This window comes from Bos indicus, chromosome 3, assembly GCF_029378745.1.
Source record: "Bos indicus isolate NIAB-ARS_2022 breed Sahiwal x Tharparkar chromosome 3, NIAB-ARS_B.indTharparkar_mat_pri_1.0, whole genome shotgun sequence".
Lineage (NCBI taxonomy): Eukaryota > Metazoa > Chordata > Mammalia > Artiodactyla > Bovidae > Bos > Bos indicus.
The window spans coordinates 50732723-50876901 of NC_091762.1; the positions used below are offsets into that span (position 1 = coordinate 50732723).

Below are 144179 nucleotides of genomic sequence, written 5' to 3' on the forward strand. Positions count from 1 at the left end.
AAAATCCGTAACTGCAGAATATTGCAGATTCCTTATGAAGGGAATGAACTGCCTGCTGAATGTACTATTTAACTAGTTTCCAATTATTACTACTACTAGACTATATAGCAAATGCTTGTCATTTTTTAAACTTAAGTTTATATTTCTCAATACCAAAACACAAGTTCAATTCTTTAAAGAGGTCGCCTTCAGTAACTACCTGAAATATTTTAAGGCTGCTTTTCAGAGTTAGCCAACAAAACCATCTGACATTTTTATTCATCACTCTGAATAACTTATTAATAGTCAAGGTATTTTTGACAGTTTTCTTCCCTGAAGAGTCTTTACCTCATTCTTGTTAAAACTCAAACTATCAACATTTTCACATTACCGTCTGAGCCACCAGGGAAGCCCGTTTTTTAATAATTCTTTTTAAAAAATATTTTCAGGTTTGATTTTATTACCACCTGTTTTTTTGTGTAACACTATTTAAAAGCATGGACTTTTCAATCTCCAGTATAGATAGTATCCACCTGGAAAGCCCCAGAAAGTCTTCTCTTGAAAATACTTCCAAGCGCTTTTGCTTTAGAATAAGATTTTAAAGAAAACAACACAATGGTTTCCCACTATGTATTACTTGCTTTCTTTTGTTCAATACCTAAAATCTGCTCTAATTATTTTTATTCTGTGATAACATGTAAGACTTACATTTTTATTGAAAATTTTGTACATACCTGCCAACAGTACCACTATGAAGAAATCTGAATGTCCTATGAAGCAAATACATTAGGTCATTGCTCAAAGAATGAAGAGTAAATGCTTAACAATAAAGAGCAGAAGCTTCTAGTCAATGCCTGGTGCAAGCAGCAGCTATCAAAAACTAGCTTTGTTCCATAACCTCATCCTATCCCACTTCTCCTACTACTTCCAAGTAGCAACCTTTTCTTTAAATCAAGCCTGTCTTCCTTACTGCTCCACTGCTCCCCAAATACACCTGCTCCTATTTAATGACATCACTAGCCTCCCAGGTTCTCAAATCTTAAAGACCCAAGATCTGCTCAAGTCAAGTACTGTCAGCTAATCCAACTTCTCTAACAACCCCCACTGCTGCTCCTACCTCAGATTTACCTAGCCCTACCTGGCTTTGCACCTCTTATCAATTCCCTCTAATTCATCCTACATCCCAAATTAATTGTAAAATATACTTTAGAACCACACTCCCATCAGAATCCTGATAATTTCCAGCCTAAACTATGCCACACACTGACCAAACTCCACTATCCTCTTCTATGTACGTTTAAAGCTTTTGCTTATTCTGCCTGCACTGCAGAATGCCTTAGTGTGTTCTTCTCTACAGATCCCGATTATTCATGCTCCAGTTTAAATTTCCTTTACGAAGTCTTTCCTAATAATCTCTTTTCCCAAATGTACTCCTCAGCCAAGCCCCAGGCAAAAGTAATCACTTTTTTTTTTTTTTTTTTGGCGGCGCTGAGCGCAGCCCCGGGACGGGAATGGCGGCGGCGGGAGGGCCCCGGCCGCCTCCTCGCGCGAGGGTGCCGGGGGCGCGGGGAGGATGAGGCGAGCCAGGCGCCCCACGCCGCCGGAACAGTAATCACTCTTTCTCTCTCTCCTTAAATGCTCTTGCCATTCCTGACACTTGTGAACATACACATTCTAAGCTTCCCAGTAAGAGGAGGAGTTAACTGTACCTACTTCACATTTTTCTCCTGGTAGTGTCTTGGAACAAATTTCCTCTTCTTGGGCTCTAAAATCACTGAGGATGGTGACTGTAGCTATGAAACCAGAAGATGTTTTGCTTTTTGGCAGGAAAGCGATGACAAACCTAGACAGTGTGTTGAAAAGCAGAGACATTACTCTGCCAACAAGGTCTGTATAGTCAAGTCTATGGTCTTCACAATGGTCAAGAATGATTATGAGCCAGATCATAAAGTAGGCAGAGCATCGAAGAATTGATGCTTTCGAACTGTGGTGCTGCATAAGACTCCTGAGTCCTTTAAACAGCAAGGAGATCAAACCAGTCAATCTTAAGAGAAATCAACCCTGAATACTTGTTGGAAGGACTGATGCTGAAGCTGAAACTCCAGTATTTTGGCCATATGATGAGAACAGCTGATTCAGAAAAGTTCCTGATGCTGGGAAAGATTGAGGGCAGGAGAAGGGGGCGTCAGAGGATGAGATGGCTGGATAGCATCACCAATGCAATGGACATGAACTTGGGCAAACTTCAGAAGATGGTGAAGGACAGAGAGGCCTGGCATGCTGCAGTCCATGGGGCTGCAAAGAGGCAGACACGACTGGGCAACTCAACAACAATAAGTATCTTGGAAAATATTAGGCACTCAAATATTGATATGTTCATTCTCAACTCCAGGCCTATTCTGACCCTGCTCCCTCATTTTGAACTTAGCTTTTCTCTCCTGAAGCCTCTATTTAATTCATCCTTTAAAGTACAACCTAACAAATACTACATCCAAACTAACCTCATTTCTCCAGCCATATAGCACATATTCGGATACCTGTAGTCATATGTTGTTTCCGTATGTTGCTTAATTCTCACATTTTATACCCTGAACTCTCCAATACTGTGAAGTTGCTCAATTGTGTACAACTCTTTGCAATCTCATGGACTGTATCTTATCAGGCTCCTCCATCCATGGAATTTTCTAGGCAAGAGTACTGAGTGGCTTGCGATTTCTTTTGCCATGGGATCTTCCCAAGCCAGGGACTGAACCCAGGACTTCCACACTGCAGGCAGAGGCTTTACCCTCTAAGCCACCAGGGAAGCCCAAACAAAGCTGCGCCCAAACAGGGACATGAACCCTGGTCCAATACTGTACCATTCTCTAAAGTATGCCCACTGAACTCCCACACCCCCTACCAAAAATCTCCTTGAATTTATTTATGCTGTTTCTTATCCTACTATATTTTGGCCAATCAAAATCCTATCATCCATGGGATAGATTGGGAGTCTGGAATTAGCAGATACAAACTATCTTATTTATATAATGGATAAATAACATTCTACTATATACTATATTTTATATCCTGTAATGAACAATAATGGAGAAGAATATGAAAAAGAATATGTATAACTTAATCACTTTACAATACAGAAGAAATTAACACACTGTAAATATACTTAAACAAATTTTTAAAAAGTCCTATCATCCTTAAAGCCAAAATCAAATGGAAGTCCATTCAGTAAGTCCTTCCTAAATGCTTCTTTGATTTGTTCTAAGTTCTTACGAACTCTGTACCAATATTCCATATTACCTATCATATTTGAACTCAAGTTTAGTTTTATTTTTGTCTGTGCCCTCCATAATTTAAGAATTCAGAGCAGGACTCCTAATATTTCATTTTTCTCTTAAAAACCTAATTCCTGCATTTAAATAAACAATAATATACAATGGCTTGAAAAACCATTTTCAAGAACTGGGAGTACAAAACACATCCTGTAATAATACTATAAAAATCCTATAATAAACCTTTGAATTGAGTCCCGCCAGAAGACAGAAGTCCTAATTTCAAGTACCTGTGTGAAGTGAATGTGAACTTATTTGGAAACATGGCTTTGCAGATGTAATTAAGGATCTTGATATAAGTTTTGTTTCATGAAGTTATTTTCACTACAATATAAATCTTTATCTTCTGAATGGTGAAGGTGCAAATTTTCTATGTAACTTAATATTAGGAATAGGTCAATATTTTGTTTACTATTTAGAAAATTTAACCCAGCGGTACCCTTTAACCCTTGTATCATGCTTCAAGTTATCCAACTTTTGCTTTTCTCACTGTGCTTAAAGTAACACTAAAATAAGTTCAATGATCCTAAAACATCACCAAATTCCTCAAATTAAAAATATAAATAATTGCATAATCTGTTAATCTGTTTACCTACTGTTGTTGTTGTCAGTTGCTCAGTCGTGTCCAACTCTTTGCGACCCCATGGTCTGCAACATGTCAGGCTTTCCTGTCCTTCACTATCTCCTGGAGTTTGCTCAAACTCATGTCCATTGAGTCAGTGATACCATCCAACCATTTCATCTTCTGTCACCCACTTCTCCTCCTGCCCTCAATCCTTTCCAGCATCAGTGTCTTTTCCAGTGAGTAAGCTCTTTGAATCAGATGGCCAAAGTATTTTCAGCTTCAGCATCAGTCCTCCCAATGAAATTTCAGGGTTGACTTCCTTTATTATTGACTAATTTGCAACCTTTGCAGTCCAAAGGACTCTCAAGAGTCTTCTCCTACACCACAGTTCCAAAGCATCAATTCTTTGGCACTCAGCCTTCTTCATGGTCCTACTCGTACAAACATACATGACTCCTGGGAAAACCATGGCTTTGACTATACGGACTTTGTAGGCAAACTGAGTGTCTCTGCTTTTTAATATTCTATTTAGGTCTGTCATAGCTTTTCATCCCGGGAGCAAGGGTCTTAATTTCATCGCTGTCCACAGTGACTTTGGAGACCAAGAAAATACAGTCAGTCACTGTTTCCATTTTTCCTCTATCTGGCATGAAGTGATTGGACTGGATGCTATGACCTTAGTTTTTGGAATGTTGGGTTTTAAGCCAGCTTTTCCACTCTCCTCTTTCACTTTCATCAAGAGGCTCTTTAGTTCCTTTTCTTTCGGCCGTAAGGGTGGTGTGATCTGCATATCTGAGCTTATTGGTATTTCTCCTGGCAATCTTGATTCCAGCTTGTACTTCATCCAATCTGGCATTCTGCATTATAAGTTAAATAAGCAGGGTGACAACATACAGCCTTGACATACTCCTTTCCCAATTGTGAACCAGTCTGTTGTTCCATGTCCTGTTCTAACTGTTGCTTATTAGACATGCATACAGGTTTCTCAGGAGACAGGTAAGGTAGTCTGGTACTCCCATCTCTTTAAGAATTTTCCACAGTTTGTTATGATTCACACAAAGGCTTTAGCGTAGTCAATGAAACAGAAGTAGATGTTTTTCAGGAATTCCCTTGCTTTTTCTATAATCCAACTGATGTTGGCAATTTTATCTCGGTTTCCTCTGCCTTTTCTAAATCCAGCTTGTACATCTGGCAAGTTCTCAGTTCATGTACTGTTGAAGCCTAGCTTGAAGGATTTCGAGCATTCCCTTGCTGGCATGTAAAAGTGCAATTGTGCAGTAGTCTGAACATTCTTTGGCATTCCCTTTCTTTGGGACTGGAATGAAAACTGACCTTTTCTAGTCCTGTGGCCACTGCTGAGTTTCAGAATTTGCTGGCATACTGAGTGCAGCACTTTCACAGCATCATCTTTTAGGATTTGAAATGGCTCAGGAGGAATTCCACCACATCCACTAGCTTTGTTCATAGTAATGCTTCCTAAAGCTCACTTGACTTCACACTCCAGGATATCTGGTTCTAGGTAAGTGATCACACCATTGTGGTTATCCAGGTCATTAAGACCTTTTTTGTACAGTTCTGGGTATTCTTGCCGCCTCTTAATATCTTCTGCTTCTGTTAGGTCGATACTGCTTCTGTCCTTCATTGCGCTCATCTTTCCATTAAATGTTCCCTTGGTGTCTCTAATTTTCTTAAAGAAATCTCTCTAGTCTTTCCCATTCTATTGTCTTCCTCTATTTCTTTGCAGTGTTCATTTAAGAAGGCTTTCTTAACTCTCCTTGCTATACTTTGGAACTCTGCATTCAGATGGGTTTATCTTTCCTTTTCTCCTTTGCATTTTGCTTCTCTTCTCTCAGCTATTTGTAGGGCTTCCTCCGACAACCATTTTGCCTTTTTGCATTTCTTCTTGGGCATGGTTTTGATCACTGCTTCCTATACAGTGTTACAAACCTCTGTTCCATAGTTCTTCACTCAATCAGATCTAATTTCCCCTGAATCTCTCTGTCACTTCCACTGTAAAATCATAAGCAATCTGATTTAGGTCATACCTGAATGGCCTAGTGGTTTTCCCTATGTTCTTCAATTTAAGTCTAAATTTTGCAATAAGGAGTTCATGTCCTGAGCCACAGTCAGCTCCCAGTCTTGTTTCTGCTGACTGTAGAGAGCTTCTCCATCTTTGGCTGCAAAGAAGATAATCAATCTGACTTTGGTACTGACCATCTGGTGATGTCAATGTGTAGAGTCACCTCTTGTGTTGTTGCAAGAGGATGTTTGCTATGACCAGCACATTCTCTTGGCAAAACTCTGTTAAGCCTCTGCCCTGATGCATTCTGTACTCTAAGGCCAAACCTGCCTGTTACTCCAGATATCTCCTGACTTCCCTATGGCAGTGGCATTTTCAATTAGATAAAATTTTATTATAGCAAAGCTTAACAACAGACACAGTCTCTCTAGAAAGGAGCCCCAAATAAATGCATATTACATTTTAATACATCAGTCTTTAAGTACTACTTTTTAAGTAAAAACCTATTTTTAAAATATTTTCAAGTTTTAAAAACTTATTTAAAAATTTTTCAAAAACTCAAGAGTTTAACCCTACTAAGACATATTAAATTATACCTTCCACATAAAGACAATAAAGAGCATAGGTAATTTATTTTACACATTTTCCTGACTTATTTAGCCAATATAATAAACCAAATTTAACTGATATACAATTACATGAATTTGGTAAAACTATTTCATTAGAAATTATGATCTTCTGAAGCTTGGCATTTTAAAGTTCAATTGCAATCACATAATTTTAGCACTTAAAGTACTAAAAAGTACTATTCAATTCTTATATTCATTTAATAACCTGTAAACTCAAGAGAATATGGAATTATTGCTCTGACTGAAATACTACCTCCTATCTATGCCTTTAGACTACTTTTATGATTATTGAATATATGCATGAACACCATGTCAATTTGCTATTCTCTAAAATAACTTTGTTATTATATGACAAGTGCAAACTGGACAAAACCTTACTTCTCTTTCCCATAATGCACTGGGCTTCCCTGGTGACTCATATGGTAAAGAATCTGCCTGCAATATGGGAGACCAGGGACTCAATCCCTGGGTCAGGAGGATCTCCTGGAAAAGGGAATGGCAACTCACTCCAGTATTCTTGCCTGGAGAATTCCAGGGACAGAGGAGGCTGGCAGGCTACATACAGTACATGGGGCAGAGTCATAGTCAGATATGACTGAGTAACTAACACTTTCACTTTTTCATAATGCACAGACAGCATTAGCCAACTCTTAACATCTTTTTGGAAAGGCAAAGTCTATTGACTTCATCTAGTTTTATGGAGGAAAAGTTTTGAATCCTGCCACCCTTTATCACCAAATCTCTTCCAGAATCCAAGACTATATCTCTAACAAGCCCACTGACTTTTTTTTTTTTTGCTATGCAGTTTTTACTATCTTAGGATTGATTAGAGAGCCACAGAAGAATCACCTATTTTGGCTTATATTATAGTCTTATCTCACTTATCCAGAAGTCAAGATTTCAAAAAATATCAACCACTCATGTATAAAATCAGAAGCATAAAAAATTAAAAAAACAAAACTTGTTTATTACTCAAGGATGCTGACTGAAAAAGAGTGCACAACCTAAAGGCTGAGAATTGTTTTATTCGACGGACTTACTGAGGACTTAAGAAAGAGATACAGCCTCTCAAATCAAGGGACTGCTGTGAAGTCAGATAACAAAAACAAGGAAATGGAATAGGACTAAGGTGACAGGGGAAGACTTCATGTCAAGAACAATGATACTTCCTTAATCTTAAACAGAAAAAGACATAATAAAATGTCTCTCTTCTCATCATAGATCAAAGTTATTTTCATCATTTCTTTGGCATTTCCTCTTTATTCTGAAACTGCTTTGCACCTTCAAGAGACACATGCAAAATGCAAGACTGTAATGTATAAGTAAGCAATTACATTTTTGCATCAGAGAAATGGATCCAATCTGTATAACCAATGTCTAAATTTCTTCCAAAAAACGCATTTTCTGCAGTGAAAAGCTAGAAAATAGTAGAGAATTTGAAATTCAGTCTTTATGGTAATTGCTGGCACTGCCTCAGCTACATAGGATTCTATGGCTTTTATTGTAAAACTATTTTGCCAACCAATTAGTTTTCTCAATCAAGGCTTTAAATTCCTAGATGAAGAGACAAAGCCTTCTATAATACAAGATGGAATATAGAATGTTGAAGAATTTTTCCAACTCTTAAGTACCTGCAAATGAAAGATATTTATTTTCTACATTCAATTATTCAATGACAGTTGAAAACCTATCTTATGTGTTTGATAACAGAAAATCTAATGTAATTTATGATCATAAACATTTAGATCAATAAAATGTCAAATAGGAAAAAACAGAACAAAAAAAGTCTTTTTTGAGTAATGAACAGTATAAAAAAGCATTTACTCTTTCTCAAAGGAAATCAGTCTTGATTCATTACTCAGGAATCTAGAGACTCCTGGGTGGTCCAGTGGTTAAGGCTTTGCCTTCCAATGCAGAGTGTGGATTCAATCCCTGGTTGGGGATCTAAGATCCCAGGCTGCCAAAAAACAAAACATAAAACAGAAGCAGTTGTAACAAATTGAATAGACATTTTAAAAAATGGTCTACATCAAAAAAAATCTCTAAAAACAAATCAGAACTGTGGGTAGAAAAAGGTTTAAATTTTTACTGAAGTGGTTATCTATTTGTTCCGGAAAACCTCACTAAAGTTCTTCCCAGTCTACTGTAAATTAGTAACGTTTAGAAGCTAGAGAGAACAAATAGGGAGAAAGCTGTTCAATACACTGTGAATAAATATGTATTATTAACTTGGGACTAACACAAAAGATATGTGAAAAGTAGACAAATGTAAGAGCATCACACAGCCTAAGTGATTAAGGACTAGAGTCCCCTACCCACATCCAGATCTCTGAAAGTATCACCATATTACAGCAACATAAAATAAATGAATGTTCACAATTTCTCAGTAATTAGGAAAAAGTTAGCATGCTAAGAATGGTGTTGTTAGAAACATGAAGCACTTAATAACTAGAAAAATCTTCAATGAAGTGGCATTTTTAAACATTTATGGTCTTTAATAGTAACTATGGTTTATAAAGAGGTATCAATTATGACATAATTCTTCATTGGATAACTTATATCTAGAGGTAAGAAAAACACAGAAAGTCTGTATGTGGTTACACAAAATTATAATACCAAAGGCAGGGGAAAAAAATATCAATGGAACTTACAGATATGCTTTTGGGTTCTAGAAGAGATTTGGCAATATAGGGAAACACAGCTAGAACCAAAAGTGTGCCTCAATCTTTCATGAATCAATAGCCGTTCCCTGTCAAAACTCTCTCTGAAAAGCTTCATCTGCTTAAACTTTCATTGGTCTCTTCAAGGAAGTTTAACTTCAGATATATCTAAGCAAGCTTCACATGTTTTCAAAGGGGGTCCAAATTCTCACAAAATCTTTTTTGTCTCAAATTCTGTACAGGAAAATTTTCCTTACATTCCAGTAGTCCTGTATAGAAAATTCTAATCCCCTCACCAAGTATGTACAATAATACTATTAATACTGGATGCTCCTATTATAGTTTCATTATGAGTAACTTTCAATGTTACTTACTTCTAAAAATTGATTCTAAATTTACATGTGCCATTTTTATAAACACATAACAATAGCAATATAGTTAAATATTTTAAAATTATTCAAAGGTGGTATTTCTCAGAAAAAGTAAAACATTAGAAAAACTTAATTTCTTAAAAAAACCTGTTTTTGGTGAGCTTATTTTGAATTTTTGCTTAATATGAACAAATTACTTTGAACTAGCTGCTAGATATTCCATTCATTCATTTGACATTCATTCAACATTCAATATTTTTTCTTTTCTGCACCTAACATAGTTAATGATGGGTTAAATAAACTTGAGCTTTGCTTTTATTTGGTTCTCCAAGCCCAAGTCACACACAAGTACTTAGGATCAAACATAAATAAAACTCACAAGGGAGTCAGTGGAAGCCAACAGGCATATGCAGACCCACCTCTCACTAAGTGAGTTCAAGACTAAACAAAGTTCTCTGGAATATAGCTATACATTTGCCAGCATTGACCTTAAAATTATCTTGTATATGTTCCATGACTTCGATGTCAGTGCTGCTCTTGTAATATTCAAGAAAACTCAACAAAAGTAAACAATAAGGAATAAAGATTTCTGTCAGATAGAGTTGAGTTCTGGAGGGCTAAAAATCATTAAGATTTTTTTGGCTCCTCCAACCCTACCCCTAAACCAAGTTGTGCCCATTTAGGGCACAAATATTCCCCCCTAACTGGGAAAGCAGGTCGTAAGGTAGAAGGGAAAAAAGGACTGAATACCTTTCATTAAATATAAGGAATAGAAATTAATGATTTTAAACAGGACATAGTTTTGCTTTATGCAATAAGTACATTTTATCATCTATGAAGGTTTTATTCATTTGTTGGCTTGCTTAAATCTAGTGGAAAATTTTCTTGAACGAGAAATCACATTCCCTGAAGATACTGCAAAAGTGAGGAGTTATTACTAAGCATCCAAGCATCACCTCCAACAAAGAGAAACTACATAGGTAAAAAGCAGAGTGGGACATTGCTTGTGGCCCAATGGTTAATACTCTGCTCTCCCAATGTAGGGGGTACCCATTTGATCACTAATCACGGAACTAAGATCCAACATGCCACAGGACAAAAGAAGGAAAAAAGGCAGAAAGAGATTTTATTGAGTAAAAGTGAGGCAAGGGGAGAAAAAAAGAATGAACTGCTTAATTTGCCACCTTCTTCTAACTTTAAATATAAATACAGTATTACATTTTGATCTATTTACTGCTCCAAGATATTTTGATATTATGACTTAAAAGTTACTTGCTCCCATCTATTTGTTATTTAGAGCGCCAATCAGTTTCTTTCACAGTTTCTTTCATCTCCAAATCTATATCAGACAGGTATCAAGTTTCTTAACTGCTACTAATTATAAACAAATTCCATGATAAAATTCTCACTTTACATTTAACTATCAAGTTTTTATTTCCCTGAGGAAAGAACATGACTAGTCAACTGCCAAAGAAGAAACTGAAAGAGACTTCTGGAAGTATATTCATAGAGGTAGTCCAACGTAACACAGACATCTTCCTTTGCCATTATATTCTCATTCAAACAACCCTAGAACCAGAGTACAAGTTTGCTATAACTATACAAATAAGATCAGGTTCCAACCAAAACTTAATAGTACCTAATAAAAACTTCCAATCAAATAGCCCAAAAATTATTTCTACCCTAACACTAACAGAAATCTTAATATATACACAATAGAAACTAAAAAAAACACAATAGCAAATAAAACAAGAAGAAATACCCTCAAACTCACATATCAGTGAACATTCACTTCTATTAAACATTCAGTAACAAAATAAATCCAACAAGATAAGATCTGACTTCATCACTCCTACATTAGAACTGACAGAATAACTCTGATAGCTTTTATTCTGTTTGATCACCTAAAGGCCTTAGAATCCATATTTATCCATGACTATTAGGGTATTTATAAAATATATTTGAGTAAAAATGAATAAGGTATACTATTTATACATCTTTTCTTTCTGTAGCCTGGGGCAAAGCTTTTCAGGAAAAAGAAAAAAAGAAATCCTTTTATGTAAACCCTAACACCTTCTATATAGGTAAGAAGAAAACAGCTGAAAGGCTGAATTTTTTTGAAGTTTGGGGACAGGGAGATAGATACCTTGTCTTTCAAGTATAAAGTGTACAAGCTGGCTAAACATAATTTATTTCTTCAGAGGATCATATGAGCATGTAATAATTATTAGTATTTATTGGGAGGACAAGAGGAAAATGAAAGTAAAGTTTTATAAAGATTAACTCAAGTGAACGTATTTACAACAGAACTAGAAACTCTTTAGCTCCCTGGCTAGATGAAAGCAGCCATCTACTGCACTAGTGTGTATTTTCAGCAAAATACAGAAGCAAAACTCATTAGCTCTTTAAAAAATACACACATTTAATGTTCGTCTGTTTTAATTCTAAGTAAAGCAATTCCAAAAATACAAACTGAACATCAGAGCCATGTGAACCACCATGATAAAATAAAACAGACATTCACAATAATTACGTCTAAAGACAGTTCAGCTTAATAAATCATCTTCCAAGTATGCTAAAGAAAGAATTACTAAAAATACTGCTGGTGTTCAGTTAGAATTAAAGGACTTTGGGGAAAATGAAATAATATGATACAGGTGGAGTGAATAAGGTTACACCGGATTTACATTTTCCATTACCCCTAGATATAAACAAACATTCAAAATCAACACAAACTCTTGTGTGTATTCAAAATATTGCAGCTGCAGGAAAGGCAACTTTAAATTAATAGCTAGGGGAAAATCAAGTTTTGGTGGAGGTAAACAGAAGTGACAGTTCTTAATTTGCACTTTTGTAAAGCTCATTTATACCTGGCCAACCAGGGAACCAAATGCAGGACTACGAAGTTCTCTGCTTCTTTTGGCTATAATGTGACAAGAAAAGGTCATCTTTTGAAGATGTTTAAAGAAATAAAGCAACTTTCTTATAAACAGTCAAATAATCAATCAATGGAATAAATAAGCACTAACCCACATTTTTAACCGCTCTGTAATCACTACACTTTACATATTTTTCATTTTGGTGGCAAACTCTCCAATTTTTAGGCTAAAATCCATCAATCACTTTTAAGAGTAAAATGAATAGCCACCAAAATAAGAATATTCTTCTGTTTACTCTTTGGCTAAAAAATAAAACAAATAAACAAAACAAAAAGAAACAGAAGACAACTCTAACACTGGTGATAAAAGAAACTGTTTTTGTTTTTTTTTTTTAAACACATGTAAAATAAAGTTATCAATTTAAATCTTGGTACATTTCATAAAAACAAGAGGTAATGTTGTAATAAAACAGCAGCTGCCTCGCAGGCAACACTGTTTGTTAACCCTGTGCAATAAAATACTTTGTTCATACTACACTTATTCAACATGACTAACAGTTACTACAGACATTTCAGGAATCTTCACGGGATTCCTACAGACTTACTGTTAAAACTGAGAGACATTTACAATCATAATGTGCCATGAAAATTTGAAAACGTTACTTCTAGTAGGAGATAATGTTCATACTATTTGAATTTGTTTTAGGTACTGAACAGCTGAGTTACAAGGACTGATAATGAAAAGCATTCGAAAAAGCCCATGAACACTGTTGTTCACACCCTTCTTCAGAACACACTAAACTTGTTTGACACATTTCTCTTCATACATAGCAAGCAACAGCACCCAATAAAAGCCTGAGAAGAAATGCTGCTGTGTAAATACTGCAACTATTCCTGAAAAAAGAATTATGGGATATATACTCCAAAGCTGCCCATTCCCATAATTTGTATTGCATAGGTCACATAATCAATCACACACATATATATACACATGTGTGTATATATATGCACATGCAAAGAATATATTAAGACGACAATGAAGTCTAGTCACAGAGCAATTTACAGGCTCAATATATTTTTTACACTTTGTTTGAAAGAAAATTTCAATATTTTACAGTCTTTTAGTAGGCATTATATACACTGCACTTCTAAAAGGTATTGAAATAAATTTTTTCCAACATTTTGGTAACAAAACAGACAATGTTTCTCCAAATACTTGTGCTATCTATCTACATGATCAGTTTGCTCTGAGAACCACTAACCACAAAAACTGACTCAATGGAATAATTAGAAAAATTATCTAACACCATGCATGGGTTTGAATCATTTTTAATATCCTATCCTAGAAACATTCTACAAATCTTAAGATTTAAAAAATTAAGTCTCTGATTTTTAAAAGATATCTTTTTATGACAATATCCATAACATTGACAAGTACATGTTAAGGCTAGTATCATCTTATGTGATTTTTTTAACCTTTTTTTTTAAAGATAGTAAAAGCCAGACTCCTTTAGGGTTTTGAATTGTACCTACAGAAAATGAGAGTGCAGTGAACATAATGTTCAGTCCTACAGTCAGGACGCAGTTGCTCCTTCCCATTCCACAAGATACTGCACCTTTCCATCAAGTGTCACCCGACGAGCCAATACTCGGTATTTTTCACCACATGCTATTCTACCTGCAGCACCAAAATAACTGGTAATGGAGTTTTTTAGATGATTGAGTTGTAACTCCTGATCTGCTAAGTTATTCAAAATCTCTGTGTTGAGTTCATCAAATTGGTAATCTTCTTTGCCTTCATCATCTTTTACAATTTCTGAGTTCTGAGTCTGGAGTGCTCTTCTTGGAAGACGACCCCTTCTCCTCCGTAAATGTGGTATTGCAGCAGGCCAAGATCTTCCTGTACGAGTTCTTTTTCTGGAGTCAGATAATCTACAGAACAAAAAAGGCCACAATTGTCTACCCTTGCTGACACAAAAATCAGCCAAATCAAAACAACAAATGCTATATGAAATGGATTATCACTCGCCTTCATTAAATTCAATCACCTTCTTGGGGCTGACATTTGAAGAGCTTTTCTTCCTTAACTATGTACTATTAAGCTTAAAAGAATCAGAGGAAATTTTGATTTATGAAGCCAACAAGGCAAATTCTTACTTACCAAGAGGATTTTTAAGTCAGATCTTGTCAACATTTTTATCATTAAAAAGAAGAAAGTTCATTCATTCATTCACTCAGTGCAAGAAATATTTAATAAGTACCTATTACATAAAAGACACCTTTACATATGCTTTAACTGATGGAAGAACCAGTATAAAGGTTCTCTTGGTTATCAATTGTAGGCCTATTGTTAAGTAATATAATAAATTGAAATAAGCCTAAACTATACCCTTGGTATAGCTCAAATGATATTGGTCAAATTTAAATCTCTTATCTTCTGTGTTCTCTTAAGAGATTAAGTGAAGGGACTAAACAAGACAAGCTTTGAGTTCAGAGATTCAAAGATTTTATGGTATTATAAAACAAGGTCAAAATATAACATAGCCAGAGAAGTCTAAATCATACTGCCCAAGTTAAAACCCCAGTTTTGTATATTTGCTAATAAACATGCCATCTTGGGCTTGTTACAAAAACCCTCTAAGTCTCAGTTTTCTTATCTATAAAATGGAAACAACTCAAAAGACTGTTTTAAAAACTAAATAAGACAATGTACAAAAAAAAGATAATGTGCATAAGCTTAACAGAATCCCTGGTTGTGAAAACAAAAATTAAACAAAGGGAAGAATAAAATCTGCAAGCTCATGGCCCTGGCCCCAAATAAACTAAATTTTTCTTACCTGATACATCAGACTTCAGGAAAAAGTTGCCTTTCTAAAGAGTTAGGTTAAAAAAAAATACTAGAGGGAAAGTCTGTTATTGATAAAAAAAAAAAATCCTGAATTTAAAATCCTTTTTCTAATAAAAAGGTTTGTGTGCTTGATTCTAACGTATTAAAAAAAAAATTCACACTTGTATATTAAAAGTATAAAAAGGTCTCACAGAAAAGAGCACATCTATAAACACCAGGATACCTCTTCTTTGTGTACATAGCAAAATTCCTGACAAATCTGAAAATTTTAACATCTGTGCTCTGAAAAGTAAAAATATTCAGATGAATATTAACAACCTAAGATATAGACTACATCTCAAAAGCTGCAAGACAAACTGGTATCACTTTCAATTTTTTAAAATGTATTTAATCATCATTTTACAAAGAAAAAAACTCTAGAGGAAAATTAGTTAAGAATAAGAACATAAAATATCTACCCATAATGCCTGGAAATACTAGACGAGGTAGTTTCTTTTGCACTGGAAGCACCCGTGAAATCCACATCTGAGGTATTGGATGAATGTGCAGTTCCCTCAGTTCTCCTGAGACAAAAGAATTTAAATGGTATAACAACTATATTACATAACAATAGAAATACTAACTCCCCCCCCCCAAGAAGAAAATTCCTAAGATAGGCAAAAGTAACTTTCTATTTACCCTATAGAACAAGGTAAATCCAAACTAGGATTCTCTGAAATTGACTCCTTATCCTGGAAAAGAAAAACAAAAATTTAAAGAATAGTTTCTACAAGTAATGAAAAGAAATTAGTTTCTCAGTAATTTCAAGCAGACTTCTTCTCTGAGAACATATACCAATATATCCTCTTACCAAAGGTGGCTCAGCAGTTTTCTGAATCATTTTTCTTGTATACGGGCCAGGTGGACGACCTACAGATTTTTTCTTTCCTTTTTTTTCTATGCCATTGCTTACTTCCCTGAAACATAAAACCATTATGTATTTAATCTCTGCAGAAAGAAAACAAAAAGACAATGGACAATATAAACTGTCATAACCTCTACTTATGTAGTAATTAGATTATAAAAACAAAGTTAAGCTGAATCTACAAGTTTAGTCAAGTTCAGAGATAATATATTCTAATTTGAATAAATATTTCTTAAACAGATATTTACATATGAAAGGTTTAAAGGAAAAATGTTCTCTAATAACAATTTTTAAAAATACATATCACCTAAAAATTTTTTACAAAACAAACAAAAAAAGTACTACTGTATTGGATGGAAGATTTCAAAACTCCTTTAAGTTCAATTATTTCATTTAGGTTGTTACTATGTAGGTACTTGGAGGATGTTCCAAGAATTTAGTACTAAATTCAGTAGTATGAATTCAGTAGTTAACCTCATGGAGTCAGGAAGTATTTATGTTAAAACTGTTCAGTCCCTATACAGTAGCTCTAGATAGAAATATCCTGTGGATTCCTGAATGATGCTAATCAGAAAGAGGTTGGAGAATGTAAAGAAGGAATCCTTCATATTATGTAGGGGAATCATTCAAAGGACAAAATTAGAAAGTTTTAGAAAACCATTTTGGAGACATAAAGGAAAAAATCAAGCATAAGGAGGGAAAAAAAGAAATAGGTCAAGAACATATCTAATTAACAGAAGGGAAGAATGACAAATACCAATACACAGAACATCTATTTCATTTAATCAATAAACATCTCCATATAAAGGGAATACTAACAATACAAATACAAAAATGTTCCCTGTACTAAGGAGTTTGAGATCTTCCCTGTTAGCTGGTAAAGACTCCACCTGCAATGCAGGAGACCCCTGTTCCTGGGTCAGAAAGATCCTGTGGAGAAGGGATAGGCTACCCACTCCAGTATCCTTGGGCTTCCTTGGTGGCTCAGATAGTAAAGAATGTGCCTGCAATGTGGGAGACCTGGGTTTGATCCCTAAGTTGGAAAGATCCCCTGCAGAAGGCAGCAGCTAACCACTCCAGTATTCTGGCCCGGAGAATTTGATGGACAGAGGAGCCTGACGGGGGCTACAGTCCACGGGGTCACAAAGAGTCAGACATGACTAAGTGACTTTCACACACACTAAGGGGTTCACAGTATAGACAGAAGACAATAAACATATATACAAGCAGAATAATAAAATGGATTAAGTGCTACAATAACATTATCCAGGAAAAACTGAATTAAAAAACAAGGTAAAGGAACAGATTTATATAATAAGCTAGAAAGAGGTGAATGGAGAAAACAAGAAATGGCTATTCCTCCACACCAAACTGGCTGGGGAAATAAAGGTGGAAGTACGAGGAAAGAGAAAGTAGAGAAGCAGAGGAAGAAAGTGTAACTAGAACTATAATCCAAAATCTTATCCAAGAATAAGATGGGGTGGGGTGTACATTTATTTTTTTGGCAGGATGATCAACATAACATTTACAAAGGACCCCTGGACTAAAGCAAGTACCCTTTAGTCCAATTCATACAAAGGGCCCAGAATGAACTGAGAATGCCTTTAGAGAAAGTTGGACCATTATCTGGTCACATCAAATGAGAATCTGATAACTACCACAGACAGAATGTCCTATTGAAATCAAAATAGGGACAAGAGAGATTGTGGAAATCTTTTTTCTAATTTATAATATAAGCAAAGCTAGAAAAAGATTAATAATAAAAATCTGAAAGTTATAGGAATAGTATTCTTTTCCTTCATTAAAAAAAAAAAGTACTATCTACTTTATTACACTGACAACTCTCTGTAATTATTTTTTCTTATTCTCCAACATGATTAACTTATACCTTATGTATTGGCTCCTTAAATTTCTCTCTCAGCTATCTTTGCCTCATCATTTCATTGAGAAAACAGAAGCTACTAGGCAGTAACTTCAGTCATCACAGAATTAGCATTTGTACTCATATTCTTTTTCTCTCCACTTCAACAGAAGGATGTTAAGTCCTGCTTTAGAAGGCCAATCCCACATTTAGATTCCCACATCCTGTCCCTTATGTCTCCTCAAAGACTTTATAATATCTTCAGTTACCTCTTTCTTCTGTACCATTCTCCTCCACTGACATACAGAAACAGGTTACAATTGTCTTACATCTATTTTTTAAAAACCATCACTTGATTCAGCTTCCATTCCATTTGTCTACTTCCCTCCCTTAACAATACACTGAAACTACTTCTGAGAGTTGACCACACATACCCTTCCCACTTTCTTCATTCTTTCAAAATTCTTAAAAAGTATTTCCTTTTTTTCCCTTTTCCTGTATTATTGTCATCATCATTATTTTGAATCTTCCCATGTCCCTAATTGTAGAAAAAGACCAGTTGTGACAGTAAGTTGAGCAGTGCGAGACTCGATCATACTGTCCCACTTCCACCTGACTTTTACCTTTAACACTTAAGAAAAATTGTTTTTGTCAAAATCACTAATAACAAAATGTTATCTAATCCAATAAACATTTTTCTCTCATCTTAACCTGCCTCTCAGCAACATTCAGTACTGTTTAATAGACCCATATCTTTCTCAAACACTCTCCTTCACTTGGTTTTCATGACATCAAACTTTCCTAGTTTCCTCCTATTTCAATGATTGTTTTCCAGTCATCTCCTTCATTTATTTCACTTCTTCCAAATCTCTAAATAATACCAGGACATTATTCTGGGCCACATTCTCTTCTTTTCTCTCTCTAGGTAATATCATCCATTCTCATGGTTTTATAAATCAACTTCAAAATTTATTACCATGGGTCCTGAGCTCCTGACTGAACACACCCAATTGCCTGTATCTAACATCATTACCACTTAGATATTCCTCATAAGAATCTTGAACTCAGTAAGTCTGAAACAGAAGAATGCTTTATTCACGTCATCAAAATCTATTCTTCCAGTTCTTGGTAACAGACACGACCAATCACTAGTTGCTCAAACCAGATATCTGGGCATTGTATAACTTTATCTCACCCTTCCTTTAAAAATTTAATTCATTAGCAAAGCCAACAAATTATTCCTCCAGTGGAGATCTTGAATCTATTTCCTCTCTACTTGACTGCTATCACCTACAACTGCACAAGCCACCATTATCTGTCACCTAGAAAACTCAAAGTCTTCATTTTTTCTTGTTTCTACTCTTCCTTCTATAGAATTTGTTTTCCAAACAGATCCAAAGAAGTATTTTAAAAGATAATTCAGTGTGCATACATCTTTATATAGCTTCCCATTATTCTGAGAAAACAACCGAAACTCTTTATGAGGTCTACAAAACACATGACCAAGCCCCACCCAACCTTTCCAGTACCCAATACTACTCTCTCCAGCCCTTGTTCACACCTCAGTAGCCTTCTGTAAGTTCCTAGAACATGCCTCATAGCTTCACACTTGTTATTTCTGCTACCTGAAGTATTCTTCCCTTTATTCTTCACATTGTTAGGTCATTCTCATTCTTTAAAGTTTCAGCTTCAATATTATTATAAACAGGCTTTCTTAAGTCGCCTTCTTAAAGAAGACCCCTATATCTCTACCCATCCCAGTACAGTCTAAATCTGTTTGCTATTTCCTAAACAGTATTAACATGATCTATAATTATTTTGTTTACCACCTTTCTTCCCCATTATAATGTAAACCCCACCAGGGCAGAAAGAAGGTCTTACTTATTATATCTCCAGCACTTAGTAAGGTGCTTGATAAATAGAATGAATGAACAAACGAATGAGAAATGAACAAACAAATAGATACTTATGCTGTTTGTGAACAAAATCAATAGGGCCTATTCCTGGAAAGCCTTAGATCTATAGTAAATAAATAAACATCTAGCATTAACTCTTTATACCTTGTTCAAGCAAGAAATTTTAAATAGGATAACAAATCAGGGTCACTGCCACTTGTACTTTCAAATATACTAATGAGGCTAAGTAACACAAAAAAAATTTTTTAGTTACAAATGAGCTAAAGAGAAAAACTAACCCACAGATCAACTTTTACCTTGATTCAGATATAGGTTTGGATGCCTTTCTGCCTTTAATTTTAAATTCATGAGAGGTTCCTTCAGGTTCTTTCTCTGCTTTGAAAGCCACATTTGGTGGCACAGGAGGAACACGAATTCGCAACCCAAACAAATGCTTCTTCTTCTTTATTTCTTTCCCAGACATAAACCTAAAGTTTAAAAAAAATTAACTAAAAATTTAAAACTGAACACATATACATGGAAGACCCTCAGTCGTAAAACACATGAAAGTATATCCAATACCACCCCTTGCTTTTGTTTTTTCCCTTTGCTTTCTTGGATTCTTATCTGCCCCAGAGCCAGTCCACAGTAGGATATGACAGGGGAGTAGGAGAGAGGAATAGTATTAGAAGGGAGAACACATGTCTGCTTTTCTTTTTAAAATGTAGCATCTAACTTTTTAAAGAAAGAAGAGTACAGAGTGGTGTCTTTTTTAGTCTCAATGTGCTTTTCCACATTTTTAGTCTTATCTGTTACAAACACCTCAAAAAAGGTTTAGGGAAAAAAGAATTCTATTTCAGAGTGAATCGGTGAGGAGAGAAACCCTGGCCAGAAATAGGTAAGAGCATTTGGAAAAAGTACATCAATCCTAGAGGCCCAGTAAATAAAAGGAGTGTCTAGCATGTCAGATCTGGAATTGGAAATAACCTGGAGCAGAGGTGACATTTCTTGTGGGCTTGGGTTTCTGAAATATATGTTCTCTAATCCTTTCCCAAAGTCCTTAGAGTCCTTACTCTAAAATACCCTCTTAGTTCTACTAGAGGATGCCTGGCCTAAGAACCACTACCAAGTGCTTGGATTGCCATTCAACTTTTATGTAAGTGTGAGAAACCAGAGCTCCCATTTCTACCATAGCAGGAACAAAGGTATTTCTAGCACACTAAATTGGGATTACAGAATTCATTGTCCTATAAAGTATTTTTACCAGCACAGTAACTGCTCAGGTAACTTTATGGCTTTTTTAAGTTGTCCTAAAGATCTAACCACTTATAACATTTTTTAATGAGGAAATGTTGCTAAGTTCAAAAAAAGCAACATGTTACAAACAATAATGTTATAATTCAATAGCTGGTTGAAACCAGCATATACATTTTATTTCTATTGCCTTTTTAAAATATTTTTAAGAGATGTAGAAATGCTCCTTTAAAAAAAAAAGGGAAAGATTTATATAAGAATATATCAATGTCACTTAATTATCAAAAACTTAGATCACTAATACTACTACTATTCCTAAAGACAGCACTAACTAAACTTAAAATCATAGAAGACCTCAATCATTTAAAAACCTATCTTCTCTTTAATATATCCCCCTATCTTCTGCATATTCCTACCAGCTAATATGATTCTCTTTTACTTTCAGCAGATTAAATTATAAGAACAAGTCATTACTGATTATGCTTTTTCAACTAAACTGACCAAATTCCCCTGAAATATTGATATGCCTTCCATCCACCATTTCCAGGGAACTGCTCCTCCCCTCTTCAACCTTTGAGAATCACTGGTTTACTCTGAGAGAGGACATTAAAATGGTATGTATTAACTCTACATCAATCCCACAATTCTTAATGCTATTATTCCTTATATTTACCAAATATCTCCCTCATAGGGATACATGAAATAACTTACATGGTCTTGTAATCATTTAATGCCTCCAGAACATGCTCATATCTTTCAGATTTTGGTGTGTCTGCCAGCTGTGAAGTATCAAAAAAACAATTTAGTGCACTGTAATTTCATTGATTAGTAATATACAGGTGAGAGAGGCAATGTGATACAAAAGAAAAGTTGACTGACTAGTTGTCAGAAGATCAAACTTCTTATTTCAGGTGCTCACTGACCAGCTTTGTGACTTAAGGCCATTTAGCCTCTCAAATCTTGTTTTCTCACATATAAAAAAGAGAGTATAAATCTTTTACTAGTTTCTTTACTACTATCAATACTTGTATAGATAAAATGGTATGCTTGAAAGAACCATAAACTGTAAAATACAATAAAAATGGGATTTTATTATTTATCATTGAATTTACTTTGATTCTATAACCTGGGAAAATAATAATACATTAGAATTACTTTAATATCAACTATAAAGCTTCTAATAGATATAAACAGGAAAGAATATAAAAAGTAATGATAAACATGTCATTTTATTTCCCAATACTTCTAACACAAACCAACAACCTCTATAACTTTGAAAAAATAACAAATTTGGGGATTTTATTTTCATACCAATTACAGACTTTGGTTAAGCCTAAAATCCAAAGTGACTCAGTACGTTTTTATCATCTTACACCATTTTAAAATATAAACATTCAATTCTGAAAAATATTCTATTTTCTTTCAAAAAAGTTTCTTTCAGAGTTATTTATGCCTTTTCTTCAAAGTTTAAAGACTAGGGCCCAACAGAAAAAAAATTAAATTATAAAAGACCATCTCCAATTAAAGCTATAAAAATTCAAACAAATGAACAACAAAAAATTTTCCAAAATATCACCATTGACTTTCAAAATGACTGCCAGTAATTTTATTTAGCAGCTGAAACTCCCAAAGTTCAGACCTTCAAGTAAAAAAAAATCTGTCAAATAGAACACAGTAGGTAGAAGAGACTTTCACAGTCATCTACTTTTATTTTAGCAATTAGTCAACAGCTATAAACCTAAATTGCCCAAATTCACACTGCTGGTTAGCTAGAGAGGTAGAATTTGAACCCAAGTGACAATTAAGTATATTCCTTCAACATTCACTGAGAGCCCATTGTGAGCCTATATTGGGTACTTTAAGAGGAAAAGCAAAGTTTGGTGCTCATTCTCCTTAACCATACCACATCTTCCTATTGTAATTTCTAAAGTGTCCAATGACAGAAATTTTCTATTAAAGGAGAAATAATGGACTCGGACTTTATAATCCAAAAGAGACCTGAGATATCCACCTAATTCAAGTTTTCATTAATACTGTAATCCCTTTAATAGTACTCAAAAGTAATGCAACCCTGGTTTAACTAGTACCACAAATGAAACCTAATGAAGGAGCCCATTCCATGGGTGAACAAAATATTCCTTCCTGGATTCTCTTTTATACAAGGCAGTTCTTCAAGTATTTGACAGGACTGGAAGAAGCACAAGCTGGAATCAAGACTGCCAGAAGAAATATCAATAACCTCAGATATGCAGATGACACCACCCTTAAGGCAGAAAGTGAAAAGGAACTCAAAAGCCTCTTGATGAAAGTAAAAGTGGAGAGTGAAAAAGCTGGCTTAAAGCTCAACATTCAGAAAACAAAGATCATGGCATCTGGTCCCATCACTTCATGGGAAACAGATGGGGAAACAGTGTCAGACTTTATTTTTTTGGGCTCCAAAATCACTGCAGATGGTGACTGCAGCCATGAAATTAAAAGACGCTTACTCCTTGGAAGGAAAGTTATGACCAACCTAGATAGCATATTCAAAAGCAGAGACATTACTTTGCCAACAAAGGTCCGTCTAGTCAAGGCTATGGTTTTTCCAGGGGTCACGTATGGATGTGAGAGTTGGACTTGTGAAGAAGGCTGAGCGAAGAAGAATTGATGCATTTGAACTGTGGTGTTGGAGAAGAGTCCTGAGAGTCCCTTGGACTGCAAGGAGATCCAACCAGTCCATTCTGAAGATCAGCCCTGGGATTTCTTTGGAAGGAATGATGCTAAAGCTGGAAGTCCAGTACTTTGGCCACTTCATGCGAAGAGTTAACTCATTGGAAAAGACTCTGATGCTGGGAGAGATTGGGGGCAGGAGGAGAAGGGGATGACAGAGGATGAGATGGCTGGATGGCATCACTGACTCGATGGACATAAGTCTGAATGAACTCCGGGAGGTGGTGATGGACAGGGAGGACTGGCGTGCTGCGATTCATGGGGTCGCAAAGAGTCGGACACGACTGAATGACTGAACTGAAGAGGGCTAAGTATTAAGATTATGTTAAGGTTTTTAGCAGCACCATCACTTGATTATTTCACATTCAGTTCAGTTCAGTTCATTTAAATTTAACATAAATTTAAATTTAATTTAAATTTACAGTTCAGTAAATTTAACATAATTTACTCTATTAAACTAGTGGTATTTTTTCTGATTGCTTTTTAATTCTTCACAAGAAAAATCTGCTCTACAATTTTGCTGACATTCAACAACAAAAGTTTAGAATTTCTCAAGTCTACTCCTTTTAACTTTTTGAAAATCACAACAAACTGTCTTTTTTTCTTTTGGTACCCGTTCTCTATGATTTCCTGGGCCTCCCTGGTGGGTCAGAATCTACCTGCAATGCAGGAGACACAGGTTCAATCCGTGGGTCAGGAAGATCCCCTGGAAAAGGGAATGGCTACCCACTCCAATATTCTTGCCTAGAGAATTCAAATTTTACCTGTAAGTTCTTTCAGTACTCCAGGATTATTTTGCATAGGACTGTTTATTTCAACTTGCATAATGCACTCAAAGGTTCCCTCACTGTATTTTGAAAACAGAGTGTGCAAATATTACACTGGTAATCAAATAATCTGTATTAGAAGAGCATCATATTCTGTTCTTCCATCTGACCATGAGGTTTATAATATAGATCTTCAATAGAAGAAACATTTTTGTTCCTCCCTGTACTGACACTAATCTCACACTGTGATTTCACTTTCAGGGTTATGTATTTCTGTACAGCAATACATGCTATTACGTATAGTTAAAACTCTTCCCTTCAATAAAACACGCCTCAGTGAATTCCACACCACCTAGGCTTCAGTATGCCAAACAGCTTAAGTAATTTGTTTACCAACATATACTCTGTACGCTAATATACAACTCAAGACCCCAAGTACTGCTTTTAACCAGACTTCTTATAATTTTCCCTTAAAAGTATTATACCACCTCTACTATATTTTTCTCTAGCCAAAACATTGTTTCTGCCATAGTATTTCATTTTATCTATGCTTTTCTCCCTCTATCAAGTAGCACTCAACCCACTGCTCTATCAACCTTTTAAGTATTTAAAACTTAAGACCACAGATAACAGAAAAGTGGGCTGTCCTTATGAAACTGAAATTTCAAATCATATTAGGAAGTAAAGACAAATGATAATAGGCAGATTTCAAAAAGTATTAATATCATTATAACTTCCAAAAGCAATCTGATATAACCTCATTCTAAACACTTCATTCTATGTAAAAATTTTAAGCAACTTTTATTTGGGGTGTCAAATTATACTAAATATTTTTACTATCTCAAAAAAAAAAAAATCAAAACACAGTAGTTTCGATCTCAAATACTAGATTTAGTCTATATGATAATTACGAAGGTACCAACTCTCAAAGATGTTTACCAAGATCACATAAGGAAATTATCACTGTATTCTAACATGTTCTAAAAGTTTCAGCTTCTCTTGACATAGCAATCCTGAAAATAATCAAGAAAAAAGAAAATATATAATATATGTTAAACCTTACCTTTCAGTATGAAAGGATATACAGTTGACCTCTGAACAACTGGGTTTGAACTGCATGGGTCAACTTATGTATGGATTTTTCCCCCAACTAAATACATACTACAATACTACACTGCAGACAGTTGAATCTACAGGTGCAGAACTGCAGACAGGGCAGGCCAACTCTAAGGTGTATGTGATTTTTGATGGCAGAGAGGGTCAGTACCCCAACTCCGTGTACTTCCACAATCAACTGTATTCTCTAAAATGGACTCTCTAAAATTCTAGCGTAAACATCTTTTCATATAGTCTACAGCATATATAATAAGAACTGATGTTCAAAATGACTTCAGTATTCTAAGGTACTTAAATAACCAATATAAGCATACCTCCTTTCATTGTATCTCACTTTACTATACATCACAGATCCTACGATTTTTACAAAATGAAGGTTTGTAGTAACACTGCCTCATGCAAGACTGTCAGCACCATCCTGCAACAGCATTACTTTTAAAAAATGTTTCTGATGTGGACATTTTTAAAGTCTTTATATCTTTACTGAATTTGTTACAATACTGCTCCTGCTTTATATTTTGGGTTTTTGGCCAGGAGGCATATGGGATCTCAGCTCCCCAGCCAGGGATCAAATCCACAACCCTGTATTAGAGGGTGAAGTCTTAACCACTGGACCACCAGGGAAGTCCCAGTTTTTAAATTAAGGTATGTACACTGCTTTTCTTAGACATAATGCTATTGCACACAAAGACTACAGTGTGATACAAGCATGACTTTTATATGCACTAGGAAACCAAAAATCTGTGATTTGCTTTATAGCGTATTGGTTTTGTTGCAGTGGCCTGAAATTGAAACCACAGTATCTCTGAGGTGTATCTGTAATATACTTAGATGCAGTAATTCACATGTTTTGAAAGTACAGTTTGCCCTCAGTATCCCTCGGTTCCAACCATGGAGAATCAACCAGATACGAAGGGCCAAGTCTATTACATCATTTCAGATAACTATAATTAATGTTACTTTATAAAAAGATTTTTAATACAAATATAAACAAAATTTTATTAATCTAATTTTTAGTAACAAAACTCAATTTGCAATTCAATTTCAGTTAGCCAAAGATTTACTACTTTAATAATTAGGAATAATACATTGTCTATATTATCTTTGCTTCTATTATCACAAACATTTAAAAGTAAACTAAATGAATATCAATGAACAAATACTACTTACAAATTTTATGGTCTCTTTATCATTAAAACTTCACTCTAAAAACTAATTACAATATTAAGATATAAAGTATTAATACAGAAAATTAAAAGCTGAACTTCCACCTATAAATAACTAGAGAATGGGATGACTAACCTATTAAATCTGAATGTTTTCTTTTTTTTTAATGTGGAAAAAGAGCAATGAGAAATGACTAGTCACTTCTTTAATAATAAATCTGATGGCTCCTCAAAATGGGAACACTCCTTAGAAAAGTAAAACATTTGTTATGAAGTTATATTTGATTGTAATCATGTTTTTCTTAATTTTTAAATAAAGATATATTTTCCCATTTGGGGCAAAGAATAAGAAATTGAAATTTCTTACATGTAAGACATTATCTCATAGGGTTCAGAAAATAAAACATGTACCTATTGCTGAAATAAATGTTTTCTGATATACAGCAGAAGTTCAGCTGAAACTGAGACAGCTAGAATTCATAAATTGAACTCATTTCTTTAAAAACAGCCTGTAGTTTTTATTATTTTCTATTTTCAGCTTCTTCAATAAATTTGTTATATTTTTATTATAATAAAAAATGACAGCATTTGAAATAAACAACTTGAGTTTTTATATGCATGCCCACTATCTACATGAAGTAAGCAATGCAGACTTTAATCACGTAAAACATAAGTGTATTAACAGAAATATAGATATATCTGCATATCAAGTGCTAAAAGAATCACTGCTAGGAAGAAAAGTATTTCAAATTAATGTATAAGGACATTAAATATTCAGATGACTATAAAGAACAATATACATAACAGTGCCTTATATTTTCTTCTCCCATTACTAATCAGTTTATTAAAATTTATCATATTTACAACTCACTCACTTTTTCTCCAGTCATCCAAAAGAAGCTTTTAACAGAAAACTTAATGAGAATATTATAATCTAATTTCTAACACTCAAAAATCTTTGCTCAATTGATTTTAGTATCATTGATTTTAAAATCTAAGTATTTCACAGGTGTTTATTTTATACAACTGACCTACTACTTTTAATTAATGTATACTGTGCACTCCCTGATGCCTCATAAAACCCCCAGAACAACAACAGAAACTTGATACTTTATTTGATGTGAACCTTATAAACTGCCTGTCTAAAAGCTACAGATGTAGAAATTCTTCCTAAATTTCATATCAGTTTAGTTTTTGCCTCAAAAAGTAACACATGACTAAAATTCACACATCTATTCCACATATTATAGAACAAAAAATTTAGTATCTGTATTTTAACATTTAATATCTATATTTTAATAATTCTAAATAAATCTTTAAAAAGGTAAATATTAAAGTTACTCTACTTTCTTCTTAATCTTCAATGAACATGCATTAACTTTTATATTGCTTTTTATAAAAAGAAACAAAACTCTTCACAAACAGCATGAGTGGTTACACTTTGCAAATGAAAAGAAAAATGAGATGTGAGAATGAGAGGGATAATCCTCAATTCAGGTAACTTCATTCTCTTATTTTTCTAACATTACTACCAGGTCCCACTATTTCTGAAAGTCAAAGATAAAAAAGGCAGTACCAAAAAGAGAGAAAAGAAGAATGTTGATTACCTCTCTAAGTTTATAGTAAACTTAGAAGAAAAGAAGGAGGAACCATAGGATACCCAGTAATAAGGATTTCTCCCTCCCTTCTATCTTCAGCTACAGCAATTCTCACTTCAGAAAACGGAAGAATTAAGTAATTTATTTCCTCCTATATTTTTTCTCATGTTAACAGGCAACAAACAGGAGAATGAGGGCTGATCCTGATAGCCTCACCAAAGTTATTTCTCCCTATCTAAAAATACAACGCTACTTTAGATGTATGGCTTGCACATGTGCCTTAGCTGCTTTCAACAAAAACAAAGTAAAAAAGACATTAAGTAGCTAATGATATTAGCTCTGAGACCACCTACCTCTCCAGGGTGCAATCTATCCCAGTTTTCATTAATGTATGTCATAAGCTCAAGTTCAGAATCAAAGTATTTCTTCTTGTGAATAACACTTAGGTTGTAAAGGCATAGGTGTGCTATATCTACCCTGGAATCCAAAAATAATCAAATAATATGAAAATAATGTTTTGGTTATTATTTTTAAATCACACATTATTATTATAAAACCAGCTATTAAAAAAATCCAAAGTTTTTAGATGAACAGATGGTTAATATCATGTCATATTCACAATAAATCATTATATGAAAATAAATGAAAAACATTAATTTATCCTGAGTAATAACTAAAATTTAAGATATTTGATTTCTTAAAAGAGAATCTGATGTTTAAAAGTAATTTATGATCTAAAATTTCATGTTTTCACTACTACATAAGCTATAAAATGGATCACACTTTAACAGATTTTATCTGATTCATTAATGAAATCCTATCTTTTCCTAAAATATGTAAAACATTTAACAAAAACATCTAAGTACTTACTATAAGCATTTTCAGTAAATCTCCAAAATTCATCATACTTCCCATGCCCAAGGATTACTTAACTGAAGCAGAAACTGGCATATTATAAGACCTTTCTCTCTTCTACCGTATTCTGAAGGCCCAAAAGAACTAGAAACATGAATAAGAATTTTGAAGATCTAAAAGATATTTCAAAGTTACTTTTTATGCCATTAGAAACTGAATGGCCTTATTATGTTAGCAATAAAACTAGATAACCTTTGGGAAAGATAACATCAGGCTTGAGGATAAATAAAGGAAAAGAAAGAAAACTAGGCATAAAGAACAAATTTTTCTTTAAGCTAAGTAAATGTATATAGAAAAGTTTCATCCTGTAGATTTAAAACACAATTCTTCTTTTGCTCCTTAATAGAAAGGTCCATACTTACCATTGTAATGGTAGACGTTTGAGGTATTCTGGTCCAGAACTGCAGACAGAGCAAATAAATGTATAAAATCTAAAGAAAAAGAAAGTTGTAACTGAGCAAGCAAGAGTACATACAAATTATTTACCAATTAAAATTAATATTCAGCAAGTACATATCCTACAATTGACATAAGGACTGATACACAAAGCAAAATATAATCTGAATCATGACACTGTAAAGAATTTCTTCTCTAGTAATGACAAGTAATGAAACAGTTTGTATATGGGGGGGGGGGGGGGGCAGGATCAGTTTTTTTTTAACCATTAGAGACCTTCAGAATTCACATACAGATTCATATAAGTATAGCTTACTAATGACTTGTTTGTACTGAGAATTGTGGTGGCTGCTCTCTTATGTTATAGTCACTGTTACTTTTACATGTCCAAAACAATCTGGTAAAATAAGCCCAGAAGACAAGCTGACTTTGCTAAGGTCAGAAAAACAATAAACTGCATAAACTAGGATTTAAACCTAGGGTTTTTGATATTACATATAACTTTTCTTCCTAGAGCCCTATTTCACATTCTCTTAATCAAAAAGGACATTTTTTGACATTCTTTAGATCTGACATTCTTTAGATCTAAGATATAAACTGTGCATCAAGGTTCTGTGGCCTTTTCCAATTGCTTGTCATGAGACCTATTTGATCTTCTTTTAAAAAGGTATCAATGAGAATAATACAGAGTATTGTGGGGCAATAGGTACCAATATAATCACTGGTCAAATACTTTAAAAGCTTTCTGTAATAATATCCAAAAGCACAAAAATTACATTTTTTAAAATTATGTATAATTTAAGTATATTAAACAATATGTTCCCTCTAAGCTGAACCTTTTCCAAATCAAACTTGAAAAAAAAAATAAAAAACCTTTAGAAATGTGAAAAGGCAAACAGACACACAACTTCTAAAAGCTAAAAAAAAAAACAAACAAACAAACAATAAATGAGTCAGTAATGCTCAAATGCCCTTCTCTCACCTGTCTCCAAATAGCATTGGCTTTTGAAGGCATTGCACACAAGCTTCATGAAACCACTGTTTACATTTGCAGCACTGTAGCATCTTTAAATACCAGCTATACAAAAAAATTTAAGATTAAAATTAAAATTACTACCTTTCATGAGGTAAAGGTTAAAAAAAAACCACGACAAAAGTGACGTGCAGAATATAGTTGTGATTATAGCATCATAGTTCTGATATTGTGTTAAATTTTTTCCTTCCCAAAAAGTTTATTAATATTGACTACATCATCCCTTCTCTTTTTATTCTTGAGAATTTATAAGCTTTTGAAAGCTATGTCTACTGTTTCTGGTTAACAAGAGTGTGTGTGTGCACACACACGCATGCACACAACTAGTTACTCAGTAGTGTCTGAATCTCTGCGACCCCATGAACTGTAGCCTGAGAGGTTCCTCTGTCCATGGAAATTTTCCAGGCAAGAATACTGGAGTGGGTTACTATTTCCTACTCCAGGTGATCTTCCCAATCCCAGGATGAAACCCATGTCTCTGCGTCTCCTGCATTCGCAGGTGGATTCTTTGCCACTGGACCAGTTGGGAAACATGGGTCCTAAATTAGTAAAGGATCTTTGACAAGTCTGTGATTTTTTTTTTTTCACATCAACAGTCTCAGAGGTCACCAATATGTAGAGCTATTTTGTCCTATATACCAAATGACCATAGGCAACTTTATTCCTCACTGTGTTTCCATTATTCTTGTTCATTATAACGCAAAGGAGTATAGCAATTTAATAAATTTGATTTACATAATTAACAAACCTAATCTAAGATTCCACCGGTATAAAGGCTCTGTGACAGATTTTGTCCTCTTTCAGATAGCTGAACATACTATAACTGAATCTTCAGCTGAAGGTAAGTCTCTTTTTAGTTAGTACATGGTTTTAATATATAAATATCCTTATTTGCCACCAAATTAATACCTTTTCTTCAAATTCTTTTGCTCACTAAGTGAGCCCCACCATTAATCTTAAGCCATTTACATGCAAAGGCAAGACAACTACTAGTAAGGCAAAAAACTAATGAATACTATTTTCCAAGTACTCTGTTAGGTGTTAAAGTGTTAGCAATATCAAACATAGTTCATGTAGTCAAGGGATTAAAGAACAATGAATAATCTGCTCCATAAAATAATGTCTATAAACTTCCCTGATGGCTCAGAGGGTAAAGCGTCTGCCTGAAATGTGGGAGATCTGGGTTTGATCCCTGGGTCGGGAAGATCCCCTGGAGAAGGAAATGGCAACCCACTCGGGTACTCTTGCCTGGAAAATCCCATGGATGGAGAAGCCTGGTAGGCTACAGTTCATGGGGTCGCAAAGAGTCAGACATGACTGAGAGGCTTCACTTTCACTTTCAAAACACTAGGTATAAATGATTAAAGGAAAAAGATCCATCTCTTTTCACTGTATCTCTTTTATAAATGATTTAAAGAAACCAGACATAATGTTTTTCAAATCTGCAAAAGACCAAAAACTGAAAAATATTATAAAAATGTTAAACCACAAATAAAAATTCCATAAGATCAGAGACAAGGTAGAATGAAGAAATAAAAATAATTTATATGTTCACTTATTCATGTTTTCAGCACTGAACAACTTATATGTCCCTGCATCCTCTAGAGAGCACCTCTGTCTTAAGAAACATGGAGTCCAATAAGATTTAAAAAACCAATAATTATAATTTAAATAGAGTTAAATGTAAAGTTATTCACTAACATTTTTTTATGTGTAGCACAAATACATGGTACACAATTTGGTTTAATATCAGTTTATATGAAAAAAAGAACTATAAGTTTTAGTCAACCACCAACAAACCCAGAATAAGCCAAAAGAATATGATGGGACATATTCAACCAAAGAGAGGTAACACAATCTTTCCTTGCAATAACAGAAGCATAATAATACTTAGAACTTTTAACAGCTTCATTATATTGTCAGACTATTCCTGGAAACACTGCATTGTGAAATCATGGCACCATATTTCAAGAGTAAACTTTCAAAAACTGAAGAGCAACAAAAACAGAGTTCATAAAGAATGTTTGATGTGAATGGAGATTTTAGCCTAGATGAGAGAACACCTGGTATGTCACTGAGAGAGTGGGAAATATGATTACTGGACTTAACTATTTTAAGAGCTACCTCTACAAAAAGTAAGAGGCATGGGTTTAGTTTCAAAGAGCAGAACTAGAACTAGTGATCAGAAATTAAAGGTAAATTTCTAAGCATTCTTAGAACTGTTTGCTGGCTCGCTTATTCAGCAAACATTTAATGGTAGATAAATAAAACTATGGTCTCTAATCCTCCCCAATTTTCTTTACTGATACTTTCATGCATTTACAATTCACTATCACTCCAATACCATAATCAGTAACAAAAATAAAGTAGACAATATAAGCAATTAAAAATTAAGGGCATTAAATATCTGTATTTACTTACTCTCCAGGGCCTCCACAATAGCAGTAACATTGCTGGACATTGGTTTTATGACCTGCATCCCATTCAAGGTCTGCCACACTATAGGGTAATGTCTGCTTCATGACTTGCAATGCTTTGGCATTTGGTCCTTTCTTAAGCGCACCACCCCTCTATATTAGAGGGAAAAAGTTATTTAAAAGAGTGAAGGATAAAATTTTAAATATAATTCTCTAATTTTAAAATGCTTCTGAAACTTCCAAAGAAATTTTCATTCTCAATTTCTTACCATATCACAAACTGTTTGACCAATAATAATCTTTATTTTATTGTCTTTTCTTTCAAATTATTGCCCCAATTCCAAGACCACTATCAGAATAAAGTGCAAGAATAGTTGCAAGTCACTTAAGCATCATTAGTCAAACAATAAGCAGTACCTCTTTCTACCCAGCACTGACTGCTCATTTCATTCAGATAAACTTTCAACGTACACAATCATTACGTTGATAGTGCCTTACAAATTTCCATTTAGGGCATTAGCCCAAAACACTTAAAAGATACCTTTGTTGTTGTTGCAAAAACACACTGTCGACAGAGCCATTTTTCATCTGAATCAATCACACTGGAATCAATATGAGGTGTGTGACACAACTGATGATACCCTTAATATCAAAAAAAGCATAAAGCAAATTCTATTTTATTAATAAATACTGCAACACAATTTAAAGAAGGCATTTTAGTATTCTCTTTCCTACATTAATATATTTATAACTGATGACTAAACTTATGGTAAGAGCTTCAAATTACCAATGTAAAGAATTTTTAATCATTAATCATCAACAGGGGCATTAAGTATATAACAAACATTTCCACAAGATTAAAACAAATCAATGCTTACCTTGGCCACACTTATCACATATAACCATTTCATTGGGAGCTTCTGAATACTCTTCTTGACATATTGTACAGACCATTTCCCCACTTCCAGTGGCTCCTGAAATATTTAAAATATACATAAAGAATTGTACCATACAACAAAACTACTTTTTTGACTGAGAGAGCAGCCCATGCTGGCAACATGTTTCCTAGATCATAATGGCATTTTCTCAAGGCAAAGTACTATACACAAAACACTCTCTCTCTGATCCCTACCTCTGTTCTCACCTTTAACTGAAGACACCTTACTGTCTGCCTTCACAATTTAATCTGCCTTTTGGCAAAGGGCATAATTTAAAATGCTTTCAGGCAGGATCCCTTACCATTCACTTCCAGTGTTTCCACCATCCTGGGAGGCGGGAAAAGCCAATGTTTTTGAACACTAGAACAACTCTCCAGAACACACACCTACCCATGTACATGTACTCACTCACCCTACACTGCCTAACATCATGAGACTAAAGAAAAGGGGCAAGGAAGATCCATCAATGACTCGTTACTCTCAAGTTTCAGAACATTTATTTTTATTCACTAATTTACAAAAAGGAAAGGCTGAACACTATCAGATCTACAGCTCTGAAATATGGAAACATGGTGTCAGTGTACCCTAAACAATACCACACTGCAACAAAAATGAGGGGTTCCACCATTAATTTTTAACCTGAATAAGTTATTTCTTCCTTAAACATTTATATTCTGAAAACAATTTTATTCCACAAAATTTAGAATTTCATCACTTTTAACACAATTATAATAATCTCAATTTAAATATACATAAAATACTAATACACATATACTTTATTCACATACCAGCAATAATAAAAATGTATAATTTTGTGCTATGAGCCAGCACTGTGTTAGGCTCTTGACAATATTATTTTATTTAATTCTACAATTTATTAGATAAATATCCTATTTATAGAGAAGAACTAAGACTCAGAAAGATAAAGGAACTATAGTTCAAGGACCCTTAATCACGTATCAAGGGTAGAATTTAACCCAGATACACCATATTTTCTCCATTGTGAGCTGTTTCTTTTCATTAATACTATATATAATGTTTCTTCCATCAAAAGAATTTTTCACACTGTAGGTTTCAAAGAGTGTAACTTTTTTGTTTTAATTTGGCTGCGGGATCTTAGTTGTGGGTTCTAGTGGATTGAACCCAGGATCCTTGTGTTGCAAGTATGGACTTTTAACCATTGGACCACCAGGGAAGACTCTCAAAAGTCTAACTTCTAATAGTTGTACGCTATTCTTTCCAGTAGAAATAACCAAATTTACTTTTTTATGACTATTCTTAGATATGCAGGTTACCAAATTTTTTGCTTGTTTTTTCCATTTTTCCATTTTTGTTTTGGCTCTTGTCCTCTCTCCTCTCCTCTCAGGCTCTGTTCACATAGCTGGATGTGGCTTCCCACAGTTTCTCAGTTTATAGCTCCAGTCAGGAGAGCAACCAGACTGCACCTAGAACCTCTCAGTCCAAATCTGCAACTTCCTGGAAAAGGAGCAATAGGCCCAGATTGCAGTAGGTGCCTGTTCTCTCATTATAACCATGTAGACTGGTGTGGGGGAAGGCAGTTCCTCAGAAAAGAGGGTGCTGATCCAAAAGACCTACGTGTTCACCTCAAGAAAACTATCTTGAGGAAGCAGAGAACTGCCTTTAGTTGTGATATCCAGTATGTCTCTTTTACCATCAGGTTTACAAAAACTTTCTGTATAGCTTATTAGCCTTCTTAGTCTCCCTTACTCTAAGCCCAAATGACTATAAAGCCATTTCATCTTAGATGTGCCCAATTTTTTGTTGTTGTTAAAGCTACAGGAAACATTTTTCATCTGGATTTTTTACTTCTGAATTATTTCTTTTGAGTAAACTGCTACAAATGAATCTATTGTATAGATGAAAGCATGGAAAACATTTTTATGCATTTAATGCATTTTTATGCATTTATTGCAAATATCCAAGAGAGAAATGTAATATTGCTACCAGCAGTGTACCATTCACAGAAACCATAACAGTTATTAAGATCAAAATCCTTTAAAAATTATTTAATGGTTTTAACATGGTATCTGTTGCAATGCACAATTCTTTGATTACTAATATGACCATACATTGCTTTTATTTATGTAAACTTTCTAAAAGAATCTTATTAGATGAGTTAAACTACTATAATTTATTAAGTCATTTTGATGTATAACTACTATATACAGGATTCTTACAGGAAGAAAACTATTAAAGCTACACTCCACACTGACATCTGCCATAATGCAATTTCCAGGTTCACTTACTCATTCTATAGCAATTCCAAGTTATATGTGTGCAACTTTCTAGGTGTCAGAAAGAATTAAATGGCCCAAGAGCTATCTAAGAATAGTAAAAGGAGCCAGCAAGGAAAAAACAATCACAGGCCACTGAACTGACATACTGAGTATGCCACATGCAGAACACAACCCCCTCACTTTCACGACATCTTTCTACCTCTATGTACAGCTGGTTTTCTTCTTCCTTTATGGAAGGAAGGATGAGAGAGAAGGAAAAAAGAGAAAGACCTTTATATTTAACTCACAAGAACGTCAAAAAGGTGGAAAAGTTGAAAGGGACACATACTAATAGAAGGGGAACAGAATCAGTATTACATGTTTCAGTTCCACCAGAAGGATCCATATTTACAAACTAAGAAAAGGGGGATAATTCTGTATGCAGGCTAATAAGAGGTATTCAGTATCACTACTATTGGAGACATTCTGTGCTCCTCCTATTCCTTTTCTCACTGACTCCTCAAGTTGAGATTCAAAACATCATTTAGTCCTTTAAATTGATCAGTCCTAAAACTGGAAAAAAATTTCTCTAGAAAAACATTTTACTAAAGTTAACAGCTATTGAACTCTCCATCTAATTCCTAAGTACCATGTATAAAAATGGCAACTAGAACATTCCAATTCCATTATCAAAACTTTTTATTCTCTAAAAAAAATTAAGAGTGAAATCAAGAATATGAACACAGCAGTAACCTACCATAAAGTCGCACCTCAGATTCAAATTAAAAACCCAGTTGATAAATACTTGAAAGAATTTGTCTCCTTTCTAATAAGGAGATATAAAAATATCTTAAGTGCAGACCCATTAACAAATTACAAGGATACCCAAACTGGGGCTTTAGTTTGCAAAGTACTTGCACTTTTAATATTCATAATTTTTCATAAATATAGCACTTTCATGAAACAGATACCTGGGAAAATGCCTTTATTGAACAGATTTAAAGGGCATACAACAATTATAGTTTGCAATAAAAAGCATTACAAGAAACATACTTATAACCAAACCAAAGCATACCTGTATTCATTTCTACTTGTATCCAAATATAACCTAGTTTTGTTATCTAAATATAAAAACTCATAGCTAAGCAGTAATTTTAAACTATTCTTAAGGATAAGTATTTCTAGTATTCTAAAGCTATTTAATATATCCTAATCCCCCAAAACATCTGGCAAATAGTATGCTCTCAATAAATACTACCTCTCTATATAACTTCTTACTAATACAGGCAAGTAACAGTTAAGGTGAAGCCCAAAGTATTACTCATATTAATGGCTAAAATTTTTCGTCAAAGTTCTTAGAAGGGCCCTACCAGTAATTTATACATGTGCATCCGTCCTCTAATCTACTCTTATCAACAGAGCAATTCTTGATCTTCTTATCATCTATAACACAGATAACTCCTTGAAGACTGAATACCGCCCTGATTTTTTTTTTTAAGTTATCTTAATACACTGTACTAAAGAGACTAACACTAGAAAATGACAAGCTGAAGAAAATAAAATTTTAGTGTAAATCATGTCCAGGGGAAATAGTAGCACCTGCCTGTTTGAATGTCCTTCCAGAGAACCCAGGATTTAGAACTGTCTTCAAATATGATGAAGCAGCTCTGTTTCAATATGTTTATCTGGAAAAGAGGAAAACTTACAGTGATTTCTTTTAAAATCAAAAACAATCTTAAATTTAAATCCAAGATTATTAAAAGTTTACTGCAAAAACAGCAAAAGATGTATTAAGGTAACTTGCCTTTTTGATAGTTCCAAGATAAAACAAGCCATCTGACCATCTAGCTAGGACATCCTGACCCTCTTCAAATTTACATGCTGGCTTTTTGACTTTATGTCCATCCTGTAAAGACAGCTTGGTCAAGGATGTTGGGGTCTTTTGGTTTCGACGTAAAGGAGACCGCTTGTGGACCAGTGAATTACCTGCCCCTGTAGAGTCTCTGTTTAGGAAATAAATAATCACATATAAGACTGATTTACTTATAAAGCTTATATTTTATACCAATCATGTATTTATCAAAATGTTTTATCCATTAAAAACCTTATAATTAGGGAAAATACTAACAAGTACCTCAAATCATAAAAACTCTCCAGAAACAAAGAAGCTTAAAACAAAATTATAGCAGTTGTCAATATTCATTCCGTGTCAACCCAAGGGAGGCCAGGATTCAGCAACCACTCCAAGGTAACACATTCAGGAAAGCTATAATCAAAATGACAGCTATAAGTTGAAGTGGGTAGGCCATGGTTATGAGCAAAGGATGCCCTGAATCTCTATTTAGGTTTAAGTACGTATGTATTTATTTATTTGGCTGCGCCAGGTCTTAGTTGCAGCACACAGGATCTGGGATCTGTAGTTGCAGAATGCAAACTCCTAGTTGAGGCATGTGATCTAGCTCCTTGAACAGGAAGGGAACCCAGTTCCCTGTATTGGGAGTGCAGAGTCTTAGCCACTGGACCACCAGGGAAGTCCCTCATCTCTCTTTAGATAAAATAAAAGAAGTTGCATGACATAATTTCATAAGCACTAAATAAAAGAATGATTATGTCCACTACTACATATATGATAAACAACAAGGACCCACTATGTAGCACAGGGAATGATATTTAATATCCTGAAAGAACCAATAATGGGCAACAATTTTTAAAAGAATACATATATAGGGATTGCCCTGGCTGTCCAGGGGTTAAGACTCAGCACTCCCAATTCAGGAGGCACAGGTTTGATCCCTAGTCAGGGAACTAAGATCCCACATGCCACCCAGCCAAAAGAAAGAAAAAAAAACACAGAATACATATATATACACACATGTCATATATATAACACATATGTATGTATAACTGATGGAGAAGGCAATGGCACCCCACTCCAGTACTCTTGCCTGGGAAATCCCATGGACGGAGGAGCCTGGTAGGCTACAGTCCATGGGGTCGCCAAGAGTCGGACACAACTGAGCGACTTCACTTTCACTTTTCACCTTCATGCACTGGAGAAGGAAGTGGCAACCTACTCCACTATTCTTGCCTGGAGAATCCCAGGGACAGAGAAATCTGGTGGGTTGCTGTCTATGGGGTTGCACAGAGTTGGACATGGCTGATGCAACTTAGTAGCAGCAGCATGTATAACTGAATCACGTTGCTGTACACCTGAAACACTGTAAATCAACTATACTTCAACTGAAAAAAAGATTATGCCGCATGTAGTTAAAATACACTAACCAGTGATTCTGGGTAGTTGGGTATATTTAACTCATTGGAAGGGTAGTCATGACCTCCCTACAGGGTATCACTACTGAATGAAGCCTTGTTCACTGATGGGAATGCATCACAGTCCCTCAAGTATACTGACTTCTAGAAGTTTAAAAAAATACTGAGAGCCACCAATTTTTACAAAATCATATTCAACTGAGAAGCCAATTGTAAGATCACTTACATTTTTTAAGCATAAGACCCCAAAATTATATACTCCAAAATTACATTGTGACATATATCAATTACTGCATAAACAGCACAGCACACCACCATCAGCCTTCATAAAGATAACCAAGCAATATTTGTTTGGTTTCATCCTCCCAATTTAGACTTTTAACTAATTAAATGTACAATAATATGTAAAACTAGGTAGGTGATCATTCTAAAGCAGTATAAAAGTTAGGTAAAAATGAAGTAAGTAGGGAAGAAAAAAAAGTTTCCAATTGGGAATACCTATTTTCAATACCTAAGGATACACAAATTCTGGAAAATTCTGTCACAAACCACAACATGAATAAACCCTGAAAACATTACGATGAAGTAAAATCAGGCAGATAAAAAAGACAAATAATGTATATTTACACTCACATGAGGTAATTAGAGGAGTCAAACTGATAGAAACAGAGACTAGAATGGTTAAGTTCCAGGGGTGTGGAGGAGGGAGGTGTGAGAAGTTAGTGTTTGTATACCAGTGGCTGATTCATGTTGATGTATGGCGGAAACCAACACAATATTGTAAAACAATTATCCTCCAATAAAAATTTTAAAAACTAAATAAAGGGCATAGAGTTTCAAAGATACACTACATTCTAAATATATCCAAAGGAATAGTGACTGATATTCCACATTTGCTAAAAAAACATTCATCTATATAACCAAGAAGCTAAACAAACTCCAAGCAATATAAATTCAAAGAGATCTACATCTAGACAAAACACAGTAAAAATGTTGAAACCCAAAGAAAATCTTGAAAGCAGGAAGAAAAATAATTCTTCACATACAAAGAAACCCCAGTAAAGCCAACTTCTCTTCAGAAACAATGAAGGCCAGAAGGCAGTGAAATAGCATATTCAAAGAACTGAAAGGGAGGGAAAAAACTGTCAATTAAGAATTTTATATACAGTAAAACTGTGCTTTCAAAAATGAAGGTGAAAAAGATACTTCTAGATAAACAAAAACTAAGAGAATTTGTTGCTAGCAGAGTTACAATAAAAAAAGTTCATAAGTAAACCAAGGTAGAAATTCAAACATGCACATATGTGTACACACACACAAAATAAAAAACAAAGAACACTAAGAAAGGTAATTAAGTAATCATAAAAGGCAGTGTAAATGCATATGAATTCTAAAGCAAACATATGGAACAATACGTACATAATTGTATTTTTAAGGCCATGACATACAAGAATGTAATATATTTGACAATAACTGCACAAAAGATGGTGGGAACAAAACTGTATTTAAGTAATGACACCATATAGTAGCTCCAATCCAAAAGGACAAAGCAAGAAAACAAAAAATGGTAAGTAAATATAAATGAAAAGAATGTCAAGAAAGTATCTACCATATAACCCAAGCAAGTCACTGTTTCAAGTAAAAACTGACGTTTCATGAAAAAGCTACTAGTTCAACCAGCAACTCAAACAATGGCATAAATATCTTACATGGATTTCCTATTCTGTCACGCATAATATTAAAAACCTAAACTCAAGATTAAGATTAAATGAAAATAATGTTTCATCAAGAATGTTCCCTGGTAGTACAGTGGTTAAGAATCGGCCCATCAAAGCAGGGGACAGAGGTTCGATCCCTGGTCCGGGAAGATTCCACGTGCCTTGGGGCAACTAATCCCATTTGCCACAACTACTGAACCCATAAGCCCTAGAGTACATGCTTCACAACAAGAGAAGCCACCACAATGAGAAGCTTGTACATGACAACCATAGTAGCCCCCACTCACAGCAACTCAAGAAAGCCCACACACAGCCACGAAGACCTAGCACACTCAAAAATAAGTAAAAAATTTAAAAAAGAATGTTCTTAAGTGCAGTAGGGTTTTCTGTGCGTGTGTAGTGTTTTTGTTTAACTGTAAGTGCTCAAAAGTAAGTAATACTAGCATACACTGGTGCCTTGTTTCATGCTAAGGCATACACTAGCCTGACCAAATACTAGTTTTACACTATCATACAAACGTCAATACAGTGGGAAAAGCAAGTAACATATTAGTATTATCACGAAAACAGTTAAGACTTTGCAGACCACCTGAAAAGACCCATGGATCACATTTTAAGAATCATGATCTAAAAATACATATCACCATATACTGTTGCCAGGTCAGCATAAGCTGAAGAAAAAGCTCTTCAATACTATAATTAGATGATTTACAAGACTTAAAAACCTGACAAGATGAGTGATACAAGTAAAAATGGAAAATGAGTCACTATAACAAATTTTATCAGCAGGAAAGCTCCATGTCAGGCTGAGCATTTTCTCTCTCCAGACAGTGAAACAAAATCTTCAAATCACAGTATGAAAATGACTCTATTAGCAAGCAACTTTCTAGAAAGCTATAAACTCAATGGTCACAGACAGACTTTGCTTCCCTTAAAGAAACTAGAGCCTGATCAACATAATTAATTATGTGTGAGAAATAACCTCATCAGAATACCAGAGTGACTACAAGGACCTAGAATTTTCCAACTCTAGAGTGGAATATGTACAAAATCGCAACTGCAAACATTCCCAGATAGTTTCATATCCTCTGCCACTGCTTCAACAAATTCTCTCCCTTTTTAACCTTTGATGGCAAGGTCTGTCCCCATCTTACTCTCCACTATATTACTCCTACTACAAAATAAGCCCTTAGATCATAAGAAATAAATCATTAAAATTTTTTTTCCACTCCTAGTGTTTCCACCTCAATTCTACTAATATTTCTAGCACATCGTATATTAACAATCCTTAATCCAGTAACAGTTGCCCTTGATTCCTTATGTCTCACTTCCACTATAACCTTTTTCCCTTCCATTCACAGCCAAACTCCTGGGGAAAAGTGACTTGAGTGACTACTGTGTGCTCAACCATACATCAACCTGCACATTTATTCAGAGATCACTCTTTAAGCCCATATCATGAGCCATTTACTGTGCCAGGGGAAGAGTGATAATACTCAGAACAATATTATGGAGACATTTTTACAGATAATGATTTTACAGATCCCTTTTTACCTATGAAAAATCTGTAACTCTAAGAAGACAGATTAAATAACTTGACCAAAGTTACAGAATTATAGACCAGAGTCAGCATTCAATCAATCTTTCTACTGGCACTTTCCCAGTAGCATTCAACTACTCTTAATAACTTGTAAGGATAGTGGTGGGAAAACAGAAAAACTAAAATTCCCTTGATTCCTTCCTTCCCCTCCCACCACTTTCTCTTATTTCTTTCCTCCCATTCACAGCCAAACTTTTGGGAGAAAGTTATACACATTTAACTGTCTCTGCTCTTACAGTCGTCTCCCCATTTAGTCTGAAATTAACTGCAACACACACCACCACTCTCCCACCCAAACATTCTACCAAAACCAGGGAATGTGTGTTACTCTTCTGACAGCTGTAGCCTCATTGCTCTATTATAGAGTATGGTACATAAAGCTCAGAAAGGTTATATGGACTTTATAAAGTTCAAATTCAATTAAAAAAAAAAAAAAGCTATATAAAGTAACATTTTTTTCTAAAAATATATCTATGCCAAAATAATCTCAGTTTTGCTCTAAGAATAAGAATAGACTCTAATTTACATTCTAAGGAAAATGCACATCAATATTTTATCAATACAAACACACAGAACATAAATCATGTATTATCTGAAACTACTTTAATAAAGATATTTTGTAAAAGTATTATCCTACCTTAAAATTCTTCTTCCCAAAGAACTTTTAGAGAAAACAAAGAAAGAAAGGGTAAATGACCCATAACACTGAACACAACTCAAACATAACTAGGATAAACAATGTACATCTTCCCTTTCCCCCTGTTACTGTCACTGATTACTTCCCTCCTGTCCAGAATGTATCCATTATTAGAAGTTAAACATTTTTCTAATTTTAGAATGTATTACTTCCTTTCTGATTACAAAGGTAAACACAGAGCTGATTAAGTAAATAATATAAAAATATACACTCAAAAATAAAATTCCCTTCACTGATCACCTGAAACTATTGCAACACTGCTAACTGGCTATACCCCAATACAAAATGCTTTTTGTATTAAAAAATAAATATAAAATCAAAAAAATAAAAATAAAAACTTCCCATCCTACTTCCTCCCACAAAAGAAAACTATTCATCTCATTTTTCTTATGTATACAATCTACATGTAGATATAATTTACATACATATAACAAAAATTAGAATACTACATACACTGCTCTATAATTTTTCTCACATAACAATGTATCTTAAATGAATGTAATGTCCATCTGTATAAATATAAAAGCATGTAAGATAATCTTTCCAACAGCTGCTAAGCTCCTTTCCAACTACCACACAACTGAGGAACACTGAGGATTTTCCAATGTTTTGTATTACTATTACAGGCAATAATACAAAGTTCATCCCTTTACACTTTAATTTTAAAGCATTCCAAATACTACATAGCATAAATTCAAAAAGAACTGCTGTATCAAAAATATGCATTTTCCCCCTTTTATTGTAGAACATTATAAATACATGCAAAAAGAAGAGATTAAGAAGTGGCAAGAATACACATATACACAATGGAGTATTACTCAGTATTACTCAGTATTACTCAGCCATAAAAAGAATTCATTTGAATCAGTTCTAATGAGGTGGATGAAACTGGAGCCTATTATACAGAGTGAAGTAAGCCAGAAGGAAAAACACCAATACAGTATACTATCGCATATATATGGAATTTAGAAAGATGATAACAATAACCCTGTGTACGAGACAGCAAAAGAGACACTGATGTATGGAACAGTCTTATGGACTCTGTGGGAGAGGGAGAGGGTGGGAAGATTTGGGAGAATGGCATTGAAACATGTAAAATATCATGTATGGAACGAGATGCCAGTCCAGGTTTGATACACGATACTGGATGCATGGGGCTAGTGCACTGGGACGACCCAGAGGGATGGTATGGGGAGGGAGGAGGGAGGAGGGTTCAGGATGGGGAGCACATGTATACCTGTGATGGATTCATTTTGATATTTGGCAAAACTAATACAATTATGTAAAGTTTAAAAATAAAATAAAATTTTAAAAAAAGGAAGAATAAACATGATTAAGATAAAAAAAAAATAAAAAAATAAAAAAAAAGAAGAACTATACAAAAAAAGTCTCAACGACCCAGATAACCATGATCTGTGTGTGTGATCACTCACATACAACCAGACATCCTGAAGTGTGAAGTCAAGTGGGCCTTAGGAAGCATCACTAGAACAAAGCTAGAGGAGGTGATAAAATTCCAGCTGAGCTATTTAAAATCCTAAAGACAATGCTGTTAAAGTGTTGTACTCACTATGTCAGCAAATATGCAAAATAGCAGTGGCCACAGGGCTGGAGAAGGTCAGTTTTCATTCCAATCCCAAAAAAGGGCAATGCCAAAGAGTTTTCAAACTACTATACAATTGTGCTCATATCACATTCTACAAAGTTAATGCTCGAAAATCCTTCAAGATAGGCTTCAGCAGTATGTGAAACTGAGAACTTCCAGATGTAAAAGCTGTGTTTCGAAGCTGCAGAGGAGCCAGAGATCAAATTGCCAACATCCGCTGGATCATGAAAAAGCAAGGGAGTTCCAGAAAAACATCTACTTCTGTTCCATTGACTATGCTAAAGCCTTTGACTATGTGGATCATAACTGTGGAAAATTCTTAAGAGACAGGAGTATCAGACCACCTTACCTGTCTCCTGAGAAACCTGTATGCAAGTCAAGAGGCAACAGTTAACAAATGGACATGGGGCAACAGGAACATATATATCAATAATTAGTTTAAATGTAAATGGATAAAATGCTCCAACCAAAAGATACAGATGGGCTGAATGGATACAAAAACAAGACCCATATATATACACTGTCTACAAGAAACCCACTTCAGACCTAAAGACACATATAGACTGAAAGTGAGAGGATGGAAAAATATATTCCATGCAAATGAGAAGCAAAAGAACGCTGGAGTAGCAATCCTCATATCAGCCAAAACAGACCTTAAAATAAAGAATATTACAAGAGATAAGAAAGGACACTACATAATGATCAAAGGATCAATCCAAGAGGAAGACAGAACAATTGTAAATATCTATGCACCCAACATAGGAGCACCTCAATACATAAGACAAACACTAACAGACATAAAAGGAGAAACTGACAGTAATACAATAATAGTAGGAGACTTTAACACCCCATTCACACCAATGGACAGATCATCAAAACAGAAAATTAGTAAGGAAACACAAGTCTTAAATGATACATTAGATGACATGGATCTCATTATCTTCAGGACATTCCATCCAAATGCAGAAGAATACACCTTCTTCTCAAGTGCACATGGAACATTCTCCAGGATACACTACATCTTGGGTCACAACTCAAATCTCAGTAAATTTAAGAAAACTGAAATCGCATGAAGCATCTTCTCTGACCACAAAGGTATGAGACTATATATCAATTACAAGAAGAAAACTAAGAAACACAAACTCATGGAGATTAAACAACATGTTTCTAAATAACCAACAGATTACTGAAGAAATAAAAAAATTTCTAGAAACAAATGACAATGAAAACAGGACAATTCAAAACCTATGGGATGCAGCAAAAGCAGTCCTAAGAGGGAAGTTTATAGCAATTCAATCCTACCTCGAGAAACAAGAAAAACATCGCAGAGACAATCGAATAACTTTACACCTAAAACTGGGAAAAGAAGAACAACAACAAAAAAACACCAAACCAAAATTAACAGAAGGAAAGAATCATAAAGATCCAAGCAGAAATAAATGAAAAAGAAATGAAAGAAACACTAGTAAAGATTAATAAAACTAAAAACTGGTACTTTGAAAAGATAAACAAAATTGACAAACCCTTAGCAAGACTCATCTAGGAAAAAAAAAGAGAAGAATCAAACCAACAAAACTAGAAATGAAAAAGGAGAGGTTACAACAGACAATGCAGAAATACAAAGGATTATAAGAGACTATTATGAACAACTATATGGCAATAAAATGGATAACCTGGAAGAAATGGACAGATTCTTAGAAAAGTTCAATCTTCCAAGACTGAACCAGGAAGAAACAGAAATTATGAACAACCCAATTACAAGCACTGATATTGAAGCTGTGATCAAAAATCTCCCCAAAAACAAAAGCCCAGGACCAGATGGCTTCACAGGAGAATTCTATCAGACGGTTAGAAAAGAGCTAATGCCTATCCTTCTAAAACTCTTTCAAAATATTGCAGAGGAAGAACACTTCCAAACTCATTCTACAAGGCCACCATCACCCTGATACCAAGACAATGCAAAAAAAAAGAAAATTACAGGCCAATATCACTGATGAACATAGATGCAAAAATCCTCAACAAAATTTTAGCAAACAGAATTCAGCAACACATCAGAAAGCTCATACACCATGACTGTTGAGTTTATTGTAGGAATGCAAGGATTCTTCAATACACACAAATCAATCAATGTGATAAACCATATTAACAAACTGAAAGATAAAAATGATCATCTCAACAGATGCAGAAAAAGCCTTTGACAAAATCCAGCACCCATTTATGATTAAAACTCTTCAAAAAAATGGGCACAGAAGTAACCAACCTCAACATAGTAAAGGCCGTATATGATGAGCCTACAGCAAACATTATTCTCAATGATGAAAAACTGAAAGCATTCCCCCTAAGATCAGGAAGACAAGGGTGTCCACTTTCACCAGTATTATTCAGCATAGTTCTGGAAAGTCCTAGCTACAGCAATCAGAGAGGAAAAAGAAATAAAAGGAATCCAGATCAGAAAAGAAGTAAAGCTCTCACTGTTTGCAGATGACATGATACTGTACATAGAAAACCCTAAACATAGTATCAGAAAATTACTAGGGCTAATCAGTGAATTTAGCAAAGTAGCCGGATACAAAATCAATACACAGAAATCATTTGCATTTCTATATACTACCAATGAAAAATCAGAAGAAGAAATTAAGGAATCAATCCCATTCACCATTGCAACAGAAAGAATAAAATATTTAGGAATAAACTTACCTAAGGAGACAAAAGAACTGTACATAGAAAATTATAAGACTGATGAAAGAAATCAAAGAATGACATGAACAGATGGACAGATATTCCATGTTCCTGGGTAGGAAGAATCGATATTATGAAAATGACTATACTACCAAATGCAATCTACAGATTCAATGTGATCCCTATCAAATTACCAATGGCATTTTTCACAGAACTAGAACAAAAAATTTCACAATTCATATGGAAACACAAAAGACCCCGAATAGCCAAAGCAGTCTTGAGAAAGAAGAATGGAACTGGAGGAATCAAGCTTCCTGACTTCAGGTTATATTACAAAGCTACAGTCATCAAGACAGTATGGTACTGACACAAAAACAGAAACATAGACCAATGAAACAAGATAGAAAGCCCAGAAATAAACCCATACACCTACAGGTGTCTTATTTTTGACAAAGGAGGTAAGAATATACAATGGGGCAAAGACAGCCTCTCAATGAATGGTGCTGGGAAAACTGGACAGCTACATGTAAAAGAATGAAATTAGAACACTTCTTAACACCATACACAAAGATAAACTCAAAATGGATTAAAGACCTACTAGGTAAGACCAGAAACTATAAAACTCTTAGAGGAAAACATAGGCAGAACACTGGGTGACATAAATCAAAGCAAGATCTCTATGACCTACATCCTAGAGTAATGGAAATAAAAACAAAAGTAAACAAGTGGGACCTGATTAAACTTAAAAAGCTTTTGCATAGCAAAGAAAACTATAAGCAAGCTGAAAAGACAACCTTCATAATGGGAGAAAATAATAGCAAATGAAACAACTTACAAAGGTTTAATTTCCAAAATATACAAGCAGCTCATACAACTCAATAACAGAAAAACAAATAACCCAATCAAAAAGTGGGAAAAAGACCTAAACAGACATTTCACCAAAGAAGAAATACAGATAGCTAACAAACACATGAAAGATGCTCAACATCACTCATTATTAGGGAAATGCAAATCAAAACCACAATGAGATATCACCTCACATAGGTCAGAATGGCCATCATCAAAAGTCTACAAACAATAAATGCTGGAGAGGGTGTGGAGAAAAGGGAACGCTCTTGCACGGCTGGGGGGAATACAAACTGATACAGCCATTATGGAAGATGGTATGGAGAGTCCTTAAAAAACTAGGAATAAAACTACCATATGACCCAGCAATCCCACTCCTAGGCATATACCCTGAGGAAACCAAAATTGAAAAAGACACATGTATCCCATTGTTCACTGCAGCACTATTTACAATAGCTAGAACATGGAAGCAACCTAGATGTCCATCGACAGATGAATGGAAGAAGTTGTGGTACATATACACAATGGAATATTACTCAGCCATAAAAAGGAACACTTTTGAGTCAGTTCTAATGAGGTGGATGAACCTACAATCTATTATACAGAGTGAAGTGAGTCAGAAAGAGAAAGATAAATATCATATTCTAACGCATGTATACAGAATCTAGAAAAATGGTACTGAGGAATTTATTTACAGGGCAGCAATGGAGAAACAGACATAGAGAACAGACTGATGGACACGTGGAGAGGGGACAAGAGGGTGAGATGTATGGAAAGAGTAACATGGAAACTTACATTACCATATGTAAAATAGATAGCCAATGGGAATTTGCTGTATGACTCAAGAAACTCAAACAGGTGCTCTGTATCAACCTAGAAGGATGGGATGGGGAGGGAGGTCCAAAAGAGTGGGGATATACGTATACCTATGGCTGTTTCATGTTGAGGTGTGACAGAAAACAACAAAATTCTATAAAGCAATAATCCTTCCATTAAAAATAAATAAATAAAAATAAAAAAAGCACATGGAACAATAGACTGGTTCAAAATTGGGGAAGGAGTACAACAAGGCTCTATTTTGTCACTCTGCTTATTTAGCTTATATGCAGTGTACCTCATACAAAATGCCAGGCTGGATGAATTACAAGCTGGAAAAAAGACTGCCAGGAGAAATAACAACCTCAGATATGCAGATGATACCACTCTAATGGCATAAAGTGAAGAGAGACTAAAGAACCTCTTGATGAGGGTGAAAGAGGAGACTGAAAAAGCTGGCTTGAAATACAACATTCTAAAAACTAAGATCATGGCATCCAGTCCCATCACTTCATGGCAAACAGAAACAGAAAAAGTGAAACAGTGGCAGATTCTATTATCTTGGGCTCCAAAATCATTGCGGACGATGACTGTAGCCATGAAATCAAATGACGCTTGCTCCTTGGAAGGAAAGCTATAACAAACCTAGAAAGCACATTAAAAAGCAGAGACATCATTTTGCTGACAAAGGTCCATCTAGTCAAAGCTAAGGCTTTTCCAGTAGTCATGTACGGATATAAGAGTTGGACCATAAAGAAGGCTGAGTGCCAAAGAATTGATGCTTTTGAACTGTGGTGCTGGAAAAGACTCCTGGAGAGTCCCTTGGACTGCAAGAAGAGCAAACCAGTCAATCCTAAAGAATATCAACCCTGAATATTCACTGGAAGGACTGATGCTGAAGCTCCAATACTTTGGCCCCTAAGCAAAGAGCCAACTCATTAGAAAAGAGAAGGGGGTAACAGATGTTGAGATGGTTAGATAATAATATTGGCTCAATGGACATGAATTTGAGCAAACTCCGGGAGATAATGGAGGAAAGGGGAGCCTGGCATGCTGCAGTCATGGAGTCACAAAGAGTTGGACATAACTCTTTGAACAACAATAAACAAAACAAGCACAATGAACCATCAGATATTCACCATCCAGTTTCAATTATCATCTTGTGATGGGTGTTTCATTTAAACACCCCATTTTGCCCAAAACCGCATTATGTATATATTTTAATGTAATACTTATTTTGTCAAATGAATCTCCAAAATGGTACCAATCAACACTCTGACCAGATCAGAGAAGTTACTTGATGGCCCACACCTTCTCCAAAAAGGAGTATCATCCTTTTGCTATTTGACAACACACACACACATACAAGCGTAAGTTTCTATTTACATTTCTACTACTGAGAAGCTTTTTCCCCCCCCATAAATTTGTTAACAATTTGTGTTTCTTGAAACTCCAGCTGATGTTCTCAGCCTGTTTTTAAAGCTGAAATGTTAATCCCTCCCATAATGATTTTCAAGAGCACCTTATACATTTCGAATACTTTGCTATTATACAGTTGGAAATATTTTCCCAAGTTCATATCATGTAAAAGTGCCTTGATAAATACTTTTTGATCAGGAAGTATTACTTCTGGATGCTCAGTTGACCCTGGTCAATAACTACAAAGCTGTATCGCTCATCTTGCATCAATGCTAGGCTGCCTCTCATATTTAAGTTAAATTTACACAGAAAACCAAAACAAATAGAAGAGGCTGGTCCATCTACCCTTTCTTTAAGCTCTGTAGTCCCTACCTTTGCTCCTGGGTAATGAATGCTCAACACTCATTAAACGTCCAGTCCATACCTTCCTTTTTACAGGATGTTAAAGGTGTAGAGAATACAGCTTCTCCCAAATGGAGTTGATGCAGGCTAAACTTCACAATATTAGGCAGCTGATCTTTAGCATATTAAGTTCAATGCAATTCCAGTTAAAATCCCAGCAGGATTTTTAAAGGTAAAATACTTCAGAAAATTAATGGAAAAACCAATAGAATTGCTAGATCAACCTTCAACAGGAAGAACAAAGAGGGGAAGACTTGTCCTACCAGACACTGTGACATATTCCAGAGAAAACTGTTCTGTACTGGTAAGAATCTATAACAGCAATGCAACAGAACAGGTATTTCCAAAACAGATCTATTTACAGGAAACTGTTAATGATAAAAATGATACTACAAATCCATACAGACAGGATATATTATTCATTAAACATGTGTTACAGAAACTGGCTCACTTAAAAGGAAAAAAAGTTGTATCCCTAGTTCACAATACACAAAAAGGTGAACTCCAGATGGAGCACAGACATAAAAGGTAAAATACAAAACATGAAATCTAATTAGAAAACGTAGAATACTGTTTTGATCTTGGAAGTGAAGCATAGATTCAAAAACATGGAAAGATTCTGCCAAAGCACAGATGAAAACAGAACAAAATTTATAGCACAATTATCATTTATACAAACTTAAAAATGCACATGTAACACCATACATAAGAACACATACATACATAAGAATATATTTAATAACATATTAATTATATTCAAGTGAGTATGTTAAGACAATTGGTAAATGAGAGCAGGGATTTGACTGAGGATTGGGGAAACTAGACATATACTGGCCATAGACTTGGGATGACATTGTATTCTGGTGACATACATTATAGGTAACTGAGTAGCAGGACTCAAATCATATCTCAAAAATATTCATTATGACTATCACTATTTCCTATTTGCTTTTGGCGCAGTGGTAAAGAATCCACCTGCCAAGGCAAGACATGCAAAAGACATGGGTTCAATCCCTGGGTCGGGAAGATCCCCTGGAGTAGGAAATGGCAATCTGCTCCAGTACTCTTGCATGGAAAATTCTATGGACAGAGGATCCCACTGGGCTCATTCCACAGTGTCAAAAAAGTCAGACATGACTGAGCACGAACACACATTTTACTATTTGACAATGCATACATAAAGACTGTATCTATATCTGTACCTGTAATGTTACTATTATTAGAGAAGCATTTCATCACTACTATTAATATCCATCTTGAAAGAAACTGCCTTGACAAAAAGTTTCTTCCTTGAAATCAAGCAGGAAAAAAAAGAAATCAAGTGGAGGCCAAGGATTCTACCCACTCCTTTGTTCTTGGTTTACTACTACTCATACAATAATAAGACCCTTGACTCAAGAACTTGAGAACTAGATGCATAATTCAAATAGTGTGTCTTCTCCGCCCCCCTCCAACCCATTTCCCAATTTATCCCCCCAGCTAACTAGGAAATTATCTGAATATTACTTGCGACATCGCAGACAGTGTATTTCACATCTGATATAATCTCTGAGGACTACTACAAGGCTAATATTAAAATACATGAGGGATTTCCCTGGGAGACCAGTGGTTAAGACACTCCTAGAGCAGAGGGCACAGTTCAAGCCCTTGTCAAGGAACTAGTATCCCACATGATGCACAGCGCTGTCCAAATAAAAAGAAAGAAAGAAAGAAAAATTATTGTATATATATAACTGAATCACTTTGCTGTACACATGAAATTAACACATTATTAACCAACCTAGGTCTCCCGCATTACAGGCAGATTCTTAACTGTCTGAGCCACTAGGGAAACCCTCAATCAACTATGCTCCATAACAAAATGAAGTTAAAAAAAAACAAAATACATGAGTTATGCACTTGACAGTATAATTTCTCAAAAATGGTAGAAGAAATATTAGAAACTCAATGTCTTTTCAGGTTAATTATTTTTCCTTCAATAAATATTGAATGAGTACCTATTCTAGGCCTGGTGAACAAGACAGTCAAGGTTCCTATCTTTGAAGCTCAAGATCTTGGTACGAAAGACTCAAAGAGACCTTCCTTCTTAATTCTTCAGTTCAGTTCAATCACTCAGTCATGTCTGACTCTGCAACCCCATGGACTGCAGCATGCCAGGCTTCCCTGTCCATCAGCAACTACCAGATCTTACTTAAACTCATGCCCATTCAGTCGGTGATGCCATTCAAGCATCTCATCCTCTGTGGTCTCCTTCTCCTCCTGCCTTCAATCTTTCCCAGCATTAAGGTTTTTCAAATGAGTCAGTTCTTCACATCAAGTAGCCAAAATTTTGGAGTTTCAGCTTCAGCATCAGTCCTTCCAATGAATATTCAGGACTGATTTCCTTTAGGATGGACTGGTTGGATCTCCTTGCAGTCCAAGGGACTCTCAAGAGTCTTCTCCAACACCACAGCTCAGAAGCATCAATTCTTCAGCACTCAGCTTTCTTTATAGTCCAACTCTCACATCCATACATGACTACTGGAAAAACCATAGCTTTGACTAAACAGACCTTTGCTGGCAAAGTAATGTCTCTGCTTTTTAATATGCTGTCTAGGTTGGTCATACCATTTCTTTCAAGGACCAAGCGTCTTTTAATTTCATGGCTACAGTCACCATCTGCAGTGATGTTCCAGCCCAAGAAAAGAAAGTCGGTCACTGTTTCCATTGTTTCCCCATCTATGTGCCATGAAGTGATGGGACCAGATGCCATGATCTTAGTTTTTTTCAATGTTGAGATTTAAGCCAGTTTTTTCACTCTTCTCTTTCATTTTCATCAAGAGGCTCATCAGTTCCTCTTCACTTTCTGCCATAAGGGTGGTCTCATCTGCCTATCTGAAGTTATTGATGTTTCTCCCAGCAATCCTGATTTCAGCTTGTGCTTCATCCAGCCAGGCATTTCACATGATGTACTCTGCATATAAGTTAAATAAGCAAGGTGACAGTACACAGCCTTGATGTACTCCTTTTGCAATTTGGAACCAGTCTGTTGTTCCATGTCCAGTTCTAACTGTTGCTTCCTGACCTGCATTCAGATTTCTCAGGAAGCAGGTCTGGTATTCCGATCTCTTGAAGAATTTTCCACAGTTTGTTGTGATCTACACAGTCAAAGGCTTTGACGTAATCAATAATAAAGCAGATGTTTTTCTGGAATTCTCCTTATTTTTCTATGATCAAACAGATGTCATCAACTTGATCTCTGGTTCCTCTGCCTTTTCTAAATCCAGCTTGACATCTGGAAGTTCACGGTTCATGGACTGTTGAAGACTGGCTTGAAGAATTTTCAGCACTACTTGGCTAGCATGTGAGATGAGTCCAATTGTGCAGCAGTCTGAACATTCTTTGGCATTGCCCTTCCTTGGGATTGGAATGAAAACTTAAGTTCTTAGTGCTGATTCAAGCCCAGCCACCAAGTTCAGGTTCAGTTCAGTTCAGTTCAGTCACTCAGTTGTGTCCGACTCTTTGCAACCCCATGAATCGCAGCACACCTGGCCTCCCTGTCCATCACCAACTCCCGGAGGTCACTCAAACTCACGTTCATCGAATCTGTGATGCCATCCAGCCATCTCATCCTGTCGTCCCCTCTTCCTCCTGCGCCCAATCCCTGCCAGCATCAGAGTCTTTTCCAATGAGTCAACTCTTCACATGAGGTGGCCAAAGTACTGGAGTTTCAGCTTTAGCATCATTCCTTCCAGAGAAATCCCAGGGCTGATCTCCTTTAGAATGGACTAGTTGGATCTCCTTGCAGTCCAAGGGACTCTCAAGAGTCTTCTCCAACACCACAGTTCAAAGGCATCAATTCTTCTGTGCTCAGCTTTCTTCACAGTCCAACTCTCACATCCATACATGACCACTGGAATAACCATAGCTTTGACTAGACAGACCTTTGTTGGCAAAGTAATGTCTCTGCTTTTGAATATGCTATCTAGGTTGGTCATAACTTTTCTTCCAAGGAGTAAGCGTCTTTTAATTTCATGTCTGCAATGACCATCTGCAGTGATTTTGGAGCCCCAAAAAATTAAAGTCTGGCACTGTTTCCACTGTTTCCCCATCTATTTCCCATGAAGGGATGGAACCAGATGCCATGATCTTCATTTTCTGAATGTTGGGCTTTAAGCCAACTTTTTCACTCTCCTCTTTCACTGTCATCAAGAGGCTTTTGAGTTCCTCTTCACTTTCTGCCATAAGGGTGGTGTCACCTGCATATCTGAGGTTATTGATATTTCTCCCGGCAATCTTGATTCCAGCTTGTGCTTCTTCCAGCCCAGCGTTTCTCATGATGTTCTCTGCATATAAGTTAAATAAGCAGGGTGACAATATACAGCCTTGACGTACTCCTTTTCCTATTTGGAACCAGTCTGTTGTTCCATGTCCAGTTCTAACTGTTGCTTCCTGACCTGCATACAGGTTTCTCAAGAGGCAGGTCAGGTGGTCTGGTATTCCCATCTCTTTCAGAATTTTCCAGTTTATTGAGATCCACATAGTCAAAGGCTTTGGCATAGTCAATAAAGCAGAAATAGATGTTTTTCTGGAACTCTCTTGCTTTTTCGATGATCCAGCGGATGTTGGCAATTTGATCTCTGGTGCCTCTGCCTTTTCTAAAACCAGCTTGAACATCTGGAAGTTCATGGTTCATGTATTGCTGAAGCCTGGATGCAGTAGTTTGAGCATTCTTTGGCACTGCCTTTCTTTGGGACTGGAACGAAAACTGACCTTTTCCAGTCCTGTGGCCACTGCTGAGTTTTCCAAATTTGCTGGCATATTGAGTGCAGCACTTTCACAGCATCATCTTTCAAGATGTGAAAGAGCTCAACTGGAATTCCATCACCTCCACCAGCTTTGTTCATAGTGACGCTTTCTAAAGCCCACTTGACTTCACATTCCAGGATGTCTGGCTCTAGGTGAGTGATCATAGCATCATGATTATCTTGGTCATGAAGATCTTTTTTGTACAGTTCTTCTGTGTATTCTTGCTACCTCTTCTTAATATCTTTTGCTTCTGTTAGGTCCATACCATTTCTGTCCTTTATCGAGCCCATCTTTGCAGGAAATGTTCCCTTGGTATCTCTAATTTTCTTGAAGAGATCTCTAGTCTTTCCCAGTCTGTTGTTTTCCTCTATTTCTTTGCACTGATCGCTGAGGAAGGCTTTTTTCCTCTCTCCTTGCTATTCTTTGGAACTCTGCATTCAGATGTTTATATCTTTCCTTTTCTCCTTTGCTTTTCGCTTCTCTTCTTTTCACAGCTATTTGTAAGGCCTCCCCAGACAGCCATTTTGCTTTTTCGCATTTCTTTTCCATGGGGATGGTCTTGATCCCTGTCTCCTGTACAATGTCATGAACCTCTGTCCGTAGTTCATCAGGCACTCTATCTATCAGATCTGGTCCCTTAAATCTATTTCTCACTTCCACTGTATAAGCATAAGGGATTTGATTTAGGTCATACTTCCACTGTATAAGCATAAGGGATTTGATTTAGGTCACACTTCCACTGTATAAGCATAAGGGATTTGATTTAGGTCATACCTGAATGGTCTAGTGGTTTTCCCTACTTTCTTCAATTTAAGTCTGAATTTGGCATAAGGAGCTCATGATCTGAGCCACAGTCAGCTCCCGGTCTTGTTTGTGCTGACTGTATAGAGATTCTCCATCTTTGGCTGCAAAGAATATAATCAATCTCATTTCAGTGTTGACCATCTGGTGATGTCCACATGTAGATTCTTCTCTTGTGTTGTTGGAAGAGGTTCAGGTTACATCCTTTCTTAGTATACTATATATAGCTCTCCAATCACTGTACTTTCCACACTGTGCTCCATTTGCACAGGAGAGCACTTAATTTGCCTTTACTTCTCAACCCTTCTCTGAGAGGGCAAAAGACTGTCCCAGTTTTGTTTACTATTACTTCCCAGGTACACAGCACAGTGCTCAGAATGCAGTAAAAACACAGTAATCAATTAATTATCAGCAGGAACTGTTAATTTAATTAAAAACAGTCTAAGAGCCAAACAAAAGACTCACCTCCCTAGTAGGAACTTCTGTCCCTCTACCGTGCTGCTTAAGGTTTCCCTACTCTTCTGTAATAAACCCAATAAGCCAAGACAAATTCATTACAACCATGTCTCAAGTACCCCTGCCACTAACCTTCAACCTGTGAAGTATCATTTGACAGCAAAGAAAGCAGGGAAGAAAAAATTTAAACCTGTGCTCTAATTGAGTGTGCGACCTCCCACTGGAGCACATACCACCTCTTACTACTAGAATTCTCCTCATTCCTGAACCAATCTGCATTAATAATCTTCTAGGCCCCATCATCTTTGAAGTTTCCCTTATCACTATTTTCTGGATCACATATTCTTTTGTTGAACCAGTGGCTTGCAATAAAAGGATGTGTGCATGTACATTTTCTGAATCTTTATATATCTAAAACTATTCAGTCCTAGATACAGAATTTTATGTTGAAAATAATTCTCTCAGAAGTCTGATAGAACTCCTAAACTACATTCAGCACTCAGCACTGACAATGAAAATCAGAGTGATGCCACTCTGGTTTTTCCTCCCTGGTAGGCTAGTGCTTTTTTCCCCTCAGGAAGTTTTTAGGATCTTCCTTTATCATTGATGTCTTCAAAATTCATAAGGATGTGTCTAGATGGAGGCTCTTCTTTTCATCATACTTGCTCACTTCTCAGTAAACCCTTTCTATTATCTACTTATTCAGGAGTCATTTCTTCTGTTTATCTTCGGCTCTCCTTTCATGCAACAGGCTTTCAGTGAACTTTTCCTTGTTCACTGATATTTAAGACTGAGGTTATAAGAATTTGCATGTGAATTTTTCCTTCTGATACAGAACTTAAAGAGTTATTAGCTGGGAAGGCAAAACTTAGGTTGAAAAGCCAAAGTATGAATGAAGGTCTTTCTTCAGAACCCCTCTCCACATTATTTACCTGAAGAGCCAGACAACTGGGTGTGGGTGGGGGGGGCAGTGTCCACCTGTTTAAGATACGAACCTCTTACTTCTAATAACTGTAGATGGTATCCTCTCAACCCTCCCTTTGCTGGGACACCTGGTCAGGGTTACTACTAGAGGCTCAGAATCAGCAGATACCTCAGTCCTACAGCTGGGTAATGCTGAGAAGAAACACACTCAATTAGAGCACAGGTTTAAATTTTGAAACCATTACAGTGGATAGTAAGTATTAGGAACACTGCAAATAAGTTAAATGACAAATTATAGACTAGGCAACTTGGAATCCTAATTCCCATTCACAGTGGATTATGTATAAAATAATACATATTTTACATATTAAATATGTATATGGCTTTCTTTAGTGGGGAGGAGGCACACTGCACGGCATATGAGATCTTAGTTCCCCGACCAAGGATCAAACCTGCACTTCCTACATTGGAAGCATAGAGTCTTAACCATTTGAATGCCAGTGTAGTCCCAAAATACACCTTTACTATAAACAACTAACTCATACACTTTTGTCTCTTAAGCTATTAATAGCTGAAAACTGGTATCTCAGAACAAATATACTTTTTAATTAACCAGACAATTTAAGCAACAAACCATTCCCCAAACCATTATGAAGAAGAGGCCAAATGGAAGTTAAGGCAAATATGATGATTCTACCTGTTAAATATCTGCTACATCCCAGGTACTATGCTAGGTGGTAAGAGAAACAAATATATAACATAATACCAAGGAACCACAGACTAAATGGGGAAACAAAAGGGCATGAAAAATCATTTCCTATAATGAACACACTCAAAAAGAATTTCTAATCTATCAAGGAGCAAGACAAGGTCAGTCAAGACTTCATCAACACTCAGCTAATTAACCTGAAACATGAGCAGTAGTTTCCCAGATGAACTTTAGAAAGGGCTTTGTAAGCCTAGAGAACATATGCAAAGGCATAAAGTTCCACAACAATACACACTTTTTTAGGTACAAAACTTCAGAGAAAAAGTCGCAAAAAATAACATTGGCCAAATGAAAAATACATATAAGCCATGTGTGTGTGCTCAGTCATGTTGGACTCTTTGCAACCCCATGGACAGTAACCTGCCAGGCTCCTCTGTCAATGGGATTTTTCAGGCAAGAATACTGGAATGGGTTGCCATTTCCTTCTCCAGGGAATCTTCCTGATGCAGGAATTGAACCTATATCTCCTGTATTGGTAGGTGATTCTTTACCACTGAGCCACTTGGGAAGCCTACATATACCCGGTATCTAGCACAAAATAGGTTCTCAATACTGGGTGAATGAATAAACATACAAATAAATATATGCTATCAAAGGAGAGAAAAGATGGGAACTGTAATAAATCCACAATAATCTATGAACAAGAAAATAACAACATGAATTAGAGTCATGTATAGCAGGGCTTTGAGTAACTTAGTTTATATACTTTAGGCTTTCCAAGGTTTTTATTTTAGTAATGATATTAAATAATTTTAAAAGTATACTGGACAGATATCAAGAATTAACTCCATGTGGTATTAAAAGCAAACAAGAAATTCAGAATAATTCCCAGGTTTTCAACTTGAGAGAATGGGAGGATAATACGAGGGAAGCAAGGGAAATTAGGAGGAAAACAGCAGCAATGTTAAACTATCTGTTTCATCAAAGAACAGCTGTCTATTAGACAAAATATTTATAAACACTGACCACATACTAAGACATAAAACAAGCCTCAACAAATGTCAAGCCATAAAAATCATATGGCTTATGTTCTCTGACTGCAATGGTATAAAACTAAAAGGCAGTAAGAATGTAAATTAAAATTTTAAAAACTTAGTCATATACTTCTAAAATAACCCACGGGCCAAAGAAGCAACCATAATGGAAATCATCAAGTATTTTGAGTTGAACAATTATAAAAATATCATATATTAAAACTTTTCAGATTTGGCTAATGCAGTACTTAGATAAGTCATTTTTTAAAATATCTATAATAGAAAAGAAAAACGTTAAGACTTATTTTGTAGCCTAACATATAATGTATCTTGGAGAATATTCCATGTACACATGAAACACATGATGGAACAGAAGAAAGTATAATTCTGTTCCTTTTGAATGGAATGTTCTGTATATATCTGTGAAAATCCACTTGGATCATTTAAGGTCAATGTTTCCTTTTTGAGGTTCTGTAGCATGATCTACCCACTGATAAAAAGGGAGTATTAAAGTCCCCTATTATTATTGTACTGCTGTGTATTTCTCCCTTTGGGTCTGTTAGTATTTTTTAAACATTTAAGTGATCCTATTTGGGTGCATAAGTATTTACAAATATTAAATCCTCTTGTTGTATTGACCCCTTTACCATTATGTAATGCCCTTTTGTGTCTTTTATTACAGTCTTTCCCCACTACAATGGTATGAAAATAGAAACAGATTCTAAGGAAAAAAACTGAAAAATTCACAAATACATAATTAAACAACATACTACTGAACAACCAACAATTCAAAGAAAAATCAAAAGAGATATTAAAAAATATCTTAAGACAAAGATGGAAAAAGAACATACCAAAACATACAGGATGGAGCAAAAGCAATTCTAAGAAGGAATTCCATAGTAATACAGCTCTATGTCAGGAAACAAGAAAAATCTATAGTAAACAACCTAACTTTACACCCCAAGGAACCAGAAAAAGAAGAACAAGGGCCAGAGTTAGCGGAAAGAAGGAAATAACAAACATCAGAGCAGAAATAAATAAAATAGAGACTAAAAGACAATAGATATGGTCTATGAAACCTAAGACATGGTTCTTTGAAAAGATAAACAAAATAGACAAATCTTTAGCTAGTTACCAAGAAAAAGAGAAATCAATAAGATCAGAAATGAAAGTGGAGATGTTAACAACTGATAAAACAGAAACACAAAGAATCATGAGACTACAATGAACAATTATACACCAACAAGGACAACACAGAAGAAAACAAATAAATTCCTAGAAACATACAACCTCCCAAGAATGAATGATGAAGAAAGAGAAAATCTGAACAGACTGAAGTAAGGAGATGGAACCATTAATTTTTAAACAAACTCCTAACAAACAAAAATCCAGAATCAAATGGCTTCATTGCTAAATTCTACAGAACATTCGATGAAGAATTAATACCAATCCATCTCCAACTCCTTCAAAAAAACAGAAGGCAAGAGAACAATTCCAAATTCATTTTATGAAACCAGCATTAGCCTGAGACCAAAACCAAAGATTCACAAGAAAAGAAAACCACAAATCAATATCCCTGATAAACACAGATGCAAAAAATACTCAACAAAATAGTAGCAAACTGAATTCAACAAAATATTAAAAAATCACACACCATAATCAAGTGGGATCATCCAGAGATGCAAGGATGGTGTAACATTCATAAGTCAGTCAATCTGATATACAACATTAACAAAATGAAGAATAAAAACCACATGATCACTTCAACAGATGCAGAAAAAGCATCTGACAAACGCTAACCTCTTTGACCCACTTCTCAGAGTAATGAAAATAAAACAAAAATAAACAAATAGGACCTAATTAAACTTAAAAGCTTTTACACAGCAAAGGAAATCATAAATAAGATGAAAAGACAACACTCAGAATGGGAGAATATACATGCAAATGAAGCAACTAATAAAGGGTCAATTTTCAAAATACACAAGCAGCTCAAGCAGGCTCAGTATCAAAAAACAAACAATACACGCAAAAAACAGGTGAAAGACCTAACGTTCTTCCAAAGATGACATACAGATTACCAACAAACATGTGAGAAGATACTCAACATCAATCATTATTACAGAAATGCAAATAAAAACTACAATGAGACATTACCTCACACTTGTCAGAATGGCCATCATCAAAAACTCTAAGAACAATAAATGCTGGAGAGGGTATGGAGAAAAGGGAACCCTCTTGCACTACTGGTGGGAATGTAAATTGATAACTACTACTATGGAAAACAGAATGTAGGTTTCTTAAAAAAAAAAACAAAAAATAAAACTATCACTGGCAGTTGGATTCTTAACCACTGAGCCACCTGGGTATCATTAGAGCAACATGAAACACTAAAAGACAGTGAAAGTACTCATTTAAAATTCTAAGTGAAAAATAAATAGGGTGAAAATCAACTTTATAACGAGCCAAATTATGGATCAAGAGTGAAGGTCAGACTTCCCTGGTGGTGTAGTGATTAGGACTCTGCCCTTCCACTGCAGGGCCTGTGGGCTGAATCCCTGGTTGCCTCTTGTCTTCAACCAAAAAAAGAATGAAGGTAGTGCAAGAGTATTTTCAGGCCTATGAAATCTGTAAAGACTTATCTCCAAACACACTTTCTCTGACCCTTACAGAAGATCCCAAAGAGTGGGAGTAAACCAAATAAAAGGCAGACCTAGGAGACAAGGGAGTCAACACAGCAGACAGGCAAAGGAATGATGGTGCAGGCAAGCCCCAAGACATCTTTTAGAGAGCTACGAGTACAGATTAGAGAAGAACTCCAGAAGAGCTCCAGAAGAGTATTTCAAGAAAAATAAACTGACTGATTAAGTTATAAAACAGATGTCAAAAAGTATACTCCAAGACCTTTTACAAACTGTGGAAAGATGAGTGAATATTTCAATGTTCAAAGAAAACTAAGCAAATTTTAATTTTTAGTGAGACAACTTTGAAATACAGTTGTATAAGAAAAGAATTCTAGAGATAAAAGCTAAAAATATCTAACAAATTTCTGACATTGTTCTAAGATCTATGCATGTATTAACTGACTGAAGCCTCATGATTACTTTCCAACATCATACTCTATGTGGGTCATATGTAAACTATTTTTATAAAATCCTACAAAGGAAAATGGAGTTTGAAATTTTTTGTATAACCATATTGAAAGAATGTTGGAAGAGACTAAATGAGGAAAATTTCTCATTTAACATCACAGGAAGAAAATACTTCAAACTGATGATATGTTTTCTTTAGCAATATAAAGAAGAAACAGGAGAGCTAACAAGCAGCATGCGGGCAGCAGAGGCGGGTCATGGGGCGAGAGGTATCCCAGCCACCACCGTTAGTATGGCCCAGAGCCGTAATGGAGGTGAGGCACAGACCCCACGGGCTTGGGGCCAAGGCCAGCAGAAGCCCTTCCAGGTGGGTTTCTACAACATCAGCGGACCCTAGGCAAGGGCAATTTCTTGGTGGTGAAGCTAGTTGGGCATCGAGTCACCAAAACACAGGTTGCAATAAAAATAATTGACAAAACATGATTAGATTCAAGCCATCTGGAGAAAATACATCGAGAGGTTCAGATAATGACGCTTCTGAACAATTCTCACATCAAAAAACTCTGTTTATCAGTTTTGAATGCATGGAGGTTGATTGTTAAATTTAGGATGAAAATTAAAAAACGTATCTCTTTACTGCAGATGTGTTTGTGCTCAGTCGCTCCTGGGGCAGCCTGCCATTTCCTATTCCAGGGGATCTTTGCTACCCAGGGATGAAACCATGTCTCCTGCACTGGCAGACAGGTTCTTTACTACCAGCATCACCTGGAAAGCCCACATTGCTGAAAAGTCTACTATATAGTGCGAAAAGAATTTGAGTTAAACTAGACACTTCCACCTTGGCAGATAATTATTAAACTTTAAAACTAGCTGCTCTTACTAGTTTTCCTAAACTTGTCTGTGCAAAGGCAGATGTGACCATTTGTCTATCCTGTTTCAAACCTTCCATCAAAAATGGAGACCTGTAACACCTGTGCCCTGATGAGAGCAAGGAACCTGCCATCTAATCCACATTAAAAACCTACCTCACCCTGTCTGTCCGGTTTGCTCTGTGACTTTATTTTTGTTCTCCTGTTGAAACTATACCTTTAGGGAAAAGAATAAAAAGAAGAAATAGCTAAAAGTTAAAAACAGTTGCCTCTAAGAAGGGTAGTGGGAACAGACAAACTGCGTATTTTCGTTAAAAATTTTTTAATTTTACAACTATTTGATGTTTTATACTCTCAGCAAGTAATATTTTATGAATATTAGAAAATTATTAAAGTTAAGAAATACTCTTGGTAACATCAACATCCACAGCAGTGTTTCCCAAAGGAAGTAACAGTTCTGGAATAACAGTTCTACAGAACATTAAGAGCCGCTATATGAAAAGTCATATGAAGTAAAAGTAGGGGGCTTTTTCATGAAGGTTTATTCTGAAGCCCTTCATATGTTAAGATACACTTCACAGTTTTTTCACAGAACTACCCACACTCCCTTCCCCTTGATTTCAGCTCAAAAATCTTACTGTTTTAAGTCAGCAGTTATCAAATGTAATTAAGTCCACAGACCAGGGTCAATCTATATATAACAAAGTAAGAAAAGCAAGGATATACTGAGCTTTAATCAAGTTAAAATTATACTGAGCTTTAAGTTAATCACCTTATAGACCATTCTGTATTTTGAGGGCATATCCTTTTCACGTTCTTGTAGCTGAAATATATCTTCTTTTACAAAATAATGGTGATAAGTGGCAGTTTTTTTAAACATTTTTACTTTCCAAAATAAAAAGCTGACAACCTTATGTCAGCACCTACCTCCAGCCTACTAAGAAAAGCGAAAAGTTTATGAAGTCAAATCTGGGAATCTCATGAAAACTCTTTTAAAAGATGATCAAAACAATCCTCTAAGGAAAAGAGTCACCACAGAAATGGAAAGATAACCCAGAGAGAGAAATAGCATTAAAAAAAAAAAGACAACTGAGAAAAAGGAGATAGTAACGTATCAGATGTACCTAATAAAGTAGGTTAGGGAAAATAAGCAATAAAAACTGTTTATTGAAGTTAACCATTCCAAAGTCACCTATGATCACTGGGCTTAATTAAATGCCAGACTGCTGCTACTGCTGCTAAGTCACTTTAGTCATGTCGGACTCTGTGTGACCCCATAGACGGCAGCCCACTAGGCTCCCCCATCCCTGGGATTCTCCAGGCAAGAACACTGGAGTGGGTTGCCATTTCCTTCTCCAATGCATGAAAGTGAAAAGTCAAAGTGAAGTCGCTCAGTCGTGCCCAACTCTTAGCAACCCCATGGACTGCAGCCTACCAGGCTCCTCCGTCCTTGGGATTTTCCAGGCAAGAGTATTGAGTGGGGTGCCAATGCCAGACTACATGGGGCTTAAAAGTAAAGACAAACAGGCTGAGTTTAGCTTACACTTTCTAAGCTCCTCAGAGATCAAAAGATGTTTTGGGATGGGCAAACCTAACCATTAATACAAGTTACTGGTTAAAGAATGAAGAGATTGTTGAAACTAGGTTATTTACTAACCATAAATATTAATAGTCTAACAAACCTACTCTTTCATAAACTGATGATTAAGTCTAAATCTTCTGTGTAAAACATATATTAAAAACATAATCAAAGAATTTTCTAGGAATGTATCACCTAACTTCTAACAAATGGAATTTGCATTTCAAATTACAAGTGAAAGGAAATATATTGTTCTCTAAAACTTCACATAGTGTCTGGCAGAAAACAACAGGTACTTAATAATAATCTCCTAAAAAATTAATCAAAGCTTATATTCACCAATACACATATATAAGTAAAAAAAAAAAATTCACCTATCAAGCAAATATCACTATCCTATGAATGCACATATTTTACTATAGAAAAAGCCAAAAACTTTTAAATTGCCTTAATTTCACCTCACTTGAAGACTGAAACCAAAAGCAGAAAGGCAATTCTCCACCCCAATCTCAGTTTCAGCCTATATCCTCTAGAATTAAAAATAGCTTAGCCACCTAACAGGTCAGGCAATGACAGAGGTGTTTACAATTCAGTTGAGTGTGGCTTTGGCTCTCTTCGTGAAATTATACTTTAAAACCTTCATATTTAGGAAAAAAATATCAGTTCTATAGAACACTTTCATATGTTCAGGCTTTTGCAACAAGTATAATATTTTGTGATCACAAAAAGATTTTTATAAACTATTAATAAAAGATCACTACCTTTTTAAAATTTGTAAATGACACTTAAATATAACATAAGTGTTTTTTGAATGGCAAAGAAATACCAAATTGGAGACAGTATAACATTTCAAGACTATATTGGATTTTTTAAAAGGATAGTTGGTGCCTTTTCATCATAATATCCAGTCATCTAAACTGTGCAAATAGAAAACAGAATGTCTCCACAGTGACATTTTATTATTTAGCTAGTAATATCAGTTTGCATATCCCTGATGATATATTAGTTATGAGATGAACAGTTATCTTACATGCAATAATTAGCTATACTGCATTCAGTAGATAGCAGGTAACCACAGATTTAAAACAACAAAACTGACAACGCTAATGTTGTTGTTTAACTGCTAAGGCGTGTCCAACTCTTTTGTGAAACCAAGGACTGAATAGCATGCCAGGTCCTCTGTCCATGGGATTTCCCAGGGAAGCATACTGGAGTGGGTTTCCATTTCCTTCTCTTGACCTGGGGATTGAACCCCGTTTCCCGCACTGACAGGCAGATTCTTTACCACTGAGCCACCTGAGGAGCCCAAAATGCAAAATAACTCAGCCATAAAAAAAGAAACAATGCCATCTGCAGCAATATGGATGGACCAAGAGATTATCCTGCTAAGTGAAGTAAGCCAGATAGAGAAAAACAAATATTAGATATCGCTTTACGTGTAATCTTGAAAAATAAAAATGAACAAGAAAACAAACTTGTGGGTTATCAAGGGGGAAAAGAGGGGAGAGGGAGAAATTAGAGGAGTTTGGAACTAACATAAACACACTATGTATAAAAACAGATAACCAGCAAGGACCTACTGTACAGCACAGAGAACTATACTCAATATTTTATAGTAACTACAAGGCAAAAGAATCTGCAAAAAAAATATGTAACAATCACTTTGCTGTACACTTGAAACAAATACAACACTGTAAATCAACTACACTTCAATAAAAGAAATTCACAAATTTAAAAAAACAGGGAAAAAAAAGGTAATGTCATTAGAACCCAAAACTACATGAGAATACTCTGAAATTCAGTATAAATACATTTTTAGTAATAGATAAGTACACTTAACCAGAGCTGCATAAACCATTCTTCTAATAGAATTCATGAACTGCTATAGAAAAGTCCTTAGACTGTCAGTAGAGAGGTTCAAGTATCCGTAAGGAAACCTTAAACTGTGAGAAGGAAATTATCATCTCTCTTGTTGAAAATTGGTTTATTTTGTTTCTATATGTTTAAAACATCTTACTAGTATAAAACTATAATTCTAAAAAAGAAAAAAAAAACCTCACCTAGCAATAGTAAAGTGGTATTTGTGCCAGACACTCCTCAAAAAGCTGAAAATTCTTTTTTTTGATGTCTATTAATAACTTCAAAGGCAAATTCCCTGGGGATTTTCAGTCCCTTTGCCAGATCCCCAGGTTGGGAAATCTGTTGTGGATCCTAGAACTTTCAGGTCATGGAGGGGAGTTCTGACAAAATGTGGTCCACTGGAGAAGAGAATAGCAAACCACTTCAGTATTCTTGCCTTGAGAACCCCATGAACAGTACGAAAAGGCAAAAAGATACGACACTGAAAGATGAACTCCCCAGGTCGGGAGGTGCCCAATATGCTACTGAAGAAGAGTGAAGAAATAACTCCAGAAAGAATGACGAGATGGAGCCAAAGCAAAAATAACACCCAGCTGTGGATGTGACCGGTGATGGAAGTAAAGTCCAAAGCTGTAAAGAACAATATTGTATAGGAACCTAGAATGTTAGGTCAAACGGGAATTGGGAGTGGTCAAACAGGAGATGGCAAAACTGAACATCAATGTTTTGGAATCAGTGAACTAAAATGGACTAGAATGGGCGAATTTAATTCCAATGACCATTATATCTACTACTGTCAGCAAGAATCCCTTAGAAGAAACAAAGTAGCCCTCACAGTCAACAGAAGAGTCCTAAATGCAGTACTTGGGTGCAAATTCAAAAATGACAGAATGATCTCTGTTTGTTTCCAAGGCAAACCAGTCAATATCACAGTAATCCAAGTCTATGCCCAACCACAAATGCCAAAGAAGCTGAAGTAGAATGGTTCTATTAAGACCTACAAGACCTTCTAGAACTAACACCAAAAACAGATGTCCTTTTCATCATAGGGGATTGGAATGCAAAAGGCAGAAGTCAAGAGATACCTAGAGTAACAGGCAAGCCTGGCTTTGGAGTACAAAATGAAGAAGGGCAAAGGCTAACAGAGTTTTGCCAAAAGAACGCACTGGTCATAACAAATACCTTCTTCCAAGAACACGTGCGATGACTCTACACACGGACATCACCAGATGGTCAATGCCAAAATCAGACTGATTATTTTCTTTGCAGCCAAAGATGGGAAAAGCTCTATACAGTCAGCAAAAACAAGACCGGGAGCTGACTGTGGCTCAGATCATGAACCACTTATTGCCAAATTCAGACTTAAACTGAAAAAAGTAGGGAAACCACTAGGCCATTCAGGGGGGTGTGTGTGTGTGTGTGTATAACCTTTATATAATTATTTTAATTATTTCATAGATTAGCTCTAAGAAATAATGTCATCAATATTCATGATGTCACCAAAACTGATTCTATGAGAGAAAAGTATGCTATAAAACTCAAGTAGTGATTCAGAATACACACACATATACACATACACAAACTACTAAAACTAATAAATCAGTTCAGCAAGGTTGCAGAATACAAGATTAACATACAAAAATCAACTGTTTCTATAAACTAGCAATGAACAATCAGAAAATGAAATTAAGAAAAAATTTAATTTGCAATAGCACCATAAAGGACAAAATATTTATGGAATAAATCTAACCAAAAAGTGGAAAGCTTGTACAATGGCAACTACACAACAACAGAGACAGGAATTAAATAAGACCTACATGAATGGAAAGTCAACTCATTTAAGTTCACAGATGTTAACACTGTTAAGATGGCAGTATTTCCCAAACTGATCTGAAGCAGTACCTAATGAATATCCCAGCTGCCTTTTTTTTTGCAGAAACTGACAGATCCTAAAATTCACATGAAGCGAGGAACAAAGAATACCCAAATAACCTTGAAAAAGAATGACAAAACTACCGTGAGTACTTCCCAATTTCAGAACTTAAAAACAATGGTAATGAAGACATTATGATACAGGCATAAGCACACAAAAGTAAATGAGTGGGATGAAATTAAGCATCCAGAAACAAACTATTACATTTATGATCAATTGATCTTTGAAAAGACTGCCAAAACAATTTCATGGAGAAAGAAGAATTTTTTTTAACAAACGGTTCTAGGGAATAGGTAAATGTAAAAAGAATAAAGCCGGGGCTTCCCTTGTGGCTCAGTGACAAAGAAACGTCTGCCAATGGGGGGAACAGGAGTTTGATCCCTGATTCAGGAAGATCCCATATGCCACGGAGCAACTAAGCCCGTGCACCACAACTATTGAGCTTGTGCACCATAACTACTGAAGCCCAAATCCCTAGAGCCTAAGCTCAGCAGCAAGAGAAGCCACTGCGATAAGAAGCCTGTGGATGGCAAGTAGATAGCCTCTGCTTCCCACAACTAAAGAAAAGCCCACACAGCTACAAAGACCCAGCAGAGCTGACAAATAATAAAATTAAAAAAAAAAAAAAAAAGAATAAAGCTGGATACTTACTTCACACGGTACACAAAAATTGACACAAAATGGATCACAGATCAAATATAAGACCTAAAACTATTCTTAGAAAAAAAGAATGTAAATCTTTTGTGACTCTGTGTTAGAAGTTTCTCAGATAACATCAAAAGCACAAGTGAAAAAGGAAAAAGGGATAAATTAAACTTCATCAAAAATCAAAAACTTTTGTGCTTCAAAGGACACCATCAAGTGAAAAGACAACCCACAGAAGAAAATAATTACCCATCATACATTTGATAGGGGACTTGTACCCCAAATGCACAAAGAATGTTTGCAACTCTCAGTGGAAAAAAAAAAAGAAAGAATCCAATTTTTCAAATAGGCAAAGGCCCTAAATAGACAGTTCTTCAAAGAAGGTATACAACAGGCCAATAACTATAAGGTTTAAAACATGCTCAACAACATCAACCATCAGGGTAATGCAAATCAAAACCACAAAGAGATACCACTGCACATCCACTAGCATGGTTTGGTTTTTTGTATTTTTTGGCTGTTCTGGGTCTGTTGCAGCACGCACACTTTCTCTAGCTGCTGAGCAAGGGCTCTAGAGCTCGCAGGCTCAGCAGCTGCAGCACTTGGGCTCTCTAGTCGTGGTGCTCAGGCTTCTCTTGTTGCAGTGCATGGGACTGGCCAGTTGCAGAGCACAGGCTCAGTATTTACAGCACATGGGGACTATAGTTGTGGTGTGCAGCTTTAGTTGCTCCACAGCATGTGGGATCTTAATTCCTAGACCAAGGATTGAACCCATGTCCCCTGCAATGGAGGGAGGATTCTTAACCACCGGACCAACAGGTAAGTTCCCCACAAGGATGGTTATAGTCAAGAAGACAGACAAGTACAAGCAAGGATGTGGAGAAACTGAACCCTCATTGTTGCTGCTGAGGCTATAAAGGTGCAGGGCCTTTGGAAAATGGTTTGGCAGTTCCTCAAAACTTTAAACAGAGGTATCATCTGACCCAATAATTCCACTCATAGCTACATACCTAAAAGAGAAATGGAAGCACGTGTCCATACAAACCCTGCATATGTATGTTTATAGTAGCATTATTCGTAATTGCCAAAAAGTGGGGTGGGGGGGGGGGGACAATGTCCAGGGACTTCCCTGGTGGTCCACTACCTAAGACTCTGCACTTCTGATGCAGGGGACCCCGGACTGATTCCTGGTCAGGAAACTAGCCACAACTAAGTGTTTGCATGCCACAACTAAAGATCCCACAAGCTGCAACAAAGATCAAAGATTCCATGTGTGGCAACTAAGACTCAGTGCAGCTAGCTAGCAAATAAATAGAGTCTAAAAATACACATAGAAAAAAATAAAAAATATGTTGCATCCAAAAACTGAAAACATGACGATGTAAAAAAGGAACAATCAGAATCCACAAACAAGCCCCTAGAAATTAAAAATAAGATTTAAGAAAAAGTTTAATTGAACAGGAAAAATAAGTCAATATCCCGGAATATTGGGGAGTGAGGGTGGGGAACAGAGTAAATCATCAAGAAAATGGACAATATAAAAGAAAAGAGGCCATCAACCAAGAGATAGCACAGGACAAAAAAAAAATTTTTTGACCCGTGTGGATATATATTATCATCTCTAAAAATATGTTCTACTTTCATGTCGATGTAGAGCAAAAACCATCACAATATTATAAAGTAATTATCCTCCAATTAAAGTCAATAAATTTTAAGAATTACATAGCCCTCCACCCCAAAAATCAGGTCTCCTCTATATACTGCTCTGTAATAAGCCTTTAAAAAAAGACATTTAACAGTAGTTTTAAACACCTTTTCCTATCTAGAAATACATTTCCACAGCACTTAATTTATTTTTGTTAGTTAACATTTCTTTCATTGAGATACAACTGACATATGCTATACTAGTTTCAGGTATACAATATGATTTGATATTTGTATATATTTTGAAATGACAATAAAAGTTTAGTTTAACATCAGTTAGCAATAATCTAGTTAACATCAGTCACAATCTTTTTTCTTGTATGAGAACTTTTAAGTTCTACTCTCTTAGCAACTTTCAAATATGCAATACAGCATATTAATTATAGGTCACTATGCTGTACATTGGAGAAGGCAATGGCACCCCACTCCAGTACTGTTGCCTGGAAAATCCCATGGACGGAGGAGCCTGGTAGGCTGAAGTCTATGGGGTCGCTAAGAGTCGGACACGACTGAGCGACTTCACTTTCACTTTTCACTTTCATGCACTGAAGAAGGCAATGGCAACCCGCTCCAGTGTTCTTGCCTGGAGAATCCCAGGCACGGGGGAGCCTGGTGGCTGCCATCTATGGGGGTTGCACAGAGTCAGACAAGACTGAAGCGACTTAGCAGCAGCAGCAGCATGCTGTACATTATATCCCCAAACCTTATTTTGGGGATATAATTTTGTTATTTTATTTACAAACTGGAAGTTTGTACCTTTTGACCTCCTTCACCCATTTTGTCCAACCCACACCCATAGCCCACAACTCTGGCAATCACCAATCTGTTCTCTGTATCTATGAGCTTAGGTTTTTTGATTGCTATTGTTGTTTTAGATCATACAATATCTTTCTCTGACTCATTTCACTAAGCATAATGCCCTCAAGATCCAAACATTATGTTGCCACAAATTGCAAGATCTCATTCTTTTTAATGGCTGAATATTTCATTATACACACACCTACAAAACCCTACCTCATTTTCTTTATCCATTCATCCATTGATAGGCACTCAGGTTGTTTCCAAGTCTTTGCTATTATAAACACAATGCTGCAATGAACATAGGAAGTATATACAGTTGACCCCTGAACAAGCTGGAGGTTAGAGCCACCAATCAACCCCCACACCAATGCACAGTCAAAAAGCTGAGTGCTCCTATTTCTGACTCAAAAACAAAGGAACTGATAACTCAAAGTCAATAAGCTGAAATAGTCTTGGATAGAATTATAATCAAATTCTAGTTCATTTGGTTCCACATTTTGTGATCTCTAATCAAACAAACTTTCCCCCAACGCTTAGTTAATTTAAAGATCTATGAAGTGAAAATACAGGTACTCTTATTTATTGAAAAAAATCCACATTAGGTGGAATCCACACACTTCAAACCTGTGTCCTTTTAGGTCAACTGTGTACCATTTCGAGTTCCTGCTCCCATTTTCTTGAAATAAATACCCAGAAATGGGATTGCTAGATCATATGGTAGTTCTGTTTTTAATTTTTTGAGGAACTTTCATACTGTTTTTCGTAGTGGCTTCACCAATTTACATTCCCACCAACAGTGCACAAGGATTCCCTTTCTCTACACCCTCACCAATACTTGTTATTCGACTTTTTGGTAACAGTCAATCTAACAGATGTGAGGGATTATTTTTTAAATAATAATAAAAGGAAATCTGAAAAGACCCTGATGCTGGGAAAGATTGAAGGCAGGAGAAGGGGATGACAGAGGATGGATCGCATCACCGACTCAATGGACACGAGTTTGGGTAAACTCCGGGAGTTGGTGAGGGACAGGAAGGCCTGGCACGCTGCAGTCCATGGGGTCGCAAAGAGTCGAACACGACTGAGACTGAATTGAACCAAAAGGAAATTTCCCAAGGTGGAAAGACGACAGAAATCTTCAAAATGATAAGACTTCAAGGTACTGATTTTCAAAAACCCTAAATTCACATGAAACTGCATAACAATGAAAACAGGAGACTCAATAAACTTCCGAAGAGAAAAATCAAGTTACTTACAAAAGAATGAGAATCAGAATTAGACTTAAGAGAAACACTAGATTCTCTAAGACAATGGATTGCCTCAAAATTGTGCAGAAAAATAATGTTCAAACTAGAATCCCAATCAACCAAACTAAATTTGAAAAACTGAAGGTATATAAAATAAATGTTAAGATCTTAAACCAAGATTTGAGGATTTGGCTCTAGTAAAGTGAGGAAATATCCTCCAAGAAAGAAAAATCATGGGATACAAGAAATACAACACCCAACCCAAGAGAGCAACATAGAGAATTCCCATAATGGCAGCCATGAAAAAAATCTAGAGAGCAACCAGTCTGGATTACAAAAAGGAAAAAAAAAATTAAGACTGAAAAGGAATGTAAAGATAAAAATTAAGCAGTGGAAGGAGGAAGAGAAATCAAAGCAAAGGAAGGGACTTTTTAACTTGCCTTACAGTAGAGGAATAAAGTCTAAAGCTGACAGAATATGAAAGAAGGTTTAAGTTTAAAGAACTAACCAACAGAAAACCCAAAACTGGAAAGGAGAAAAGAGATGTAGGGCCTAAGTGAACTGAATCTTTACCGCAACAGGAATGTCTTTATCCAGCAAAATGTCTAAAGTGAATAAATCAAATAGTATAAAAAGTATCATTTAGCATTATGGAAATAATGAGCAGAACAAAGAAATGTAACACTTAAAAAGAAAGCAATTCCCTCACAAAACAGGACTCAGAAGGCCTGAAGACTGTAGCTTTTGATTTTAAATCCTTCTGTTTCTGTACTCTGATACTTTTAGTCAACTACATGCATTACCCAACTAAAGGAAATTTTAAAGTGTTTAGCATAAATGAAAAATAAACTTAGAAATAAGGCAATGAGACTTAAAAAAGCATTTTTGGTAGCTGTCAGGGTGACAGATTAATTTTTAAAGTTTTTTCATATTTAAATTTTCTACAAGGATATATATATATATAAAATATCTAATAATAAAACTAAATGAGAGCTGAAGTTGAAACTATGTTTTCAAAGAGCTTGACTACATAGAAAAGAGAAGCCTACAAACATCTGCATGAGGATACAAGGTTAAGCTGAATGCCTTTTTCTGTATTTAAGTATGAAGAGTCTTGACCATTTTTCTAATATGAAAGGAAGATACTAGAAGATAACTGAAAACACAAGTCAGAGAAATTGAATCTTTAAGGGAAAGAATAGCCTTGAATCAAAAAAGATACATTTCTTCTGATGTGAGGGTGGGTACACCTACAGTTAAGCTGGTAGATATGAAAGGCAGAAGTTGAAGGAGGTCATGTTTGAGAGCCTCAAGTTTTTTCCAGGAATTGACAAAAATCTGCCTAAGGAGAGGTGGTTAGGAATGTTAATCACCATGCAATGCATAAAACCACCCTAACTCCCTAAAGAAACAGGAGACTGGAGCAGAAAGTCTCAAGGTATGGTCCCTAGGGATCTACAAGGTCTACAAAGTCATAGCTAGTTTCTAAATATTAAGACATATCTGCCTTTTTCATTCATTCTCTCACAACTGTAGGGTGGAATTTTCCAGAGGCCAAATGCTATGTGATGATTTCACTCTTAAGATTAATGGGGTATATACATAAGTATCCTCATTTTTTAATTTTCTTAGTTTTAATTTATAATCAGTAAATATTAAGAGATGACTCTTGAAAAATTTTTTGTGATTCTCAATAATTAAGAGTGTAAAACAGGGACATTTCCCTGGTGGTTCCGTGGTCAAGAATCCACCTTCCAATGCAGGAACTCGGGTTCCATCCCCGGTTGGGGAGCTAGGATTCCACATGACTGAGGGCAACTAAGCCCACGCACTGCAACTAGAGAGCCCCTGAGCCATGCCTCAACTTAGATCCCATGCTGCCAAAAACAAACAAATATTTTTTAAAGGGGGGGGTATTGTAAAGGGTTCCTGAGACCAAAAAATTTGAGAATCACTGCACCAGTGAATACTACAAGAATATTCTAAATTTTTAATCTTTGCAAATGACCACTTTTGTTTGTTCCTCTCTAAATGAATAGCAAAAACTCTTGAAATAAAAAAAAGGAAAAAGATTATATTCTGAAGCCTGTTTTTGAAAAAGAAAAATCTAAGAGACAGATTTAGACATGAAGTGGAAAATACTGTGAGACCTAGAAAAAACATAAAAGAGGACACTCAGGAAAAACTTGATTTGGGGAATAATTCAATTCCCCTTGACAATTCCCATCAACCTAAAGGAAAGCCAGTGCCCACTGTTTTCATTATAATCTAGAACCTTAATTAAGAACTTCCTAGCTAATGAAAGACAAAAAAAAAAAAAAACACTCCTTATAATATCCCTAAATAAGTCGATGATCTAGCCTCTGTTTAAATGTTTCCCTGAAAAGAGAATTCTCTAATTCATAGCTCCTAAATGCAATGGCAGCCCACTCCAGTACTCTTGCCTGGAAAATCCCATGGATGGAGGAACCTGGAAGGCTGCAGTCAGTGGGGTCGCTGAGGGTCGGACATGACTGAACGACTTCACTTTCACTTTTCACTTCCATGCATTGGAGAAGGAAATGGCAACCCGCTCCAGTGTTCTTGCCTGGAGAATCCCAGGGACGGGGGAGCCTGGTGGGCTGCCGTCTATGGGGTCACACAGAGTCGGACATGACTGAAGTGACTCAGCAGCAGCTCAGCAGCAGCAAATTCAATTTTACAAAACCTTTAACAGTTCGCAAAGTCCCCAGTCTACAAAGTTCCATTAACTACTTTATTAACCTCTTATTTAAAGTATTTTAAATGAGTATGATGGAAACAGTACTAAAATAATTTTCAAGTATGAAAAACATGTCTATTATTAGTCTTCCTTTTGTAAGCTCTTAGTAATGTTTTAGTAAGAACTGCTAAGTTCCTAAACTTGATCCCAGAACAAAATTCAGTACTTCTTAACCCTGGCTGCAAAACAAAATCAACTGGGAAGAATTTTTAAACACAAAAATATACAAAAGCTTGCACCAAATTTCTCAAATCAGAATCTCTAGGGTGTGAGTTCTAGGAAACTGGTCTTTGTTTTGGTTTGGTTTTTCAGTTCTATGGGTGCTTATCTAAGGTGAGTTAGCAGCACTGGTCAACCCAAAATACCAAGAGCTGGTATTTTTCAAATTTTAATATGGTTTTTAAAAATTCAACATGCAGTTCAGTAACACTTCTAAAAATAGTATACTCAACAGGATACACGGCAATTTAGCTAACATGTTTGAAGTCATACTTATGAATAGGGAAAAATAAATTATTCATTATTTGACATACTCGTCATCTGGAGAGGGAAGTTGCAGAGGGTGTTTTTAATGTATAGGTTTCATCATAGGTACTTCTCTTGTTCTATACAACTCTTCAGGAAAAAGATTTTGGAAAATAATACTAAACAATTACATTGGACCTAGAGTTTTTAAAGCGCTTTCTCCTTTATTTTCCTTCTTGACCCTCCCAGCAATCCTGTGAATAACATATGTGGGTAACATCCCTGTTTCATAAGTAAAGAAACTAAAACTGCTGCAGAGTTAGTAGATTAAACAAAAACCCAAATCTTCTGAGTGAACATTCAGTACTTTCCAGTAGATAACTGTGTCTTTCCACTTCAACCCCCCACTACAACCTAAAAAAATTGTGGGAGCTTTATCTGCAATATAAACTTCATTAGTAAGAGTAGAGAAAAACAAAAGTTGACTATTTTTAGAACCTGACCAACTGAAACCAAACCAAATTTGCCCTCGTCTTGCTATGCCTGCTTTGGTCCATTTTTGTCCCCCTAATTTTTATTTTTTAATCAAACATTTTAGTTTGAGATAATTGTATTTTATAAGCAGCTCTAAGAAATAATAGATTCTGTGTAACTCTTATCCAATGGTAGCATCTTTGAAAACTGCATAATAATATCACAAGCAAAAATATTAACATCAATACAGTCAAGATACTAATATTTCCATCATCACAAGAATCCCTCACATTACCTTGTTCCCCTAATTTTTGTATCCTCATCTTAGGGAACATTTGGAAGTAAACATGCTAGAGTTCACAGGGCCACAAAGACTGAGTGACTGAACAACAACTCATTAAGTCCCTACTCAGTTTTATCCATTCAAAGTAACAGAACTGACTTCACAAGCCATTAAAAAAACCTTTATGTTACACCCTTAAAGTGTTGGTTAGGACTGTCACCACATAATGTTAAGATTCTTAAGCCACTACTATAATATCCCTTGTAGAATAGAATTTTTCAAGCTAAGACTGCAGTTACAATTTTATGAAACAAAAATTTTAACAGATATGCATACTGCCAAGATTCCAGTATTTATATTAGGTGAATTATATAAATTAAAGTGAATTGTAATTAGGGAGACGGAGGAGCCTGAGAAAAGCTACATGTGAGCTTCCTAGGAAGAAAAAAATATTCTATGATACCATGATAGAATATATATAATTATATCCATTTGTCAAAACTGTACTGGAATTAGGGAATGGTTTCTTAGGTATGACATCAAACGCACAAGCAAGGGATTTCCCTGATAGCTCAGTGGTCAAGAATACAATGCAGGAGGCATGCGTTCGATCCCCCATCCCGGAAAATTCCACATGCTGCGGAGCAACTAAGCCCAAGCTCCACAGCTACTGAGCCAGCACTCCAGAGGCCAAGTACCTTACAAACCTAGCCCACATGCTGCAACTACTGAAGCCCAGGCACCCTAGAGCCTATGCTCCACAAGAGAGGCCACCGCAATGAGAAACTGATACACCTATCTAGAGAAAAGCCTCAGCAACAATGAAGACTCGGCACAGCTGAAAAATGATAGTAATAACAAAAAAAACCACAAGCAAAAAAGAAAAAGGGGATAAATCAAACATCTTCAAAATTGAAAACTTCTGTGTTTCAATGGACATCATTAAGTGAAAAGACAACCCACAGGTGATAACTGTACATCATACATTTGATAAGGGACTTGGATTCAAAATACACAAAAATGCTTACAACTCTCACTAAAAAGAGAATCCAATTTTTTTAAAGAGGCAAAGGACCTGAATAGGCAGTTATTCAAACAAGACATACCACAACCCAAATAACCACAGGGTTTAAAACATGTAACAGCATTAGCCATCAGGGTAATGCAAATAAAAACCACAATGAGATACCACTGCACATCCAGTAGGATGGTTATAATCAAAAAGACAAGTATAAGCAAGGATTTGGAGAAGGCAATGGCAACCCACTCCAGTACTCTTGCCTGGAAAATCCCGTGGACGCAGGAGCCTGGAAGGCTGCAGTCCATGGGGTCGCTAAGAGTCGGACACGACTGAGCGACTTCACTTTCACTTTTCACTTTCATGCACTGAAGAAGGCAATGGCAACCCGCTCCAGTGTTCTTGCCTGGAGAATCCCAGGCACGGGGGAGCCTGGTGGCTGCCATCTATGGGGGTCGCACAGAGTCAGACAAGACTGAAGCGACTTAGCAGCAGCATAAGCAAGAATATGGAGAAAATGGAACCCCTGTAGTTGCTGGTGAGGCTATAAAAGGGTCCAGGGCCTTTGGAAAATGGTTTGGCAGCTCCTCAAAACTTTAAATACAGAGGTATCATCTGACCCAGTAATTCCACTCATAGCTATGTAACTAAAAGAAATGGCAGTACATGTCCATACAAACCCTGCATATGTATGTGTACAGTAGCATTATTCATTAATAGCCAAAAAGTGGGGATAAAACGTCAATGAATTGATGAATGAATAAACAAACTGTAGTATGTCCATACAATGAAATATATTTTAACCATAAAAAGGAAGTACTTACTACAAGTGCTACAACATGGATGTACCTTGAAAACATTACAACAGGTTAAAGTAGCCAAACACAAAAGGCCTCAAAAATGTATGATTCCACTCGTATGAAATATTCAAGATAGGCAAAATACAAACATAGAAAGTAGATTAGTGGTTGTCCAGGGTAGGGGTAGGGAAGAATAAAGAGTGCAGCCATGAAATTAAAAGACGCTTACTCCTTGGAAGGAAAGTTATGACCAACCTAGATAGCATATTCAAAAGCAGAGACATTACTTTGCCAACAAAGGTTCGTCTAGTCAAGGCTATGGTTTTTCCTGTGGTCATGTATGGATGTGAGAGTTGGACTGTGAAGAAGGCTGAGCACCGAAGAATTGATGCTTTTGAACTGTGGTGTTAAGAGAAGACTCTTGAGAGTCCCTTGGACTGCAAGGAGATCCAACCAGTCCATTCTGAAGGAGATCAGCCCTGGGATTTCTTTGGAAGGAATGATGCTAAAGCTGAAACTCCAGTACTTTGGCCACCTCATGTGAAGAGTTGACTCACTGGAAAAGACTCTGATGCTGGGAGGGATTGGGGGCAGGAGGAGAAGGGGACGACAGAGGATGAGATGGCTGTATGACATTACTGACTCGATGGACGTGAGTCTGAGTGAACTCCGGGAGTTGGTGATGGACAGGGAGGCCTGGCGTGCTGTGATTCATGGGGTCGCAAAGAGTTGGACACGACTGAGCGACTGATCTGATCTGATCTGACTAATGAATACAGACTTTCGTTTTGGGGTAAAGAAAATGTTCTGAAATTAGATAATGATGATGGCTGCACAACTCTGAATATACTAAAAATCACTGAATTGTAAATTAAAAGGGTACATACATGTGAATTATGTATGTATGCATGCTAAGTCACTTCAGTCGTGTCCAACTCTTTGCAACCCCATGGACGTAGTCCCCCCCAAGCTCCTCTGTCCATGGGATTTCCCAGGCAAGAATACTGAAGTGGGTTGCCTTTTCTTCCTCCAGGGGATCTTTCCAACCCAAGTATCGAACCTGCATCTCCTGAGGTTCCTGCACTGCAGGTGGACTTTTTACCACCGAGCCACCAGAGAAGCCCAAAATGCTGCCTCTCCCTTATGACTGTGTGCCTGCCCGCTAAGACGCTTCAGTCATATCAGATTCTTTGCAACTCTATAGACTGTAGCCCGGCAGGTCTCTCTGTCCATGGGATTCTCCAGGCAGAATCCCATGGATTCTTGTTGCCGTGCCCTCCTCCAGGTAATCTTCCCAACCCAGGGATGAACCCATGTCTCTTATGTCTCCTACATGAGTAAGCGGGTTCTCTACCGCTACCCCACCGGGGAAGCTTCCAAGTATATGTATATATAAATATAAAACATGCATTATATCTCAAGCTATTAAAGTGTAGAGTTAATATCTGCATTTCAATATGTATAAATTTTCCATCAAAAAGCTCTTTATACTTCTTTCTGTTCATTTTGTATGTGTTGAAATTTTATGTGTAAAAATAACAAATTATTTTAAATAGCAAAGTAAACTAATTTTCTTAAAATCCATTTCTGTTGTTTTTGACGAAAGAAAAAGAATCTTGTATCTTAAAAAAAAACAAGAGACATTGCTACCTTCATTATTCTTTTGCAATGTTATGTGAAAACAGATACATGACAGAAGACATGGTGTGTGCAAAAATGAAGATTACTTCACCTTAAAAAGGTACAAAGAGAATGTGAATCCCTTCAGTTCAAAGATAGTTCCTTACCCTCGGGTTCGTGTGGTTTCCATGGTTAATGGGTTTGACAATTCCTAATAAATGGATGCAATACTGTGCTGTCCCATACAGCAGTCACATATGGCCATTTTAATTTTAGTTTAAATGAAGTATATTAAATTATAAATTCAATTATCAGCCTCACTAGTTACATTTCTAGTGTTTAACACCACATGGGCCTATGGCTACCATACTGGGTACAGCAGATATAGACAGCTGCCATCACTGCAGAAAGTTCCATCGGAGAACACTACTTGAACACATTAAAAAACATCCACAGAGAAACCATCATAGTCCAATTCAGGGTTGTTATACTGTATTTTGGGCTTCCCAGGTGGCACTAGTGGTAAAGAACCCGCCTGCCAATGCAGAAGATGTAAAACACGGGGGTTAGATCCCTGGGTCAGATTCCTGGGTCAGGAAGAACGTGGCAATTCACTCCAGTACTCTTGCCTGGAGAATCCCATGGACAGAGGAGCCTGGCAGGCTCCAGTCCATATGGTTGCAAAGATTAGGACAGGACTGAAACAACTTAACACACACACACATATACTGTATTTTGCTACAAGAAACAAATCTTGAAGAACAGGGAAAACAAAGCATAATATATCAACAAAGAAATATCATTCATGGAAGTTTAGACTGACTAAAGCTAGAGTTAAATTTTACTTTCAGAACGACTAAGCTACAGATGTTGGCCTTGGCAAATGCTCAGAGGCAAATTTCCCCATCTGTTAAACTAGATTTCACTATACTGCCAGTTTCCTAAAGTCAGATGTAAAGATTATGCTGAAATATAAAGCAAAGTATCCTTTCAGTCAAAGATGTAATGAAAAGGTCTATTTATAATCCATGACATCAAAGAGTTTATGACCCATAGCAAAATACACAGAATAAAATTAATTTCCTAATTGAGTTCTGAGGTAACAGGCATAATTAAAAGCATAATTAAATACATTGTTTTGCCTAGATATAATGTTTAGCCAGATGATTTCTATACTTCTACTTCTAAAACTGTGAGTGCGCTTCTTCCCGGTAGGTATAGATTTCGTTAATGCCCTCTGACATGAATGTGCAGTATCAGGAAACAGGTGCACTCTTAATTCAAATATTTTAAAATATTTTTAGCACTTAAAAAAAAATGGAGGTGAACAAATTTAAAATGTGAATTCAAATAGATTTTTATATTTGGAAACCTAAAAAAACAGAAACAAAAAGCTTCACCTCATATTCCCATCCCAAGTTATCACTTCAAACGTTTGCTTGGAGGGTGAACAACATTCCAAATATCAAGGGATCGAACCTGGGGCTCCCGCATTGCAGGCGGATTCTTTACCAGCTGAGCTCCCAGGGAAGCCCCAAGAATATAACAGAAATTTAAAATCAGCTCTTTCCTTGCTAAAACTACTGGGCACTTAAAGCTTAGTCAAATCAGTTCCATTTAAAGCATTTCAAACGTCCGAAAAGGTCACTCATTAATTGACGCACACTGTATTTTATCCACACTAAATACTTTTAAATGCACTGTCTTTGCAATCCACTGCCAAAGAAATTCTCGAGAATGAAAACATGAAACTGAAACCAACCTACAGCCAGGGTGTACAGAAGGGTCACCTGGAATCAATCCGAAGGAGAAAGTTACTACTACCGGAGCATCTGGAGTCAAATCAGCCCTATATACATACTTCTAGTTCTATACTGACCTCACATGGTGCTTTCCTACATTATACACAGGCCTACCTAGGTTTATATATTTGAATTAGTAAATGGACTCTATCTTCAACCAAAGTTAAATGTTTTAAAGAATAGAATAGCATTTCATACCCCTTTTCCCATTGTTCTCGAACCCTTACAGTTCGTCAAATCACCCCGATAAATCCATCTCATCTGTTCCCTCTAGTTGCTTCCCAAGAAAATTTCTAACAACCAAGGACGCCAGATTGTAAAACACACAGTTAAGAGTTCTGGCACTACTAAAACATGTTAAGAAATCTTGGCAAATTAGTTAAAATCTCTTAAGCCGTAATTACCTCAGTTGTAAAGTGAATACAATAATACAAATCTACATCCGAGCAGGCATTAACAGTTAGACTTAATTAAACAGAAGAATTGCCTCAGATTTTTGGTGGGCTCCGAATATAAGGTACCTCTCGCCCATCTCACACTTTTCCTTCCACTTCTTCCCTTTAAGTTTGCAGGGTTTGCTCTCAGGCTCTACTTAGTGTTCCCCTTGACCTCACACATCCTGCCCTTCTACCCTATCCCCATACTCCAATTCCATGCAATTTCACCACCCTCCCGTTTCAAGCGGCTACTTCCCTTTGCGCCCTCTAAGGTCCCAGACAACCCCTTCACTCAGGTCCCCACATCTCCCTCAGTCCCCATTTCCTAACGGCTCCTCCCCTCGGTTCCCCACCCCCTCATCACCAGGTTCATCCTGCCCCTCCAACCGTCTCCCGCCCCCAGGTTCCTTCCTGCCCCTCCAAACACAGTTTCCCCGTCTCAACGTTTCATCTTGTTCCTGCAACCGACATCCCCCAATGCCCTGCTCGCTCCTTTAGTCCCTATTTTCTGCAGTACCCAACTGACTACTCCTTTCCATCCATTCTTTTCAAGGCACCCCCATACACATACTGGAGCCCCCACCCCCACCTTGAGCCTCCATCTTTCCCTTTTGCTTCCTTTCTTCCTTCTCCCCACCCCCTCCACCTCCTCCGGAAGAGCCTGGTTCCCAGGCCAAGGTCTCTCACCTCATTCGGTCACTTCAGTGGTGCCAACCGCTTCATACAGGAAAAAACAACCAATCACGACCCCGTGGGCGCTTCCCTTGCGAGTCCGAGCACTTACTAGGCACCCGCCCCACCGGGCACCCCGCACAGACACACGCACAAACCGAGGTCGTGGGGACGAGGGTTGGGGAGGGGTAGAGTGAGCGTTCTTACACCGGCCTCAAACACAGCCCACTTCGCTACAACCCTTCGCCATTTTGGTTTCCCGCGGACTGCCGGTGCATTCTGGGAAAGCGGAGCGCCTCCGGTGCCGAATGGCAGCTCTCCAGAGCCGCGAGGGGGCGGGGACTGCGGAGCTAGCGCGGAAGAACACCGCGCTCTGCGTCCGCGGCTAGAGCTGAACAAAGAAGGACTCTTTGACTTTGTGGTGGACTAAGTCCTTCCGCCGCCGGCGCTAACACAATAGTGAATCGTGTTCTCTGGTCTATCCGCTGTCCTGCGGCTGTTTCTGTTACAGAGGAAGGCTTGTGTTTAACTTTCATGTTGCATGTTCTTTTCCTGACAAATGGGAAGGTAACCCTTACGTCTTGCCCTGCCAATTTTCTTTCTATGGAGAAAATCTCTTACCTTCATCCTGAGGCCTGTTCGAATTTCATTCAGCGGGGAAGAGGCCCGGGACGTCAGAATCACATTTTGTTCGGCGATTATTGTCCAGCTCCAAATTCCTTCCTATCAGGAGATTTTCTCACTTTTTTCCCTGACGATGAAAGATTTCTGTGCTTATCTGCTTTGCAGATCCTTACTAATTGTGATGAAATCTGAGAATAATTTCGTCCTAAGTGGTTTATTTTGGGAATATAAAACTTTTTTGTACTAGAGCAGACCCTTAGCCTACGAATATTCTGCTGCAGATGGCCTAAGTGACAGAGAGTGAATGCTTGTCTCTGTGACTTCTACTTAGATAAAACCCAACTCCTCTTAATAGCCACATATGGTACCTTTGTTTATACCTGTCAAAATACTCTAAAAATAATTTTTAATTTTTGTCTCATTACTTCACAGGTATAATTAGTACTATGTTTTCCCGTCTAAGAAGACAGCCTCAATCTGCTACCTTTCAAGTTTCACTTTTATAATAACCTATTTTCTCATAAATTTGTCTTCAATCCCCTTCACACTTTTGGTTGAATAGAGTTTAACTTATTTTTAAAAAGGTATACTTGCTGTGCAGCTAAACCTAATCACAGAACATCAGTTTTAGAGAACATTTGGTCTAAATTCCCCTCAACAATTCTCTCAAGTGGTCATCAAGCCTCAGCTTCAACATCTTTAGTGGTTCGGTACCTTGGAGGCAGTCTTGCCGATTTCACAAACGCTATTAATTAGAAAGTCCGACCTTTTATAAATGTACAATCTGCCTTCCTGTAATTTCCACTTACTGGTCTAACTTTTAGCTTCTTTAGCCACACAAAAGTGTTCTGATCTTTTATACATTAGAGAAGTCAATGATGCCTGTCTTTGGGGGAAAAAAAAGTTTACTTTTTCCCTATGTAAACATATGAGTACAGAAGTGCAATCATTTCATTTTAGGAAGCCAGGTGCTCAGGGAATCGAGGGCAGTGAGGGAGGCACAGTAAAATGCAAAGAATTTCTGTAACTGTGGTCTCAGAAATTACTGCTAAGTAAGCAATGTGCCATGGATTAGAACCTTAGTTCAGTCGCTCAGTCGCGTCCGACTCTTTGCTGCTGCTTAGTCGCTTCAATCGTGTCCGACTCTGTGCGACCCCATCGACGGCAGCCCACCAGGCTCCCCCGGTCCCTGAGATTCTCCAGGCAAGAACACTGGAGTGGGTTGCCATTTCCTTCTCCAGTGCATTAAAGTGAAAAGTGAAAGTGAACTTGCTCAGTCGTGTCTGACTCCTAGCAACCCCATGGACTGCAGCCTACCAGGCTCCTCCGTCCATGGATTTTCCAGGCAAGAGTACTGGAGTGGGGTGCCATTGCCTTCTCTGGTCCGACTCTTTGCGACCTCATGAATCGCACGCAGCACGCCAGGCCTCCCTGTCCATCACCGACTCCGGGAGTTCACCCAGACTCAAGTCCATCGAGTCAGTAATGCCATCCAGCCATCTCATCCTCTGTCGTCCCCTTCTCCTCCTGCCCCCAATCCCTCCCAGCATCAGAGTCTTTTCCAATGAGTCAACTCTTCGCATGAGGTGGCCAAACTACTGGAGTTTCAGCTTCAGCATCATTCCTTCCAAAGAAATCCCAGGGCTGATCTCCTTCAGAATGGACTGGTTGGATCTCCTTGCAGTCCAAGGGACTCTCAAGAGTCTTCTCTTAACACCACAGTTCAAAAGCATCAATTCTTCGGCGCTCAGCCTTCTTCACAGTCCAACTCTCACATCCATACATGACCACTGGAAAAACCATAGCCTTGATCAGATGGACCTTTGTTGGCAAAGTAATGTCTCTGCTTTTGAATATGCTATCTAGGTTGGTCATAACTTTCCTTCCAAGGAGTAAGCGTCTTTTAATTTCATGGCTGCAGTCACCATCTGCAGTGATTTTGAAGAAACAAATGTGGAACCTCTCAGATGTACAAAGCAAAACACAACTCCAATCCAAGTAAACTGTACTCTTTATTGTTATGTATTTCTCTGATGGTCATACGGGTTGCTCACAAAAATTCTGGTTCTCCTTTCTTCCACACACAGAGTAAAATTGCATTTTATTGCACCTAGAGTTAGGTATGGCTGTGTAACTCATTTTTGCCAATAAAATGGAAGAGAAAATCAATCAGTTTCTAGGAAAATCTTTAAGAGGCAATTGCACAGCCCCTCTTCTGCTTGCTGTGTTGATCCTGGAAGCATGTGTTATGATGGAATATCTTTCATTTTGGGTCCCTAAATGAAAACAGCAGAGACTAACATTGTGCAACCATCACCACAATCCAGTTTTAGAAGATTTTCACCACCTTAAAAAAAGTCATTATGCACATTTATAATCGATCCTTGTTCCAACTCCTGCTGCTACTGCTGCTGCTGCTAAGTCACTTGAGTCGTGTCCGACTCTGTGCAACCCCAGAGACGGCAGCCCACCAGGGTCTGCCACCCCTGGGATTCTCCAGGCAAGAACACTGGAGTGGGTTGGCATTTCCTTCTCCAATGCATAAAAGTGAAAAGTGAAAGTGAAGTCGCCCAGTCGTGTCCGACTCTTAGCGACCCCATGGACTGCAGCCCACCAGGCTCCTCCATCCATGGGATTTTCCAAGCAAGAGTACTGGAGTGGGGTGCCATTGCCTTCTCCGACTCCTAACCCCAGGCAATCTGTTATCTGTTGCTGTAGATTTGCCTTTTCTGGCCATTTCATATGAATGGACTCATACAATGTGTAGTCTTTTGGTCTGACCTCTTTCACTCAGCACAATGTTTTTGAGGTTCATTCACATTGTACCATGCGTCCCTAGTTCTTTCCTTTCTATTGTTGAATAGTACTCCACTGTATCAATGTATTCTATTTTGTTATCCATTCACCAGTTTGTGGCTACTATGAATAATCTGCTATGAATATTTGTGTACAACTCTTGTGTAGATACTTGTTTTTGTTTTTCTTTGATAGATTCCTACAAGTGGAATTGCTGCATTGTATAGTCAGTTTATATTAAACCTTTTAAGATGCTGCCAAACTGTTTTCCAAAATGTGAGCAGGAGAAGTATGTGGAAGGGTTCTGATTTCTTCACATCCTCACCAGTATTTGTTATTGTTTATCTTTTTTATTTTACTCTTCCAGTGGGAATGAAGTAGTTTCTCATGATTTCAATCTGATTTTCCCTAATGGCTAATGATGTTGAGCATCTTTTCATGTGCTTATTAGCCCTTCTTACATCTTTTTTGGTGAAGCATGTATTCAAATCCTTTACCCACTTTTTAACTGTATTGTTTGTCTTTTTTCAAGTTATAAAAAGTCTCTATGTATCCTGAATACAAATCCTTTATCAGATACATGATTAGCAAATTTTTTCCCAGTCTATGGTTTGTCTTTTCATTTTCTTAGTGGTATCTTTTGAAACACTAAAGTTTCTTAATTTTGATGAAGTCCAGTGTACCTTTTTTCGGTGCCATATGCTTTCTTTAAATTTTTTATTTATTTCTTTAGTTGAAGGATAATTGCTTTACAGAATTTTGTTGGTTTCTGCCAAACATCAACATTAAATCAGCCATAGGTATAAATATGCCCCCCCCATCTTGAACCTCCCTCCCATCTTCCTCTCCATCCCACCCATCTAGGTTGTTACAGAGCCTCTGTTTGAATTCTCTGAATCATACAGCAAATTCCCATTGGCTATCTGTTTTACATAGGGTAATATAAGTTTCCATGTTATTCTCTCCATACATCTCACCTCTACTTCTTCCTTCCCGCCTCCATGTCCATAAGTCTGTTTTATGTGTTTGTGTCTCTATTGTTGCCCTGAAGAAAATTTCATTAGTACCATCTTTCTGGATTCCATATATATGCATAGTATATGATATTTATCTTTCCCTTTCTGACTTACTTCACTCTGTATAATAGGCTCTGGATTCATTCACCTCATTAAAACTGACTCAAATGCATTCCTTTTTATGGATGAGTAATATTCCATGCCGTATGCTTTTGATGTTATTTATAAGAACTCTTTGCCTGACCCAAGATCACAAAGATCTTCTATTATGTTTTCTTCTGAAAATTGTATAGGTTTAGTTCTTATGTTTAAATCTGTGACCCATCTGAGTTAATTTTTGTGTACACTGTGAGATATAGGCCTGTATTCATCTTTTTGCACGTAGATATTTAGAGATATAAACTATTGTTATATTAAGCCACTGTAATTTGGAATTGTTTGCCACCCAGAATATTTTAGTTTACTCTGACTGAAACAGTCCAGATATCTTAATATGTAACACAACTCAATAATAGCATTTAGCTCTCTACTGTATTCAAAGCCAAAAATGAAAAATGCAAAAATTAAAATATGAGGTAATTCTCAAATTTTGTAAAAATTTATAATTGAAAAATCACAAGGAATGTATAAACTTAAGAGCTGTCAATTATTAGCTATTACTCTTTGTGGGGAAAAGCTAGAAGACCTTTTGCATTGTTCATTGTGCAGAGATAGAAATGCAAATAACCAGAGAAGACAAAGAAACGTACCTTTATAGAGTTTGCTTTCACTGATCTGAAAAGCAAAATGGATCTGAAACTGTACTATTAGTCTTCTTTTATTAAGTTATAAGAAGTCTTTATATATACTGAATACATAAAAAAAGAATGTTTTCATAATAATCATATAAAAAAAGATGTGTTAAAATTCCCTTCCTTCTTATCCAAAGCTTAAACATGGCAACTCACTCCAAGGAGGAGCCTGATGGGCTATAGTCCATGGGATCACAAAGAGTCAAACACGACTGAGCAACTAACACTTAAACGATGATGAATATAATATAAACATTACTTTTAAACTCATTTATCTGTTGTAACAGTATATATAGAAAATTTAGATCCTTCATATAATACATCTTAAAATATAGTGTGCCCCTTATCAGTTTATTGCCTACCATTTCAAAATTCACCCTTTATTACATGCTTTGTGAAAATGGGTGTGGATCCTTTAAATATTTTTCCCTCACCAGCAGCACATGCACCTTCCTCAAGCTTTTCAAATTACCTTTCCCCTACCCTTATAGCTCAATTGGTAAAGAATCCACCTGCAATACAGGAGACCCCGGTTCGATTCCTGGGTTAGGACGATCCACTGGAGAAGGGATAGGCTACCCACTCCAGTATTCTTGGGCTTTCTTTGTGGCTCAACTGGTAAAGAATCCACCTGCAATGCGGGAGACCTTGGTTCCATCCCTGGGTTGGGAAGATCCCCTGGAGAAGAGAAAGGCTACCCACTCCAGTATTCTGGCCTAGAGGATTCCATGTACTGTATAGTCCATAGGGTCACAAAGAGTCGAACACAACTGACCAACCTTCACTCACTCATTCCCCTACCCTAATCCCAGAAGAATTTATTGTGCTTCTTTAAAGTGATACTTGTGCTGTCCTGGCAATCAAAATTTAAGGTAAGTGAAAACTGTGTGTGCAGTCAAAACAAATCACTCAATTCAGAGTCATAAGGGAACCACAGATAGACCAGTGGTTCAGACTCCACACTTCTGTTGCTGCGGGCATGGACTGGATTCCTAGGGGAACTAAGGTCATATATGCTGCATGGTATAGCACCCTGCCCCGCCCCCCCAAAAAAGAGTCATAAGAACTAGGTTCCAACTCATGCTTGTGACACACCTTGGTTATGACACAAGCTTCTGAAAATGAAATCACTGAAAGCTAGGAGGAAGGGGATAAGAGAGAGAGAGAGAAAGAATTATCTGTCTTTATCTGCTTTGCTCTGCTACTTTTCCACTGAGTGTTAAAAAATGTGGACAAGGTAAGAGAGAAAGCATAATGTGAAAGGTGGAATAACAAAAGCAAGAACCCTGGAAGACAAAGGACCTCAGTCACTGGCTAGCTTCTCACTTTATTAGCTGAATGATCTTGGGCCAGGTTCCTAAATTCTCACAACCTGAGCTTCTTTGTCTGTTCAATGGGGAGGATAAGACTATCAACATTAAAGCTTTATCATTTGGATTAAATGAAAATATGTGTAAAAGTATTTATTTTTTTTCTCTTACAGCAATTATTACATGTCTGACTCCCCTGATTCAACTGCGAGCTTCTTGAGGGTAGGCAGGCATTACTATTCTTTATATTCCTATCCCTGGAAATACATCTGGACCATAGATCTATCTTTATATAAATAAAATTATAAATGGTTATTTATTTAACAATAAATAATAGAAAAACTATGCCATACAGTGTTCAGGACAGGGTACAAGCATTGATAATATATACCTACAAAGCTGGAGGGCTTAGAATCTGGAGGTAGTGCCATTAATAAGCAATTGAGATACAATACAAATGTACAAAAGTGTGAAAGGGTGTGATGTACGCTAGGAATGAGAACAAATTTAGTGAAACCAGAAGGCAATGGCACCCCACTCCAGTACTCTTGCCTGGAAAATCCCATGGATGGAGGAGCCTGGTGGGCTACAGTCCATGGGGTTGCTAGGAGTCAGACACGACTGAGCAACTTCACTTTCACTTTTCACTTTCAAGCATTGGAGAAGGAAATGGCAACCCACTCCAGTGTTCTTGCCTGGAGAATCCCAGGGATGGGGGAGCCTGTTGGGCTGCTGTCTATGGGGTCGCACAGAGTCGGACACGACTCAAGCAACTTAGCAGCAGCAGCAGCAGCAGTGTGAAAGATTGAAAGATGATTGGGTCTTATTGTGAGAGACCTCATATGACAAGTAATATCAGTCAAGACTTTTTTGATTGCAAGGGTCACAATTGTAACCAGGATAAGCCTTGGAAGGGTGGAAACCCTTGCCTTGGTATTGTCTGGAAACAGAAACTAAAAAGATAGAAGGAATCTCTACCTCTCTCTCAGTGTCTCTCTCAGACTATCTCTCTCAATCCCCCCACCCCACCCCACCCCTGCTATCTCTCTCTCTCCTTTCTTCTCCTCTCTAAATGATGTTTCATTTTCTTCTACAAATGGCCTTCACTGTTTAGTGGGAAAGAGGTCTTTTAGGAAGGTTACATTTTCTGTAGCAACCAGTTAAGAAAAGGGAATTTTCTCCTTCTGCCTCCTTTCCCCACTCCTACTCCCCACCTTTAGAGTTCCAGCCATAAAAATCCCAGGGAAGGATTCTGTTGGACTAGTCTTGGGTCACATGCCCAATCTCAACAGTGTGTCATAGGCAAGAAGATGAGATATTCAACATAAATTGGATCAGTGCCCATCCCTGTAGCCAAAAAAGTGGAGTCTTATTAGCTGCCATCACAAAAGGCAGATAATTGGCCTGGGAGATAAGATGTTTTCCCAAAGAGAAGTTGCTATTTTGAGCTATCAAAATATTTTGAATCTACTAACATGCAATGAAGTTTGAACTTCCATTATTATAATAATAGTAATAATAATAATTATTGAATGTTTACCCTCTGCTAAGACATGTGAAAAAGTACTTTACGTATGCTATTTTGTTTAATATTCTCAACAACCCTATGAAGCAGTTATTATCAATTCCTATTTTATAGATGAAGCAACTGAAGTACAGAGAAGATAAGCAAATTGTCCAGGGTTGTACAATAGTAAGTGAAGATTTGAATTCTTTTTTCTCTCTTTTTTTTTTTTTTTTGGCCACACCACACCATTTGCAGAATCTTAGTTCTCACACCAGCGATTGAACCAGGGCCACCACAATGAAACACCGGGGAAATCCCTGAATCCAGTTTTGTTTGACTCCAGAGACCACTCTTTACTTTTTTCTGTTTTTTTCAAACTTTAAAGTTTTTATTTTGTATTGGTGTATAGCCGATTAACAATGTTGTGGCAGTTTCAGGTAAACAGCGAAGGGACTCAGCCATATACATGCATACATCAATTCTCCCCCAGAAACCCCTCCCATCCAGGCTGGCACATAACATTGAGCAGAGTTCCATGTGCTATACTATAAGTCCTTGTTGGTTATCCATTTTAAATATAGCAGTGTGTACATGACCTTTCCAATATCTCCTAACTGTCCCTTTCCCCTGGCAGCCGTAAGTTAATTTTCTGTGAGTCTCTTTCTGTTTTGTAAGTAAGTTCGTATGTATCATTTCTTTTTAGATTCCACATATACGGGATGTCATACGATATTTTTCTTCTCTGTCTGACTTCACTCAGTATGACACTCTGTAGGTGGAGTGTATGTGTGTGTGTGTGTGTGTGTGTGTGTGTGTGTGTGTGCTCAGTTGTGTCCAACTCTTTACAACCCCAAGGACTGTAGCCCACCAGGCTCCTCTGTCCATGGAATTTTCCAGGCAAGAATGTTGGAATGGATTGCCATTTCCTACTTCAGGGGATCTTCCCCACCCAGGGATTGAACCCGAGTCTCTTGCATCTCTTTCATCACTCTCCTATACAAAAATAGGAGGATCATCAGAGGATATTAAATAAATAGATCCTTTAGAAATATCTCTCTGGTAGTAGTGTGGAAATTGGATTCAATGCAGGAAATACTCCAAATTAAGAGGCCACTGCAACTGTATAAGTGAGTGATGGCTGAAGATCTGAATAGAGAGGAAAGAAGAGATAGAAAAGACAGAAAGAGATACTAACAAAACTTGGCAGTCACTGGAAGAGATAGGTGAAAGAATGAATTGATTTCATGATAATCTTTGAGGTTTGTGGCTTGAGTGAGAGGAGAGAGGATGACTTTTTGTTTGTTTCTTCTTCCTTCTTCCCTTTCTTTTTCCCATCTTCATTTTTGCGAAGATTGGATAAGGTGGTTGATGTTAAAATTAACAAAGATAGATAATAAAAGATATGGAATAATTTGAGGGAAAAACTAATTAAGTTCTGAACAAGTTGAGTTTAAGGTGCCCAAGGGATATTAAAATGAGATGTCAAGTATGCAGCAGGAAGTGCATCTGGAGCTCAATAAAAGAGAAGGCTGATACCACCTGGAAAACTGCACACTTAATCAAGCCGTGGTACTCCAATCCAGTTTGCTCCCTAGCATTCTTCCCTGTCTCTTCTAATACAGGAAAAAGGGCTTGGCAAAAATAGTAACTGAATCAGAATATATTTAATTACATAATCTTAGGTATTCAAATTTAATTTCACAAAATGTACACATTAAACTGGAGTATTTGAAGAGTTGCTAACAAAAGAAAACAGGCATGAATATTAATAAATAGGGTCTATTTGTGGATCTTGCTTCACCATTATTATTAGTTAGTCATCATCTCTGTGATAAGATTGTTTCTCTTTATGTTCCTCTCTATTTCCTAATTTTTCCACTCTTGTAATATTTAAAAGTGTATTTAAAACACATACAATGCCGTGATATAAGTTTCAGGTCTTGTAACCCATGAGACTATGTAGATGCAGTCAGCTATGAGTATTTGAAACTCCCAGGCTCTCAAAACAGGAGCTCTTTGGGGAGCTCTCCAGGGTACTGGACTGCCTCCCTTGAAATTCTGATCAGTGAGCCAGACCTTTATGTCTCTTCTGACTTACTTGTCATTGCTCTACCCTGAATCCTACCCTCTGATCAACTGGCTGTCTCAACTATGTCTTAACTAGCAACTTAGTTCTCTGGATCAGTTTCCAACAGGTTTTAGCTGTTAATTTCTTGCTGATGCCTCCAGAATCTATAAAACCAGTAACTTTCTTCCCACACAAACTCATCTCTTCCATTTAGGTTGCCATTAACCTTCCTTAATTTGTCTAACAAATACTCTTGATTGTAAACAGAAATGTAAAGTGCAAAACTATAAAACTTCAGGAAGATAATATAGGAGCGAATCTATGTGGTTTGACACCAAAACCATAATCCATGAATTTAAAAACTGAGAAGTTTAACTTTACGAAAATTAATTTCACTCTGCAAAAGACACCCTTTAAAAGAATGAAAAGGAAATTAAGGATTGGGAGAATATATTTGCAAAACACATATCCAGTAAAAAACACATCCAAAAAATACAAAGAACCCAATTAAAAATGGGCAAAAAACCTAAACAGACAACTTACCAAAGAAAATATACAGATGACAAATAAAACATATGAAAAGATGCTCAGCATCATATGTCACTAGGGAATTGTGAATTAAAATAATGAGATACTACTATCAGAATAGTATTGGTAAAATAATTGATAGTATTGAATAGATTCAACACTGAGTGCTGATGAATATGTAGAGCAACAGGAACTCTTTTCATTGCTGGAGAATGAAATAGGCACTTCGGAAGACAGTTTGGAAGTTTCTTACAAAACTAGATATAGTCTTACCATATGATCTAGGAATCACAATCTTAGGTATTTACCCAAAGAAATATAAATATGTCCACACAAAAACTTGCACATGAATGTTTACAGATGTTTGTTGCAAAACTATAATTAACCAACATTCCTTCAACTGGTGAATGGACAAACTATGGCACATCTATACAGTGGAATATTATTCAGTGATAAAAAGAAATGAGCTAGGAAGCCAGATATGGAGGATAAATGCATATTGCTAAGTGAAAGAAGTCAGTCTGAAAATTATGAGTATGAGTTCAACACTATGATATTCCGGAAAAGGCAAAACTATAGAGATAGTAAAAAGATCAATAGTTGCCAGAGGTTAGGGAGGCAAGAGAGAGAGGAATGAATAGGAAGAGCACAGAGAATCTTTAGTGTCATGAAAGTATTATGTATTATACTATAATGGTGGATCATGACATTGTGTAGTTGTCAAAACTCATAGAATTATACAATACAAAGAATAAACCTTTATGTCACCTATGGAGTTCAGTCAATGGTTCAATATTGTTTCATTAATTATAACAAATGTACCACACTAAAGACATAATATAGGAAATTGGGATAAGGGAGTCTGTGTGTGTACACTCAGTTGCTCAGTCATATCCGACTCTTTGTGACCCCATGGATTGTAGCCGACCAGGCTCTTCTGTCCAGGGAATTTTCCAGACAAGAATGCTGGAACAGGTTGCCATCCCTCCTCCTTGGAATCTTCCTGACACAGGGATCGAACCCACACCTCTCACGTCTCCTGCACTGGCAGGCAGATTCTCTACCACTGTGACACCTGGGAGGCCCAGGGGAGAGGGTATTATATGCTAACTCTGTACTATCTGCTCATTTATTTTGTAAACCTAAAACTTCTAAAATTTGAAGTCCATTATTAAAAGTATTATCTAATGTCTACTATAAGTCAGCCATTGCACGCGAAACTGGGATTATTGACCTTCTTCGCATTTCAATGTGGCATGTTGGGTATAAGAAGACAGATACTATTGAAATATTGACACTAGTATGTACTTACACACTACTATGAATGAAAGTTTCATAGGACTATGAGAACTTTTTACCTAGTCTGGAGGTCTAGAGAAGTCTTCTCTAAGGAAGAGATGTTAGAACTGAGATCTCAAAGATGAATAAGAGGGACTTCCCTGATGGTGCAGTGGCTAAGATTCAGCACTCCAAAGGCAGGTCCTGGGTTTGATCCCTGGTCAGGGAACTAGATTCCACACATTGCAACTAAGAGTTTGCCTGCCACAACTAGAAAGATCTCCCGTGCCACAACAAAGATCAAAGATCCCATGTGCCACAGCTAAGACACAGCACACCCAAATAGGTAAATCAATAAAATTTTTAAAATGGATTAATAGGAGTTAATTAGATTTGTGATTTTGCTTGTTTTTGTTCACAGCACAGGGGTTTATCCCTTTTATTTATTTTCTTGGAAAAATTTTGGTCTAAGAGAAAATTAATATCCATAGTTATTTGGTCATTTTACATATGCACTTCTTAAGAAGAATTAAGCTTCATTTTCTGTTGAAGAGTTTGTTACCATGGAATCTGGCTTTTGAGTCATTCTATCCAGTTCTTCCTGAATATTTGTCAACACAGTCTTTTGTTCTGACTTCTTGGCTGTGCTCTGCACCCCACCAGCACCAAGGATATCCAGGAGAGCCTGCTTTTTTTTTTTTTTTTTTACTCAACAGACTACTGAAGAAACTGGCCAACACCCCTTTACTTGCTGCATTATTTTTGATGTTTGGGGTCTGACTTCTTTAGTGACATGTTTGGGGAGTCACTAGGCATGCTGGCTGGCCCTCCCCAGCCCTGTCATACCCCCAACTTTTCTTTTTAATGAAAATGTCTCCTAAAAAGGAGCCACAAAGCACAGCCACATGTGACAACACGGACCTCTCTCTTTGTTGCAGGCTGTTTTTGTTTGGCCACACTACACAACATGTGGGATCTTAGTTCCCTAAGCAGGAATTGAACCTGTGTCCTCTGCTGAGGAGGCACAGTCTTAACCACTGGACTTCTGGACAGGTCTCTGCTTGCAGGCTGTTTTGATGATCACATTAAAGATACCAGGACCCCATCACCAAACAGGACTCAGAACATGAACATGCCCACCAACTGCACCAAGCAGCAGGCGCCACCCAAGCTTACTACAGCCAGGAGGATTCAGACAGCCACCGCCTCTACTGGCCCATCTCTCACCACTTCTGAGGTAAAGTCCTCAACAACCCAGTTAAGGGTCATACTCTTCCTTTTTAGGCAGCCAGGCCTAGGGTTGGAAGGCCGGGTAATGTTAACAAAGATCCCAGGAATCTCCTTCTGACAAAATCACTATTTTCCCATGCAGGGAGCCCCAGAAGCCTGGGAGACACCAGGGCCTTCAGTGGTCAGTGCATCCCTCAGGGCAGCAAAGCCAGGCTCTGACCTCATTGCTACATTCAGCTGCACCCCTCCCTACTGGGTCCCATCATGCCTTTTTTTTTTTTAAAGATTCTGTATAATGAATGGACAGCAGACAGGTATATTTAGCGGCCTCATTCAGTACTCCAGAATCATCAATATGGGGCCTCTGTATCTCTCCCAGCTGCCAGCTCCCCCCAACACTTACACTTGTTCTTCTGTTAGAATTGGGGTCAGCGTGGGGGTTGTTAGGAAGGAGAGCATTCTGACAGAGGGAGGGTAAGGTCCCGTAGTGAGACACAGTATATACAGCACAGAAGGAAGGCCCATGTGGCTAGAGCACAGAAAGCAAAGAGGTAAGTGCACAAGCTGAAGACAGAGGTTGGTAGGGGCGACCCTACAGAGGACCCTATGGGCCAGAAAAAAGGATTTACATTCTTAACCTAAAATCAGTAGGAAGACCTTCAAAGATTTTCAGCTGAGTGTTGACAAGACTATAATTGAAAAAGGTCTCTGGCTATTTGGTGAAGAAAAGATAGCAGTGTTTCTCAACCTTGGAACTATTGATGTTTTGAGGTGGGTAATTCTTTGCTGTGGGGGCTGTACTGTGCATTATAGGAAGTTCAGCAGCATCCTTGGCATCTCCACACGAGGTATATCCACACATGGAGTTGAGACAACCAAAGTCTCCAGACTCAATTATACTGATATTTAGAAATATAAACTGAACTTGTAAATGCTGCTGCTATTGCTAAGTCACTTCAGTCGTGTCCGACTCTGTGCAACCCCATAAATGGCAGCCCACCAGGCTCCCCCATCCCCAGGATTCTGAAGGCAAGAACACTGGAGTGGGTTGCCATTTCCTTCTCCAATGCATGAAAGTGAAAAGTGAAAGTGAAGTCGCTCAGTTGTGTCAGACTCCCAGCGACCCCACGGACTGTAGCCCACCAGGCTCCTCCATCCATGGGATTCTCCAGGCAAGAGTACTGGAGTGGGGTGCCAGAACTTGTAAATAAACAACATCAATTATGTCGAAAAATAATCCTCTCGTATAATGCATGTGCTTTCCCTCACCCCTTTTTCCACTTTCATCATATTTTAATGAGTTTCATCATATAAAGACGTGGAGCTGCATATCCTAATGCACAATTGCTGGGAGGCAGGGGGGGAAGATAAAAAAGGGAAACCCTCAACATGAAAATCAGCCTCCTCCATGGGAAAATAAACCCTCCAGAGATAACAGAAGATGTATTCTATTAAGTCAAAATTCTTGATCCTCACCTTGACCAGAAAAGAAAGACTGAGAAAACCCCAAATATTCATCTCATTCTGGCACTGAACAACTATCAGCTCCCTGCATGTGCCTTTTGAGAACAAGCACTACAAGCAAACCCTAACCTGCTTTCTCTCCACTACTGGGCAAAAGTTTTTTTAATTAATTTTGTTTTTTAAATTTTTATTAGAATATAGTTGATTTACAGTGTTGTGTTAGTTTCAGGTGTATAACAAAGTGAATCAGTTATACATATACCTAGACATATATCTGGGGCTCCCCAGGTAACTCAGCAGTAAATAATCCACCTCACAAGCAGGAGATGCAGGCTTGATCTCTGAGTCGGAAAGATCCTCTGGAGTAGGAAATGGCAGCCCGCTCCAGTATTTTTGCCTGAGAAATCCTGCGGACAGAGGAGTCTGGCCGGCTACAGTCCATGGGGTCCCAAAAGAGTCAGAAATGATTTAGTGACTAAGCAACAACAATAAATACACATATCCACTCCTTTTAAGATTCTTTTCCCATTTAGAGCAATACAGAGTATCGAGTAGAGTTCCTTGTGCTATACAGTAGGTTCTTATTGGTTATCTATTTTATATATAGTAGTGTGTATATGTCAGTTTCAATCTCCCAATTTATCTCTCTTTTTCATTATCCCTTCCCTTATCCCTTGGTAGCCATAAATTTGTTTTCTACATCTGTGATTCTATTTCTGTTTTGTAAGTAGGTTCGTTTGTACTCTTTTTTTGGATGCAATATGTAAGAGATATCATATGATATTTGTCTTTCTGTGTCTGACTTGCTTCACTCAGTATGACGATCTCTAGGTCTATCCTTGTTGCTGCGAATGGCATTATTTTGCTTTCCTTTAAGGCTGAGTAATATTCTATTGTATATATGTACCACATAGGCTTTATCCATTCCTGCTTCCATGTCCTGGCTATTGTAAATAGTGTTGCAGTGAACACTGGGGTGCTTGTATCTTTTTGAATTATGGTTTTCTCCAGGTGTTTGTCCAGGAATGAGACTGCTGGGTCACATGGTTGTTCTATTTTTAATTTTTTAAGGAACTTCCATATGTACTCCATAGTAGCTATACAAACTTACACTCCAACCAAGTGTATGAAGGTTCCCTTTTCTCCACACCCTCTTCATCATCCGTCTATTGTTTGTAGACTTTTTTTTATTATGGCCCTTCTGACCGGTGTGAAGTGATACCTCATTGTAATTTTGATTTGCGTTTCTCTAATAATTAGTGATGTTGATCATTTTAATGTACTTTTTGGCCATCTGTGTATCTTCTTTGGAGAAATGTCTATTTATAGCTTGCTCCTATTTTTTATTGGGTTTTTTGTTTTTTGATATTGAGCTGCATGAGCTGTTTGTATATCCCTCTCTCCTTTTTTTAACTGGTGGAAAGTGTTAAGATTATGAGAAGCTGTTTATAAAACTTTTTTTTTTTTTTGGTGAATCAAAATCGATTTAATCCTTAAGAAATTTCATGGTGCGAATAAAAACAAACTTGATTTTTTTTCACACTTGCATTTTATTTTTTTTTTAATTTTATTTTATTTTTAAACTTTACATAATTGTATTAGTTTTGCCAAATATCAAAATGAATCCGCCACAGGTATACATGTGTTCCCCATCCTGAACCCTCCTCCCTCCTCCCTCCCCATACCATCCCTCTGGGTCGAACAGTCCTTTGCAGCTGGAATTTGATTATTTGGTACCTATTATGTCTTGATTGCTAGTAAAATGTCTAAAAAATTATAAAAAATTTCCCATATCTTATGCTTATATTTTTTAGATTGCATTTATAATCCCAAGAAGTTTTGCTTTTAATTTGAATCTTCAGTTCTTTTTTTTTTTCTTGAATCTTCAGTTCTTGAAAAAATTTTAAACAAGTTATACTGTACCATGATTGGAAGAAAAGAGTAGAATAGAAATGCAAAGGGAGGTCATAAATATGATCCAGCAACCATACTTGATGAATTTTGGGCATTCTAGGTCTATGTAGCTTTCTTAAACTCCAGAGTATCAATTGATTTTACTTAGGATTTCTGTCAAGTGAGTGATGATACTGTCTAAATAGATTTCATTCTTACTTTCCCAAGGTTTTACTTTGACTATGTAGCAAACTAAGTTGGGTGATGAATATACTAGATTTCACAATAATATGGAAATTATTGGGCTGAATTTTTTTTTGGTGCACCAACTGTTGTGGTATTTATTTCTGTTTAAGTCAATTATAGTGTACAATGTCAAAACAATACATTAAAACCAGTAATTCATAGGTAAAAATTATCCATATACAGATGGTGACACTTAAGCTCTAGATGTATAAATATCATAAGTACATATTCAGAGTTGTGAATGGAATTCCAACAGTATTAACCCACCTTCAACAAGTCATACAGTCTGTTTCCCTCATAAAAACAGTGAAACACAATCTGTTCTATACATTTTTCACAGCCTCAATTGCTGTAACATGAGAACTCTTTTCTTAAGGGTAGAAACTCTCAACTGCTCTTAGACCACGTAAGTCCATCAGTTTACAGTTGGAGTCTTCTACCCATTCAGAATATTTCATACTCTTATGGACAGAAGTCCCATTGTTTAAGTTAATAGATTTTGTATCTATAGAAGTTAAGTGCTCTTAAGTCATGATATGACTTTTGCTTTGGCCTTAATTTTCCTTTTATTTCTAAGGGCTTCCATAAAAAGATTCCTTTGTTAACATATAATGTATTTTCATTGTAATATAACGTTAGATTTTTCCTCCGTATTTTCACAAAAGCAAAAAATTTTTCGATCTGTGTCAGATATGTTTCTTATATCCTGCAAACCTATTGCCACAAACTTCTGTGGAACAAACTGCCTCATGTGCAACAACATGAATGAACCTTGAAAGCATTATGCTAAGTGAAATAAGTCAGTCACAGAAAGAAAAGTATTGCCATGAGTACACTTAATATGAAGTTTCTAAAATAGATTCATAGAATCAAAGAATGATCATAAATTTTCAAACAAAATGAATCAGTTCTACTGTACAACATTGTACCTGTAGTCAAGATAATATATTGTAAACAAAAATATCTTAGAGTGGGTTTCATGTTAAGTGTTCTTACCACAAAAAAATTTAAAAATAAAGCAAACAAAATGTTTGTACAAACCAATAATTATCTCTAACACATATTTTTCCAATTATAAAATGTTGATGTTATTTCTGGAAAAATACAGAAAAGTTTAAAGCATAAAATAAAAACTACTCATAATCTACATGGAAATTAACACTATTCACATTTGGTGTCTGTGTCCCATATAAAATACTTCTTTTCAAAGGAAGAAAAAAATGTGACACTCATAGTTTATTTAAATTGGAAGTAAAAAAAAATAAAAATAAATTGGAAGTAGAAAATACTAGAAGTGTGATTAGAAATATTTGTGAATATTCCCTTTTTTGATACCTACTGAGGACTAATGATGAATAGCTCCATGAAACCAGAAGTGAAGACAGAGGAGACAGATTTGTAATTCCCATTCTCAAGAAAAGATATATTAATTTCAAAATTTATTTTAAAATATGACATAGAATATCACCATAAGGAAGAGCAAGAGATGAATAAACTCATTATCAAGATATATGTCTAAAGTGAGAAAGAACATCAAGAATACAATAAAAAAGGAATACAGAGGACATCCCTGGTATGGTGGATAAGAATCTGCCTGTCAATGCAGGGGACACAGGTTTGACCCCTGGTCTGGGAAGATTCCATATGCCTTGAGCAACTAAAGTCCATGCGCGACAGCTACCGAAGCCCACACACTAGAGCCCACGCACTGCAGCTACTGAAACCGGAGCACCTGAAGCCTGTGTTCCACAATAGAAGCCACCACATTGAGAAAGCCGCCACATTTCTTTTACACCACAAGAAAGAGTAGCCCCTGTTAACTGCAACTAGAGGAAGCTGATCAAAGCAATGAAGACCCAGCACAAAAAGTAAATATGTAAATAAATAAATTAAAAAAAAAACCAGAGTAATACGCACAAAGACTGAACCTTATTATAAACTATGGACTTTAGTAAATACTAATGTATTGATACTGGTTCATCAATTTTAACTAACATACCCCACCAATGCAAGATTCTAATACATAAGAGGGGAAACTGAAGGATTAGGGAAGGGAGTATATGGGAACTTTGTATTGGCTTCTCAATTTTTCTGTAAGCCTAAAATTACTCAACAATGAAGTCCAGCAATTTTTAAGTTAAAGAAATAAGCAAATTAAAATAATGTGAGTCTTCAAAACTCAATACTTTCCCAATGGATTTTCTAACTGTTTGTTAATTATTCTTCTTCTGCTTAGCCCTTAAATAATAACTATGATACCTCTTCCTCAGTCCTTTGCATTTTTATTCTCTAGTCTACATTTCATAAACCAGTTGATCCACTTCCATATTCAACTGTCACTTGTTACGTATCATTTATTTCCTCCCCATCTTCCACTAAAAACATCCACTATCCCTGTGTTCCTCTTTTGGCTATACATCTACCACTTTCTATCCCACTTCCACTTGTGCTACGTTTACACTTATTTCTCTGCCTTTTTTCATCCTGTGCCCCCTGCCTGGAATGCCCTTGCCCTCCATCTCATCTTCCTGTATTGTATTCATCTTTTAATGCCTAGAACAAATGTTACTAGTTTTGTGAAACCACTCCTGATTCAACCCTTATATTAATTTTGCAACTGCTTATAACCACAATATAAGCAAGCCATGTTGCATGGCATCACCAACTCAATGAACATGAGTTTGAGCAAGCTTTGGGAGATGGTGAAGGACAGGGAAGCCTGGCATGCTGCAGTCCATGGGGTTGCAAAGAGTTGGACACAACTGAGGGACTGAACAACAACAATAACCACAATTAGGGCTTTAAAAAAGAGAAAAAAAAACACCACACAATCTGATTTATATTGTAATTAGTTTTATGGTTTGCTTACCTCCTTCACTAATCTTTGACATCCTAGGAGGTAGAAAATATATTGCTACACTTTACATTGCCCTGTTGCCAAATATGGTACTATAAGCATAAAAGATAATAAGTATTTTGATTCATGATAATCAGTCTTTGAGCAAAACTCTAATTTATTACTCTGCTTTCATAAGATAACTTTTGAACTAAGTGGAAATTTTGATGGGGTTGGTTCTTGAAACATTCCTGAAATATTAAATTCTACAATTTAGTGTTTGTAGGCATTTAGTGGTGAGAGTAATATTGATGCTAAGTCATTAACAAGCATTCAATTTAAAATATAATAAAAATAATTTCTAGAATAAAGAATTAATAAAGTCTATTGAAGTGAAGAAAGACTGGTAATAAAATTTTTTAAAATACTACCAAAAGAAATTGAATCTCAAATAACCCAGAAAAAGTAAAGTTGGTAACTATAATTTCCTTAGTGTTTCTCTAGAACTTTTCAAGGGAAGGATACCTAGATAACTCAATATGAGTATTTCTTTTTTTTTAATTTTTATTTATTTATTTGCTTGCACTGGGTCTTAAATGTGGCTTACAGGATCTTTAGTTGCAGCATGCAGTCTCTTAGTTGTAGCTTGTGGGATCTAGTTCCCTGACCAGGGGTAAACCTGGGCCGCCTGCCTTCGGAGTGTAGAGTCTCAGCCACTGGATCACCAGGGAAGTTTCCACAATATGAGTATTTCATTTGGCATGAGAGCATAGTCTTACATGAAACATCAAATATTCACAAAAAACATGAAAGAGGGATATCATATCTTGGTTTTTGTTTTTATTGTTTCCACAGCAGGACTTTATCATACTCTAAGTTTCTGGTCGTTTACACACACGCAAATAAAACTGAAGGTGCTACACTGATAATCAGCCATGTATATTTATTAATTTAGACTAGAAGAAGATAATCATATGGTAAAAGACACAACTGAACTCAACCCTCATACCATATACAAGGTATACCAGAGACATTCTAATAGGATAACAGTTTTAATGTAAAAAGAGGAAAATAATTAATTTCTTCATGGGAGTAGAGAAAACTTCCTATTCAGAAACATAAGAAAAAGATTAATAAATATTTCACAAAGTAATTTCAAAATGGGCTTCTCTGGTGGCTCAGTGGTAAAGAATCTGCCTGCCAATACAGGAGACACTGGTTTGATCCCTGGATCAGGAAGATCTCCTGGGGAAGGCTGTGGCAACCCACTCCAGTATTCTGGCCTGGAAAATCTCATGAACAGAGAAGTCTAGTGGGCTATAGTCCAGGCGGTCACAGAGAGTCAAACAAGGTTTAGTGACCGAACAACAACAACAAATTTTAAATTACGTGATAAAAATTACAATAAAGGCTTCCCTGGTGGCTCAGTGGTAATACAGTGCTAATACAGGAGACATGGGTTTGAACCCTGTTGCAGAAAGATTCCTCATGCAGCAGAGAAATTAAGCCCCTGCACCACAACTATTGAGCCAGTGCTCCAGAGCCTAGGAACCACAGCTGCTGAGCCCATGTGTGGCAACTCCTGAAACCCACACACCCTACAGCCCAGCTCTGATAAGAGAAGCCACCACAATGAGAAGCTGAGCATGACATCTAGAGGGTAGCCTGCATTTGCTGCAACTAGAAAAAAGCTCACATGCAGCAACAATGACCCAGCATATCCCCAAAATAAAGTAAACAAAAACATTTTAAAAATTACAATGAAGAAAATAAAAAAATCCCTAATTGGGAAAAATTTTGCAATATTTATCATAGAGAAAAGATTACTATATCTGGAATATAAAAAGCTTATAAAATACAAAAGACCAAAATCCAATATATCAAGTGGATTTGAGATATCACAAAAAAAGTAATGCTGTCTGTCAACTATATGAAAAGATTTCAATCTCATTCATAAGAAAAATAATACAAATCAGTACTACAATATCATTTCTCACCTATAAGATTGGCAAACATTCCAAAGTTTGACAATACTCTTTTAGTGAAGCTGTTTGGCACATGTATACTTTCCTGTATGCTCATGAGAGTACAAAACATGACAACTGCTAATGGCAGAAAATTTGGCAGTATCTGGCAAAATTACCTGTGCATTTGACCCAGAAATCCTACTTCCAAGAATCTATTACAAACATTTACTGGCACAAGTAAGAAAAAAGTTTGTATGGGACTATTCACAACTACATTCTTTGTATTATTGAAATACTAGAAACAACCCAATAGTTCATTAAAAAGGGAAACATTGACTAAATTGTGACACATTTACACATGGTAGAAATATAAAATTGTAAAAAAAAATGAGAAACATCTTTATATATTAAAATGGCATGATCATCAGGATTAAGTGAAAAAAGCAAGGTAGACAAAAGTGTTTTCCTATGCTATGATTTATCTATGCATAGGTAGAGAAAACTGAATGTATACATACATTTGCCTTTATATATCGTTAAACAGAATGATAAATCACACAATTTTAAAAACAGTTACCTATGGGAGAAAGAAGGATAGACTTGAGGGAACAAGGATGGAAAATATATGTGTTTAATCACATCTTCTTTCAGTTTAGACTCTGGAACGATGTAAATATTTAATATAGTTATAAAACAATTAAATTTAAAAAAATTTAAAGCAAAGATCCAATTCAACTTAACCACGTATCCAGTTGGTGGCATAACTACACAGAGAGGGACTATTCCAAATGGCTTTTTAAAATTTATTTATTGGCCACATTGGTCTTTGTTGCTACAAGAGGGCTTTCCCTAGTTGAGGAGAGTGGGGGCCACTCTCTAGTCGTGATGCACAGGCTTCTCATTGTGGTGGCTTCTCTTATTGCAGAGCGCAGGCTCTAGGTCACTGGAGCTTATGTAGTTGCGGTGCATGGGCTCAATAGTTGCGGCTCTCACGCACTAGAACAAGGGCTCAGTAGTTGCAGCACACAGGCATAGCTCCCTCGAGGCTTGTGGGATCTTCCCAACCATGGAATCGAACCCGTGTCCCCTGCATTGACAGGCAGATTCTTAACCACTGGACCACAAGGGAAGTCCTCCAAGTGACTTTAAAACTCAGTAATTTGACTGTAGGTTCCTATTGGAATATACCTTAAGAAAAAAAGAATTGCAAAAACAAAAGAAAACAAACAAAAAAAAAGACTGTTCAACTGTTTTCAGTTGCAGTATTCATATTGTTGATGGAAGTGTTGGTGCTGTCCTGAGATAACTGTGTGTTGTATAAAGTGAATTAGCAATTAATATTGGTACCATCAAGAACTTGTATTTTTGCCATGTGACAAAAGAGATATAAATGCAAAAGAGAATAAGGGGGGAGGGAACCTGAATTTGAACTGAAAACATCAATATGATCTCATAGTGTCTTTTATCTTTAAATATATAGTATGCATTTCCTATCTCTGCCCACAAAAATGGTCTAAAAACAATGACAAACCAGAAGTAATGAGCAACCCTGATGCCCAGTTTGTAGGTTGTATGTAGCATTTTGTTCTAAAAGAAAAATCAAGGATCCTAGGAGAAATGGCTGACTCTGTCTAGGGCAGAAAATATAAGAGAAAAGGTTGGAATATTTTGTAATACCTCAAAGCAAGAAGGCAAATCAAAGACCATTGGCAAATCAAAGAACTCAGAAGCCAACTGACCTAAGATAGGATAATTTGAGTATTAAGTTATTAAAAAGAGAAAATAATTTCAACGGGTTTAAAAACATAAATCTTATTTAAGTCCATGAATTTGTAGTGATTAGGAGAAACTAATTAGTCACATTTAGAAGGTTCTAGGAACCAACATTGGAGAAGGAAATGGCAACCCACGCCAGTACTCTTGCCTGGAGAATCCCAGGGACGGGGCAGCCTGGTGGGCTGCCGTCTATGGGGTCGCACAGAGTCGGACACGACTGAAGCGACTTAGCAGCAGCAGCAGCAGCAGCAGCAGGAGGAACCAACATTGTATCTTGAAAACCAGTAAGGAAAGGAAAAAAAAAAAGCAAATCTTTATTCTACCTTTCCTATGTGAACTCTACCAAATAACCAAATAGTTCATGAGAAAAATTTTCTCATTATAGAAGTATTCTAGTTAAAAATGCAGGCCTTATGTAATTAGAATATCACCTTTTTACAACTTCTATTGAATTAATACATGCATTAATTATGTTGCTGCTGCTGCTGCTAAGTCGCTTCAGTCGTGTCCGACTCTGTGTGACCCCATAGACGGCAGCCCACCAGGCTCCTCCGTCCCTGGGGTTCTCCAGGCAAGAACACTGGCCTGGGTTGCCATTTCCTTCTCCAATGCATGAAAGTGAAAAGTGAAAGGGAAGTCGCTCAGTTGTATCTGACTCTTAGCGACCCCATGGACTGCAGCCTACCAGGCTCCTCCGTCCGTGGGGTTTTCCAGGCAAGAGTACTGGAGTGGGGTGCCATTGCCTTCTCTGATTAATTATGTTCAGTTCAGTTCAGTTCAGTTGCTCAGTCGTGTCCGACTCTTTGTGACCCCGTGAATCGCAGCACGTTAGCTAACATTAAAAAAAGATAATCAGACACTGTGTGCCTTTTGTTAAGTGTCTGATTCAACATATGAAGTAGTCCTGCACCCCCAAACTAGCAAAAATCTAAGCAAATCTTGTTTAGATCTAAACTATCAATTTATAGGAAATACAAAGAACAGAGGAATATAGTAAAAAAATATCATTGGGGATAATTCAGCATATCTGTACTGTGGAAACAGTATAGGACAAAAAACATGGTTTTTTCAACAAATTTCAAGTTAAGGGGTGCAGCATGCAGGGGAATCTATAGATTAAAAAAGGTTTAAAAGACATAACAACCAATTACAATGTATGGACATTATTTGTATCCTGATTCAAACTAATACTGGAAAAAACAAATTTTGTGAGACAATCAAGGGTATTTGAACACTGAATATTTGATGATATTAAGAAACTGTTCATATTTTAGATGTGACAACAGTTTTGTGATTACTTTGTTTAGAGTCCATAACTTTTTTTTTAACTTTTTATTTTGTATTGGAGTATAGCCGATTAACAGTGTTGTGGTAGTTTCAGGTGAACAGCAAAAAAGTGTCCATAACTTTTAGAAATACACATTGAGATATTTATAGATGAAGCCATGTAAAGCCTGGGATTTGCTCCTATGAACTAATGAGGGCAAGAGGGCTAACAGATTGAACAACATTGCCCATGAGTTGGTAATTATTTAATCTGGTGACAGGAATTCTTTATTCTATTCTACATTTGTAAATATTTGCAGTTTTGCTTAAAAGGTTAAATAGCATCTAAACTCCTCTTCGTCTGGGAAAACCTTTAATCACTTTGGAAAGGTGAGATCCTGTGGGCTTCAAAAGGAGATAGGTAGGTCACCAGAGGAGTGAGGGAGAACATTATTAGTACCAGAGATATTTAGAAATTTGAGCACATTTATTGATTAGAGAAAGTTGCCATTTGAGAGACAGAACTTGAAAATACAAGGAAGGAAGGATAGCTGAAAGAGCATGGGCTTATTTTATTGATTAGTTGAGTTCATCTATTTCTCAAAAAAGTTTTTAAAATAATATTTTTTCCTTGAAAATGTTTATTTCAATATTCTGTCCTTCAAATAAGTCAGGCACCATTGAAATATCAACCCTCTTAACAAATGTCTTCCAAATCAATACCTTTAACTCTCTCCCTTCTCTGCCTTTTGAGTATTTCCACTCAAATATCTTATCATTTCCTCTGACTCAGCATGACCACAAACTAACTCCTCTAACTGCCTGCTTATGTCAGAGGGGCTACAATTCCCAAAGTCACCAGCTGGCTAATCCTTTAAGTCCTCTTAACTCCTTCCTTACCCTTGACACCCCAGTCCCAATCAACAAATTTCTTTTTTTGTAAGGCCTCTTTCTTAGCCTTTTATTTCCATTCTAATATCCCTATAATACAATTTGCAGAGTATCCATTCGTTCCAGCAACTATTTATTGAGCCAACTATTCACTAAGCACTATTCTAGATTCTGGAGATACATTAATGAACAAAAACATTGGATACCCCATCTTTATGGAATTTTGCATTCTCATGGAACTGACTTTCCAGAAATTCTATTATCAATGAGTAGGTCTTTAGATGCAATAACCCAACAACTGGAAGTGTCCTAAGTCATCAGTCTTTGGTGATTATCCCATCTTGATCAAGTAAAATAGAAGTTTGACTCTTGCCCAGATAAGAGAGCAAAGGTCTCCGGCTCTACCCTCTATTTGTGGTGGTTTCTTGCAGGACACTGAGAAGGTGTGATATTCATGTGCTCAGTCATGTTCAACTCCTTGCAACCTCATGGACTGTAGCCCACCAGGCTCGTCTGTCCATGGGATTTCCCAGGCAAGAATACTCAAGTGGGTTGCCATTTCCTTCTCCAGGGGAATTTCCCCAACCCAGAGATGGAGCCCACGTCTGTTATGTCTCCTGCACTGGCAGGCAGGTTCCTTAGCATTAGCGCTACCTGCGAAGTGTAGAGGGAGTTATTGTCCAAGTCCCTTCTTCTGAAAACTCCATCCCATAGACAACTGTCTAAATCTCACACTCAAGCGACAGGAAACAAAATTCAAATCACCCTTGGAATTCTCTAGCAGTCCAGTGGTTAAGACTCAGCACTTTCATTGCTGGGGCCTGGGTTCAATCCCTGGTTAGAAAGCTAAGATTCTGCAAGCTGTGCAGCACAGCCAAAACAAACGAACAACCAAAAAATGGCTCTTAAACATATAAAAAGATACTATCATAACTGCAAATTAAAACTAACTGAAATAACGTTTTGCACCTTTCAGACTGTTAAAAAGCAAAGTGTAACTACACATTTTGCTGACAAGGTTATGGAAATAAATAAAGTGCTGTTGGGAGTATAAAATCCAGGACCCCATAGAGGGCACATGGAAGGCATTTCAGTTGCATTTATTCTTTGACCCAACAATTTCACTTCTGGAAGTTTATCCTAAAAATATATTTGCATTTATATAAAGCAAGATGTTTACAAAGTGGTTTGTTGAATAATTTTGTACTAGCCAAGATTGGAAAGAGCCCAAGTGTCCATCTGTATCATGGTTTCTCAACCTCAGTACTAATTGATATTTTCGGACCAGATAAATTCTTTGTTGTGGGGACCGTCCTCTGCACTGTAGGATGTTTAGCAGTATCCCTGCCTTCTACCCACTAGACACCAGTAGCATTCATCCGTTCAAACCGAAATGACTGCAGACATTGCCATGTGTCTCCTGGGGACAGATCTTTCCCATTCTTCTGATGAAAACCACTGATCTATAAAACCTGGTTAAATAAACAGTGGTATATCCATAAATGGAATACTATGCAGCTGTAATAATAATGAGGAGAGCTCCATGTACTATATAGAAAACTGATTGGATAATAAAAAAAAATAGAAACAAAAGAAAAAAGGAAGTTGCTATTTTGATTACTACAGGGTGTGCCAAGGAGAGACAGAGGGGAGCATGTATCTCCATTATCCATAATACTTTTTTTAAAGTTTATTTTGGATAACTTAAATGTTATTTCCATGAAAAGTAAGGCTATAATTTTTATTGACTGTGTTCAAGATAAATAGTGAGGCTACAGAGAAAAATATCATTTTATAAGTTATAACAATATTTCTCATTTACAAAAAGTGTTTTTAAAAAGATATGAAAAGAAACTGTTAGAAGGTTGATTGCACTTGCTTTTAACTTAGGATATTGTGCTACTACAAGGAATTGCTTAGAGATTTGTTCAAGAATCTACTGAACAAATCTAGTGATGGAAGTTGTACAGTTATATTTTTCCAACAGACTTTAACTTCCTTTTAAAGGTGCTTTATTCTTTAAAGTTCTAAGCCAGAAAAAAAGCAAGCTGCTGCCTTTATGCTACCAAGGATGTAAAACCATCCTCCAGGTGTGACTCAAATAAAAATAGCTATGGCATAGAAGAAAAAAATAGCCTGTAGATAAGATGTATATCAGTGACATTGTTCCACGAAATCTATCCCTGGTTAATCTTGCAGCTCCATGGAGACTTATGTATTTCTCTACTCATTGAACATCATGTTTGAGTGCCTACTGTGCACCAGACGTTACGTTAGGTAATGAGAATATAGTGACAGTCATAAATGCTTTTAAGGAGTGAAGGAGTCAGACCTAAAAACACCGTGTGTACAGAATGGGAGTATGAAGAAAAAGCACAAAGGAACTGGTTTGTGGTTTTGCCTTGTTTAGAATGAAACTCATATAATGCTTATTTCATTCCTCATGACTGTAGCAATTGCCTTGCTCACTCATTGCCTGTGTAAAATCTACCTTTTCCATACAATTCAGTTTAGGTTCTACGCAATTCCACCTCCTTGGAGAAATCTTTCTGGACCATCTCCAAGACATCACAAATGTGATATTTATCATTTACTGATCATATCCCATGTACTAGGCCCTATACATGCAATACCTTATTTTCACATCAACCCTTTGTGTGCGTGATGATTATGCCTTACTTTACCAATGAGGTAAATGAAGCGTAAAAAGATTAAATGACTTTCCCAAGTTTTCCTTATGCTAAATGGTTTAATGGAAATTTGAAAAAAGGCCTGATTCCAAAGCCTGTACTCTTAAACATTGTGTCTAATGGTCTACTATTGTGCTCCTGTGATTCTCATAGTGACTGTTGACTATACTTCTCACTCATTCATTCCAAACGACTCTTGTCATTTACTGCTTAGGCTCTTGTTTGTTTCTGAATTGTAGATATGTGTGTGTGTGGGGGGTCACATGTGTGTGTGCATGCAATTGTCTTGCATTCTCAACTTGCTTGTAAACTTCTTATGGAGGAGGACTTTTGCGTAGGCTCTACAATATAGCTTTCAGCTTGCGCTTGACTTAAACATTCAGCTGGTCCCTTAATTTTTTTGATTCTTCCTTGAAATTCTCTGCAGATCTTTCTTTTCTTTTTTCCCCTTCCATTGCTAGTGCTACCACACACACATCATTTCTTCCTTTTGTCTCTTAACCAATCTCTGAGCCTCCATTTTCTTCTCCCTTCAAAGATTCTTCCTCTCTTGAAGCCCAGATTTGTCCACCTAAAATATGCATCTTATCATATCATTCCAGTTCTTAAAATACTCTTAATTCCACAGGAGTGACCAGCTTGAGGTCAGAACCTTCCTTTTCTTCATCTCCCTGATATACACCCCACTCTCTAGCCCATTAGTACAGTCACATTCCCCAAACAGAATATGCTCTCTCAGAGCTCTGGTTCTTCTGCCCTGCTAGAAGGAACTTGGTTTTTTACATACTGAGCTCCTCTTCATCCTTCAAAGACCAATTCAGATGTTCTAGATATTAGTCCCATTAGTGCCAGAATTGAAAGCTCCTTCCATATTTCATATTTCTATGTTTCAGTTGCTCACTGTATAATTTATAATTTACTTATATATAAATAATTTCTGAAAGTTTCCTCCTTTTAGTCTGGGCTCTTTGAAAGAAAGAACTATGTATTTTCTCTATATATTCTACCATGGAGCAGGTTCACAATATAAATAGGTGATGAATCAACAATTTAGTGAATAGCATTCCTTTTTCTCATTTTTTAAACAGCGTTTCTTTTTTGCCTATGCTAACTAATTAGTCTACATATACCCATAGAAGAGTAAAAACAAAATCCCAATGTGGATTGTTTCATATGTTTGCATTATATTTTTCTTTCTCATAAGATTTTTTTTCCCTTCCCACTTCTATATGGCAGAGAACCCAGGAATCTTATTCAAGGGTGTCCTAAAGATCATCCTTCCTCTGTCCCTACCCAGTTTATTCAGTTCTGGAGTATTACAGGCACCTTCTGGCTTGTCCCACTCTTAAGTCATGGAGGTACTTTTTGATTCAGACTGGTGTCCTAGCCCTCTTTTCATCTGAGTGATTCATCAGTCAACTGTGATTTATTTTAATGGCAAACATTAGTCACGACAGAAAGACAAAATCAAATAAAGTAACTATACTGGCTTTTACCAAATATCAAATCCCTTCTCTCCTATCATCAGTGGGCAGAGGCACCTGGCAGCTTCAGAGGCTGGGTTTCCCTAATCCTTATCAGCATGTCTGCTTTGGCCTGCTTAATTTAGGGAAAAGGCTGTCTGTTTAACAGCCCTCAGGGAGCCAGTATGCTCATGAAATTGACCATGCTGATCCCAGAAGTTGGAGCACACTTCCATAGAGAAGTCCCTGTCCAGATCTAACTGTACTCTATGTATTGAAATGTTTTGATATTAAGCACATTTTAAAATATTATGATTTATTTCAAGTTAATAATCCAAGTTGGAGAAGGAAATAGCAATCCACTCCAGTATTCTTGCCTGGAAAATTCCATGGACAGAGGAGCCTGGCAGGCTGCAGTCCGTGTGGTCACAAAAAGTTGCTGTTTATCTTTCTCAGTCTTATTTCACTTTACTGTAATATCCTCCAGAATCATCCATGTTGTCACAAACGGCAAGCTCTCACTTTTGTGAACTATATCTTAGTAAAAGCTGTTTTGTTTCGTTTTAAAGGTACTCAAATATAAAGTTTTTTCTTTATTCTAAGGTCTGTTTCTGGATTTGTAATGGCGGGTTTTTTTTTTTGGCGGTATTGGGTCTTAGTTGCAGCACATGGGCTTAGTTACCCTGTGGCACATGGGATCTTAGTTGCCAGACTAGGGATCAAACCTAAGTCCTCTGCATTAGAAGGCAGATTCTTAACCGCTGAACCACCCAGGAAGTCCCTCAATAGCGTTTTTTTATTTGATATTTAATGTCATTCTAAATAAAGAGAAAAGTAAAATTTTAAATTATTAGCATGAATTTCAATGTTCATATTTGTATTGTGCAATGCCAGTTTTAAAATATAAAAGCATGCAGTTCATTCAGAATTACCAAAATTACAGAGTTCATATACTGTAGCTCATATATGCACATATTAATATATTTTGTCCTTATCAGAACAGTGGAAACACTGCACAGAAATAACTCAACTGTTTTTATTTCACTTCTTGATACATATATATCCTACAAGAACTATCTTCAGCTTGCTGATGAGTAAGGAAGAACTGAAAGAAAAGAACTATGCGTCATCATCTTTCCCTTTCCTTCTGCGTCATTTTTAGTGTAAATGGTTGGTTAATATAAGGAAGTAACACAAGTAAGAAAGGATATAATACTATTTTTCAGTCATTTGTGTTAGGAAATCAGAAAGCAAGTTCTGTCAGGGCCCCACCTAGTTTTGGACATGACATGCCTACCTTGAACTTGTTATGAATTTTGCTGAACACTCAGGCATTGTGGATCTCTACCAGAATTCTGCATTCATGGGGCAAATCTAAAAAGTTACATGCAATTTCCACAGCAATTTTATCTCTTCTGTTCTTGCACAGGCCACATTGTCCCATCAGACTTCACTTGCAATATTTAAGTTCAAAGACTAAATTATTAAGAATTTCAAGATGAAAACAGTAGAACATTAGGCCAAGTGTCAGGCACTTTTGAATAAGGATCCTGTGTGAATTGCATAGGTTGCATGCTCATGAAACCAACACAGTGAAAATATTTGATTTCTAAATGATTTTAGATATAGTTTTGGATCAATGGATCTGAGGGCATAAATTTTTCTGAGTTTAATGTTTTTCTAACTGAGTGACTTTGAGCAAGTGATGTTCTATTCTGAAGGCTCTTAAAATCTAATTGGATGATTTCATCTCTCCATTATACTGTCCTGATCTATTGACCAATCATGATATACAATGTACTGAGTAACATAATCACAATAGTAAAAGATGTTTATCAATTTTCACAATCAATAGCCAGACAAAAAATAAATTACAGTTGCAAACCATAGTGGAACATGGTTAACCTGACAATATAAAATAATTACATATAATTGGGGGGGTCAAGCAGAATGATGTGGTAAGTGGAAGTGCATACATGCCCATGTTTCATTTGCTCAGTCTTTGTCTTTTGGTTGGTGCATTTAATCCTATACTGTCCTGACCTAAAAACCTAGAAGAGTGAATTATTGAGTCATTTTTCTTAACTCTTTCAGGTTCAAAGAAAAGTTCAGTGAAAATATATGCCATGGTCACTTGTATATATAAGAATGAGTCTAAGTGGGCAATACAGATTGCCCTGAATAAGAGATTTTAACCCCAAGAGGGTCTGTGGTTGACTGAGGGAATAGGAAGGGGTTGAGCAGTGGATAATGTGGGGAGCATGGTTGTGGTTAGTTGGGGCATGCATCTGGTCATAAGCTAGGAGGGGTCTGAAAAAAGCTCATCAGCCTCCCAGCCCTCCCTAGAGCAAATGAGTAGAAAGGTGTTTGAAAATTAAAATTGTAGGTGCTCAATAATAATTTTTAATAGCTTTTTGCTGCTAAATCGCTCCAGTCATGTCCAACACTGTGTGACTCTGTAGACGGCAGCCCACCAGGCTCCCCCATCCCTGGGATTCTCCAGACAAGAACACTGGATTGGGTTGCCATTTCCTCCTCCAGTGCATGAAAGTGGAAAGTGAAAGTGAAGTCACTCAGTTGTGTCCGACTCTTAGCTACCCCATGGACTGCAGCTTTTACCTGCAATTAATTTATGGCCTTGGGCTTCCCAAGATGGCACAGTGGTGAAGATTCTGCCTGCCAAGGCAGGAGACAAGAGTTCGATCCCAAGGTCAGTAAGATCCCCTGGAGTAGGAAATGGCAACCCACTCTAGTATTCTTGCCTGGAAAATTTCATGGACAGAGGCGCCTGACAGGCTGCAGTCCATTGTGTCACTAAGAGTGGGACATGACTGAGCACACAAGCACAATTTACAGCCTTAATAAATAAAGGTCTTCTAAGCTGATTGCTTAAGAGAAATATTCAATAAGTGTTTATGTAGCTAAAAGCACATAGCACTTCTAATATTATGAGCTCAAAAATCCTTATTGAATATAGAATTAGATGAAAGAATCTAGTTAAAAAAAAAAAACTTTTTAAGCTGAGGCAATGGGCCACTAAATGCTGTTGAATGCAGAAATTTTACTATCATTTATTCTTAGTGAGAAACACCAGTGTTAACTGACACTTGTCTTTTTAACCCAGTACTACGTAAATGATTATGAGGGCTTCCCTGATGACTCAGTGGTAAAGAATCCGCCTGCCAATGCAGGACACTCAGGTTCCATCCCTGGGTCAGCAAGCTCCTCTGGAGAAGGAAATGGCAACCCACTCCAGTATTCTTGCTTGGGAAATCCCATGGGCAGAGGAGCTGGCAGGCTACAGTCTATGGGTTGGCAAGAGTCGGACACGACTTAGCAACTAAATAACAACAACATATTGATTACAGGGTTTCATGTATGACCCTCTGCCTTTTCATACTGGGAAATGGAACAATGGACTGGTTCAAAATTGGGAAAGGAGTACATCAAGGCTTTATATTGTCACCCTGCTTTTTTAACTTATATGCAGAGTACATCATGCTAAATGCTCGGCTGGATGAAGCACAAGCTGGAATCAAGATTGCTGGGAGAAATATCAATAACCTCAGATATGTAGGTGACACCATCCTTATGGCAGAAAGCAAAGAAGAACCGAAGAGCCTCCTGATGAAAGTGAAAGAGGAGAGTGAAAAAAACTGGCTTAAAAACTCAACATTCAAAACACAGAGATCATGGCATCTGGTCCCATCACTTCATGGCAAATAGATGGAAAAACAATGGAAACAGTGGCAGACTTTATTTTTGGCTGTCCCAAAATCACTGCAGATGGTGACTGCAGCCATGAAATTAGAAGATGCTTCTTGGAAGAAAAGCTATGACAAACTTAGTGTATTAAAAAGCAGAGGCTACAAAGATCCGTCTAGTCAAAGCTATGGCTTTTCCATTAGTCATGTATGGATGTGAGAGCTGGCAATAAAAAAGGCTGAATACCGGAGATTGATGCCTTTGAACTGTGGTGCTAGAGAAGACTCTTGAGAGTCCCTTGGACAGCAAGAAGATCAAACCAGTCAGTCCTAAAAGAAATCAATCCTGAATATTCATTGGAAGGACTAATGCTGAAGCTGAAGCTCTAATACTCTGGCCACCTGATGTGTAGGGCCAACTCATTGGAAAAGACTCTGATGCTGGGAAAGATTGAAGGCAGGAGGAGAAGGGGACGACAGAGGATGAGACGGTTGGATGGCATCACTGACTTGATGGACATGAGTTTGAGCAAACTCTGGGAGATGGTGAAGGCCTGGAGTGCTGCAATCCAAGGGGTCACAAGGAATAGGACACGACTGAGTGACTGAACAACAACAAATGTATGACCCTGGAACCCATGTAGTAATTCAAAAATTTTAAATGGTGACATTACATTCAATTTTTCCAGAACATTATGGTGTGCCTGTGGTGTTTGATTATCAATATATCCTATTTTCTGACCAAATGTACTCTACTTATAGTAAAGATTTTATTTATTTAGTTTTTAGAGTAAGATTTATAATCCTCTCTCTATAGCAGCAAAAAACATATTTCTGCCTTTTTAAAAAAGTGTTTTCATTATCACCAAATGTAATGATTTATTTATTTTCCTAACCCTTGCCCTTTAAAGTCATAAAATACACTTTTGTTGCCTTCTTGTGTCAGCCCTTCTATTAAAACAATATACTCTTAAAAACTGCATGAATAAAGTGTAAATTTTATCCCTGTGCAGCTGGTTGATATGCTTCATTTTGGTAAAGGGAGGTGGAGGCATGGGAAATACAATCGCAGACTAATTTTCAAAACATGGTTCAGCCGTAGAACAATCAGAGAGACCACCTTGGAACTTCTGCTATTGAGTTGGCCAAAGAGTTGACTTGAGTTTTAACATACACTGTTACAGAAAACCCTGAATGAATTTCTTGGCCAGCCCAATATGTTATGAGTAGTTAGTGCATGAAAAGATGCATCAACTTAACTTTTTAAAATGATGATACATCTAGCTTTGTTTACTTTTTAAAGAAAGCTAAGTATATAACTAATGCCAGAAAGGAATTTTTGAAACTTCATTCTCATTTAAAGTTCCTTTTTTTTAAATTTAAATTTATTTATTTTAATTGGAGGCTAATTACTTTACAATATTGTATTGGTTTTGTCATAGAAAGCTTTTCCTATGCCTACTCTCCCAGTCCCTTTATTGGACTTAAGTGAATTCCCGTGGTATTGGACTCTGTATCTGGGGAAAAGCTTCATCAGAGAACCTATAATGATCTTTGCCAGTAGTTATCATCTGTGAACTGTGAAGCTGCACTGGAAACAGTGAAGTCAAAGAGGAACAATATTGCTTCTTTTTTAATCAACCAGACTGACAGATTGAGGAAATGCTATGGCTGCAAGGTTTCCAGATTAAAGCAGGTCAGTTAGCAAAAAGTTTTCATCGTTTCCTTTAAATATTGACATATAGGCAGGATAAAGGCATTACAAGTGTCTTCATAGTTGACGGGACATTGTAAGCCAAAGGGTATTCCCTAACAGTCTGGAGAGAACTTTCTAGTAAAGTGTCCTGGGTAAGTTCTTATTGTTGCTGTTGTTCAGTTGCTAAGTTGTGTCTGACTCTGTGACCCCACAGACTGCAGCATTCTTGGGCCTGCCAATTCAGGATTTATACTGGTGATTTATATTATGGTTTTGAAGGGTTTTTAAAAAGCAAAACTTGACTCAAGTTTAATCTTCACAGAAGACACATATATAAAATAGATAACAGTGGTATGGCTTTGGTGAAGTGGGGAATAAGCAAAGACGTCCACACACCTCTAGGTCTTTCCAGAGCTCAGAGTACTATTGACCCAGGTTAATAAAACTAGCTAGCTTTCATTGGGACTCCCTGAGTGCCAGACATTGTGTTACAAACTCTATATTACCTCATATAATCATCACCACACCTTTCCATGAGGAAGAATTCCTTATTGACTCCATTTTACAGAAAAAGAAATTAAAAATCAGAGCTGTTCATTGTTTAGTTAATTAATGATTGCACAGTGGTACACAGTGGGCAAGGGGACCAGATTTCCTGACTCCAAAGCCCAGGCTCTTAACTGTCACGTTATTTGGCCTTCTGCGAAAATGTGCCTGTCACAGGTGCCAACTGCTGGACAGTGCAGGGAGCTGAGATGAATGATAGTATGCTGAGCTCATTCAAAGCACCCCAAACCCCAACACACACACTGGATGGATCCGCATCTGCCTTCCCATGTCTTATCTTTATCTCCTTTCTCTTTCTGCCTCTCTTCCTTTCCCAGCTACTCATCTGTGGCTTCTCTTTGTGTCAACCCCAATCAAATTTGGCACCTTGTGGTTAAACACAGGCTTCACCCTATAATGTTCCCATTGCTTCTCTGATTGAATCTGACAGGTACTTCCGCTTTCCAGGAGCCCACACATCTGTTTTCAGTTTTGTGATGACCCAGGTGTGGCCACCAAAATGCCAGATGGGGGGGGCAACTGTTGGTACTGTGAAAATTAAAAGAGTAAACATCAAATGCATTCTGTTTTTTTACACAAAAACCCGAGAAACATTTTGAGGTGAAATTGAGTGCTCTAGATTCCACATTTATATGTGAACTTCGTTCCTAATAATCCACTAGCTTGAGGCAAAGTATTTAACATTGCTTTGAAAAGAAAAAGTTGTTAATATTGTCATGTAGTCACTAAAGAAATATTGTAAGAAATGTGAGAAGCTCAACTGCTTTTTTTCCATCTCATATCATTTATAAATATATATGTATGAATATACAAGATAGTAAACACCACAAATGCAGTAGGAAGTTGATATTTGTATAGAATTGAATCCCAGGGCCAGGGGAGCCTGGTGGGCTACCGTCTATGGGGTCACACAGAGTTGGACACAACTGAAGCGACTTAGCAGCAGTAGCAGAATGTATAGAAAGACTATAATGATCAACAAAAATGCACATCAAAATATTTAGTCTTTGAAAGAGAATTAGAGGGATTTCCCTGACAGTCCAGTGGTTAAGACTTCACCTTCCAATGTAGGGGATATGGGTTCAATTCCTGGTTGGGGAGCTAAAATCCCACATGCCTCGCAGCCAAAAAACGAAAACATAAAACAGAAGCAATACTTTAAAAACTTCAATAAAGACTTTATAAATGGTCCACAGAACCTGCTGTATAACACAGGAAGCTCAGCTCCATGCTCTGTGATGACCTAGAGGGGTAGGATAGTGGGGAGGCTCAAGGGGGAGGGTATTATATGTGTACTTACAGCCGATTCACATTTTACAGCAGAAACCAAAACAACATTGTAAAGCAATTATCCTCCAATTAAAAATAATTTTTTAAAAATGCTATATAAAAAAAATGGTCCATGTAAAAAAAGTCTTAAAAAAAGAGAGAATTAGAAAAAGTATTTTCACTATAATTCTTTCAAAGTTCTCTCCATGATATAGTCCAAAAGATCTATGAGTTCAAAGAATTTGGGTTGCTGCAGGAGCCTGGCCTTGGGTCTCATTACATCAGCCTCCTACAAAGCAACCTTGCAGAGTGCCAAGGAGATGAAGTAACAAGACTGCACCTGCCTCTGTGTCATGTGGGTCCCTCTATCATCTGTAACTTTCCATCAAGGGATAATGTTCTTTCAAGCTGCTTCAGCTCCTAGGTCCACCATAACCTCAAATATTCCTATAATTCCCCAGGCCCAGGGAAGTGCCTGCCTCTCTGGAGAAATTTTAGAGTAGGGAAGCACTGCTCTTTCCATTGGGGTTTCAGTTGCATAGTCAGTAATATTTCCAGAGCTGGGAACTATTCCTGAGAAAGATGCGGGAGTCAGGCAGCTGGACATCAAAGTATCACCTTCATTACTGAGACAGGCTAGTTCAGAGAATGTAGTTTAGCAACAAGATTGGACAGACAGACCCACACACTCACAGGCAGCACTGGGCAATGCTAGACCCATCCCTGTAAAACCCACAGCCTAGAGCAACACCCCAGAAGGTGTGTTCTTTTTAGAAGGGTAAATTCCAAAGAGATACAAGGAAGAGGCATGTCCATCTTTAAAATTTACGTAACAGATAATTAACACTGCCTTCCATGGTGTGGATGGAGAAATGACCTGAGGAACAAATATGTGGAGACTCCTGGCAGTGGTCAATAGTCTGACCATCTGGTCAGGGATGTGGAAAGAAAAGGACTAGAAGATCAGAGACCAGGAACACAGGCTTGTGGAAGGATATAGAAAGTAGGCACCAAGTATGAAGATTTTTGTATCAAGCATTAATGCCTGCCAGAAGCATCCACCACAGAAGTGCTGAACAAAGTAGACAAAATGTCTCAGCTAGTTGATGTTAGCCAGCCATTGCCACTGTCAGGGCGTGATGGGCACATGAACAGACCGGCTAGGGTGGAAGTGAGGGAGGCAATATAGCTTAGGAGGCTACTTTCCAAGGCCAATCTAGCTATTGCTGCCTCTGAATGTTCAAACTTTCAGCAGCATGGGTCCAGCAATACTGAGGTCCTCATATGGAACCGTTCCTCAAAGAAACCAATTTCAATGTCCCTTCCATCATTGAAGAGCTAGTGTTTCATCTTCACAAGGATAGATACCTATTCCAGGTGTGGGTTTCCCTTTCCTGCTCACAGATCCACAGCCTGGACCATTTTCTGGGGCTTCTGAGAAGCTTGATCCACAGGCATGAAATCCCACTCAACATAATGTCTGACCATAGGATCCAAATCATAGGGAAGAAGGTGTGGGAATGGGTTCATGACTCCATTTCTTGTCTGAATGGTATGTTCAGAAAATAACTTAGGTTTTCCAATTTTCATTCAGTATTACCCGAGCAGATATTGTGTCGTTGTTACATTTTGTTTCTATTATATGCTGTTATGGACTGAATAGCGTCATCTGCAAAATTCAGACATTGAAGTCCTAACCCCTCAGTGCCTTAGAATGTAATTGCATTTGGAGATAGGGCCTTTAAACAGGTAAAGTGTAAGATAAGGTAAAATGAGGTCATTAGGGTTGCCCTAGTCCAAATGACTGGTGTCCTTATGAAAAGAGATTAAGACATAGACATGCACAGAGAAAAGACCCTGAAGACAGAAGAAGATGGCCATCTACATGCCAAGAGAGAGATCTCAGAATGAAATAAACCCTGCCAGCTCCTTGATCTGAGACTTCTAGCCTCCAAAGTCTGTGGTATTCATTATGGCAGACCTAACAAACTAATACATATGCTAAATTAATAATAACTAACATTTAGGGAATTCCCTGGTGGTCCAGTGGTTAGGACTTCACACTTTCCCTGCAGAAGAACCAAGATCCTGCAAGCTACACAGTGCAGCCAAAACCAAAACTAAACTAACATTTGTAGAGGCTAGCTTTACACTTTACAAAGCACTTTTGAGTATGCATCTTAATCGAATCTCATAACAACTCTGTGAGGTTGTTGGTAGGATGTTATAATTTTCAGTCAGGAGAATGAGGACATGGAAATCCCTAAGATCACATGCTGCTGCTGCTAAGTCATGTCAGTCGTGTCCGACTCTGCACGACCCCATAGACGGTGGCCCACCAGGCTCCCGTCCCTGGGATTCTCCAGGCAACAATACTGGAGTGGGTTGCCATTTTCTTCTCCAATGCATGAAAGTGAAAAGTGAAAGTGAAGTCGCTTAGTTGATTCCGACTCTTCTCGACCCCATGGACTGCAGCCTACCAGGCTCCTCCGTCCATGGGATTTTCCAGGCAAGAGTACTGGAGTGGGTTGCCATTGCCTTCTCCATAGTGAGGGATAAAATTAGATCCTGAATCCAAGTATTCTGACTCCAGCTCCTTCTATCAAATGTGTGTGTCAGTCTTTGAGACCTCATGTACTGCAATCTGCCAGACTCCTTTGTCCATGGGGTTTCCCAGGCATGAATACTAGAGTGGGTTGCCATTTCCCCCTCCAGGGGATCTTCCGGACCCAGGGATCTAATTCGAGTCCCTTGCGCCTCTTACATTGCAAGCAGATTCTTTACCACTGAGCCATCAGGGAAGCCCTCTATCAGCCAGGACCTTCTCTATTTAAAAACCATCAGTAGCCAGGTGGTCTTTACTTAGACTGGCATACAAGGTCCCTCTCATTCTGGTGTAAGGGACCAGCTTTCCTGTCCTGTCTACTACCGCTCAACCCCTTTCAGCCTATGCTTTATCAATACAGATTTACCCACCACTCTTGATAAACAAAATCAAATTTACCTTGCTCTCTCATGCCATCATATGAACTGTTTCTCCAGCTGGGATTGCTTTTGCTGCTTTCTCAACTTGACAAATTATGGCACAGTCTCCAAAACCCAGCTCAGATATTGCCTTCTCTGTGAACCCCGCTGTGACTTTCTCTTCTCTGTGCTCCCATATTTTGTATATATCTCTACAACTGCACCTATTTCATGAGATCGGGAAGCAAATGAACAGAGTGAAAAGGCGCCAGAGCTTTGGAGCTAAGCAGACACAGCCTCAAATCCTGACTCCGCCATGTTTCATTCAATCAAGTGGCTTTTATCAAGAATGAATTATATGAAACATGCAGAGCCATGTTCCAGGAATACAAAGTTGACAAAACTGTGTTTTCCCTGAAAGAAATTCAATCCTAATGCAATCTACTTGAGGATTCAGACAGTAAATTAAAACTTAGAGAGACAAGTGCACTGCTAGAGATACATGCAGGGAGCACTAGGCAAGGCATTGACACTTCCCAGGGTCAAGGAAGGCTTTCTGAAGGACAAACAGGAACTATTATTAATAAATTAAAGTGGGTAGAAAGTTTCAGGCAGAGGAATTAAATGTACAAATGAGAGTGAGAGAATAGCAAAGGCAACCCTCTATAAGCAAATGAGGAGATATACCCCTATCTCTTATGGTTGATGGTAGGATTAAATTTTTGACATATCATATGTAAATCATCTAATAAAGTGTCTGATATTGAGTGAGTGCTCTCATTATCGACATATTATTAATATTATTGTGTTGTGGTTATAACTGTTTCTGTCTCTCCTACTTCTGTCTTCTCCTACATGGGGGTTTCCTAAAGGGCCAGGAACAGCCTTATTTATCTTTGTATCCTAATCTTCTGACACTGCGCCTGGAATGTAGTGAGGTGTATTTGTTGAATAAGCTCATGAATGCATGAAGGACTAAGGACTGAGCATGTGCTTCAGAAACTCATCTACTCCAAAATAAAGATAAGAAGGAACCAAAAAAACTACTGAAACTCTAAAGACCCTTCAAACTTTTCAAAACTTTTCCCTTTTCAATTAATAGAAAAGCAGAGCTTCCTTCTGTGATTTATGTCTCCTGATTTATCCAGAAATTACCAACCTACCACCTTAAAAAAGCCATCCATCTAGGGTGAGTTGATTTGTACATGAAAAGGAGGAGTAATAAATGAAGGTTAGACCAAGTATAAATTCAAATCCCATGACGTTTTTCCCTTCAACAATTGACAATACTTTATTACAGAGGATTTAAAACATTTTTAATTGAGAAATGGGTCAATTAGAGGGAGAGGGTGGGAAGACTTGGGAGAATGGCATTGAAACATGTGAAATGTCATGTATGAAACGAGATGCCAGTCCAGGTTCAATGCAGGATGCTGGATGCTTGGGGCTGGTGCACTGGGACGACCCAGAGGGATGGTATGGGGAGGGAGGAGGGAGGAGGGTTCAGGATGGGGAACACATGAGAAATAAAGGAATAAAAATTTAAAAACATACTGGAAGAAGAAGATTAAAAAAAAAAAAAGAAAGGTAGACCAATGTCTCAGAAACTCCCTTTCTTTCCCCTTGGCAAGTCCTGAGGGAGGACCCTGGGATGATGGTAAGAACCAGTCTCATAAATTTTATAAATACCATGTGTGTAAATAGAAATGTCTAGGTCTTCATTAAGAACCATTCTTTTTAACACCAAAAAATGATTATAATATAAATAGATGTCAGTCTTCAAGGTCAGATTTTCTTGAAACAATCCCAAGCTATTAACTATGAGAGTAATTAAACTGTAATTTAAGCACATTTTAAATAGCTGAGCAGATCTTTGTCCAGTCAAACATTCCTAGAGGACATGCTGTACTTCTGGATTAATTTTAAAGATACTCCAGCAGTATGTGTAATCAGAATTTATTCTCCAAATTACCAAATCCAGATTCTACTCTCCACTATTCAATTTATTTTCTTCAGTTTGTATGCAGATTATGCCAAGCAGGTGGTCTGTAGCACGAGACTGACAACACTTACCAGCTGTTAAATTTACACATTGCTCTAATTTAAATGCTTAATTGCTCTCAGAGCACTCAATTTACAGCTCATAAATCCCTCCCAATGGCCCTCAAATCTCTTCGCCTATGATAGATTCAAAGCTAAATGAACCATAGTGTCCCTGATAGGAAAATAAAATATCTGAATAATCTTATGCTCTTTAAATGTTTGTAATTATTTATTAGAAAAAAATAACATCTGAGCATTTTTTCTAAATTAATTTTAGAGAGGAGAGGTTAGGTTCAATGACTGCCAAATCTCCTACTAGTTCATTAACATCCTTTCTCTTTGAAACTCGAACACAAGGATGATACCTGCCTTTATATGCATACAGTGTCCAAGATGACCAGGGAGAATCAAGGAAATATTAAAAACACTGTGAACAATGACTGTATAATTACAAACTGTCCCATGTCAATGGCATCTAACAAAGGTAAAGAATAAGGTGCTGTCAGTATTATAGTCTGGTGGGAGTGTCTGCAGGCTTTTCTGTCTACTCCCCCCTTTAGCTGGGAAATTGAACTCTGATTTTGAAAGAGCTTGTCTCATTCAATGTCATCATTTTATGGCTTAAGACATAAAGTTTAAGCGATTTGCCCAGATAAATGAGTGATGGAGAGCAGGACCAGAGTAATTGCCTCTATGGGCAACCTTTTGGCCATTTGACCACCCGACCTATCTTGTCCCCCAGTTTGTTGCAGTCAACTGCAGCAAGAAGAAGGGGAGTTAACCTGTTTTAAACCTTGCACAAGATACAGAAATGGGTTATCTTCAACGACTGATACCAAGGTGCTTTCGGCTTTAAGCCAAACCGCGTGTGAACATAGAGTGCTTCTGACTTAATTTACAAGGATTCTCTATTAGACTGTTGTAAACATCCAGCTCCCCTACTGAATTTTAAAGTTTGATTATGCTAGCCTCAAGAACACATCTATTATGTAAATTAAAGTATTTGTGCATCCAAACCAATTAGCAAGTGTTTATAAAGTATAGTTGTCCCTTACCGATACCAAATCAAGTCACTTACACAAAATGGTGTAGTATTTGCATATAACTTATGCACATCCTCCTGTATACTTTAAATCATCCTTGTTGTTGTCCTTTAGTCGCTAAATCATGTCCCAACTCTTTTCCAACCCCATGGACTGTAGGCCACCAGGCTCCTCTGTCCATAGGATTTCCCAGGCAAAAATACTGGAACCGGTTACCATTTCCTCCTCCAAGGATCTTTCTGACCCAGGGATCAAATTCGCACCTCTGTTGTCTCCCGCATTGGCAGGCGGATTCCTTACCTCTAGCGCCACCTGGAAAGCCCTAAGACAGTGAAACGATATGAAAATCATTGCCTCTGCGTGAATTGAAGTTTTGCTTTTTGGGAATTTTTTTCCAAATATTTTCAATCTGTGGTTGGTTGATTGCGTAGATCTGAAACCTGAGGCTATGGAGTGCCAACTGTACCTAACACTGTGTCAGGTGCTATGCAATTTTTTAAAAATAATAAGTACAATATAAGTCATGTTCCCTATTGACAAGAAGCTTGTATCTTAGTTGTGGGCACTAGACAAAACAGATGAAACAACTTGAAAATAAAGCAGTATATAATGAAGCATTAAATTGTACCAGGTGGAAAATTTGTAGGACATGAATAATAAAGAAAAAAGACACATGAAAAACTTTGTGAGACTTAAACATCTCTGTACTAATTTTACTTGTGTGATTTTCTGCTTATTCTTGGGTTTGCTAATAAAAACAGGCTGAAAGCAAAGCAAAGGCAAAACCAAGTCCTCTTCCCCTTTCAAAATAATTTAGCGAGTTTGTAAGAGTTTTGACGCCCTCTAGTGGTCAGTTATAATAGTATTGTCTGTCACACTTGAAGTTCTCCAACAACTTTTGAAGCCAAAAGCAATGGGAAAGACTGATTTAAAACTAATACAATTATGTAAAGTTTGAAAATAAAATAAAATTTAAAAGTAAAAAAAAAAAACTACTTTCAAAGTTTTCTTTGAATAATAGAAGCTACATAGCATAGTGGCTAACACACAATCTCCAGAGGTAGCCTGTCTCAGTCCAAACGCCAACCTTGGCACTTAGTAGCGGTTTGAGTCTGGGTAAGTCATGCTTAATCATTCCATGTCTCAGTTCCCTGTCTGTAAAATGGGAATAATAATAGTACCCTCTTTATGACAGTTTTATATTTATATATATATATATATTTATTTATATCTATTTATTTGGCTGTGTCGGGTCCTAGTTGTGGCACCCAGGATCTTAGATCTTAGTTGTGGCACGTGAGATCTTTAGTTGCAGCATGAGAACTCTTAGTTACAGCATGTGGGATCTAGTTCCCTGACCAGGGGTTGAACCTGGGCCCCCTGCATTGGGAGCTTGGAGTCTTAGCCACTGGACTACAAGGGAAGTCCCTCTTCATGACATTTTTACAAGAATAAACTGAACTAATATTTTTAAAGCATTTAGAATTGTTCCTATCACATAGTAAGCATAGTATATATATTTGCTAAATAAATTAGAGCAAAATCACAACAAATCTCATTCTTTTAAAAATTTTATTATTTACTGATTCTTTTAGGAACATTATTTATTTATTTTTGGCCCTGCTGGTTCTTCATTGCTGTGCATGGACTTTCTCTAGTTGCTGCAAGTGGAGTCTACTCTTTGTGCGGGTACACAGGCTTCTCACTGTCGTGACTTCTCATGTTGCAGAGCACAGGCTCTAGAGCACGTGGGCTTCAGTAGTTATGGTACACGGACTTAGTTGACTCAAGACGTGTAGGATCTTCCCAGACCAGGGATCGAACCTGTGACCCTCACAGTGGCAGGCAGATTCATAAACACTGGACCACCAGGGTAGTCCTAAAGTTCATTCTTATATTTAGGTTATACTGACAATATTTATAATTTTTCTAAACTTGGAAAAATTATTTAACTTTTCTGTGCTTAAGGTTCTTTCATAATAAATGATTATGTGTCAGGAAAGTTTAAAAAATAGACTTTATTTTATTAAGTTCTCTTTGATGGCAGCCTGGATGAGAAGGGAGTCTGGGGAAGAATGGCTACAGGTATATGTATCACTGAGTCCCTTCACTGTTCACCTGAAACTATCACAACATTGCTAATCAGCTATGTGCGTGCACGTGCTAAGTCCCTTCAGCCGTGTCCAACTCTTTGGGACCCTGTAGCCTGCCAGAATCCTCTGTCCATGAGATTCTCCAGGCAAGAATACAGGAGTGGGTTGCCATTTCCTCCTCCAGGGGATCCTTCCAACACAGGGGTCGAACCTGCATTGGCAGGCAAGTTCTTTACTGCTAGTGCCAGGTGGGAAGCCCTAATCAGCTATAGCCCAATATAAAATAAGAAATTTTAATGAATAAATAAATTGGTTTTCTTGCTGAAAAAAGAGTTCTCTTTAGAGCAGTGCTAGGTTCACAGAAAAATTGAGGGGAATGTACAGAGCTTTCCCATATACCTCCTACAGTAAACATGCATAGCCTCCCCCACTATCAACATCCTCCACCAGATAGAACACTTGTTAAAACTATTGAAACTGTTGATACACCATTATTACCCAAGGTCCATAGTTTACATTACAGTTCACTCTTGGTGTTGTACATTCTGTGGGTTTGGACAAATGTGTAATTACCCATATCCATCATTATGGTATCATACAGAGTACTTTCACTGCCCTAAAAATCCTCTGTGCTCCATCTATTATTCATCTCTCCCTCCCCCCAAATCCCTGACAACCTCTGATCTTCTTATGGCCTCCCTAGTTTTGCCTTTTCTAGAATGTCATATGATTGGAATTACACAGTTCAGTTCAGTTCAGTTCAGTCACTCAGTCATGTCCGACTCTTTGCGACCCCATGAATCGCAGCACGCCAGGCCTCCCTGTCCATCACCATCTCCCGGAGTTCACTCAGACTCACGTCCATTGAGTCGGTGATGCCATCCAGCCATCTCATCCTCTGTCGTCCCTTTCTCCTCCTGCCCCCAGTCCCTCCCAGGATCAGAGTCTTTTCCAATGAGTCAACTCTTTGCATGAGGTGGCCAAAGTACTGGAGTTTCAGCTTTAGCATCATTCTTTCCAAAGAACACCCAGGGCTGATCTCCCTCAGAATGGACTGGTTGGATCTCCTTGAAGTCCAAGGGACTCTCAAAAGTCTTTTCCAACACCACAGTTCAAAAGCATCAATTCTTTGGCACTCACAGTAGGTAGCCTCTTTAGATTGCCTTCTTTCACTTGGTAATATGAATTTAAGGTTGTTCCACGTCTTTTCACGGCTTAATAGCTCTTTTTCTTAGCACTGAATAATATCCATTGTCAGAATAAACCTCAGTTTGTTAATCTATCCACCTTATGAAGAATATCGTGATTGCTTCCACATCAATTATGAACAAAGCTGCTATAACCATCCATGTGTGTGTTTCTGTGTGGACATATGTCTTTAACTCCTTTGGGTAAATATAAGGACCATGACTGCTGGATCATATACGAGTATGTTTAGATTTGTAAGAAGCCACCAAAGTGTCTTCCCTTTTGCATTCCCACTAGCAAGGAAGGAGAAGTTCCTATTCCGCATCCTTGCTAACATTTGTTATTGACAGTATTCTGAATTTTGGCCATTCTAATAGGTGTATAGTTATATCTGTTGTTTTCCTTTGCATTTCTCTGATGATATATAATGTGAAACATTGGAATACCTGTATATCTTTGTTCAGGTGTGACTTTATTTTTTAGAAGTTTTGTATATACAGAAAAGTTGAGAAGACGGTACATAGAATTACCATATACCCACACCGAGTTTTTCTTATTATCACCATCTTACATTAGTATGGTACATTTGTTACAATCTATAAACCAATATTCATACTGTTCACGGGGTTCTCAAGGCAAGAATGCTAAAGTGGTTTGCCATTCCCTTCTCTAGTAGACCACATTCTGTCAGATCTCTTCATCATGACCCGCCCGTCTTGGGTTGCCCCACGGGCATGGCTTAGTTTCACTGAGTTAGACAAGGCTGTGGTCCTAGTGTGATTAGATTGACTAGTTTTCTGTGATTATGGTTTCAGTGTGTCTGCCCTCTTGCAACACCTACCGTCTTACTTGGGTTTCTCTTACCTTGGACGTGGGGTATCTCTTCACGGCTGCTCCAGCAAAGCGCAGCTGCTGCTCCTTATCTTGGATGAGGGGTATCTCCTCACCGCTGCCCCTCCTGACCTTGAATGTGGAATAGCTCCTCTAGGCCCTCCTGCGCCAGTACAGCCACCGCTCCTTGGACGTGGGGTTGCTCCTCTCGGCCATTCCTGCGCCGTCGCAGCCTGGCAATGCCAAAGAATGCTCAAACTACCGCACAATTGCACTCATCTCACATGCTAGTAAAGTGACGCTTGAAATTCTCCAAGCCAGGCTTCAGCAATACGTGAACCGTGAACTTCCAGATGTTCAAGCTGGTTTTAGAAAAGGCAGAGGAACCAGAGATCAAATTGCCAACATCTGCTGGATCATGGAAAAAGCAAGAGAGTTCCAGAAAAACATCTATTTCTGCTTTATTGACTATGCCAAAGCCTTTGTCTGTATGGATCACAATAAACTGTGGAAAATTCTGAAAGAGATGGGAACACCAGACCACCTGACCTGCCTCTTGAGAAACCTATATGCAGGTCAGGAAGCAACAGTTAGAACTGGACATGGAACAACAGACTGGTTCCAAATAGGAAAAGGAGTACGTCAAGGCTGTATATTGTCACCCTGCTTATTTAACTTCTATGCAGAGTACATCATGAGAAACGCTGGGCTGGAAGAAGCACAAGCTGGAATCAAGATTGCCAGGAGAAATATCAATAACCTCAGATATGCAGATGACACCACCCTTATGGCAGAAAGTGAAGAGGAACTAAAAAGCCTCTTGATGAAAGTGAAAGAGGAGAGTGAAAAGTTGGCTTAAAGCTCAACATTCAGAAGACGAAGATCATGGCATCTGGTCCCATCACTTCATGGGAAATAGATGGGGAAACAGTGGAAACAGTGTCAGACTTTAATTTTTGGGGGCTCCAAAATCACTGCAGATGGTCATTGCAGACATGAAATTAAAAGACGCTTACTCCTTGGAAGAAAAGTTATGACCAACCTAGATAGCATATTCAAAAGCAGAGACATTACTTTGCCAACAAAGGTCCATCTAGTCAAGGCTATGGTTTTTCCTGTGGTCATGTATGGATGTGAGAGTTGGACTGTGAAGAAAGCTGAGCACCGAAGAGTTGATGCTTTTGAGCTGTGGTGTTGGAGAAGACTCTTGAGAGTCCCTTGGACTGCAAGGAGATCCAACCAGTCCATTCTAAAGGAGATCAGCCCTGGGATTTCTTTGGAAGGAATAATGCTGAAGCTGAAACTCCAGTACTTTGGCCACCTCATGCGAAGAGTTGACTCACTGGAAAAGACTCTGATGCTGGGAGGGATTTGGGGCAGGAGGAGAAGGGGACGACAGAGGATGAGATGGCTGGATGGCATCACTGATGTGAGTCTGAGTAAACTCCGGGAGTTGGTGATGGACAGGGAGGCCTGGCGTGCTGCAATTCATGGGGTCACAAAGAGTCGGACACGACTGAGCAACCGAACTGACTGAACTGATAAACCAATATTGATACTTTATTATTCACTGAAGTTCACAGTTAATTCAGATTCTCTTAGTATCTACCTAATGTTCTTTTTTTTGCTATTCTAGGATTCCATCCAGGATACCAAATTCCATTTAGATTTTGTCTCCACAGGCTCCCTTTGACTATCACAGTTTTTCAGAATTTCCTTTTTTTGATGACCTTGACAGTTTTAAGGGGTCAGGTATTTTGTGGAATGTCCTTCAGCTGGGATTTGATGTTTTTCCCATGATTAGATTAGATTGGGATTACGGGAGTTGGGGAGGAAGGTCAGAGGCAAAGTGCCATTTTCATCAAGCACTCGGGCTCTCTGGTTGTGGTGTACAGGATTAGTCCCGAAGCTTGTGGGATCTTAGTTCCCTGACCAGGGATCAAACCCTTGTCCCCTGAACTGAAAGGCAGATTTTTAACCACTGGACCATCAGGGAAGTCCAGTCCTTTATCATGATTTGACCTTTATCACCGGACTGATGTAGTTTTTGCCCACAGTAAGCTTTTGTAGGTTTCTCCACAGTACAGTTATTCTGTTTCCTCTCTTTCCAGTCTCTTTAGTTACTACATGCAGCCCACACTTAGGGAGTAGGGATGTATGCTCCCTCTCCTTGAGAACAAAGCATCCTTGTAAAGTATTTGAAATTCTTCAGTATAGGTAATTTGTCTCTTCTCCGTTTATTAGTTTATTCAATAATTTATATCTGTATTAATTCATGGATAATTATTTTATGCTTTGGGTTATTATCCAATTTTAATTTTATTTATTTTTTTCCAAATTGCTCCAACTTTGGCCTTTGGGAACTCTTTCAGTTGGCTTTTCTGCCCCTTGTCATATCTGCATCGATATGATTTTTAAAGAAATCATATCCTAAAAAAAAAAAATCTCATCCTTACTTTCTGTCACTTCTGTCACTGCAACATGCTCCAGGCTTATCTGGTATATTTCATGCCCTAGTCCTAGAATCATTTCTCCAAAAAGCCCTAGTTCCTTTCACTGGAGAATAATATTAGAAACCAAGTTGAATGCTACATGTATTTGTGCTAGGTGCTGTCATTTCTTTTAGGACCAGTAAACAGATCAGTTAACAGATCAAAGAAATATATGTTTTATACAAATCAGTATATACATACACGGAGAAGGCAATGGCAACCCACTCCAGTACTCTTGCCTGGAAAAATCCCATGGATGGCGGAGCCTGGTAGGCTGCAGTCCATGGGGTAGTGAAGAGTCGGACACGACTGAGCGACTTCACTTTCACTTTTCACCTTCATGCATTGGAGAAGGAAATGGCAACCCAGGCCAGTGTTCTTGCCTGGAGAATCCCAGGGACGGGGGAGCCTGGTGGGCTGCTATCTATGGGGTTGCACAGAGTCGGACATGACTGAAATGACTTAGCAGCAGTATATACATACACATCTATTGATATTTCTATTTGTAACCATATATATCTGTATTAAGCTCAACATGAGTTCTTCCTGATATCTCTGATGTCTCCAACTCAGTCCATCGCAACATGGATCATTTTAACCTCCCTCCGCTTGCCTGTCCGTAAGTTCTCACTTCAACAAAGAGCTGCACCTGCTGCCCATTCACTCAGTTACATTTAGTTCCAGTATACACATGTACCAGTATCAGAATTGCTAACACATACCCCCAAGTGAATCAACTTTTTTAACTAGAGTTCTAGGCAATTTCTTTTGCCTTCAGTCCTACAGATTCCACTTGTTCTCAATTTCCCTTAAGTTCATCACCTTTCCCTCCTACATTCTTCAGTGATGGTTCATATATTTTTAAAAAATGTAGACTCCTATCATGCATGATATGCTTTCCTTTCTGGAATTTTATGACCTCCTCAATGATTTTAATCTCAATACATTAAGGTTCACTCTTTGTGTTGTACAGTTTTATAGGTTTTCATAATTTTTGACTGTCATGTATCCATGATTAAAGTGTTACATATTATACAGAATAATTTTGCCTCCCTAAATGTCACCTGTGTTTCACCTCTCCATCCCTCCACCCTGAAACTCTGGAAACCACTGTTTTTATTGTCTCTATAGTCTTGCCTTCCCCAGAATGTTCTATAATTGGAGTCACACAGTGTGTAATCATTTCAGACTGGCTTAGTTCACTTGGCAATATTCATTTGCAATCCCTCCATGTCTTTTTGTGGCTTGATAGCTTGTTTCTTTTTATCTATGAATAATATCCCATTGAGTGAAAGTTCAATTTATCCAGTCAGCCAATGTTTTAATAATTTAAAATGCAGAGATGAAAAAGCCATCCTTATCCTGGAGAAGGTTTCTGCCACTGGAGTTGGTGGCACATATTTAAACTATAGCCTGATAAGAGCTATATTACATGTATAAATGAGGCTCTATAGGCACCTATAGGAGGAAGTGGATATCTATTAATATGCAGGAATGTGATGCAGTGTAGTACAGAGAAAAGCTGGCATTCATCTTGGGCCTTGAAGAAAAAGTAGGCATTTGAGGGTGAGAAGGGAGCAGTAAGGTGACTGGTTAAAGTGAGCCTGCCAAGGAGTATTGTAAGAAGGTGAGAGAGACAGCCTCAGGTCCCAGATCATAACAAGTGCACTTTCCTAAGGCTGGGAAGAAGGGGCTTTGCAGCACACTTTCTGGTGTCACTTGGATAATAGCAGTAACAGTGGATCTCATTTATTAAGCACCTACTACCGCATGCCAGGCACAGTGCGGGGCACTGTATGCATGTTTTTCCCTCACAGAACTGGACTTGTGTGTATAACACACATGCATGCAAAGATATGGAAAGACTCCACCGTTCTTCCTCTTGGAAACAGATAACTATTGAAGGTGATCACTAGTCAGCTGTGTGGGGTGACTGAAGAGGCACCGTCTGATACGTGTAAGGAAAGCCTGACTTTTGCTGTCTAGCCGCCACTACCACTTTCAGGCCTTCCTCACCCCAGCGCCTCATCTCAAGGCCCCCAAATTTTAGAAAAACACTGCTTTACCAGTTGCTGTATTCCATGGAACTGGCTACCTCCTCTGTCTTATCCAGGGATCAGGTCTCAAGATCACCGCACTTTCTTCTGCCTCTAATATTCTGCTGCTGCTGCTAAGTCGCTTCAGTCGTGTCTGACTCTGTGCGACCCCATAGAGGGCGGCCCACAAGGCTCCCCCGTCCCTGGGATTCTCCAGGCAAGAACACTGGCCTGGGTTGCCATTTCCTTCTCCAGTGCATGAAAGTGAAAAGTGAAAGTGAAGTCGCTCAGTCGTGTCTGACTCTTCGCGACCCCATGGTCTGCAGACTACCAGGCTCCTCCGTCAATGGGATTTTCCAGGCAAGAGTATTGGAGTGGGGTGCCATTGCCATTCTATACCCAAACAATTCTAGAAATGAGCGATGATAGGAACTTGGATCAGAATTAGAGGACAACAAACTCTTCTTTTAACAAAATAGTGAAATGAGGTCAATGTTCTCTTGACTCTGTTCCATGTAAATTTCCTAAAGAAAGTCAAAGCTGATCTATTGATCTATATTTAGGCTGCCTGCTTCCTACTGCAGAGTTCAGAACTGAACTTTTCTCCCTTATGTTGACTCTATATTATGTGGGAAGGCTCAAGACAGGGCCAACACCCCCTACTGGCCATCAGAACAGCACTGTTCTGTAACAGAGTTCTCTAGGGAAAAAAGCTGTAGAGATATGGGAACAAAGAGTAAGAGCTGCACTAGTCCCAACGCTGTTTGATAATAATGACTTTTGGCTGGAAGACGACAGGCCAATTTGTACGAAGAAACAAATTACCAGTTTGGGATAGTCTTTAACAAAGACTTGGTAACCATATAGGAAACTATAAATCTTTTCCGCATTTCAGCTGTTGCAAACCTTCAGGGAATGTGTACATAGCTAAATATAAAATAGCAGTTAATTTGACACCCACTGCTAGATGACAGAAGTGGAGCCTAACAAGTGACTCATAATTATTATTTCCAACATTTAAAATACTGGTAATTAAGTTTCCTGCATTCACTTCCTAAGATGCAAGTGTTTCCAAAAACTAAACTCAAAAGTGTTGTAGAATAAAATTTCAGGATCCAGGCATTTATAGAAGGTCACAGTTGCATAAATACAAACATGTGTCTTTATCCACAATTGGCTAATTAGTATTTAGCTTACAGTCCTTATAATTTTATCAATATTGTAATCATATCTTTCCCTTTAGGCAAAAAGTTATTTTAGTCAAGTTAGACTGGGGGGTCATTGTGTATACAACCAATTCCACTACTAGACTGAAGCATCCTGAGGGTGTGCCTATGTTTTAAATGTTCCTGAACCTTCCACGCAGCACAGGCTTCCAGATGTCCTTCAATATTCACAGCACTACACTCCCCAGTTTTTAAGTGGGTTAAATGGTCACTCAGAATACAGACCACATTTCCTCAGGCTACCTTAACAGTAGGTATGGCCTGGTAACTAAGTTCAAACAAATGATATGCAAGCATAAGTATAAACAGTCTCCAGGAACCTTCCTTTATTTAACTTTCTTTCCCACTCTTTTCTTCATTCTGCTGGCTGGATGGCAGATCTTATGGCTAGAGGGAAAGCAGCTAACCATGAAAGGAGCAGCTTTGACCATAAAATAATCTAAGAAGTGAGGCCAGGCCTGGCAGAGCAGCTTCATGGAGCAAAAATCACATGCCAATCTGGCCTGCTTTGATCTGGACTTTTAAATTTATTGATTAATTTAGGCTGTGCTGGGTTTTTGTTGCTACACGCGGACTTTGTCTAGTTGCAGTGAGCAGGGGCTACTCCCTAGATGCAATGCACAGGCTTCTCAATGCAGTTGCTTCCCTTGCTGCAGAGCATGGGCTCTAGGGCCCTTGGGGCTTCTTAGTTGTGGTTCATGGGCTCTAGAGCACGGGCTCAGCAGTTGTGGTCCACAGGTTTAATTGCCCTGAGGCATGCAGAATCTTCCCAGACCAGAGGTGGAACCTGTGTCCCCTGCACCGGCAGGCAGATTCTTAACCACTGGCCCACCAGGAAAGTCCCTGATCCGGACTTCTATGTGAGATATACTTCTGCCTTTTTAACGTAAGCTGCTATAACTAGCAACTGATAATAATTTTAACTGTTAAACCTTAAAATCACTAGCATATGTTAATGTCATCAATGCAGAATATATAATATTGAAAATTTATTGAATAAATGTTGCAAATTTGGGGGGAGTACATTATTTTTGTTGATCCAGAAATTCATGGGCTGAAACAGGAAAACAGTGAGGTCATCCCAAGGTCGAAGGGAAATGATTGATCGAGGAGTGGGAGCATTCAAGAGACCAGCACTTGTCAGGCAAATAAGGAAGAAATAGTCAAAACCTAGGCTAATTGAAAGAAGACATCACTTGGTTGGGGATCCTGGAGAGGAGAGGAGTTTGGGATTATCTGTGTCTGGCCTGGAGGACAGTGAGCATGAAGCTCAGGGTCTATGTCAGAGGTTCTCACTTGGGGGGTGATTTTCCTCCTCAGGGGACATTGGCAATACCTAGGGGCATTTTTATTTGCCATAGCTGGCTGGCAGAGGAGTGATGCTGGGAGTCTCTAGTGCATAGAGGCCATGGATGCTGCTAAATATCCTACCATGCACATCCCAGTTCCTATAACGAGGAATTATCTAGCCCAAAATGTCAGTAGTGCTGAGATTCGGAAACCCTGGTTTAGCTGGCTGTAACTGTGCAGATTGGACCCCAAACTCCAGCTACTCTTGGAGGTCAGGCCAGAGGTAAAATGGACTATTTAGCCAGCCTGGAAAGCAGCTTGGAAACAGACAATCATCCAGACTTTGATGTTCAGCATCCTTAAGCAGATTTCGTGGCTAAGCTGCATCCCTGCAAATTGCTCCCAGCATATTAAATAGCTTATTCCTCCGAGTTCCCCCCTCAACACAAAGATGCTTGTGCTTAAGTATAAGGCTGAGACTGTGACATACTCACAAGCCCTTAAAAAGAGTATGGGATATAACACAGGCATATACTGGGGCCCTAAGATCTCAGATGGAGAAGCTCCCTTCCATTCTCCAAACGTGAGGGAGAGAAATTAACTTGACAAGCAGCCTCTCCTTTGGTGTGTGTCATCCGAATCCTGATATGGGAACCATCTCCACATCCCCAAGGCTAGAGCTTGTGCAGAGGACCCATGCCAGCGCGGCAGAGAGGGCAAATCTATTCTCAGTGCTGCAGTTGGCTTGCTGGTTGAACTGAAGTAACCTCTGCCTTTTCCAGGTACCAGATTTTCTTACAGTGTGGAAGTCAAAACTATCATTAGCTGGAGGGAAGGCCTGAGGGAAAGAGAGAGGAAAAGCAAGTTGATTGAGCTGCTCTGGCTGTTAAGCACTAGGTATATAAATCAACTCACTTCAACCGCAGACTGTCCCCTTTGGTTCTAGGATGACAGCACTGTGGAAACATAGTCCTATTTATATTATAATTATATTCCTGCAACATACATTGTTTCTCATATTAATTAGATCACAGTAATTACTTTTGTTTCTTAAAAAACTTTTGCCCAACTGCCCTCAATACTAATTGAGGATTTCCCTGGTGGTATGGTGGATAAGAATCTGCATGCCAATGCGGGGAACCTGGGTTTGATCCCTGGTCTGGGAAGATTCCACATGCCATAGAGCAACCAAAGCCCATGCATCACAGCTGTTGAGGCCATGCTCTAGAGCACAGAAGAAACCATCATAATGAGAAGCCGGTGCACCACAACGAAGAGTAGCCCGTCCTCCCCACCCCTGCTCACTGCAGCTAGAGAAAGCCCACATGTAGCAAAAAAGGCTCAGTGCAACCAAAAATAAATAAGTAAATAAATTATAAGAAAATATTAATTGGATGCTTATAAGAAAGCACTATGCTTGGTGTTATGTGATTCCTGCCCACACAAGGCTTTCATTCCAGTGGGAAAGCAGACATACACACAAATAAATTGTTACAAGTCATAACATTAACTGAAAACTATGTCTCTTTGTGGCTATTGAGCCAAAAGACAAAACCAAGCCAAAGACTGGGCAACAGAAGAATTTACTATTACTTGCAGCAAGTAAGAATACTAGGGATCTTTCGCAAAGCACGATCTCCTCAAACAGCAAAATTTGAACTGTTTTAGGGCTTCCCAGGTGTCACTAGTGGTAAAGAACCTGCCTGCCAATGCAGGAGATGTTAAGAGTAGCGGGTATGATCCTTGGGTCTGGAAGATTCCCTGGAGGAAGGCATGGCAACTCACTCCAGTAATCTTGGCTAGAGAATCCCACGGACAGAGGAGCCTGGTGGGCTACAGTCCATAGGGTTGCAAAGAGTCAGACACAACTGAAGCGACTTAGTATGCATGCACGCATATGCCTATTTGTGAAGGGCATTTGTTGTTGGTCAACAGAGTCCAAGCTTTAGTTGACTGAAGTCATGAAGGTCAAAAAAGGTCAATGTCCTCACCCCTTAGATTCCAGTAGCGCTGGTGGTTGAGCACTCTAGGGAAATCTTTGCCACTGAAACAAAACTGCAGTCTTTACAATAGATATATTATCTTTGCTATTGTTACTTCTCTGGCCTGATAACATTTTTTTCTGCATTCTTTTGTTCCCTCAAGATCATTAGTTAGTGAGACCTGTTTACGGGCAAGCATTGTGGCCAGGCTTAGATCACAAAATGGCTTAAGCCAAACATGGCTTAAACCAAAAATGGCTTCTCTTATGTCAAGAAAGCCATGCCTGGTTCTCTTTCTCTGGGGAACCCCGACTCTATCTGCTTACAATAATGCCATGGAAGAGACATAAAGTGTTATGGGTGTTGGGGATCAGGGATTGAACCTTTATCTCCTGCTTGGCAGGCCGATTCCCACTACCATGTGATTCAAAAGGAACTGCAAGTTGTTACAAATCCTGTTCTTTGGTCACAGTTGATGGGTCTGTGGGTACAAACAGGACCCAAACAGAGCCAACCAGAGTATTTTATTACCTAGTCAAACCTAAGTCAAATCACAAGCCAAGTTAGTATGCATACTGTCTTCCTCCCCACCCCCCAGTACTCTAAGTTCTAAAATTATGCTTATCAACTTCTGCTTCCTAAATAAAATTCCTCTCCAAAGTGCTAGGAGGAAGTAATCTGATTTGGTATTGAAAGCAATTCACACTGAAATAGGGACAATTTAAAAGCTTCCCCGTGTTGATAATGGAGGAGGCTACGTCTATGTGGGAGCAGGGGATATATGAGAAATCTATACCTTCTGAATTTTGCTGTGTACCTAAGATTGCTCTAAAAAAAACAAAGTCTATTTTTAAAAAAAGCCTCCCTGGAGGCTTTGCCTTGAGATCGAGTTTTTTTTTTAATTGAAGTATAATTGAAATACAGTATTATATTAGTTTCAGGTGTACTACATAGTGATTCGATATTTTTATAGATTGTACTCCATTTAAACAACTATTTTAAGGCACTAGAATGAAAATAAGACAAAAGAGAAACAATTTGAAAGTTTTCCCTTTGCCTGAAATAACCACCTCCTCACCCCATTCTCAAAGTTCAAAAACCACTTCACAATATGCATCTTTTATCCACTCAACTTAGGGCTGTTTGGTCTCATTCATTTTTTAAAATAATTATGTGTTTCTCACTTCTTTGCTTCTCTCAGCACGAGGCTTCATTCTCTCGGTATAGCTTCATGGCAGGGAGAGGACTTCCAGCTCCCTATAGCTCCTTGGGCTCTCACAGCTTTGCCTCCGGATGCCTGACCTTTCCACCCCCTCCCCGAGCTCCAAGCCAAAAAAACCCCAAATCACAAGCTAACTAACTTGGCTTGTGATTTGACCTAGCTTTGACAAGTTTATAAAATACTCTGGTTGGCTCTGTTTGGGTCATATTTGCACCCACAGACCCATCAATTGTAACCAAAGGGCAGGATTTGTAACAACTTGGCAGTTCCTTTCCAATTACATGGTGGTAGTGGGAATCCTCCTGCCAAGTAGGAAACACTTTAGATCCCTGGGTTGGGAAGATCCCCTGGAGTAGAAAATGACAACCCACTCCAGTATTCTCTCCTGGGAAATCCCATGGACAGAGGAGCCCAGTGGGCCACAGTACATGGGGTCACAGAAGAGTTGGGAATAATATACCCCAGAAGAAAAGGGGTGCCCTTCTGAGGAAAGGAGCCTCGTGGACCAACACACATGCTAGCCGTCCCTAGGGGAGCACACCAGGTGGCTTGGCAAGGCTTTGCGCAGAACAACAGATTCCTATCACTTGCAAACTTTTTCAAAGCCCTGCAAGTCCTAACAGCCCTACATCACCCTCAAGTCATCTCTGGCTTATGCTTCTGATAATGTAACAAACCCAGTGCACAATGAGCTGGATTCCTCAGAGACCTTGATCTTCTGCTATTTAGGTAGTTGGGGAAGGAAATGCACCCAGTTCTGCCCATTAGCATTTTTTCCCTTGAGGATTAAGTTGTAAAATAAACCACAGGGTCCTGAAGTAGTAAATTATATCAAATATCATATCACACTGATTTGTGCTGAATCCTTGATATTTTCTGGCTCCTTTCCTCACTATGTTCACATCAAGGTCACCTCTTCAGAAAGACCTCCCTGACCCATCCAGATATTTTCATTCCTATTCTCCTACCTGATTCTACTTCCCTTCATTCACATTTATCACTACCTGATGTCTATTAGTCTCTTTGCTTACTGTGTGTCTCTCAATAGAATTAAGGCTACCTGAGGGCCAAGACAGGAGCAGCACCTGTCACGTGATAGATAATAAGTAAATTTTGCTTCATGTCAGCCCCTTTGATAGAGCAGTGATCTTCATACTCATTCAGGGTGAAATACTGGGAAATCATGATGTCATGCTGGGAAATAATGTATTTAATTTCATCTTATGGAATAGAAACAATTTTCTTACAGAAAAAAATGGCTGTAGGTTTATAATTTTGGTGGGGCTTTCAACTGGGCCTAAACTATAATTCAGACACTGATCTAGGCATGGGGATTCTACAACCACCTCACCAGGATCCCAGACAGGCATTGGATAAATGGGCTGAGGATCCATTTGATAGAAAGATAGGTAGATGGGTAGGTAGGAAGATATATATTCATCAAATTCAGAATACTGGTTACCTCTGAGAACTAAGAAGAATAACATTCAGAAGGACTTTAACGTTATTTTAATGTTCTAATATTTTTAAATATTTTGAATAGAGAGAGATAGAAAGAGATAAAGATACAAAGACAGAGATACAGCGATAGGCACAGAAAGATAGAAAGAAATATTTTAAGAGTAACTATGAACATGACAAAAGACTGGAAGTAAATAGGCCAAAATATTAAGAACAGTTGATTTTGAATGGTTGGAATATGGCTGATTGTTTTCCTCTTTATTCTCTTATTTATTTTTCAACTCACCCTCACTAAATAAAAGATAATATAAAAACAGAATTAATCATAAAAATGGAAGAATTAAACTATGGCTAAGAAAGCTCTTCCTGAAATAAACTGATGGAGTAATTTGACCATTTTTTTCTGCAACACTAAACTCGTATTATTCTTGCACTTTCAGCTCCTAGGCCAAGGATTTATCTCTTTTTGAAAACCATTTTCTTTTAAATACTATGCTGACGTTCTGAAAATTTGGGGAGAGGAAAGATGTGTGACCTTGTGTCAGGTCTCTGCTTCCTAGAATCATTTTAGATTCAGAACTGGTTACAAATTATCTCTAACCAGCAGAGTGATTCAGTTCTGTGAAAGGAGAGAATTTTAATATCTCTTTCTATTGATATCTCGCATTTTTAATATGCTTTGTAGAGTAGATTAGTTTTAGAATCCATAAAGCCTATGGTAAGACTTATTTGATCATAAAGGTCTTTGCTGGATCCAGTAAATTCTCTGCATCCCTTTTTAGCACTTGGAATTTTAGTAATCACATGGCTGTTGTTGTCAGAGTTACAGAATTATCCAGGGAAGGGATTTATGTCTGCTTTGTTCATTGCTATGTGTTTACCCAGTTCTTACCACAGTAGGTAGGTAGCATAGAAAGTGCTCAGTGAATGTTTGTTGAATAAATAAATGGCTTTGAAGCATTTAAGATACATTAATTTAAGATTTGGTTTACATTCTCTTCAGGTGAGAGTTTCTAACAACTATGTAATAAAACACCAGGAAATGGGAGACTGAGCTGATCAGACTAGAGCCCCACACATCTGGGGGAGTAGTGGGGTAGAATTAGGACCGGGTTGGGAGAGGTTC

The 144179-nt window shown here is 37.5% G+C and overlaps 1 protein-coding gene and 2 long non-coding RNA genes across 6 annotated transcripts; 2 read left to right on the plus strand and 1 right to left on the minus strand.

The window, feature by feature from the left end:
• Positions 1-11952: 11952 nt before the first annotated feature.
• On the minus strand, positions 11953-84595 carry MTF2 (metal response element binding transcription factor 2). Of its 4 annotated transcripts, XR_011565793.1 has the most exons (17): positions 84322-84595; positions 43708-43731; positions 38287-38485; positions 38086-38167; positions 34186-34281; positions 33849-33949; positions 33312-33460; positions 30840-30935; positions 29824-29892; positions 28900-29023; positions 21902-21969; positions 20254-20424; positions 16127-16232; positions 15955-16007; positions 15735-15839; positions 14458-14530; positions 14224-14360 (listed from the first exon to the last, which is right to left on the minus strand). XR_011565793.1 is itself a non-coding variant. In XM_070786093.1 (16 exons), the coding sequence occupies exons 5-16, from the start codon at positions 34259-34261 to the stop codon at positions 14003-14005; spliced, it is 1476 nt and encodes a 491-aa protein (XP_070642194.1). In that variant the 5' UTR covers positions 34262-34281; positions 38086-38167; positions 38287-38388; positions 38469-38485; positions 84322-84591; the 3' UTR covers positions 11953-14002. The 4 variants fall into 4 exon arrangements, 3 of the variants coding, with proteins under 3 accessions (XP_070642194.1, XP_070642195.1, XP_019812596.1); XM_070786093.1 differs by lacking the exons at positions 14458-14530; positions 43708-43731 and having other exon boundaries at positions 11953-14360; positions 38287-38388; positions 38469-38485; positions 84322-84591; XM_070786094.1 differs by lacking the exons at positions 14458-14530; positions 43708-43731 and having other exon boundaries at positions 11953-14360; positions 38082-38167; positions 38287-38388; positions 38469-38485; positions 84322-84591.
• Positions 84596-84758: 163 nt separating this feature from the next.
• LOC139182191 (uncharacterized) lies at positions 84759-87099 on the plus strand. Its single transcript, XR_011565794.1, has 2 exons — positions 84759-84873; positions 85363-87099. It is a non-coding gene; the product is annotated as an uncharacterized lncRNA (long non-coding RNA).
• A 3918-nt stretch (positions 87100-91017) lies between these two features.
• LOC139182192 (uncharacterized) lies at positions 91018-98288 on the plus strand. Its single transcript, XR_011565795.1, has 3 exons — positions 91018-91065; positions 92483-92536; positions 97278-98288. It is a non-coding gene; the product is annotated as an uncharacterized lncRNA (long non-coding RNA).
• The last annotated feature ends 45891 nt before the right edge of the window (positions 98289-144179 follow it).

Excerpts from the sequence above, each read along its gene's own strand:
- MTF2 (XM_019957037.2), bottom strand. Across the intron at positions 16,008-16,126 it reads AAACTGCTGAGCCACCTTTG|GATAAGGAGTCAATTTCAGA; the intron begins GTAAGAGGATAT and ends TTTCTTTTCCAG. Across the intron at positions 15,840-15,954 it reads GATTTACCTTGTTCTATAGG|GAGAACTGAGGGAACTGCAC; the intron begins GTAAATAGAAAG and ends CTTTTGTCTCAG.